The 144179-nt window shown below is 40.7% G+C and overlaps 3 protein-coding genes across 7 annotated transcripts; 2 read left to right on the top strand and 1 right to left on the bottom strand.

The window, feature by feature from the left end:
• The first annotated feature begins 33200 nt into the window (after positions 1-33200).
• On the top strand, positions 33201-60770 carry LOC116514745 (endothelin receptor type B-like). Its single transcript, XM_032226428.1, has 7 exons — positions 33201-33923; positions 46207-46319; positions 48701-48905; positions 49993-50142; positions 52154-52287; positions 54287-54395; positions 58640-60770. Exons 1-7 carry the CDS (start codon positions 33471-33473, stop codon positions 58769-58771), a joined length of 1296 nt encoding a protein of 431 aa, XP_032082319.1. The 5' UTR covers positions 33201-33470; the 3' UTR covers positions 58772-60770.
• Positions 60771-67942: 7172 nt separating this feature from the next.
• Positions 67943-87600, bottom strand: BIVM (basic, immunoglobulin-like variable motif containing). 4 transcript variants are annotated; one of them, XM_032226856.1, is made up of 11 exons: positions 87376-87579; positions 87009-87199; positions 82232-82821; positions 80916-81042; positions 80448-80543; positions 80201-80305; positions 78249-78343; positions 76209-76341; positions 75304-75387; positions 72724-72820; positions 67943-69239 (listed from the first exon to the last, which is right to left on the bottom strand). In XM_032226856.1, the coding sequence occupies exons 3-11, from the start codon at positions 82707-82709 to the stop codon at positions 68946-68948; spliced, it is 1509 nt and encodes a 502-aa protein (XP_032082747.1). In that variant the 5' UTR covers positions 82710-82821; positions 87009-87199; positions 87376-87579; the 3' UTR covers positions 67943-68945. The 4 variants fall into 4 exon arrangements, with proteins under 4 accessions (XP_032082747.1, XP_032082748.1, XP_032082746.1 ...); XM_032226857.1 differs by lacking the exon at positions 87009-87199 and having other exon boundaries at positions 87524-87600; XM_032226855.1 differs by lacking the exon at positions 87009-87199.
• A 326-nt stretch (positions 87601-87926) lies between these two features.
• On the top strand, positions 87927-116069 carry POGLUT2 (protein O-glucosyltransferase 2). 2 transcript variants are annotated; one of them, XM_032226603.1, is made up of 10 exons: positions 87927-89326; positions 92301-92506; positions 96269-96474; positions 97694-97771; positions 100631-100803; positions 102029-102266; positions 105422-105631; positions 111009-111098; positions 113547-113651; positions 115886-116069. In XM_032226603.1, exons 1-10 carry the CDS (start codon positions 89145-89147, stop codon positions 115901-115903), a joined length of 1506 nt encoding a protein of 501 aa, XP_032082494.1. In that variant the 5' UTR covers positions 87927-89144; the 3' UTR covers positions 115904-116069. The 2 variants fall into 2 exon arrangements, with proteins under 2 accessions (XP_032082494.1, XP_032082495.1); XM_032226604.1 differs by lacking the exon at positions 87927-89326 and adding an exon at positions 94306-94395 and having other exon boundaries at positions 92429-92506.
• The last annotated feature ends 28110 nt before the right edge of the window (positions 116070-144179 follow it).

Genomic DNA, 144179 nt, shown 5'->3' with positions numbered 1-144179 from the left:
CCCATCATAGCAACAAAATATAACAACAGAAGTGCTACGGCCAAAGCACTCCCTGATTTTGACTTGGTTCTGTGTGCCCAGTGGACAAAGAAATGGAATGGAAGTGTGTAAAACTCAAGTGGTGCCAGTGAGGAAGAGTTTCCAATTGTTCTTCTCACGTGATTGACCATTCTAGAGTAGGAAAAAGAATTGTTGAGAATTTAGTGCCTAGAGGTTCATGTGGGAAGAGTTCCATAGGTTGTGATCTCATCCATATTACTTGGGAATAAATGCTATCAAATCAAATACAGCTAGTCCTCAACTTACAACAGGCCATTTAGTGAACGTTCAAAGTTACAATAGCACTGAAAAAAGTGACTTGTGACCGTTTTTCATACTTACGATCATTGCAGCTTCCCAGGATCACATGATCAACATTCAGATGTTTGGCAACTAGTTGATATTTGTGACCGTTGGAGTATCCCGCGGTTATGTGATTCCCTCTTGTGACCTTCTGTCAAACAAAGTCAATGTGGAATCCAGATTCACTTAACAACCATGTTACTAACTTAACAAATGCAATGGTTTACTTAACAACTGTGGCAAGAAAAGTCATACATCGGGGCAAACATTCTTAACAACTTTTTCACTTAGCAACATAAATTTTGGGCTCAATTGTGGTTGTAACTCAAGGACTACCTATAGCCTTATTCTGATCAAAATATCAGTGTTCCAAATAGCATCCAGAATTAAATCAGAGTTCAAGGCATAGCTTACATCAAAGTTCCAATTTAATAAGAGAGACATGTTGGTACAAACTGTGGAAACCCGAATCTGAAAGCTTCCTGGGTTTCTACGCAGTTGAAAATTCAAAACCTTGCCCCCACACCCACAAATTCATCACATGGTCCAATCTTCTACAGCCACGCTGGGATTTCCACTCGTCTAGTTCTGGTCAGGTGCAGAGGTGCGGAGACAAAGAATGACCTTGGGCTTCTAGAAAGGATTTTTTTTATTTTGACAACAACACATTCTACTCCTTATGATTCCTCCCCCCCCCCAATTCCCCACTAATGAAACAGCATAGTAAAATAAGAGAGAGTGTGGCAGGCCAAAGATCCTAAAAGGAATATGACTGCAGGCCTCACAGGAGTGAGCTAGGCCTTGATGATTATGCCACAAATCTTTTGACAACTTTTGGCCTGCCCGTGGATCTGCGTTACAAAAAAACAAAAGCAAAACAAAAAGTTGAATAAATCCAGATCAGGAGAAACCAAATGAATAAAGCATCGCCTAACACGTTGGCAAGGACTACTAAAAACAGAAAGAAAAAAATGCACTGTTTTACTACACACTAAAAATGTATTGCACTGCATTTTGAAGGTGTGTGTGGGTTTTTTGTGACGTACTAAAAATGTAACAGTATTTTCAACCATCTAAGGGTGGGTCTGACCCCAGTTATAAATATAGTGCAAAGGACATCATTGTACTTCCCGTAATATTCCCCTGGGTATAGGTGGGGAAATAGATACTCTGCTCCATGCTAGCTTAATTCCTGCCATTGTACTTTGGAGTATATTGCTGTAGCCTCCAATCTCTGAAAGGAGCTTGAGGTTATCATCTCTAGGTCATTCACAAGCCCTAAAATCATGGAGCGTGTTTTTTTGCAGAGCAAACTTGGCCATAAATCAGGGCGAACATGCTCAGTAGCTTGTGATAAATGTCATTGTTTTCATACACTTCCCAACACACTCAAGGTGACGACAACTGATGATTTGCCAACTTCATTTCATTCAACTCCCTTCCTAGCCAGTCTTTTTTTAAAAAAAACCTCAATGACAGGAAAATTCGCAAGATTACTTCTTTATGTTATAAATAATAACATCCTGCAAAGAGGCCAGGGAACAAAGTCACAAAAGATGAAGCAGAACACAAGATGCGGCTTTAGAAAAGACTGGGTCATCTGTCTATCTGGTCCAGTGGTGGGTTACTATTGATTTGGCCCCGATTCGGCCAAACCAGTAGTGATTTGGTGGCCTGGGTCGCTGGAACTGGCAGTGACCCAGGCCTGCCATTCCCCTGAACTGGTTCTCTCGGTGGTGCCATAGGCACCACCATCTTGTTTTTGGCTTCTGCACATGTGCAGAAGCATTTTTATAGTACTGTGCATGCATGCACAGGGCGCAGCACAATCACGAGCAAACTGGCAGTAGCGGCTGCTGGAACCCACCCCTAATCTGGTCCATATTAGCCACTCTCTGGTTAGCAGTCAAACTGCAAACAACCAATCAGAGGTCTTTTGAATCTCTATCTATTTGGCCATCGATCTGGAGATATTTAAATTAAACCTTAACTTGCAGAGACCTATTGCCCTTGAAAGAACAATATGAAATTATGGCTAAGTGATTCATTCTAGCAGCCAAGATTCATTCTAGAAGTTTGAGAGGACTCAGGATTCAATGTAAAAGATTGTGTATACAGTCTATCATAATATGGTGCTTTGAGGGAGTTCTGACTGGAATCTGGCTTTCACATATCAGTTCTTTATCAAAATTGGTTCAATTTAGCCACTGTGGCTCTGTTTGGCTTGACAATTGCTGTTCCCTTCTCCAGTCTCATTAATATAAAGAACAATGTCCACAAGTGAAGGTCATCTGTTGCTGGAAGATGTCAGGTTGGAAGAAGCTGCTGAAGATAGTTATAAAAAGTGACTTGAAAGTACAAATAAACAAGTAGGCAAACGTTTAGTCAAGCACCCAATTTCAAGCAAAGTTGGCAGAAGATCATTTCCTATGGTTTTCCTGAAACTGACCTCAAGGTTAGTGTTGGTGAACCTTTTCAGCACCAAGTGCCAAAACAGGAGTGCATGTGCATGAGCGCACACCAGTGGAGGGTTTCAAATTTGTTTAGAACCTCTTCTGTGGGTGTGGCCTGCTTTGTGGGAGTGGCTTGCCGGCCATGTGACCAGGTGGGAGTGCTTGGCAGTCAGGTGACTGGGTAGGCATGGCCAACTTGTAAAATGTGGTGAAACTCACTTAACAATGCACTTGCTTAGCAACCAAAATGTTGGCTCAGGAACTCTGGCATTGAAGCACACAAGTCTTAAAGCTGTCAAGTTACAAGACACTTGCACCTCTAACCCTTTAGAAAGAAAAACTCCCAGGGGTGTTCAAACTTGACAGCTTTAAGACTTGTGGACTTCAACTCCCAGAAGTCCTCCTCTCGCTCTTCATCTTGATGACGGGTGGACGGGCGGGGGGAGGGAGCTGGAACCAGTTCTAAATGGCACTGTAGATTTGTGGAACCTCTTCTATAGAAGAGGTTAGAACTGGCAGGAACCCACCCCTGGCGCACACCCACATACTGGAAACTGGAAGACCTGCCGCCCATATGCACGCTGGGAAGATGATCCTCTGGTTTCTGGCACATGCGTGTGCACAAGCCACCTGGTCTTCCAGTTTCTGGTGTGCATGGTCATGCAAAGGCCAGCTGGCCAGAGTGCATGTGCGAGCCAGAAACAGGAATATCATCTTCCCGGCACGTGCATGCGCGCCAAGTGGCTGCTCTCCCGGTTTCTGGTGCTCCCACGTGTGTGAAGACCAGCTGGCTGGCACGCTGGAACCCAGAAGAGCAATGGGTGATGTCTCGCATGCCCAGAGAGATGGCTCTGCATGTCACTTCTGTCATGTGTGCCATAGGTTCTCCATCACAGCTCTAGGTGCTCCACTTTATGGTGGAAATCCAAGTGGTTGAAAAGCCACTTAGTCATTATTAAACACTGCTTCTTTCTTTAGACACAAAGCAAGATGTATATAAGACGTTCATACTTGAAAGGTGGTTTCACCCATTTTGACGGAGGTTTTGTCGGTATCTGCCATGCTTTCTGTAGGAAATCCCCAGGAAGCTATCTAGGATCTTGAGAACTGAAAATAAGACCTTCATTTTTACTTCACTAAACTATACTTTTGTATGATAATAGAATCCTGGGTGGCCCCTCAGTTGCTCTTATTTTCCCAGTTGCAAAAAGTCTAATGAATTTCAGTTCCTTTCATGTCATTTGAATCCTGCAGAATGAGGAACCTCTGTTGTGGTCAAATTCCACTCAGCCTTGATTAGCGAATGGTCAAAGATTGGGCTAATCTTATACCTAGTGTTCCACATATTAGCCACATTCCTTGCCTTGGAGAAGCCATAAGTAAAATTTAGCCACACTGTTTATTGGATTCATATGATCAAACCAGATGCAAGTCAGCAAAACGTGAAGAAGATACAAGTGAACAAAATTCCTAAAACTCTCTCATATCTCTCTGTCAGAAGAGCTGAGGGAAGCCCATAAAATGATATTTGTTCTTAACATGTGAACCTTGGTGACTAATTTCAGCCACTGAACCTGTTGCTAACATTTTAAACAGTTTTTTTTTTCATTTCTCAAACTTATATAGGTTTCATTTTCTGAAATCAATTCCTCTTCCTTTTGGGGTCTGGAATTTGTTTTTCTTTTAATTATAATCCGTTTTAACATGTCCTTTTCATTGGTGCATTTTCACACAAAGTACAAAAATGATTTCCTTCCAATTATATGAATTTCTTTCTCCAAATATATACATGACTCCCCCAGAGATATTTAGATGGATAGGTTATTGGCTTCAAACAGCCTTCTAGATGTAGATAAAACTTGTGGTAAGTATGTAGGGTAGAAAGATCAACCAGAGGCCAATGGTTGTTGGGAAATAAAGTTTCAGGTTAATTCTAAATCAGGTTAATTAACTACGTATAGGCTTATGAAGAACAATTTCTGAAATTTAGGAAATGGATGAGCTTCTTCATAGTTTACAACTGTCCACTTCTCTAACATACTTGTGGGGCTATGAATCTTAATATCACTTTGCTAGTCTCCAACAGGCAGCTTCCATCACAATTGTACAGAAAAAGTTTTTTTTTAATTTTCCCAATTACATATTTAATCATGGGAAAGAATGCTCTGGCAATGACATTTTCTATATGTCCCACAAATCTTGAGTGTATTCAGATAGATGCACATTCCAAAGATTAATTTTGGATAATATTATTTCATAAGCCTCAGATCTTCCAACTTTAATGTGATTCTGTGCAGATTAAAAAAATAGTTGGCTAAAATCCCCTTCAAATTAGGCTTTGATTATGCAATCATTCCTGTCCCCGTCATGGAATTTTACAGGAAATGAATGTTCTTTTCTGCGTGAAATTCCCTGATGTTTTCCTCAGCATCAGTTATTTTCTGGGTTTTTTTAAAACTTTCCTTTAAACGTTCATTAAACCAAAAAGAAATGCAAGCTGTACAATGCTTCCTAGTTAGTTGGGCAAGAAGCCCTCTGAAAATATCTCAAAGGTTAAAGGTTTATACTTTAATAAATGACTAACAACAAAACACAGCTGAAATATTAATGAGAGCAGTGATGACATATTCAGAATAAGAAGCAACTGAAAATGTCATGCCTGTGCTTTCCCATCCTTGAACTACTCCGGCTAAATTTTGACTTGTGAAACGGAGAATATGCACGGAATGCAAACCAATTATTGGTTCCTATGTGAGCCCCCAAAACTACTTATGTATAAAGTTATAAGCTCTCTCAGTACAGCTGTGATGCAGTTCTTGATCTTCTCCATTTTCACATGGTGCATGTCTCCTTTTGAGGGATAACTTGCATTCTTTGATCCTGAGCCCAGCAAAGATTACAGCAACCTGAATATATTACCATTTTCCACACAAGAAGAACATTATTTGTTCTAAGATTAAATCTTTTAGTAGCTTGGAACACAGTGTTGCACAGACCTGCATAATGAATCCAATTTAAAATTTGTGGGATAGAATAGAATAGAATAACAGAGTTGGAAGGAACCTTGGAGGTCTTCTAGTCCAACCCCCTGCTTAGGCAGGAAACATTACAGCACTTCAGACAAATGGTTATCTGACATCTTCTTTAAAACTTCCAGTGTTGGAGCATCCACAACTTCTGGAGGCAAGTAGCTCCACTGATTAATTGTTCTGTCAGGACATTTCTTCTTAGTTCTAAGTTGCTTCTCTCCTTGATTAGTTTCTACCCATTGCTTCTTGTTCTGCTCTCAGGTACTTTGGAGTATAGTTTACTCCCTCTTCTTTGTGGCAGCCCCTGAGATATTGGAACACTGCTATCATGCCTCCCCTAGTCCTTTTTTTAATTAAACTAGACATACCCAGTTCCTCCAGTCCCCTAATCATCTTTGTTGCTCTTCTCTGCACTCTTTCTAGAGTCTCCACATCATTTTTAGATCGTGGCGACCAAAAGTGAGTGCAGTATCCAAGAGTGGCTTTACCAAAGCATTATAAAGTAGGCAACCTGGAGAGAGCTGTGGAAAAGGAAATGTCCTTGCAATTTGATAGATTTGGAGAGCCTTTGCATGGAGGAGCAGGCAAAGAGTCCCAAGACAAGATGGTCCATGTGAATAAATTCCTATCCCAAAAGATTGAACACTCTCGTCAAATCAAAAAGTGCTTCAACAGAATATTAGTTTAAGGGCGTGCATACCTAGGCAACCACACTATTGTATGCTTTTATTGTCATCTTCCTCCCTAAAAGATTTCAGTTTGTTTTTCAATTGAGTTGTACAGCTTGTATGTTGTATTAAAGGTGGAAAAAAGAATTCTGAAGTGAAATGAAAATTCTGAAAATCTTGATCTGATTTATTTCTACATCTCAGATGTACATTTTAACAGGGATACGCAGACCTTTTATACCCACTGCAGGTTTAAAAGAAAAATTATGCCAGGTGACAGAAATGGGGAATAAAGAGGGTTTATCCACCCCTTCCTCTTCTCCTAACCCCCTCTTTCCCCAGCTTGTCTGTGTGTGGTTTTTCAAACCTCACAAAACATTATGTAGCTTTTGTGGGGCAGCCAAAGAAGAAAATCTCTTTTTGTTTGCTGTATGCAACTATTTTCTTTCCCATTTGCCAGGATGGCTGTTAAGGTCTTTATCATTGGAACCTCTAAAAGTATTCCAAACATTGCATTCCTCCAAGTTATGGTATCCAAGCTTATCTTCTTCAGCTTAATTCTCTTGCCTAGCCTTTGGATCTGTTCCTTTCCATTCTTTTCCCCTTTCCCCTCATTATGTCTGGGAAATGAGATTCATGGGATCATGAAATCGTGAGCAGAGGACGATAGCAGGAAAGAACATGGTTCCCATACTTTTTCACTGGATTATTTAATTAGAAGAAATGAACCATCTGGAGTGGTAAGAAAAAAACAGATCCAGAACGGAGTCTCAAATCGCACATAGCAATAGCAATAGCAATAGCAGTTAGACTTATATACCACTTCATAGGGCTTTCAGCCCTCTCTAAGCGGTTTACAGAGTCAGCATATTGCCCCCACAGTCTGGGTCCTCATTTTACCCACCTCGGGAGGATGGAAGGCTGAGTCAACCTTGAGCGGTGAGATTTGAACCGCCGAACTTCAGAACTGCAGTCAGCTGAAGTAGCCTGCAGTGCTGCATTTAACCACTGCGCCACCTCAGCTCTCTCATGGAGACTTCAATCTATATGTTTCTCCATTTGATTAAAATTAATCACTACAGGTGATAAATAATTACATAAGCAGGGTTCTCTCCTCTTTTCATTTGCTTGCTACGTCCATATTCCTATGATCTGGAAACTACAAAAGGCTATATAGTTATTGACTCATCAAAATGAATTCAGCCTACCAGCAAGTAAGTAAGAGCCGAGGTGGAGCAGTGGTTAGGGTGCAGTACTGCAGGCCACTTCAACTGACTGTTATCTGCAGTTCAGCGGTTCTAATCTCACCGGCTCAAGGTTGACTCAGCCTTCCATCCTTCCGAGGTGGGTGAAATGAGGACCCAGACTGTGGGGGCGATATGCTGACTCTGTAAACCGCTTAGAGAGGGCTGAAAGCCCTATGAAGCAGTATATAAGTCTAACTGCTATTGCTACTGCTAAGTACTGTGCTTACCAAGGCCTTGTTTTCTGATGCTCCACGAAAGTAGCAAAAACAAGATGTTGGAAGAAAAATCCAGTCCAGTTGCAAGCTGGGAGAAAGACGCTGGAAATAAAATGGAGGCTGGCTACAAGGAAAGAAGGCCTCTGTTTATTTGGTTTCCAGAAACTTCAGTGACAGCAGTATGGAGTCGAGGTGGCGCAGTGGTTAGAGTGCTGTACTGCAGCCACTTCAGCTGACTGTTATCTGCAGTTTGGTGGTTCAAATCTCACCGGCTCAGGGTTGACTCAGCCTTCCATCCTTCCGAGGTGGGTAAAATGAGGACCCAGACTATGGGGGCGATATGCTGACTCTGTAAACCGCTTAGAGAGGGCTGAAAGCCCTATGAAGCGATATATAAGTCTAACTGCTATTGCTATTGCTATGTGTCTGGGGTGGCTGACAAAATGGCTGAGCGAGTGGATTGATTTTTATAGACTTCTTGGGTTTGGTGATTGAGATGCTCCAGGGGGTTGTGCAATATAGTGAGCCTCATGTCTTTTGCTATTCTTATGGTGGTGGGTAAATCCTATTATGTCTTAAAGGTCATGTCCTATCCTTAGAATTTGGGCAGGGGGTATAAATTCTCAATCTCATTAGCTCCAGCCTTCTGTGGGAACTGTGGTTGAAGGCATTTTGTTTGTGAATAGGATGGACTGATTTCTGTAAATGGATACTGAATGGAATATTCCAGTTTTCTCAATAGATACAAAAGTGTCTCATTCATAAAACTTAACTGTTGGAGGGACTGCCTGTAGTGTTTTCCTGGTAATGGAGAGAAGTGAATGATTTGATCCTAGAAAAGCCTTCTTTCTGGGGGGGGGAGGGGGTGATAACTTCCTACAAAGAGATTTACGGAGCCTTTGATGACTATGCCTAGACTGTTGGACACACAAGTCACACTCGCCTAGCAAATTAATATATGCTGCTTAAGTGAGATTTGCCCCATTCTACCACTTTTCTTGCCACATTTGTTAAGTGAATCACTGAAGTTGTTAAGTTAGTAACACGGTTGTTCCGTGAATCTGGCTTCCCCATTGCCTTCGCTTGTCAGAAGGTCACAAAAGCTGATTAGCTCCAGTAATTGGGTTGGATTCAATAGTGGTTGTAAAGTAAGTCAAGGACTACATGTATTGCTTAAGGTAGGCCATGGGGAAGCAAACTTAAACACCCAAAGAGCCATTTGGACCCATTTCCCACAGAAAAGAAAACACCAGGAGCCGCAAAGGTCCTAACCAGAAGCCCCCTGTTCAATTCTGGACCTGACCGGAAGGTCAGTTCCCCCACCATAGAGTCTCCTCCTAGCGCAGTGTACTTTTTCCTCTATCTGTCATAACCAAAAGCCGTATCAATTGTGGAGACAACTGGAAAACCCTCCCCTTGCCATAGAGTCTTCTCCTGGCGCACTGGACTCCCCCCCCCCGGAAGCTCGTCTCAAAATTGTGGCACCAACTGGTGACGGTGCTGCAGCAGAGGGAGGAAAGAGCCACATGTGGCTCCAGAGCCGCAGTTTGCTGACCCCTGAGGAAGGCCAGACAAGGAAATCAAAATCATGTACACTAATTTTATTTTTATTATAAAGTTATGGTAAGAGAATATTGCATGTCTGTAGGTGCTTCCCCCCTCCCACTTTTTCTCTTTAAGAGAACAATGTGGCTACTTCTATTTTTGTTAGGCTTGGTTGGACATGCCATTTTTTTGAAGTAGTCATCCAGCTTTTAAGAGAGTGTGACCTCTGGATCACTGTGAGATTGATATCATTGGCATAAATAAATTTCTGAGCAACAGTTTCAGATAGGTTTTGGATAAATGGAAAATAGCAGGGGATAGCTTGTGGTAGTCCGTTATTCAACTTAAGATATCGGCTTCTATTGAATTCGGTGAAAACTTGAAATAACCTGTTACTCAATATGTTATCAACCAAGGCAATGGTAGTTACGACAAGATATAATATTGTAGGCTGCCGAGAAGAAAAATAGAAACATTTTTCATTTTTCTTTGGAATCCATTCTCCAGTTAGGAAGTTAATGCAAGGACTTGATTGCTACAATCACATTTGGGGGGAAAGCCAATCCTATTTCTTAAGATTATTCCTTCTGCCTATTACATCTGCCTAGGAAACCATGACTCAATGGCTAAGACTTGAGCTTGTCGATCAGAAACGTTTGGCGGTTCGAATCCCTAGCGCTGTGTAATGGAGTGAGCTCCCGCTCCTTGTCCCACCTTCTGCCAACCTAGCAGTTCGAAAGCATGTAAAAAAAAATACAAGTAGAAAAATAGGAACCATCTTTGGTGGGAAAGTAGCAGCGTTCTGTGTGCTTTTGGGGTTTTGTCATGTTGGGCACATGACCATGGAGATGTTTCAGACAGCGCTGGCTCTTTGGCTTTGAAACAGAGATGAGCACTGCCCCCTAGAGTCAGGAACGACTAGCACATGTGTGAGGGAAACCTTTACCTTTACCTTAGGAAAACAGCAGAATCAACCTGCACATTGTTGGGCCTCTTTCTCTTTCTCTCTCTCTCTCTATTTAATTCATAGATAACTATGCATTACCTCAATATTACTATGTGCACATTAAGAGACAATCCATGAAATTATCTCTGTAAGGAACCATGAAATCTAAACAGAATGATATAAAAATCTTTCAAAACGTGGCTCTTCTTCCAGGCATTGGGCCAAGACAATAGATGAGCTGTCTGGGAGGTGGAACAGCTTTATACTGTTGATACGTTAAGCTTCTGAGGTTTTTTCCTCTCTTTCTTTCTTTCTTTCTTTCTTTCTTTCTTTCTTTCTTTCTTTCTTTTTTTCTTTTGGAACAGTTGTTAAAATTGCATGGATTTATTGAAACATTGCTTCTGGGAGAGTTTATTTGATGTATGCCACTTATAGACATGATTATAAGTGGTGGGTGGCTACATAAATCATCTAAATAATACATAAATAAGAACAATTCAGGTCGATCTTCAGCCACCACAACATATGTGAACATTTCAAACCCAAGAATATACTTTGACAGAACCTTGTTCACCCCAAGGATAAAACAAACAGAATAAAAACTGAGCAATGAGTCATGTGCAGATCTGTAAATTGGGGGAACAAAACAACCACTGCATAAACGCATGGCACAAGATAGGAGAATAAACCCATCAGGATAAACCCTCGTCCACCTCCATTTAAAAGGCAAAAGCCATTCTATTGAAGATAGCAAAGTCCACATTTTGGACACAGGATATGGCTGGTTTGAAAGAGGAGTCAAAGAGGGCATCTATCTCAAAATTGAACAGCCCTCTCTCAACAGAAGGGGAGGGATATGGAATTATCTACCTCCAGTCTACAACACAGTCTTTTCAGCAGTTCCAAGAAGGCTCAATACCCATTTGCACTATCCAGGTCACCCTGAGATCATAGATAAGCCTCCAAGTGGCCTCAACGACTCTCTAAAAGAATGCAAATGACCAGCTGTCTTCAAGGAGTATAAATCCTTCCATTTCCCATCATCCAGTCAGAGCTGAAGAAGCTTCTTGGATGAGAAGTGAAACATCTTCAAAGAAAAACAAGGAACTCCAGCTGCTTTTTTTGGGGGGGGGGGAAGGCACCTTTGAGATAACCATGATCTGGGTGGCTGAGAATTTCCATAGACAAAAATAAGAACAGTTCCAAATCATTGTGGGCTCCTGGGGAATATGGTGTCTATGACACTTCACCTTTTTTTCCTCAATGCATACCTGCTAAGCAAGTATGGATGGATAGCATTAAGTCAGCCGTGGCAAAATACAAATACTCTGAGCATGCAGTAGGAAATGCCCATCTTCCCATTAACCTAACCCTTAGAATAAAGATAAGGTGGTCATGTAAGATGCAAAAAAGGTCTGGCTGGTAGTTGAAGAACTGGCTCGCCCGTCAGGCCTGGGGATAAGAATTGCTACCCCGCCCGAATGATGAATGAATGTTGCTTACTATTTTTATTATATGTTGTTGTCTTAATGTTGTATTCCCCTCTCCCTGGTTTTCTGTGAGCCGCCCTGAGTCCCCTCAGGGAAAAGGGCGGCCTACAAATGCTAATAAACCACTAAACCACTAAACCACTAGTTATACTCAAGAGAAATAGATTTTGTTTTGTTTGTCTCAGGAATGGAGGGAAAGCACAGATCCCTAGTTTTTTGTTTTTTTGTTCACAAAGCATCTGCAACAACCCTCTCCTACAAATTCAAATTTAAGTGATGGAACACTCCAATGCAGAGGGTTCTTTTAGTTTGCCATTTATCTTAGATATCCTAGTTCCTTTGAGCTTTGCTTATTCTTCATCATAGTCAAGGACAGCGACCAGATGTTTCCAGCAACAACATATTATTTGTTGTGACCATGCATTCCCTAGCCTCTTAACAGGGCACCTCCCTGGAGACCGGGCAGATTCCCTGCTCCGATTGGCTTTATGTTGAACTCATTTATGAAAAATATAATAAGTAGAAAGCTGGCATGCAACAACGTTGTGCATTAATCTCAAGAGTCATCTTCATTTGCAAAATACTGATGTGCCCCACACAAACCCCTTAAGATGGGTCTAAAGGCTAATAGGCTAAATATCTTCATTTCAGAGTTTGCTAATAACTAAAGTTTGCATGTAGCTATTTCATTCTATTATCATTTCCCCATTGCTAATATGTAGCATTTCCCAGCATGCCCCTAGGCATAAATGAAAAAAAAAAAGCTTGTCCTAGTTACTGTAACAACAACTTCATGATGGTGGGATCCCAGCTATATCTTCATTACTTAGGGCAGATTACCCCAGCCTGCAGAAGCAATAAACATTCGGAATATCTAACACAGCTGCAGTGCTTTTTCACTTGTATATAATTTCCAAGGGTAAGAAAAAGAAACTAAAGTCATTCCATAATCATGGAAATGCATACATAGTCTTACTCCCTTTTGAAGGTATGCACTGTATATTTGTAATACAAATCACTTCCAGAAGAGTAACACATGAAATCAGAATTGTCATTTTAATGTCAATATTATAGAAGATTGGACATTAGGGGTCACTTTGTATAAAAAAACATCAAGAGACAGAATTTCTGTTCCAAGTTGGCTAAGAGAACCTATTATCCCTTTATACTAAATATAGAGATATGTGTACAACCCAAATACTCAAGCTTGAGCCTTTACCATACAAGGAGAAAAGGAGGTGTAACACCATTATCAGTATTTTTTCTCTTTTGTTTTATGTCAACAACCATATATAGCTGTGCTTAAAACACTCTGCTGTGGGAAATCATAAATATGTAGAGAATTCTCCTTTCAAAATACTCTTAAATATTATAGAATTTCTTTTTTAATAATGGTACATGGTTAAAATGCAGAATGGCTCAAATCAAGTACTTTTATATATTTAGCTACATCTCAACAATCATGCTAATTTAAAGGAGCACCTAAAAGTGAAAAATCAATTTTTGTACAAATATGAAATTTAGAAACATTTCAGAATTCAGAGGAAATGATTATTTATATAAAATTACAGTGATTCTGCACCACGTCTTTCATTATGAAGCTACTAAAGTGGTTTAGAACCAAGCATGAAATAAATAATATAGAGGCAAGTCAAATCATGCTGTAACTTAAAACCTATAAGGCAGAAGACTAGAGATTCAAGCAAGAATTTTAATTAGTCTGATTACCTAAGGCAGAGGTGTCAAACTCATGGCCCGGGGGCCAGATCCGGCTCACAGGGTGCTTAGATCTGGCCTGCGGGGCTGCCCTGGAAACAGCAAAGGGCCAGCCCATGGTGCCACTGCCAGCCAAAAAGGAGCTCGGGAGGGCCGTGCACGATCCTCGCAAGCTCCGTGCACAACCCTCACAAATTCATTTTTCGCTGGCAGAAGGTTGCAGGAGCAGCCAAAAATGGAGTTTGGGAGCCTGTTTTCACGGGCAGAGTGCTCAGGCTGTCACAGGCACCCCTGACACAAGTGACGTCGAGCTCGGCTTATCGACCTGGCCACCCCCATCCTGGTTCCCTGAGTCAAACACAACCCTCATGCGGCCCTCAATGAAATCGAGTTTGACACACCCCTGGTCTAAGGGAGAGAAAGTTTTAAAAGGCCTGAAGGATTCCAGAATGCCCTCACAGAAAAAAAAAATCTTGTTTTATGGTGTTGACGCTAGTTTTACTTGGGGCTCTTTATTTATACTTTTCGATTTATAATTTGTGGGGAATTTTGCCTTTTTTATTTTCTTTCTTTTGTAGCTAGCTTACCTCTTAAAGCAGATATAGCCAGGATATATGTTCCGGTGAGTTTATCACATCATGCCAAACTAATCTAATCTCCTTAGTGACAGTTGTCTGCCCCATCAGGTGAGAATCAAACCAAGACTAAAACAGAAGTTTGGCTTCCGGTTGGCCCGTTGGGCCTGTTTTTCACCCTCCCCAGGCTCCAGAGGCTTTCCTGAAGTCTGGGGAGGGCGAAAACAGCCTCCCCCTGCCCTCTGGAAGGCCAAAAATCAGCTGGCTGGCACATGCATGCCTGCTGGAGCTGAGGGCTGCTGAGAGCTGCTGAGGGCTGCCGTGTGGGAAACTATGGCTCTGTGTGCACATGCCCTAGCTTTGCCATCACGGACCCTTCCAACTCTGCTAATCTGTTATCTACAAAGACTGCAGGAAACCTGAGAATTGTCCTCAGCTACAAGAATAAAGATAAGGCAGGCCTGTTCAGAGAGATTTTATCAGACAGGACCAGTGACTTACCTTACAAGAATGCAGAAATTAGGCATCAGGAGAAAAATGATGATGCTAATTGTAGTTCAACATGGAACAGATGTTCTTGGAAGGGATATATTCTTCTTCATTGGAGGCAATTACACAGAGGACAGATGGCCTTCTGTAAGGCATATGGCGGTATTGGATTTATGCACTGGATTGAGATTTGGACTAGATGATCTCCAAGATCTCTTTGAATCCTTCATTTTATGATTCTAAAAATGAGAAATGCAAATGCTTAACACTGGTTTGTTTAAACCCTGCTTTGATTAATTAATATAAATGACTTTATTAATCACAACTCTTAGCCATTTACTATGATTTTAAATCACACTGAGTTCCTGCCACTAATTCAAAATTCATACTAAATTTACAAAAAGGGATGGGGTGGCTTAGTGACTAAGACATTGAACTTATTGATCAGAAAGGTTGGCAGTTCAGCAGTTTGAATCCCTAGTGCTATGTAACGGAGTAAGTTCCCATTACTTGTCCCAGCTTCTGCCAACCTAGCAGTTCGAAAGCATGTAAAAATGCAAGTAGAAAAATAGGGACCACCTTTGGTGGGAAGGTAACAATGTTCTGTGCACCTTTGGCATTTAATCATGCTGGCCACATGAACACGGAGACGTCTTCAGACAGTGCTGGCTCTTCTGCTTTGAAACAGAGCTGAACACTGTCCCCTAGAGTCGGGAACGACTAGCATATATGTGCGAGGGGAACATTTACCTTTACCTTATTAAATTTACAATTCATACTTAAACAAAATCAAAGAAGGCATATTTTGGCTTGACACCTGTGTGAACCAAGGACTTGCACACAGTGCTTAATTACCAGGGGATTAAATTTTGTTATATACGTATAACAAAGCACACTTTCACATAAATACAGATGGTCTAAGACAGGTTTTAAACTCATTTTTTCTAGAAACTGCCTGCATTCTCCCTTTTTATACTCCCTCTTTTTACATAACAGATTGTTATAGACCAGTTGTTTGCAAATCATCAGGTTAAGTGTTTACATTTTGATCTCCTTCCCTGGGGGTTTTCACTTGGGCATACTTCCAATACCTATGAATAGGACTGGAGCCTTCGAAGGGGAAATGAATTGTTATGATGACACTGAACTAGTCAAGAATGCTTGGGAGAACAATTAATGAAATATTGGCATTAATATTTCCACACCTTAATACAGGGTGAGGTAACATACAAAACATAGGCTGCATGTAACATCCCAATTCTCGTTTGTACAGATGAGATTGTTGTTTTACATCATTTTCTGAATTTGAAAGACAAAGTGAAAGACTTGAACCTTGCAACTCTTAATAAAAACAAAACCTCAAAACTGGCCAACTCTGTATAACTTCACCCTTAAAAATCCTTCAATAATGCAAAAAGAAAAGGTCCAAAATGTTCAACTGCATTCACTTAGATCAGGGATCCCCAAACCCAGGGGTGGGATTTAGCTGAGTCGGACCAGTTCAAGTAAACCAGATGTTAATTTTAGTCTGGTTCTCTGAACCGGTATTTCTGATGACCGACTGGCTCTGCCCCGCTCCACCCCGCCCCTCCCAGGAGTCTCCACGTGGCCTGTTTTGGATGCCAGGTTAATGCAGGGCTTGTGTGGAGGCTCTGGGAGAGCGAAAAATGGGCCTAATGGAAGTACCAGAAGTCTGGATGTAGGCCTGTTTCTGGCTTCTGGAGGGCCTCCGGAGCCCAGGGGAGGCTGTTTCCGCCCTTCCGGAGACTCGAGAAAATCCTCCGGAGCCTGAGGAGGGTGAAAACACCCTTCCCCCGTGCCATGATGCAGGAATCGAACTAGCTCACGGCTCCATGGCCATGCCCACCCAGCAACTGGGCAGAGAACGGGTTGCTAAAAATTTTCAATCCCGCCCTTGCCCAAACCCCAGTCTATGGACCGGTACTGGGTCACGGCATGCCAGCAACTGGGCCATGCAAACAAGTGACGCCCCATCTGTGAAATGCAAGGTAGCATGCAAAACCACTCCCCTTCTGGTCGGTGGAAAAACCTTTCTCCATGGTGCCCAAAAAGATTGGGGGCTGCTTAGATGGTGTCATCAGCTACACTGCAGCAAGGCAGTGAAAATAACGTGCAAGTTCTGAGTTAAGAGAAGGTTGCTCACTACTGATATATGAACAGTTTAAGTATGGCTAGTCATTTTCTTAAGTACTCTTATCCACACAGCTAATGGCTAAGTGAGGAATTCACGAAAGTCTGTTTCTTTTCATTTAACATCTCAAGGTCTATGCCGGACCAGCTTTGAATCCAATTATGCATATTTCTGTATAACATGAACCTTTTGCAAACATTGATAAATTACTTCTATCCAGTTCCTGGCTGCATCTTTATCAGTCTGAAAACAAGGGATCATAGCAATTAATTCTACAGATAAGTAACTGCAATAACAAAAATAAAACATTATTAATTTCATAAGAAACATGACACTCTAAATAAACACTAAGACCAATTTAGGAGAATGTTGGATAATACATAGAAACCACTTGCAAAATGTTGCTTTCTGATGTTGGACATAGACTATCTATTTCTAATCTAATGCTGCTCAGCCGTGTTGCATCACAGTTTCCTCCTCCTTTATTAGAATCAGCCCCATTATATAGACCAGACCAAGAAATCAATGCCATATAGGTCTAAAATTACAGGTAGTCTGCAACTTACAACTGCAATTGACCTATTTCTGACAGATGGCTGCCCAGTCTCTTGAAAGCTTCCAGTGATGAAGCTCCCACAATTTCTAAAGGCAAGCTGTTCCATTGGTTGATTGCTCTTACTATCAGAAAATTTGTCCTTATTTCCAGGTTGAATCTCTCCTTGTTCAGTTTCCATCCATTATTCCTTGTCTGGCCTTCAGATGCCTTGGAAAATAGCTTGACGCCCTCCTCTCTGTAGCAGCCCCTCAAATATTGGAACACTGCTATCATGTCTCCTTTTCTTCAGTAGACTAGCTATACCCAGTTCTTGCTACCATTCATTGTATGTTTTAGCCTCCAGTTCCCTAAGCATCTTGCTTGTTCTTCTCTGCACTCTTTCTAGCATCTCAACAACTTTTTTATAGTGTAAAAACTAAACTGGATGCAGTATTCTAAATATGGTCTTACCAAAGCTTTATACAGTGGTATTAGTACATCACTTGAACTTGATTTTATCTCTTTGTTAATGCAATTTAGGATTGCATTGGCTTTTTTGGCTGCTGCTCAGTGGTGGGTTCCGGATTCCGTTCCAACCGGTATGGTTGGAATGGCCCTGGCGTCACCCACATGGATGTGCATGGTGCACGCACAGATGTGCGCGGTGCATGCATGCGTCGTACTTGCCTGCGACGCTTCCGCAAGCCTCCGCGATGCTCCAGCTGCTCAGGAGAGCATCGCGCAGGCACCATATGGACCAACAGCTTAAAGCACAGGTAAAGAGATCAGATGGGTGGGTGGGCCCTCCAGAGCACCATACTGGAACGGTATCCGGTGCTCCGGGCAGGCTCCGGTACGCCCATACTGGGGCGTACTGCCTGCAACCCACCACTCTGCTGCTGCACATTATTGGCTCGTATTTAATTGGTTGCCCCCTAAGACTCCAAGATCCCATCACTGCTTTCTCATCTTCAAGGCCATTCCCTAGAGCCTCCACAACTAGCTTCCTTGGAATCATGGAACTTATAACCCAATGGGAATGTACGGGTTGGGAAATCTGACCTATGTATTCAGGGATTCCTTACTAATACCTGTAGTGAATGTTCAGTATCAGGTTTGCTCACAAAACAGAAACCTCAAGTTCACCTCTTTATTTTGCAGAAGTAAAATAAATAAGAAGAGATCAACCCAGACTGCTCTTTACAAGGCCAGATCCTGAAGATGAAACTCAAATACTTTGGCCACCTAATGAGAAGGAAGGACTCACTGGAGAAGAGCCTAATGCTGGGAACGATGGAGGGCAAAAGAAGACGGGGACGACAGAGAATGAAGTGGCTGGATGGAGTCACCGAAGCAGTAGGCGTGAGCTTAAATGGACTCCAGAGGATGGTAGAGGACAGGAAGGCCTGGAGGAACATTGTCCATGGGGTCACAATGGGTCGGACACGACTTCGCAACTAACAACAACAAAAATAGACTGAACAGTGTTATTCACATTTATGAAATTTAAAGCATTAGCACATGTATACAGGTAATCCTTGACTTACAACAGTTCATTTAGTGACCCTTCAAAGTTACAACGGCATTGAAAAAAATGATTTATGACCATTTTTCATCCCCATGGTCATATGATTTACATTCGGACACTTGGCAACTGGCTCATATTTATGACAGTTGCGGTGTCCCGAGGGCCAAATGGTCAGTTTTTCTGACCTTCTGACAAGCAAAGTCAAGGGGAAGCCAGATTCACTTAATGACAGCATTACTAATTTAACATTGGCAGTGAGTCACTTAACAACTATGGCAAGAAGGGTTGTAAAATGGGGAAAAATTCACTTAACAAATTTCTCACTTAGCAACAAACAAGATCTAAGTTGAAAACTATCTGTATTGCATTGTATTGTGTTGTGTTGTATTGTATTGTATCGCATTGCATTGCATCGCATTGCATTGTATGTGCAATATGATATATCACATATACCAGGGGTGGGTTCCTGCCGGTTCTAACTGGTTCGGAAGAAGAGGTTCCACAAATCTACCATGCTGGTTAGAACCCGTTCCAGCTGTGGAAGGAAGGAAGGAAGGAAGGAAGGAAGGAAGGAAGAAAGGAAGGAAGGAAGGAAGGGGCTTCTTCAGAGGACCTGAGGCAAGAGCAGCATTGAAGCCCTCTCTGAAGCAGCTGGAAAAGGTATGTTGGGTCAGAGGAAGGGGGAGGAATTCAAACTTCATCCTCCTGGTGCTGTGCGGGGCTTTGGCCAAAGGCTGGAAGGAAGGACCCGGGCTCGCTTGTGCTCTCACTCCCCAAGTGTAGTTTGATTACAGGTGGAGCCACGTTGCCTTTTCAAACCTGTAATCAGTGAAGCTGGGCTGGATTTTTACATAGCCGATCTGGGGAAAGTGTGTGTGCTACAGCATGGCTCTTTGCCTGGCTTCCTGCCTCCTCCTGTGGTCTCCTCAGTGCTCGCTTGTGCTCTCCCTCCCCAAGTTAATGACTTCCTCCCCAGGCCCCCATCCATTTCTCTCTCACACACACATATATACACATAGCTGAATAAAGCTATGTAAAAATCCAGCCCAGCTTCACTGATTACAAGTTTGAAAAGGCAACGTGGCTCCACCTGCAATCAAACTACACTTGAGGAGGGAGAGCACAAGTGAGCACTGAGGAGACCACAGGAGGAGGCGGGAAGCCAGGCAAAGAGCCATGCTGTAGCACACACACTCCCCCAGCCGCTTTCTTTCGGGAGGCTCGGATCAGCTCCCCTCTGGCTTCTTTGCCTCTCCTCTCACCCCAGCCTGCCAGCAGGAGGTGAGTGGGTGGGATTTATTGCATTCCAGGCATTTCCCACCCAGACAGCAGGCTGCATTTGCAATGGGGGAGGTGTTTGGGGAAGGCAGCGAGGGAATGGGGGGGGGATGGCAGAGGAGCTGTTTTCAAGCCATAGGAAAAGATATCCAATCCAACTTGTAATCAGTGAAGCTGTGTGTGTGTTTGCTTGAGAGAGAGTGAGTGAGAGAGGGAAGGGGGTAGGAGAGATAATCCAATCCAACTTCTCTGTGCGTGTGTGTGAGTTTGAGAGAGGGGGGAGGAAGGGGGGAGGAAGGAGGGGAAGGGAGAAGAAAAAGAAAGAAGGAAACTTCTTTTGCAAAGGAGAAAAACAAATGCTGTCCCTTTAAATCGGAACTGAACATACCTGCCTCTGGAATTCTGGGAGTTGAAGTCCACAAGTCTTAATAACTTTAAATTGAAAAGGTGCAGGAAAGAAAAAAATGGTTATATGGTTATATGTTATATGGTTTTATGTTTTTGAAGTTTTGGGGTTTATGCAATTTGAGCATTGTGTTTCTAAAAGGGTTTGGATGATTCCCTCCTTATGAATGGAGCCAAACTTTCTCTAGGGTCATTATCTCATTATCTCTATTTGGCAGGCATGTGGAATGAGCGTCAGGCAGGTTTCTTTGTTAGCAGAAAGAAAGACAAACAGCACAGCAATTTAGGGCTAAAAGGCTACTAGGAGGTCATCTAGTCCAACCCCGTTGCAGCAGGAAACCTTACATTGTATGGATTATTTTGGTGCCTCTAACAGAGAGGAAAATTGCTAGAAAGGAGAAATAGTTTACTAGGACAAGGCTGCCATGCAGAAGAAGGTAGAGATAATCCTTAGCTTATGACTACAATTGAGCCCAAAATTTGGGTTGCTAAGCAAGAGTGTTGTTAAGTGAGCTTCACCACATTTTACCCAATCCATGACATTTCCTGGTGAGTGACATCAAGTTGGCCACTCCCACCCAGTCACATGACTGCCAAACCACTCCCACAAAACAGGCCACACCTACAGAATAGGTTCTAAAAAAATTTGAAACCCACCACTGATGTATACCCACACACATACACCACATGATGTAGGGATCTGTATTGACCATTACCGTAGGTAGGGATGCAACTTTGCTATTTTGGTATTGAGACTGAAGAAGACATAGTAGAAGGAAATAAGAAAAATATATGTAAAAGATAGAATTGAGTATTAATTATACCAAAATAAATCAATTCACAACTGCAGAGTAGGAAAAAGAGAGCTGGATGCTTCTATTCTAAAATCTTGAAAATCTTTGAATAATAGCAAAACATGCCTTCAACTGATATGTCATATTAATGTAATATATTTCCATAATTAAAAAAAAACCCGTAATCCTCACCAGTTAACTAGTGATGCACATAATTAAGACCTGTGGTTTTGGTGAATCTTCACACCAACTCCTGCCAAGCAACAGATGGGAAATTGGCCTTGGCAAATGAGTCGCACCTTTCATTGGTTTAGGAGTTAACTCTTCATATTTTTGTAGAAATTTAAAGATATTCCAGCTGCTTATAATAAGCAAGTTGGGGGGGGGGGGGAATCAGGAAACTTTTAATTCCTCACTGAAACTTCCTTGTTCGTGCATACATCCTGTGCTACTGAAGATTTCAAAACAAGATCCTCCTGACGGTATTTGAAATGGGAATTTTTAAACTACTGTTAAGTTATTTTAGCTAAACAGGAAATGGCCTTTCCTGCTCTGACCTTTGAGAAGTCATCAAGCTACCCTTCTGAGTCTCTTCATGATGTTTTCCTATCTTTTTATATTCCTAATAAGAGATTTTCTCTCCTCGGATTATTACATTGTATGACTTTGAGTTCTCATTTGGATCCTTACAGAGATTTCATGCATAGAAAAAGAATCATCACCATTCTTGCCATTCTTGTCCACCCCAGGATGAAGGCCTCTTCTGCAGGTTTCCAACCAATATGGTCTTGAGCTTTCTTTTGCCAGCTGGGCCTGCAATACTTATGGAGAAATATCAACAACCTCTGATACGCAGATGATACCACTCTAATGGCAGAAAGTGAAGAAGAACTAAAGAGCCTCTTGATGCAGGTGAAAAATGAGAGTGCAAAAGTTGGCTTGAAACTCAACATTAAGAAAACTAAGATCATGGCATCTGGCCCTCTGAATTGCTAGCAAAGAGATGGGGAAGAAATGGAGGTAGTGACAGATTTTATTTTCCTGGACTCCAAGATCACCGCAGATGGGGACTATAGCCAAGAAATTAAAAGACGCTTGCTCCTGGGGAGGAAAGCTATGGCAAATATAGACAGCATACTAAAAAGCAGAGACATCACCCTGCCAACAAAAGCACATATAGTCAAGGCTATGTTTTTCCCAGTTGCAATGTATAGCTGTGAAAGTTGGACCATAAGAAAGGCTGAGCGCCAAAGAATTGAGGCCTTTGAACTATGGTGCTGGAGAAGACTTCTGTGAGTCGCTTGGACTGCAAGGCGATCAAACCGGTCAGTCCTAGAGGAGATCAACCCTGAGTGCTTTTTAGAAGGCCAGATCCTGAAGATGAAACTCAACTACTTTGGCCACCTAAGCATGAGTTTGAATGGACTCCAGAGGATGGTATATGAAGGCCTGGAGGAATGTTGTCCATGGGGTCATGATGGGTCAGACATGACTTCACAACAGCAATTAAAAGAGCAAAAGAATAAAATAAGAAATACAGAAAATAATTCTTCCATTATTATAAATCAATTATAAATGGCATATACACCAAACAGTTGTTTATAACTTTAGTTCAATTATCTTCTCTTGCTTTGCAAAGGAAATGCTTCCGGAGAAAGCTTTTCAGAAACAAAGCTACAAGTGGTAAACCTGCTGATATTCTCCTGAAAGTGCAGCCTTAAATTGCTATCTAGAATGAGACTTTTCTAGGCAGTTTATGGTATACTGCAATAAAGCAACTCCATGCTCTACTACAGGCAGATTTCAACATTTTTCTTCTTTTCCCTGTTGAAAAAGCACTTTTCTATTCCAGAGTTGTAGCCATAACAATGTCTGGAATAACTATCGAAAGCTAAAACCAAGAGATTTGGATCTCAGCTTTCCCGCAACACACTCAAGGCTGAATAGTAGCTTTTCTTCCTCCACACCACCAGACTTTTTAAAAATATTTAGATTTCTTTTATTCCTCCCTTTCTAAGTTTTACAAATAACTCAAGGTAGTGAATATACAAAATCCTCCCTCCTCCCTATTTTCCCCACAACAACTCTGTGAATTGAATTGAGCTGAGAGTGTGTGATTGGCCCAAAGTCATCCAGCTGACTTTCATACCTAAGGTGAGACTAGAACTCACAGTCTCCTTGTGATTGGTCCAAGGTCACCCAACCAGCTTTCATTCCTATGGTGGAATTAGAACTCACAGTCTCCTTGTGATTGGTCTAAGGTCACCCAACCAGCTTTCATTCCTATGGTGGAATTAGAAATCACAGTCTCCTTGTGATTGGTCCAAGGTCATCCAGCCAGCTTTCATTCTCATGGGGGAACTAGAACTCAGAGGTGCCTGGTTTCCAGCCTAGTGTCTTAATCACTAGAGCAAAATGGCCTTCCAGTACAGAGTGTATGCTGCAGGTCCTGTTGACTGGGGGTTTCATTTGGCAGGTCCTAAGCAGTGGGTCTTTTCTGCTGTGGCCCCCTTTAATGGAATAAATTTCTCTGAAAGTGAGGCTGGCTCACGGTTTTAGATTTCTCAAGGTCCATCAAAGCCTGCTTGTGTCCACAGGCCTGGGGGACTCTAGGGAAGTGCAGAATACCATATTGAGACAGCTACTGGGCAATTAACATCTCCACTTTGCCTACAGCAATCTCTTTTCATTCTGTTGACTTGGCAACTAACAACAACAACAACAATGATTTTCAGGCTTGTAAAAGTTTGCTTCCCAGCACCGCTGCTTTTGCATGTCCTGCTAAGGATGACCTCCTGATGATTTCCAGACCTTTAAAGATGGGAGGGAGGAGGAGTTTGTGGAAGATAGAAACTACGCAAGTGTACGTCTGGGAAAGGAATGGGGGGGGGGGGCATTCCAAACAGCTAGCCTGAATTGCTAGAAATGAAGCACATCCAAGTATTGAGCCATGAAGCCTTGCTGCCATCAGTGTTGTCCTTTCAGAACTTTGTAGAGAATGGGTCAGCAATCTTTTGGACCTCAAGGACCACTAAACTCATAATTTTAAATCCCATTGACCACTAATAGGATCTGCCTAATGCCTGGCTGGCTGGGTGTGACTAGGTGGTCATGTGGCTGAGTGGGCATGGCCAACTTGATGTCACTCATGTTGAGGGATGCCTCACCGGCCTCTACTTGCCCTTCCCCTCCCAGCCACTGCTCACCTGCCCGCCCGGGTTCCTTAGGGCCCCAACAGGAAGCAGTTGTTGGAGCTAAGCAGCCACACGAGAAACAGTTGGCAAAACAGCTGGCTCAGTTCAAATTGGATCTTACCGAGAAGGAGGTTCAGCAGAAGCACCTCATTGAGGACTACAAGCATAGGGTTTCCAACCAGAGGGAAGACCTGCAGGAGTGAAAAGCCAGGTACCGGCACCTGGAGGCTCACTGGGCTGAGATGGTCAGCCCAGAGGTGGGTTGCTGCCGGTTTGGCCAGGATTGGCTGAACCGGTAGTAGCGGCGGCAGGAAGCTACGCCCACCCACCCAGATGCTTCTGCACATGTGCAGAAGTGTCTCACACACACACGAGCGTGCCCGTACGCTAGCCTGAACTGATAGTAACAAAATTGGCAACCTACCACTGGGTCAGCCAGTTCCAGGCCATGATACAGTCCCATTAGAACAAGGCCCTCTTCGCCACCAGTGGTGCTTCCCATCAGCCTTCACTCAAAATCCCGCACCAGGAGGCTGAAGCAGATCCCAAGTTGGAATTTCTGCTTCCCTCTGACCCACACAAAAAGATCCTGAAGGGGGAGACTCTCTGTTAGCAACACAAGTGTTCATTGCATGTATCCATCCCAGGGACCGTACTTTGAGTACCCCTGATTTAGTGCAATGTAAAAAATGCAAATAATTTTTCTGTGGAACACCAAATTTTCTCGCGGACCATCAGTGGTCCATGGACCACCAGTTGGTGACCCCTGTTGTAGAAGACAGTCAATCATTGGTCAGTTGAATGCAGCCCATTTCAACCCATTATCACTGGGAGCTAAACCCATCTCTTTCCAACACAGAGAACTTTCAAGGTGAAAAGTCAATCAAACAAATATGCAACAACAGCAAAAAAGGACATTTTTACTAATTCATTTAATGTGAATCTTTAATTTGATTCACCCTCTTCTTTATAGTTTGTTTATTCATTTTCATGTTTATTTATTTACTTGGTTGTAAGCTTAAGGGAAATGAGGGAATTTTAAAAATGTATTGATTGAGACCAATCCACAATTTAACCCCATGATTTGGAATTTTATGGTTACAGCAAACGCTGGAGAAAATTAAGGCTGAACTCTGATTCATAATGTATGTGCAATGCAGTACTTTAACCAGGGTAAGCACGTAGATTGTAACTGTTGATCTTTCTTGAAATTTCTCATTTCAAAAAATTGTAGAGTATCTTTTAAACATTCTTCTTCAACGGTTTTTTTTAGGTTTTTTTTTTTTAAAAAAACCCAATTAAGGAATCCACATACCACCTCAATAAAAGACAACAACACCACCCCCATCCCACGAAATATATACATTCTTTCCCATGGACTTTCAGTTTCCAGTTTCCCTAATAAAAGTTACTCCGGACAGTTTTATGACTAGCAAAACATTTCTGCCCGTTCCTTGTTTAATAAAGATAGTCCTCAACTTACAACCGCTATTAAACCCCAAATTTCCATTGCTAAGTGAGAAATTTGTTAAGTGAGTTTTGTTCCATTTTACAACTTTCCTTGCCACATTTCTTAAGTGAATCACTGCAGTTGTTAAGTTAGTAACCTGGCTGTTAGGTGAATTGGGCTTCCTGATTGACTTTGCTTGTCAGAAGGTCAAAAAAGGGGATCATATGACCCCGGGATCTTGCAACGGTCATAAATATGAGTCAGTTGCCAAGCATCCGCATGTAAATCCATGTAAGTCCATGGGGATGCTGTAACGATCGTAAGGGTGACAGATGGTCATAAGGCACTTTTTCAGTGCCATTGAAAGTTTGAATGGTCACTAAGTGAATCTTGTCAGTCAAGGACTATCTGTATATAGCATGAGAGCCTTTTTTTACATTTATTTTTCCTCTCCTGGAAGCTGTGGGAAAAGTGGAGCTTCCAATTTTATCAATCTAGAAGTTTGCGCCAATGGTCATAAGTGTGAAGAATGGTCATAATTCACTTAAAAACATTCCCTTCCCAGAACCCACAGTAAATGGTCATAATTCACTTTTTCAGTGCCGCTGTAACTTCAAACTGTCACTAAGGGAACTGTTTGTTGTAAGTGGAAGATAATCTGCATATAGCATGAGAGTTGTTATTATTATGTGGTTAATCTTTGGTGAGATTCACAGCCTTTGGGGCTGGTTGGTAGCTCAACAGCTCAGAGTCCTAACCAAGGACCTAGGAACTGTTAAGGTAACATCGGAGGATATAAGCTGTTCCAAGTAGGGTGGCTTTTTGTAGAATCAGAATGTTCAAGTCTGATAAATTTAAAATTTCCAAATAGCGAGGTAGCCATTTGGGTATTGCTCCAAGGGCTCCAATTACAATCAGGACAACAAACAATTTCTTTTTCCACAGTCGCTCAACCTCAATTTGCAAGTCCTGGTATTTTGTGATTTTTTTCTTACTGTTTAGAAAAAAAAAGTTGTTGTTGTTGTTATTATACAATTGTATCACAGCGGCCAGTTGTTTCGCCGGTTTTGGCATTGGTTACTAGTCGGGCCTCACCCAGGGGCCTAGGACATCGTAACGTATTTTCGTAATATGCATGCAGTTCCAAGCAGTGCGGCTTTTTGCATTTGACTGATGGTGATTTTGTCAATTTTTAACTGTTTTAAATGTAATTCCAGTGCTTTTGGAATAGCACCCAGTGTGCCAATTACCACTGGAATTACCACTGCTGGTTTGTGCCATAGTTGTTGGATTTCAATTTTTAAGTCCTGGTATTCTGCAATTTTTTCATGTTTTTTCTCAGCGACCCTGCTATCACCTGGTATTGCGATGTCTATGATTGTGACCTTATTTTTCTCAACCAGTGTGATGTCTGGTGTATTATGCGCCAGTATTTTGTCTGTTTGTATGCGAAAATTCCACAAGATCTTGGCCATCTGCTTTTCGGTGACTTTTTCAGGCTGATGTTCCCACCAATTTGTTGCTGTTTTAATATTATAATTTTCGTACAAATTCCAATGAATCATTTGAGTTACTGAATTGTGCCGCAATTTATAAACAGTCTGTACGTTTTTTTTACAGCAGCTGAGTATGTGATCAACAGTTTCATCAGCTTCTTTGCAAAGTCTGCATTTGACATCATCAGAGGATTTTTCGATTTTGGCCTTAATGGCATTTGTGCGGATAGCTTGTTCTTGCGCAGCCAGGATTAGTGACTCTGTTTCTTTCTTTAATGTACCTGTTGTTAACCATAACCAAGTTTGTTCACTGTCCACTTTATCTTTTATGTTTTCCAGAAATTGGCCATGCAGTGCTTTGTTCTGCCAACTCTCCATTCTTGATTTTATCACATGTTTTCTGTATTCTTGTTCGTCTGTTGGGCCTTCAGTAGTTTTTTGTTCTTTACTTCAATTAATAGATGTTCTTGACTTTCTTTTAAATAATCAGCCAGTGCATATTTTTCTTCTTCAACTGTTTGCTTCACTTGTAATAATCCTCTGCCACTTGATTTTTGGGGCAGGTATAGTCTATCAGTATCACCACGTGGATGTAAACTATAGTGCATTGTCATTAGTTTCCTGGTTTTTCGGTCCAAAATGTCCAAATCAGCTTGTGTCCAGTTAACTATACCAGCTGTGTATCTTATAACTGGTATTGTCCAGGTATTTATGGCCTTGATTGTATTTCCACCATTCAATTTAGATTTCAAAATTTTCCTAACTCTGTTGGTGTACTGACAATAGTTTTTACTTCTCCATGCTTGATATTATCCAACTGCAAAATGCCTAAGTATTTGTAGGCTTCATTTTTGTTACATTTAATTAATTGGCCATTGGGCATTTCAATTCCCTCACATGCAGTGATTTTGCCTCTTTTTATGGATACAGTGGCACATTTTTCCATGCCAAACTGCATTGAAATATCGGTGCTGAATACTCGGACTGTTTGTCAATGATTGGATTTCTATTTCTGACTTTCCATACAGTTTCAAATCATCCATAAATAGTAAATATGATTTTTTTCAGCTTCTTTGGCTGTTTGGTAGCCTAATTTCATTTTTTTTAAGATTACTGATAGTGGGATCATTGCGATGATGAAGAGAAGAGGTGAAAGTGAATCACCCTGGAAAATTCCTCACTTGATATTAACCATTCCGTAGATCTCATTCCCTACTGCCAACTTGGTTCTCCATTGTTTCATCGCCTTTTCAATAAAGGATGTAATATTTTTGCTAATGCCAGTTGTTTCTAAGCATTTTATGATCCAACTATGTGGCAGTGAGTCAAATGCCTTTTTGTAATCCATCCAGATCATATTCAAGTTCGTTTTTCTGTTCTTACAATTTTCTAATATCATTTTATCAATTAGGAGCTGATCTTTTGTGCCCCTGCTCCTTCTTTTGTTGCCTTTTTGCTCTACTGGCAAGATGTTGTTTGTTTCCAAATAATCCATCATGTTATCTGCAATAATGCCTGTGAGTAATTTGAAGGTTGTTGGCAAGCATGTTATTGGTCTGTAGTTTTCAGGTGTTGTTCCTTTAGTTGCATCTTTCTGAATCAAGTATGTTTTTCCAGTTGTCAACCATTCATCAATTTGGCCCTTTTGTAAAATTTCATTCAGTTGCCTGGCCAATATTGCATGTAAACTGGTCAGATATTTGAGCCAGAAACCATGTAATTGGTCGTTTCCAGGTGATGTCCAATTCTTTACCTTTTTTACTCGATTTTTGACCATCTCAGTTGTTATTTCTAATACTTGCATTTGTTTGTTGCCAATGCTTTTCTCAAAGTCATGTATCAACTTTGCTTCCTTATTGTAGTCCTTTGCATTTTCCCACAATTCTTTCCAGAATTCAACTGTGGCCTGCTTTTCTGGTTTTTCACTTTTGGTGTCACCATTCACATTAAGACTTTGATAAAAACGCCGTTGGTTTGATCGAAATTGCTGATTTTGTTTATATTGGATGATTCGTGCCTCATATCTTTCAATTTTTCTAGCTGTTGCTGTTATCTGCTGTTTTACAATCTCTACAGCTTCATTGATGTTTCTTGTATCCAATCTATATCTTCTGATTAGCCGATCTATGGTTTTGTTGTTTTTAAGCCGTTGCTCATGCATGTTCTTTAAGTTACTAGCATCTGCCCTTAATTTTTTGACTTTTTGTTCTAATCGGATTTTCCACTTTGGCTTTGATGCTTTTTCTGTTGTGTGACTAGGTACTTTGATTTTAATGCCTAGTTCATTAGTGACTATTACAGCTGCGCTGTACATTAACTGGTTCGTTTCCAAGATGGATCCCGATTCAATTGTTGAAAACACTGCATTAACCATTTTCATGATAGGGGCCAAACTTTTCTTAGCCACAGTTTTTAGTGATGGTAAACGTTGCCTTTCCTCATTAAGCAGAAAATGCTCCATGATCTTATCCTTCAATTCTTTTTGTTTTTGAGTTAGTTCATCAATTGGTTCAGTGATAACTGGTTCTAGTGGTGGTGGTGTTATTTCCTCCCCGAGAGCTTCTTCTGGGAGTTCTACTATAATGTCTTTAGTTGTGTCTTGAATATCAGTTATTTCCACTTGTGATATTTTTTTTTTGGTTTTGCAATTTGCCTGAATTTCCTCTAGTTCAACTTCACTAAACACTTTATTCCGTATAATAAATCACCTTTGATCTGCTAGTCGTTGGTCACTAACATTTGAATCTGGATATTGTTGTTTCCATAATTCATACATTCGCTTTAAATAGCCTCTTTTTTCTGGCTCTGAGTTGTAGTAACAGGCCATTATGGCATGGTTTTCATCTGCACTATATTTTTGTCGTTTTGTTGGCTGGTCCACTTGTAGCCCACTTGTCGATGGATGTCCAGGGACCCCAACATCCGCCGCGGCCCTTGTTAACCCGCGCGACGACCGATGTGGTATGGAATTCTTATTCGTTTTTTTCACCATATTGTATGGGTTGGCGGTTTTTTTTTATGGGACCAGATGCCAACCTGACCCCAACCCTCCTTCTTTCTCATCCGGGCTTGGGACCGGCAACGGCGGAGTTGTTGTTGTTGTTGTTGTTGTTGTTGTTATTATTATTATTATTATTATATACTTTATTCATTAAACATGAAACTCAGCAACTGAACATTCAAAAATGCATTACAAATACTAGTGACTGGTGCTAATGGTTCATACGGTTTGTTGCCAGTGTCCTAGGTATCAACCAAGTACCTTCTTAAAATATAAGATGTTCTGAGTAGCGCAGTTTTTTTGTAGTTCCGCTGGTGTTATTGCAGGAAGCTGCAATTTGTTGATGTATCTTGTAAAATTCTTGGACATGGTGCCAAGTGCCCCGATGACAATGGGTATCACTGTTACACGCTTCATTAAACATGAAACTCAGCCAACTGAACATTCAAAAATGCATTACAAATACCAGTGACTGGTGTTAATGGTTGATACAGGTTGCTGCCAGCCTCTTATGTATCAACCAAGTACCTTCTTAAAATATTAAATTAAATTAAATTAATTAAGATTAAATTAAAATATCATCATCATCATCATCATCATCTTTGGTGAGATTCACAGCCTTTGGGGCTGGTTGGTAGCTCAACAGCTCAAGTCCTAACCAAGGACCTAGGAACTGTTAAGGTAACATCGGAGGATATAAGCTGTTCCTACTGAAAGCCTGGGAAAAGTGGAGTTCCCAATTTTATATCAAATTAGAATAAAATGTGTTGGAAGGGTCCTCGCAGACAAAACAATTACTGCCAACCTGCCTTCCATTGAGGACCTGTATACTGCACGAGTCAAAAAAAGGGTCATGGAAATATTTACAGACCCCTCGCATCCTGGACATAAATTGTTTCATCTCTTACCCTCAAAATGATGCCACAGAGTACTGCACACCAGAACAACTAGACACAAGGGCAGTTTTTTCCTGAATGCCATCACTCTGCTAAAAAATAATTCCCTCACCACTGTCAAACCATTCACTAAGGCTGCATTACTATTACTATTACTATTAGTCTTCTCATCGTTCCTATCACCCATCTCCTCCCACTTATGACTGCAGGGCTGTAACTTTGTTGCTTGTATCCTTACGATTTATATTGATATTATTTCCTGATTGCTTATTTGTACCCTATGACTATCATTAGTTGTTGCATCTTATGGTTCTTGATGAATGTATCTTGTCTTTTTATATACACAGAGAGTTTATGCACCAAAGACAAATTCCTTGTGTGTCCAATCACACTTGGCCAATAAAGAATTCTATTCTATTCCATTCTAAGAATAATCTGTTGCATCAAATTCCTTGTGTGTCCAGTCAGACTTGGTCAATAAAGAATTCTATTCTATTCTATTCTATTCAAAGAATAATCTGCTGCACCAAATTCTTTGTGTGTCCAATCACACTTGGCCAATAAAGAATTCTATTCTATTCTATTCTAAGAATAATCTGTTGCATCAAATTCCTTGTGTGTCTAATCAGACTTGGCCAATAAAGAATTCTATTCTATTCTATTTTATTAAAATAATAATCTGTTGTACCAAATTCCTTGTGTGTGCAATCACACTTGGCCAATGAAGAATTCTATTCTAAGAATAATCTGTTGCATCAAATTCCTTGTGTGTCCAATCACACTTGGCCAATAAAAAATTCTATTCTACTCTATTCTATTCTATGAATAATCTGTTGCATCAAATTCCTTGTGTGTCTAATCAGACTTGGCCAATAAAGAATTCTATTCTATTCTATTTTATTAAAATAATAATCTGTTGCACCAAATTCCTTGTGTGTGCAATCACACTTGGCCAATGAAGAATTCTATTCTATTCTATTCTATTCTAAGAATAATCTGTTGCATCAAATTCCTTGTGTGTCCAATCAAACTTGGCCAATAAAAAATTCTATTCTACTCTATTCTATTCTATGAATAATCTGTTGCATCAAATTCCTTGTGTGTCTAATCAGACTTGGCCAATAAAGAATTCTATTCTATTCTATTTTATTAAAATAATAATCTGTTGCACCAAATTCCTTGTGTGTGCAATCACACTTGGCCAATAAAGAATTCTATTCTATTCTATTCTATTCTATTCTATTCTATTCTATTCTATTCTATTCTATTCAAAGAATAATCTGCTGCACCAAATTCTTTGTGTGTCCAATCACACTTGGCCAATAAAGAATTCTATTCTATTCTATTCTATTCTATTCTATTCTAAGAATAATCTGTTGCATCAAATTCCTTGTGTGTCCAATCACACTTGGCCAATAAAAAATTCTATTCTATTCTATTCTATTCTATTCTATTCTATTCTATGAATAATCTGTTGCATCAAATTCCTTGTGTGTCTAATCAGACTTGGCCAATAAAGAATTCTATTCTATTCTATTCTATTCCAATTCTATTCTATTCTATTTCAATTCCTATTCTATTCTGGAGGTCTTCTAAATCAGCTCCCAGCTCAAGCAGGAGCACCGATTACCATGTCAGATAACTGAACGTCTAGTCAAGCCAGAGGTCTGCGCCCCCCTCCTCTTTCCCCAGCACTGGCTTCGCGCCCGCGAAAGCCTCTTCAAAGCAGAGGCGCTTCGAGCTGTGTTTATCCAGGAAGCGACGTTTCTCGGCCCGAGCGAATCGTCTTTCCACGCATCCGCCTCTCCCCGGGATTTTTTTTTCTTTTTCTTTTCCCGACAGCGCGTAAAGCCGGGCTCGGTCAGACGGCTTGGCTCGCTGGGTCCGGCTGGGCGCACGTGCTCCGGCTGGCTGCTATCAGAGGAACCCGCTGCCAGCCGAAGCGAGGGGTTCCCTAGCAGCTGCGCCTTATCCTACGGGTGGCTTTTCTTTCTGCGCTTCCTTCTGTTGGAGCTGCCCTGCGACCATGGCTGGGCGCCTCCTGTGGGGCTTTTGGATCTCGGCAACCCTCGTGTACTGCGCGGGCAGCACCCGAGCGCTGGAGCTGGGTAACTCTTCGCCGCGCCGGGCCGAGATCACCGCGCATAGCCTGGCCGGCTTCTCCTGGACGACCGCGGCGCCCGTGGTGGAGGAAAGCTTCGGGGGTTCCAACGCTTCTCGCCCGGGATCGCCAGGAGGGGCTGGCCGAGCGCTTTACCCGGCGTGCACCAGCCGGACGGAGATCAAGAATACTTTCAAATACATTAACACGGTGATCGGTTGCCTGGTCTTCGTGCTGGGCATCATCGGCAATTCCACCTTGCTCCGAATCATCTACAAGAACAAATGCATGAGGAACGGCCCCAACATCCTCATCGCCAGCCTGGCTCTGGGGGACCTGCTGCTCATCCTCATCGATATTCCCATCAACCTGTACAAGGTAAAGCCAGGACAAGCTCGGATCCAAGATATATATTTTTTAATTGCAATACTTGTAAGATAATCTTTGTTGTCACTTTTTTTTTCTGTGAACGCATTGGCACAGGTTAAAAAATGAAATTCTGATGCCAGAATTTTGATGCTCTCAAAAGTGTATGCATGTACTGTATCTATATCTGTATCTATGTCTGTCTGTCTGTCTGACTCCCTCCTTCCCTCCCCCCTCTCTCTGTTGCTGTTGTTAGTTGTGAAGTCGTGTCCGACCCATTGTGACCCCATGGACAATGTTCCTCCAGGCCTTCCTGTCCTTTATCATCCTCTGAAGTCCATTTAAGCTCACGCCTACTCTTCGGTGACTCCATCCAGCCACCTCATTCTCTGTCGTCCCCTTCTTCTTTTGTCCACAATGTTTCCCAGCATTAGGCTCTTCTCCAGTGAGTCCTTCCTTCTCATTAGGTGGCCAAAGTATTTGAGTTTTAACTTCAGGACCTCACCTTCTAAAGAGCAGTCAGGGTTGATCTCCTCTAGGACTGACCGGTTTGATTGCCTTGCAGTCCAAGGGACTCACAGGAATCTTCTCCAGCACTATATCTCCCTATCCCTATCTATCTATCTATCTATCTATCTATCTATCTATCTATCTATCTATCATCTATCCATCCATCCATCCATCCATCCATCCCCATCCCCATCCCCATACATGTACTATACAGTTAGTCCTCGACTTATAACAGTTCATTTAGTGACCATTCATAGTCACAGTGGCACTGAAAAAAATGTGACTTATATCATTTTTCATAGTTACGATCTTTGCAGCATCCCCCATGATCATCATGTGATCAAAATTCAGATGTTTGGCGACTGGTTCATATTTATGACCGTTGCTGTGTCCCAGGTGATCTCCTTTCGCCACCTTCTGACAAGCAAAGTCAGTGGGGAGGCCAGATTCGTTTATAACCACCAGGTTCTACTAACTTATCAACTGGGGTGATTCACTTAACAACTGTGGCAAGAAAAGTGGTAAACTATGGCAAAACTTGCTTAACAAATGTTTCACTTAGCAGAAATTTTGGACTCCATTGTGGTCGTGAGTATATATATATAGTCCAGGTGCCTTGACAAAACATCTAATCATTCCCCTGGCTCAGCTAATAAGGGAGGAGAGCTTGTGGCTTAGAGGCTAATACAACTGTCTAACATAGCTCAAGTTCAAATCCCAGTAAGGGTATGGCTACCTGATGAGAGCTAAATAGCTTGAAATAGTCTCCCTTCATTTATTTATAGTCTCCCTTCATTTATTTATCAGCAAAAAATTATATGTATGTATGTATGTATGTACGTACGTACGTACGTACGTACACACACACACACACACACACACACACACACACACAGAAGCAAAGTAAACCGGTCCTGGAGAGAATGTGTAGCATCCAAGACTATACTTCAGACCCTGGTCAAGCATCCCTTATATACCATATTCTGGATAGAAGGAAGTGAACTTCCAATAATCTTTTCTTCCATCCTCACTACTCTCTCCATAGCCTTCCTGTGTGAAAAGGCAATACCCCCAAACCAAACAGTAATACAATATGATAGGATGCTTTCGATCGTCCTTCAATAGAAAGTGAAGGAAGGAAGGAAGATGGGCTCTTTGCATACGATGCAGAAAATATAGGCACTGCTGTGCCTGTTTCACTCAAAATCTTCCTGAATAAGGCCCATCACTGTTGTATCATCTGCATGCTTCACAGTATGGTTGGTAGTAAACCTTGCACAACAGTCATGGGTCAGCAAGGTGAACAATAGTGGACTTAGGACACAGCCCGGAGGAGAACCTGTGCTAAAGAACATGGTATTAGAAATATTAGTCCCAACTTGCACATGCCAGTGAGAAAACCAAGAACCAAGTTGCAATAATAATAATAACAACAACAACAACAACAACAACAACAACAACAACAGGTACATTAAAGAAAGAAACAGAGTCACTAATCCTGGCTGCGCAAGAACAAGCTATCCGCACAAATGCCCTTAAGGCCAAAATCGAAAAATCCTCTGATGATGCCAAATGCAGACTTTGCAAAGAAGCTGATGAAACTGTTGATCATATACTCAGCTGCTGTAAAAAAATCGTGCAGACTGATTATAAATTGCGGCACAATTCAGTAGCACAAATGATCCATTGGAATTTGTGCAAAAATTATAATATTAAAACAGCAACAAACTGGTGGGAACATCAGCCTGAAAAAGTCACCGAAAATCAGATGGTCAAGATCTTGTGGGATTTCTGTATACAAACCGACAAAATACTGGCACATAATACACCAGACATCACACTGGTTGAGAAAAATACGGTCATAATCATAGACATTGCAATACCAGGTGATAGCAGGGTCGCCGAGAAGGAACATGAAAAAATCGCAAGATACCAGGACTTAAAAATCGAAATTCAACGACTATGGCACAAACCAGCAGTGATAATTCCAGTGGTAATTGGCACACTGGGTGCTATACCAAAAGCACTGGAATTACATTTAAAACAGTTAAAAATTGACAAAATCACCATCAGTCAAATGCAAAAAGCCGCACTGCTTGGATCTGCACGCATATTACGAAAATACGTTACGACATCCTAGGCCCCTGGGTGAGGCCCGACTAGTAACCAATGCCAAATCCGGCGAAACAACTGGCCGCTGTGATACAATTGTATAATAATAATAATAATAATCCTCTGACGTTACCTTAACAGTTCCTAGGTCCTTGGTTAGGACTCGAGTTGTTGAGCTACCAATCAGCCCCAAAGGCTTTAAATCTGACCAAAGATTTAATAATGCTTCAAAGGTGGAGTATTGAAGAACAATATGAAATCCATGGAAGCCTAAAGAAATAAGGACCAATAATATAAAGTTTTCTTTCTATAATGGGGAAATTTCAGTGTACATTATCTCACATTTAAAATGCTATTTAAAATGCTACAAAGATGCCATAAGATAAACTTTGGGAACTGCACATAAATAGCCAAGTCTAGACTACTCTAGTAAAAATCTTCCCTCTTATGGAAATTAGTTTCCAAGGTACAAAAGTCATGGGATGTGTTTTATACCTTGGCTTTATAACTGGAAAGTACTGAATGCAAGATATTATTTGGGTTTGGATTTTCACAAGTTGTTTAATCACAATGTCCAGCATCTTTTCTCACCAGCTAGTTAAACTAGGTAAGGTAATAGGAATTAGGATTCAGTCATATTTGGAGACACACCTTCTTCTAGTCGATGCCAAAGCAACCTTCCCTTAATGTGGTGCCTTCCAGGTTTTATGAGTTTGCCTTTTTTCTCTCCACTAGCATTTATAGATAACTCTCAGGCTGAGATTACTAGGGGAGCTATCAACTGAGACATCTATTAATCACTTACCTTGAAAGAGTTTTAAGACAGATTTCCCTCCCTCCCACCATCATTTGGCTGATTCAGACTGCTTGTTTATTGCAGTCTTTCGTAGAACTATTTGTACTCTGTTTAGTTTTGAAAGATTTTAAGTTTTTCTTTCCTTCAAGATGCTGTGATTATTATTTTTTTGTCATAGCAAAATCTCAAAAAAGCCCAATTCCAAACTCTAATTCTGAAAGGCATGTACCTCTACACCTAAAACAAGAGTGGGACAGCTTACAGTATTCTCAAAAATTCAAATTAATAGTCATTTAAAACTAAGCCACAGTCACTAGGAAACTGGTATTTGTTACTATACAGTTTGAAGCCTTAGTTGACTTCAGGGGGGTCTCAAAACTCTTAAATCTTTTATTTTCTCTTGCTCCCCTCTAGATAAGTGTATTTGCTAACAGTTCCTCCTATCTCCTTCTATCTCTGTGACTTCTGCATTTTGCCTTTAACAGCCTCCTATCTACAATATTTATCAAAGACCTCCCCTGTCTTTTAGAATAGATTCATGTCTTTTAGCAAAGTTTGCCTTGAATTAACCAGGTTTTTTTTTCTGCGTGGCTGTTGCCAAATATTCCCCATCCTATAACTACTAGTGATTATCCCTGTGTTCCATTTTCCTTCATGTCTATCAATCACTGGATTTTGATTTCTGGATTACTTTGTGACAGTGCATTTCAGTCTAGGGTGCAAGGTGATATTTTATGCAAATAGCTGACCGACTGCAAATTAAGAGCGCAACATTTGGTGAAGCGGCTCTAGGCCAAATGGACCACTGACTGCTCTTCCTGAAAAATTTAAAAAGTGGTAGTTGTTTATTTCTTGTGGATTAGAAGGCATGCAATTGCAAAATACCACATTTTGCTGTGCTAGCTTGCCTCTTGTATTTATGTTACATTCTTGCTAAAGCTTTCACAAAATGATAGATTAATAATAGCACTTAGACTTATATACCGCTTCACCGTGCTTTACAGCCCTCTCTAAGTGATTTACAGAATCAGTATATTGCCCCCAACAATCTGGGTCCTCATTATTAAAAGGTTCAGATTTCCTTGCTTTATTATTCCTACATCATCTGCTGTCTCACATCTATATAAATCAATTGCTGATGGTTAGCATTCGATATTTATAAAAGTATATGGCAACTTTTACGTATATTTAATGTCACTGCTCTATTTTTTCAAATTATTCTTCCAAGCATTTATAAAAATTTATGACTGTTTGCTCTTCATGACATATTTATATGGCCTATGACGTGAATACAGTACAGGTGGTCCTTGATTTACAACCATTCATTTAAGGAGCATTCAAAGTTACAGCATACTAAAAAGCAGATTCATCACCCTGTCGACAAAAGTGTGTATAGTCAAGGCTATGGTTTTCCCAGTTGTAATGTATTGCTGTGAAAGTTGGACCATAAGAAAGACTGAGCGCCAAAGAATTGGGGCCTTTCAACTGTGGTGCTGGAGAAGACTCCCTTGGACTGCAAGGTGAGCAAAGCGGTCAGTCCTAGAGGAGATCAACCCTGCTCTTTAGAAGGCCAGATGCTGAAGATGAAACTCAAACACTTTGGTCACCTAATGAGAAAGAAAGACTCACTGGAGAAGAGCCTAAAGCTGGGAAAGATTGAGGGCAAAAGAAGGGGACGACAGAGAATGAGGTGCTGAATGGAGTCAGCGAAGCTTAAATGGACTCCAGAGGATGGTAGAGGACAGGGAGGCCTGGAGGAACATTGTCCATGGGGTTGCGATGGGTCGGACATAACTAACAATAACAAAGTTACAATATATTTATGATAGTTCCACTGTCCCAGGGTTGGCTTCCAACAAACCAAGTCAATGGTGGAAGCTGGATTCATTTTAATGACTATGTGATTTGCTTTAACAACTCCAGTGATTCATTTAACTATTGTGGAAAAAAGATCATACAATGGGGCAAAACTCATTTAACAACTTCCTTGCTCAGCAACATATATTTTGTGCTTCATTGTGCTCATAAGTCTAATTACTTTGTGCAGTTTTGGAAACCCAACTGAAGGGAAACTGGCTATACTACTGTGTATGGCATAAACCAATCTACCAGAAGCCAAAAATATTAGGTGACTGTTGGGTCCTTTAGGGCTGTACGATATATCAGACTGAATTTTTAAAATTCAGAGCATCTGGACAGTAAACGTGATATTTGTCTGCAAATCTTTAAAGTAGTTAGGATCCTTTCTGGGATGACTTACAGTAGAAGCTGGTCAGGACAGCTGCATGGTTTGTGATAAGGAGCAGTTGATTTTAAAAAGTTACAGAAAAGTTTGCTCACCTTCCTTTATGCTTTGAAGTACCACGCAACCCTAATATGTTTTAGCAGTGTCAAGTTCACTGTGACTTCACGTTTGATATTTGTCGTCTCTGTTTGCTATGTCCAAACATCCTCTCCCTGTTGATTCCATCAGGATGATAAGGATGTTGGGACTGAAAAGGACTATTAATGTATTTTCTCAAGTCATTCAATTCTACCTGATCTTGGTTCACCTTGTTTGATCATTTAATCTAATTCATGCTTGGATCATTTTATCCTCCTTTTGTTGAGGCTTCAGGTCTTAAAAGCGTTTCCCCTGATTTGATGCTTTTGAAAGGTATTCAATGTCATTTATTTATTTATTTATTAGACTTATATACTGCTTCATAGAGTTTTCAGCCCTCTCTAAGCGGTTTACAATATTTTTTAGCAAATTGAGTCAGCAACTTGCCCCCACAGTCCGGGCCCTCATTTCACCCACCTCGGAAGAATGGAAGGCTGAGTCGACCTTGAGCCAGTGAGATTTGAACCGCTGAACTACAGATCAGTCAGCTAAAGTGGCCTGCAGTACTGCACCCTAACCACTGCGCGACCTCGGCGCCACCTTGGCTCATACCGCAAGTGGCATGCAGAGCCATCTGTCTGGGCAAGCAAGCCCTCGCCTTTTGCTCTTTCGGGTTCCGGCCAGCTTGTCTTCATGCACACGAGAGCGCCAGAAACTGAAAGAGCAACTGCCCAGTACACATGCACGCAGCGGGCGGTTGCTCTTCTGGTTTCTGGTGTGCACATGCACACCAGCTACCTGGTCTTCCAGTTTCTGGTGCGCATTTGCATGTGAAGACCAGCTGGCACACGCACGCACACTGTGTGGGTGCTCTTCTGGTTTCTCGCATGTTTACTGGCCAGATAGTCTTTGCACGCACATGCGTGCCAGAAACCAGAAGACAGGGTGGCCAGTGTACATGTGCTTGCCAGAAACCAGAAGAACAGCCATCTCAGTGTCTGCCTGTGTGCCAGGCATCTGCTCTTCTGGTTTCTGGCATGTGTGCACTCCTGTTTTGGCACTCGGTGATGAAACGTTTCGCCAACACTGGCATAGGAGAGGAAAAATGTGGATTTGCAGTACAAAACAACTGAAAGATGCTGGTTTGGAGGAAAAAATGCTGTTTTACGAGAACTTTCATGAATTGGAATTACTTTATATCCTCACTTTTATTATTTCTTTTTTAATAAATAACTCAAGGTAGCATGGATACCTAATACTCCTCCCAGTTTCCCCACAATAACAACCCTGTGACATGGGTTGAGTTGAGAAAGAGTGACTGGCCCAAGGTCATCCACCAACCTTTCATGCGTGAGGAGGGACTAGAACTCAATCTCCTGATTTCGTGGCCAGCATTTTAACCACAATACCAAACTGGCTTGCTAATTAATAATTGCTAATATTTATGTCATTCAGTTGGTCATCAAGTCTTCTTTGAAATGACTTTGTCTTCACCAGGCATATACATCATAGCAACAGTTGTAATCATAATTAAAATTTATCATAGTTATATTGATATTGAGGTAAATAAGAGGCCCACTTCACATGTATAGCATAATTGAAGAGTATTCCTCAAAAAATTATTGAGAAGTTATTTGAATCTACAATATCCACAATGATGTTCCTAATAAATGAGTGGTTTTCTTTTGAAATGTGGCTCGAGGCTCAGGAATTAATTAGGGCATGTTTTGGAAACCTGACAAATACTCTACCGTCCATCAAAGCAGCCCTTTTAGCATTCGGGGGAGGGATGATGTCACTGCTTTAAGATTTATATCAGCTTTAATATTTGTGCGAGATCCAAAACAAATCTTCCCAATAGTCCTTCAGATATGCACAGCTGTACACAGTTCTCAAAGCCAGACACATGTGTCCAAGTCACATAGATCTTCCAAGACATGTCCCAACTTATTTATTTCCAAGACTGTTATTACAAATTTATACGACAGTGGAACTATTAAAATGATTCAGGGTTAAGCTGACACTCTTACAAATGGAATAATTATTATAGTCCAATCAAAGATTTAACATACGGACTTTACTAGACCAATAATCTGTCATCAGATCCAGGCAAAAAGGACAAAAAGGCAAGTCTTGAAAGTACAACGTAGGTGATGATGTTCATCCATTGTGTTTGAACAGGACCTTGGCTTCTAACAGGTTGTGAGCTGTCCATGATGTGTCCGCAGGTGGCTAGTAAGGCTTTTTACGTGCATGAAATGTTCTGCCACATGTCAGGCAGACATGTGTGGGCACCATTGTTGCAGCATTTGCAGCTCTAGCTTTGCGGAGTTCTTGCTTCTCTTGTGCTATGGTTGTTCTTCTGTCCTCAGATGCCTGGTAGCCTTGGTGGATCAGTGTGCGCCATGTTGATCGCTCTTGTGCCAGGGTTTCTCAGGAGGTGGTGTCATTTTCCATGGACTTGAAGGAGGCTTTCAATGTATCTTTGTATCGCTTCCTTTGTCCCCTGTGTGATTGCTTTCCTTGAGACAGCTCACCATAGACCAGCTGTTTGGGGATGCGATGGTCTGGCATCCTTGCAACATGGCCTGCCCAGTGTGTTTTGGCTTTCATCAGCAGGAGGTGAAATGATGGCAGGCCTGCTCTGGAGAGGACTTCTGTGTCTGGCACCTTGTCCTGCCACTGGATCCTCAGAATTCTATGAAGGCAGGTCATGTGGAAGTGGTTCAATTGTCCAGCATGCCTCCTATATACAGTCCAAGTCTCATTGGCATACATCAGGGTAGTTAGCACTATCGCTCAGTAGACTCTAAGCTTTGTAGCAAGGCTTAATTCATGGTGGTCCCACATGTTGGTCAGTAATCTGCCAAATGCAGAGTTTGCCTTGGTGATTCTGCAGTCAATTGTCACTGCACAGGAGTGAGTGCTGCCAAAGTATGTACATTGCAGGGACATGCAGTCACTAGAGGCAAGGGAGGCGGAGCCTCACCAGTCTCCTCAGGAAAAAGAAAGAAATTTAAATATATTTTTTTAAATAATTAAAGCCAAGATAGTTGCTACCAGATTCCAGGTCACAGTGGCTTGGTGTCTGCTTAGTGTTAACCAAAGCAGGAGGTGAGAGAACTCGGGGCCTTCTTTCCATAAGGAATTTTTCGCATTCTAAAAGTTAAGAAAGAGTTAAAAGGCAAAAAAGTTCAGATGCAAAAGAGGCACTAATTCTCCCGCCTCCTGATCTGGAAGCAGTGAATCATGTCTTCTTGAGCAATAACCCGCTTCTGAAATAACCCGCTTACGTTGGGCGGGTTATTTCAGAGGGCGTGCTTCAGAGGAGAGAGGAGTGGGGGAGAAGGAGGAGGCTCGCACTTTGCTGCAGACCTGGGCGCTTGGCGGCTCCCGCGATGCAAAGTGCCCTGCTGCCCCCGCTGCTGCCGCCTGCCCGCTGCCCCGGCCTGCTTCTCCAGGCTCTGCCGCTGGAAGTCCCGGATCGCCTCTGGGGGAAGTCTGGGTGAGAAGCGGAGGAAGCTTCTCTGCAGCCTCCCGGTGCTGCGCAGAGGCTCTCGCAGGAGTGTGTGCCAGCGGCCGGCGGCCCGGAGGAGCCCCGGCTGCGAGACAAGGCAGCACTTAAAGCAGCCTCTGCCGCCGCCACCACCCCACCTTCACCCGGCGGGGAGTTCCAGTGGCAGTGGCTGCTTTAAGTGCTGCCTTGTGTTGCAGCTGGGGCCCCTCTGGCCGCCAGCCTCTGGCACACGCTCCTGCAAGAGCCTCTGCGTAGCGCCGGGAGGCCGCAGAGAAGCTTCGCTCCGCTTCTCACTCAGCCTTCCCCCAGAGGCGATCCGGGACTTCCAGCAGCGGAGCTTGGAGAAGCAGCGGCCACAGGCCGGGGCAGAAGGTGGGCGGTGGCATCAGTGGCGGCGGGGCAGTTTGTATCGCGGGAGCCACCAAGTGCCTTTGCTGTAGACCCGGGTGCTTGGCTGCTCCTGCGATGCAAATTCCCCCCTCTGCCAAGCCCGACCGCTGCCCTGCTGAGCTGCTTCGCAAAAGGATGCCCAGCTGAGCCTCACCAGGTATAAACCTCACCGCACGTCACTGGTACATTGGTCCACTGCTTGCAGCTTTTGTCCCTTCACTGTGATGGTGGGCTCTTGGTGTTGGGCTTTCGGAGGTGGCTGATGCATGACTTTGGACTTTTTTATGTTGATAAGGAAGCCGAAGTTGTCGCATGCTGCTGTGAATTTGTCCACACTGAATAATTATTACAATCCAATCAAAGATTTAACATATGGGCTTTACTAGACCAATAATCTGTCATCAGATCCAGACAAAAAGGACAATTTAGATAGTCAGGCAAGTCTTCAAAGTAAAATGTAGGTAGTGCTGTATTAGAACAAGTTACCCTAGAACAGGGGTCAGCAAACCGCAGCTCTGGAGCCGCATGTGGCTCTTTCCTCCCTCTGCAGCAGCTCTGTCACTGGTCGGCGCCACAATTTTGAGAGGAGCTTCCAGTGGGGGTGGCGGGGAGAGAAGCACAGTGCACCAGGAGAAGACTCTATGGCAAAGGGAGGGTTTTCCAATTGTTTCCATAATTGATAGGGCTTTCGGTTATGACAGGTAGAGGAAAAAGTATGCCGCGCTAGGAGCAGACTCTATGGTGAACTGAACTTCCAGTCAGCTCCAGAATTGAACAGGGGGCTTCCGGTTAGGACCTTTGTGGCTCCCGGTGTTTTCTTTTCTGTGGGAAACGGGTCCAAATGGCTCTTTGAGTGTTTAAGTTTGCCGACCCCTGGACTAGAATATATTTCAGTTGTAATTGTTCTCTTGCAGAATCTAAAACATTAAAGATCTCCACCCATCTGCAAGTATAGTTAGTATTAGGTACTATGCAAATATTTCAGATATGGAGGGGTAAAAATATTTGGAGCACATGAAACACTCATGTTGTATCTGCTGGCAACTCTATAAAGCAGTTGCAAGTGGGAGTAATGGAACCATATCACATGCTGCAATATATTCCTAGGAAATGTTTAATTAAAGAAGTTGCTGTCAAATATTCTATAGCTGTCCTTGTATGCTCCCTATCAGTCTTTTCTTTCAGACCCAAAGCCCTTCACTACATAGCCTGAGTTGGGTCTAAGACAACTCACCACAGTCAACTCATCACAGGATACACTAATATCGAAAAAATAGTGGGATAGAATCATTAAAGAAGGGGAAGCCAAAGGAGGGGAAAAATGAAATGTGAATGACAAAATTTAAAATAGGTTTTTAAATTATTTTATATAATTAAATTGAATTGTCCTGCAGCGAGTAGCCCTGTGGCGAGTGGCCATGGCAAGTTCTACCACGGTAAGTTGGCTATGGAGAATTGGTTATGGCAAGTTGACTGTAGTGAGTTGGCTGTGGCGAAGTGGCTGTGATAAGTTCTTCCATTCTGGCCTGTGTTAGCACTACTCATAGCTGGTTGCTGAACATGCAGTATTCAGGAACAATAAATGGGGTTGGCCATTATTCCCCGCTTGATTTTTAAGCCATCTAGTATTCCTCCAGAGGGACATGCTGGCTCAGTGGCTAAGACGCTGAGCTTCTCAATCAGAAAGGTCACCAGTTTGGCAGTTTGAATCCCTAGCACTGCATAATGGAGTGAGCTCCCTTTACTTGTCCCAGTTCCTGCCAACCTAGCAGTTCGAAAGTAGGCAAACATGCAAGTAGAAAAATAGGAATCATCTTTGGTGGGAAGGTAACAGCATTCTGTGCACCTTCGGCGTTTAGTCATGCTGGCCACATAATTACGGAGACATCTTCAGACAGGGCTGACTCTTTGGCTTTGAAACAGAGATGAGCACCACCCCCTAGAGTTGGGAACAACTAGCACATATGTGCGAGGGGACCCTTTACCTTTACCTTACTACTCCTCCATCCCTCTGCCCTTGGAATCTTTATGAAGTTTTCCTGGTGCTGGGGAGCCAGATATTTGTATCAGCAGAAAAAGAATCCATGGATGGAGAATGAAAAGCTATAGTGTTTGGTTCTGCCAAAACTCAGAATTTAGGATTAGCTTTCCAGAATCAGTCCTACCTCTGTCTTCCTCTTTCTTAGTGAAGAGCCATCTGAGAATGCCATTACATTGTTTTTCAAAAGCCAAAGGAAGAAGTTAAGTACACTGGACCAGTGCACTTTCCTCCCATAGCAACGGATGACCTCAGATTGGTGGGTGCAGACGTCTTCCAAAATATTATGATTTTTTTCCCCACCATCCAAATTTGTGCTAGAAATATTAAGATTAATGTAAATCCCAGTGATGGTTGTATGAATAGATCTTTCCAGATGAAGCCTAATACATGCATGATATTTTGCACTGCAAAAGAATAATTCTAAACAGCTGGTGCTGTTTTAAGAAAAAAATAGTATCTTCTAGACTTCAAAAATGATTTCCTTGTTTTCAGATGCCAAGGTTAAGCTTCCAAGAATTGGTAATTTTTAGCCTAAGATTAGTTTAGCATGTGTTGTCTTTCTACTCTAAAGTTTAAAATGCTTAGCACATCTTTTTCTCTCCACAGCTTCACGCAGGAAAATGGCCATTTGGAGTTGAGTTGTGTAAATTATTCCCCTTCTTTCAAAAGACGTCTGTCGGCATCATAGTGTTAAGTTTATGTGCTCTCAGTATTGATAGGTAAGAAAACAGTTCTCTTTGTCTTTTTTAAACAATAGGGCTATTGTAAGTGAAATTATAGACACTGAATATGTAGATGCACACCTAAAAAGGGACCTTAAGAAATAAATGGGCTTGTGGAATTAAAAAAAGGAAGAGAGAATCCTCTGTATTAAGTAGAAGAAATAACAAACATGAGAATGGAATATTTATAACCTTCCTAACTTCCCATTTTCTCCCGGGAGATTCAATACCTTTCTACAAATGCTGTTTGTTTGGAAAAATAAGCTTTGAGAAATTATTTAAATAGAATTCACACAAAAATAAAGATTCCAAAAGTAAATAGAAGATTAAAAAAAACTGCTAATAAAACATAAATAAGAGCATTATGGAAAACATTGGTAGTGCATTCTTCCCTTCCATTTATTTCACTAAATATTTGTAACTTTGTCAATTGGACTTGGGGATTAATGCTGTTATTTATTTAAGTAATCCCAATCATTTTTTAAAACAAAAGTATTTTTTGACAACTATAGAACTACTACCAAGGAAAGACTTGTTTGGCCTCTGATGAGATTTGAAAAGCTTTTGCTAATTGGAGCACCTCTGACGAACTGGAAGTTGTCATACCCCAGCCCAAATAGTAGGGCGCATGGCAGAAGGGGCCTTGGTCATCTCAGCCTAATGAAAGCAATCTATGTGATAAAAACATAGAGTAAACAAGTAATCACAGAGATGGTGCAGAGGTGGCATTCAACCAGTTCTGACAGGTTCTGGAGAACCGGTAGCGGAAAGTTTGAGTAGTTCGGAGAACTGGCAAATAGGCTGGCCATGCCCCCACTGCCTCCCAGTCTCCCAGCTGATCTTCTTTTCTTGCCCTGCACAGGAGAACAGAGCTGGAAAGCAGGTTAGTGGGGTGGGAAGGGAATGTGAATTTTGCAGTAACCTTCCCCCAGGAATGGGGAGGGAATGGGAATTTTGTAGTATCCTTCCCCTACCATGCCCACAAACCCACACCCACAAAGCCACGCCCACAAAGCCACGCCCACAGAACCGGTAGTAAAAAAAAATGAATCCCACCACTGAGATGGTATTTTTATGGTACACTTTATGTTGGGAATGATATATATCCTGATCTTAGTATTCCATATTCCAGAGCCAGTTTGATTCTCTTTCTAACGCCTTTCCTGGTCCCTTAATTGTCCTTCCAAGCTATCAGTATATATTTCCCAGGTTTTATGGCCCTCACAGTCATGTCTGAACTCTCTGATCACCCCAGTTATAGAGCTGGAGATAAGGGAAGCATCAGGATAGATAAAGGAATTGCTCAGAGCCTGCTAGGATTTAACAGTGGACGGCCTGAATTAGCAAAATTACTTTCATGTCTTTCTCAAAGCTCTGTGCCTTCTTCAGCTCCTGCTGCAGTAATAGAATATTCTTCTGCTACTTCAGTAGTAGTGGAAGTTCAAAATTCCATGAATGGAGAATAAAGTACAGTTCTTTCCTGTTTAGTGTTACCTCTTCCCGTAGCTGAGCACAACCTTGGCATAGGGGAAGGGAAACCCACATCCCAAGGGTTTGATGTGGCTTGCATTGTGACATGGTAAGGTTGAACTAAACTTGGATTTAAAAAAAGGAAGAACCAAAAATTGATGGTCCCTCACATCAGTCAAAAAGAACAAAATGTTACCCCAATATACTATCCTGTTTCCCCCAAAATAAGCCCTCCCTGAAAATATTGCGACACAGCAGCAGCCATGAGGTGACCACGCTCGCCGCCTCCTGCACCTCAAAAATAATAAGACCCCCCCCAAAAAAAGGCCAAGCACTTATTTCAGGGGTCAAAAGAAAATAAGACCCTGTCTTATTATAGGGGAAACATGGTACAGCATATACCAGCATGCATATATATGGGCAATATGCCATCCCACAGATATTTCTGAATTGCATCTGTTGTCACCTTTCACTATTGTCCATGCTGAGTAGAATTCATAGAATGGGAATTCACCAACATCTGAAGAGATACAGCCATTAAAACCTGGCTGTTCCTGCAGGCCTGGGGCTGTTGACCTTAGTGTTAAGGTCCAGCCCCGATTAGAACGTATGTGTGTTGTGAATTTTAAACTATTTTTTATTTATTTTGCTTTTCTTTTTTCTTCTTTCATTGTAAGCCACCCGGAGTCCTCGGGGGTTGGGTGGCCTATAAATTTAATAAATGAAATGAAATGAGATACATCTTCTAACTAATGGTTCTTCCCAAATTATCTGGTTTGTTGTTTATCTGCCACATATAGTTTAATCAATGACCCAGAACTATAGCATTTCTGGTGCAAAATATTCACTACATTAAGAAAGGTTCTCTGCCTAAACTAACCAGGATTTCTTTTTTTATATATATTCAGGTATCGAGCTGTTGCTTCATGGAGCCGTATCAAAGGAATTGGCGTACCAAAATGGACAGCAATTGAAATTGTTTTGATCTGGGTTGTGTCCTTTGTTTTAGCTATTCCTGAAGCTATAGGCTTTGATGTTATTACTATGCCATACAATGGGGAGACGTTGTCTACTTGTTTACTTACTCCCCAACAAGAATCATCTTTTATGAAGGTAACACACGATCATCTCTTTCTGCGATTAAATATTGGTGCTGTGTAATGTTTAGGATTTAGTTGTAAATAAGTATTTTGATTAGTCCTGGAAGAAGACATGACTGTTTTAAATAGTAGGTGGCATATGCTACATCTGGACTTCCATGTGCTTTAAGTCACCTTTTTGGAATCAAATCGAAAACATGTAGTCCCCATTGCCTGAACTGAATTTGTTTATTTAAAATTTTAACATTCTTCCGTTCAAATAAGAATTTTTTTTAAGGGATTCAGATAATTAGACATGTAATAATACATTAATTCCATGTATATGAGTAAATAAGAGAAATTGTGGTTTTTCAAATTTTTAAGCATAACATTTTTTTTAATCTTAACATTTCATCTTAAAAATATGAAATCCCATTTGTTCACTTTGTTTAAAATAGCCCAATTTTTTCCATTTAAAATTATTAACATTCCTGTCCCCTCAATATTTTTGGATTTAAAGAAGGGTTCAAGGAATTCCCCAGAACTTGTGATTATCCTAACTGGGCCTTTATCAAATCCCCCCCCCCAAAACCCCCCAACAAGATCGCCTTCATTACAGACAAAGAAGTGAACAACAAATGTAGCAATGTTATCATTCCATATGTGGCAGGAGGATTTTCAACCAACACAACATACACCTACACTTTAAACTCAAGAATAGACTAAGGCAGAAGCCTGCTTTAGAAGGGGGGTTGGACTAGAAGACTTCTAAGGTCCTTTCCGACTATTATTCTGTTATTCTGACTTGACCTGGATCAAGACATGGAAAGACTAGTAGAAAGAAGCTGCCAAAATTCTAATAGAAAATGATTGCAGAATAAGAAGGGTTCTACTGGTATATCAAGGTCCAGGATGACTGAACCCCATTGTTGCTTTGAGTTTCTGATAAGTTCATGGAGCTGCATTTTATTGATAGATCTATTTTTTTCTTACCACTTATCCCTTGGCATTCAGTTTTTTGTCAATTGCTAATCTGCATATATTCTTTACCGCCAATTACAAAACAACGTCTTAACCCTTCTGTTTATTTTCTTCTCATCCCTCCCTTTCCCTTCTCTCAGTTTTACCAGGTAGCTAAAGACTGGTGGATTTTTGGTTTTTATTTCTGTTTGCCACTGTTAATCACTGCTCTTTTCTATACTCTGATGACCTGTGAGATGTTAAGAAAGAAGAGTGGGATGCAGATAGCATTAAATGACCACCTGAAACAGGTAAAAGCAGAAATGAAACCTCTCTCTTGTTTGTATAATACTGCTATCATGGGTACAGTTTCAAACAAAATTAAAGTTAAAACTTTAAACAAAATACACTTTAAATACAGTTTCCTTCCCGAATTTCCTATAGAGCCATTTCCATTTCCTATAACGATACAAAATAAACAGGCTTGATTTACAGAGGTAAGGTATGAAAAGTAAAATAAAATATGGCAAAGGTATACAAAGAAGATAGTGAAAAAAAGTTGACGGACAGTTTCTTTGCTTGCAATGGAGAATTTAATGGCATCACAGCTTTGCTTTGCTAGATGGAATGCACTTTTATTGTCTATGGCAACTATCTTGCCTTTAGAAATGCAAGATGCAAGATAGAAAAAGTTGTAGCTCTGGAATGATCACAGGTAAGATCACTCTTCTGAAATCTGGGAGAGATGAGATGTGTATTCCAACCTACAAATGACCGAAAACCTGTCTGTAGGTGACAATTGCCCATTTACTTTTGGTATTATTTGTGTTCTGGGGCTACACAAAGTAGAAAATAGCAATAGCAATAACAGTAAGACTTATATACTGCTTCATAGTGCTTTTATAGCCCTCTCTAAGTGGTTTAAAGAGTCAGCATATTGCTCCCAACAATCTGGGTCCTCATTTTACTCACCTCGGAAGGATGGAAGGCTGAGTCAACCTTGAGCTGGTGAGATTTGAACAGCCAAACTGCAGATAGCAGTCAGCTGAAGTAGCCTGCAGTACTACACTCTAACCACTGTGCCACTTTGGCTACTTGAATAAGACATCTGCAACACATCTTAGTGCAAGTGTAGCATGCCTTCTCAAAGTTAAAAGGAACTTACACACATTGCAGAAAGTTTACCCAGTGGGTAGCGGTTACAATTCATTCGTCTTTGCTGATTCAATTAAAATCACTTTAAGTGAGTTAAAAAAAACTTATTACACAAATATAATTTTTGTATTGAGTTGGGGAAGAAGTGGAAAACTGTTTGTTCCCCACTTTTCACTGTCACGGTTCCTTTGTATATACTTTCTAGTAGCTTTTCCTGCCATGAATTTGGAAGTAGCATTCGATAGACAGGATGCTGATGTACGTGGAGCAGAGAAATTGCCAAGGGTAAATTACGTGAAAGCCTAGTTATTTGGAATGGGCAGGTTTAAATCACGGAAATGACCTAGGTTCTATGCACGTTGGCTCCTGTTTTACATACTGAAATGTGCAGATAGATCTTGCAAGGAGTAAGATAAGAATGATGAAACAAACCTTGTTGGGATTTTAGTATTCATCCTAAAGCATACAGGTAGTCTTTGACTTATGACCACCACTGAGCCCAAAATTTCTAGCTAAGCGAGACACTTGTGTGAATTTTGCCCCATTTTACGACCTTTCTTTCCACATTTGATAAATGAATCATTTCAGTTGTTCAATTAGTAACACCGTTGTTAAGTGACTATGGCTTCCCCATTGACTGCTTGTCAGAAGGTTGCAAAACATGAGTTTGGGACTCTGCAATTGTCATTAATATGAATCAGTTGCCAAGGGTCTGAATGAATCACATGACCCTGTGAATGCTGCACTAGTCATAAGTGTGCAAAAATGGCCATGCATAGCTTTTAGGAGGCTTCCAGAGTGCTCCTGAGGGCAAAAATGAGCGGAAAACGGGCCGTTTTTTGCTTGTTCCCCCCCAACCTCTGCATGCCCTTTTTTTTTTGACAAAAAACTGGCCCGTTTTTGTGAAAAACGGGCCATTTTTGGGAGGTCTGCAGAGTGCAAAAACTTAAAAAAAAAATTTGCCTCTTCAAAATCTTGATGCGTCTTATACTGCGAAAAATACGGTACCTTTTATCGGTGCCACTGTAACTTTGAATAGTCACTAAATGAACTGCTGTAAGTTGAGGACTGCCTGTATTTGTAACAAACCAGAAACCATTAGTAACCATTAATATAGCCAACTACTTATTTACCTTTATTCCCAATTGTGTCTTTCTTTGCTTTCAGAGACGTGAAGTAGCCAAAACAGTGTTCTGCTTAGTGGTTGTTTTTGCCCTGTGCTGGCTGCCTCTTAATCTCAGTAGCATATTGAAGTTCGCTCTGTATGATCCCCGGAGCCCAAACAGGTGTGATCTTTTCAGGTAAGATTGCTACAGCTTGGAATGATGATGCAGAGCCAGATTCTGTGCTCTATCATCCATATGCAATCACTGCAAAAACATGCAGGATTCCCAATGGGACTTTCAAAAATAAGTTAAATTAATTCTGTGTTAAAATCTGACTTTAGAAAAATTATTTTCTCTTCAATCAAAGGAAATTCCTTTAAAATTCAGTAGAAAAAATATCACTGTAATGTCATATTGAATGTCAATAGTTCCATGTGCAGGTTCCACCACAAATCCGCGAAGCCCTTCTGCGTGGAGACATAAGCGCGAAGACTAATTCGCGCCGTTCTAAGCGCTAAGGAAAAACGCGACCCTACCACGATGACATAATCGCGGAGGGCAAAATCGCGCATTCCCAAGCACTCAGTACCCTAAACCTAACCCTAAACCTAATCCTAACCCTAACCCTAACGCTAAACCTAACCCTAACGCTAAACCTAACCCTAAACCTAACCCTAAACCTAACCCTAAAACAAACCCCTAAACCTAATCCTAACGCTTACCTTAAATGAAGTCGGCTTTCTGCTGCGGCGCCGTTTTAAAGCGCCCTTCTGTTGCCGCGCTGTTGTCGCGGCGGTGATGACGTCGTGGCTTTATCGCCGCGATTTTATCGCCGCGATTTTGACCAGCACGGTTTTGTCGTGCCACGCCATGTGCAATCCTTGCATTTCCTATAGGAGATGCATCTTTATGGTTCCAGCTGGTCTTAAATTCCCATCTGTTCTCCTAAAGAGGACATGATATATGCTTCCAATAAACTACTATTGCTCACTACTCAATCTGGGACATCATATATACTTGTTCGTATTTCATTCTGGTATTAGTGATCAGATCTTGCCAATGCTATAAAGAACAGTCTGGAAGATATACACAGATGCAATTGATTCCTGGAAGATTCCTGAATAATAATCACAAGCATATAACTTTTTAAATAAGGTTGAGACAGTGTGTAGGAACACAATGTGCTTTTGTATAAAAGATTGGAAAATATTTATCTTCCCTGGATTTCCTTAAAGACCTTTGAATGCTCTAAGAACGTTTAGGAATTATGAATCCCCTTAATTTGACAACACAGTCAAATTACCTATAAGACTGCATTACTATTCTTCTTCTCTTTCTTCCTAATACCTATCTATTTCCTAGTACCTATCTCTTTCCACTTATGACTATAACCATGTTGCCATGTATCTTTAAATTTTATATTATTTTATTTGTTTCCTAGTATAATTTGATTGCTTATTAGTAACCTTTGACTATCACTAATTGTTGTATTTTATGATTCTTGATGAATGCATTCAATTTTATTTTTATGTATGTATACTAAGAGTATATACACCAAAGATAAATCCCTTGTGTGTCCAATCATGCTTGGCCATTAAAGAATTCTGTTCTGTTCTATTCTGTTCTATTCTGTTCTATTCTGTTCTATTCTGTTCTATTCTATTCTATTCTATTCTATTCTATTCTATTCTAATCTATTCAGTGCAGGACTGCACCTTGGAGACCTCAAGATAGTATCTTCTGAAAGGTAGTTTCTCTAAGTGTTTCTTTTCTATTGATAAACTGGTTACATACTGATCCATATATTTACTTTCACTAGCAATGGAATCAGTTTTCTTCCAAACAGGAAGAGTTCAATCAGATGATTGCTTAAAAGATAGCCCTTTACATTTACTTTTTCTGATGCTGCTTTCCCACAGAAGCTATTCCTAACAAAACCTTCAGTTTTGCCTACACATGCGAAAGATCACAACACTTCACTCATTACCTTACCAATTTTGACCCTTCCCTACTTCTTGTTATTTTCACAACAAAGTCACAATTTGCTCGCTGTGTTTTGTGATCAAGAGAGTATTTGGGTTTCCAGAGTTGTTCCCCCCAAAACCCTATTATATCTGCCTGACAACATTATGTTGCCATGGTCATCTTGCAATCCTTATTATAATAACCTTCAATCTTTTGGTTTTTGGTACAGTTTTCTGCTGGTGTTGAATTACATTGGAATCAATATGGCATCTTTGAATTCCTGCATCAACCCAATTGCTCTCTATTTGGTGAGCAAAAGATTCAAAAACTGCTTTAAGGTAAGATTTATTTATTAAATCTTACCCTGTTTCCCTGAAAATAAGGACACCCCCCCCCCCCAGATAATACTCCCAATTGGGCTTTCTACTGCAAACCCTAGCTTCCTTCTCTTAGTGGTGGCCACAAAAAAAAATGGCAGGCCCAACGACGCTAGGGCTGGCAAGAGTGTGCCAGAAACAGAAACAGAACTTCCGGGCCTCTGTGGATCAGCTGATCCGCGGGCCGAGGTTAAGGGGCCTCCTGCACCTCAATAATAAGACCTCCCCGAAAATATGGACAAGCGCTTATTTCAGGGGTCAAAAGAGAACAAGAGCCCATGGTATTACAAAGGAAGCTGAATGGCATCAGATGAAACCTCTTGCTGAAGAAATTAAATTCTGTTTTTTAAAAATGCCCATTTTTCAGTCATAAGTAATCACAGTAACTAAAAGCAAAAACTTTATTTCAGAAGAAATGTTCTTTGCAATTGGGCAATCTAGAGAAGTGAATCATTCACCAGAGTGTAACAATGAATCATAGAGGGCAGCTTAGGGAAAAGTTGCTGTTCCATAGATAATAACTGAGAAGCTTCCTTAGAGCAGCAGAATTCACATGTATGTCCAATGTTTCCAATACCCATTGAAACTTTAAATTTTCTTATAAGTTCATTCATAGTCCAAGGAAAGTCCTAGATTTGCAGGACATTGTCCACAATATTGAAATAAGGATGAAATGGATAGAGTATTTTGTCCTATAGATTGATAATGAGATTTATTATTTTAACTGGAATCTGGGATAATTGAGTTTTGTGATTTCCTTGCCTAATGGATAAAGTTTGGCACAAAGATAAGAGTTGGCTGTGGGTAAGCCAAAGGAAATTGAAGTATTCAATTCAGGAAGTAGTTTTCTGTAAAGGAGGTAGAGATTGCTAAGAATGAACTTATTTATATCTACAGTAAATAGAAAACTAAAATATCCAGAGTTTCTTTGAATGAAGCTGGAAAAGAATGAAAGATAAATAAGAATAATTTCCTCTCATTCCTGTTGGATTACCCCAAGTGGAAAATAGAATAAAGCAAAAGGAATTTATCAAATCTACAATTTCCTTGTTGTTGCTATTTATCTGGAACTTTATTACAGGGTTGAATATGAAAAAATGATGCTCTCTAGTCTTTTCCTAACTGAATAATGTCAACATTTAGAAGCTCAGTCATATTTATAATGCCTTTCTGTGTAGAAATAATGCTTTGGATCATATCCAGTCATTGCAGGGAGAAGTCTAAATTCAAACCTTTTTGATTATGAGTCTGTTTGTATGGAAAATACAAAAGTGTTTTATAAAAAGGGCAGACACAGGGTGCAGTCAAAACCTCTGAAAACAGTTTTTCTCAATACACTATAAATATATAGTATAAGATTTTGTTCTTTTTAGGGCAATACTTTATTATTTTGATGAATGTTATTAAACTTAAAGTAAGATTCTATATTTAAACAAGAAAAAACAAAATGCACAGGTACAGTATATGTGGTACCTTGCTCAATAATAGTAACTGTAAAATCCTAGTGAACAACCAATTAAATATAAGCCAGCAGTGTGCAGCAGATGCCAAAAAAGTCGACACAGTTCTAGGCTGCATAAACAGAGGGATAGAATCAAGATCCCGTGAAGTGTTAATACCACTTTATAATGCCTTAGTAAGGCCACACTTGAAATGCTGCATTCAGTTTTGGTCACCATGATGTAAAAAGATGTGGCGACTCTAGATAGAGTGCAGAGAAGAGCAACAGAAATGGATTAGGGCAGTGGTCCCCAACCTTTTTATCGCCGCGGACCAGTCAGACGAGCCTCCCTCGGCCTTCCGGACCGGCGGGTGGGAAGGCGGCCATCCTGGGCGCGCGTTCCGCAGGGGGGGGGGGGCTTCCTTCACGCCAAGGCCGACAGCCCGCGAGGCCGCCCCGCCTCCTCCTCCTCGGCTGCCGGGGGAAGGGAGGGGGAACCGACCCCGCGATCCGCTCGCTCGGGCAGCCCTTTTTCCTCGCTGCAGTTCGGCGGGGGAAAAAGATGGCCCTGTGTCCTACTTCGGGCGGGCGGGCGGCTGGCGCGGCGGAGGCCGGCTGCTTCCGAGGGGGTGGGCCTCCGCGCCGCGCTCCATGAAGGGAAGAGGGGGAGAAGGCGGGCTGCGGCCGAAGGGTCCCCGAGAGCCCCGCCGGCCTGACACAAAAAGCGCTTCGGCGGAGCGGCGGGGGGGAGGGGCGGGAGGCAGGTGACACTCCAGGAGGGGGGGCAGAGCTGCGCCGCGAGTCTTACGTAAAGCCCCCCCTCCCCGCCTCGGTGGAGGAAAACATCTCCCACCTGGGTGGGGCTGCGCGCGAAGCGCCTCTCGGAACGGCGAAGCTCCCCAAGTTCCCCCGAAATGGCCGCGCTGCGCCCCTCCCCCCCGCAACCTTAGTTTCTCCTTGGGAGGAAAATGCAGCGCCGCCGCCCGCTCCTGCCACCCCCCTCGTCATTCCACGGGGCAGGCGGGCCGGGTGAGTCCGCGGACAAAGTTTCGTCTCCCAGGCAGCCTCCGCCAGCAGCATCCCAAGTTCGGGCCGAGGCCGCCGCCGCCGCCCCCTCCCTCCCGGGGCGAGCAGAGCAAGAGGGCGGGGGGGAGATCGGGCCTCCCCTCGCCCCCCCAGCCCCGCACATCTGGGGTGGCGGGGGGGGCAGAGAAAGGGCGCGTTCATGAGGACTACAAAGTTGCAAATATGGCCCCCGGCGCTGCAGCGATCATGGCCCCCGGCCGCTGCGCGGCCCGGTGCCAGGTACTCCACGGCCCGGCACCGGTCCGCGGACCGGGGGTTGGGGACCACTGGATTAGGGGACTGGAGGCTAAAACATATGAAGAATGGTTGCAGGAACTGTATATGTCTAGTTTAATGAAAAACGGAATAGGGAAGACATGATAGCAGTGTTCCAATATCTCAGGAGTTGCCACAAAGAAGGGAGTCAAACTATTCTCCAAAGCACCTGAGGGTAGAACAAGTGCAATGGGTGGAAACTAATCAAGGAGATAAGCAACTTAGAACTAAGGAGAAATTTCCTGACAGTTAGAACAATTACTGTATTTTTCAGAGTATAAGATGCACCTTCCCCCCCCAAAAAGAGGCTGAAAATCTGGGTGCGTCTTATACACTGAATACAGCATTTGTTTGCCCATTTTCTGCTCAATTTCCACCCCCCCAGCCCCCAGGTGCACTCTATAAGCCTCCTAAAGGCTATGCATGCCCTTTTTTTAAAAGAAAAAAACGGGCCTGTTTTTGGGAGATCTGCAGAGTGCAAAGACTTTTTTTTTAAAAAAAATTGCCTCTTTAGAATCTTGGTGCATCTTATACTCTGAAAAATACAGTAGGTCAGGCTATCTGTGTTAAGGGGTGTGAGAAAGTGAAAAACCCTCATGAGAGCTCAGAAAGAAATGCCTCTTGCCTGTCAGGACAGTTGCTGTTCAAAGTTTAAACTTTAAAGTTAAAGTTTAAACGTAGCTGCAAAAAGATTCTGGAAAGCATATGTATCCTCTCCGCTCTTTCACAATCAAATGGTCGTGAAGATTTTTGTAGCTGAACAGATGGATTTTTTTTTAATTGCTTGCTTACTTGCTTGACTTCCTTGGAATTTTCAGGTTCTGATTTCTTTGAAAGAACCGGCAATAATGGTTCTGTATTTTAGAGCAGGCGTCCCTTAACCCCCCGATCCGTGGAATGGCACGGGTCCGTGGCATGCCAGCAACCGGGTTGTGCAAACAAGCAAAGCCCCTTCTGTGGGATGAAAGCAGAATGCGAAACCACACCCCCTCCAGTTTGCAGAAAAACCTCTCTTCATGGAACCTGTCCCTGAGGCCCAAAAAGTTGGGGGCCACTATCTTAGAGAGCTGGGAAAATGTATAAATGCACATCAGTGGTGGGTTCCTCTCCCTGTCACTACTGGTATGGTGCTCACGGGGCTGCGTGTCCTGTTCGTGTACGTGCGCTGTGCACACATGCGCACTCTATTGCCCCTGCGACACCCAGCTGTTTGTCGAAGCTCGCACAGGTGCAATTGGTCAGTTGTTTTAAAAACAGGTATAGAACGCGGGTGGGCGGGTGGGCCAAATGAGCCACCGTACTGGTATGCTGTCAGTTGTTCCCGGCTACTACTGCTATGGCCGTACTGGGCCGTACCGGCTGGAACTCACCACTGATGCACATATAAACAACCTTTCTAATGGAGAATCCTTCTGCTTTACAGTCGTGCCTTTGTTGCTGGTGTCATTCCAAAGACATGCTATCCCTGGAGGAGAAACAGTCCTGCTTAAAGTTCAGAGCAAATGACCATGGATATGACAATTTCCGCTCCAGTAACAAGTACAGCTCATCTTAAGGAAGAAAACTTGGACTCAGACTACTGTGGGATATTGCCAGGCTGTAAAGACGAGGACAGTTAAGCTGAAGACAACAGATTCTGCATCGTAGAGGAAATTGAGCTATCTGGGAAAGAAGTTTGATATTTTCACAGAAATCTAAATATTTACTGAGCACACTAACATCTTAACTATGCCCAGTGTTCCTAATCATTTGAGTCAATGTTGCTGGGGGTTTGGGGAGGAACTAGTCCTTTAAGCACTTAAATTCTTCAAAACAGTCATTGCCAAATCATTCATGAATCCTGTACATGAAATAATTGTATTCACCAAAGAGCCCAATTAATAATTCTTAATATAGAATTGTATGATGATTATGTTTCGGGCAACACCAACGCATCTCTATTATTTTTTTAAAAAGTTTTACTTGCCTGTAAAATTCATAGGTAAGTATGTAAGTGTAATATTTCATTCCACCTGAAATGTGTAGGTTGTAGCACGGTGCATCCAGGACATGGATCATGCTGGTATAAAGTAGAATGAATAAGAATTTTTCCCATAGTGGTGAAGGAACTTAAAGAGTCACAATCAGTCTTAAAGCAATTTAGATTTCTTTTTAAAGTAAACTTTTCATCTGGAGTGATAAATGAACTTTTTAAAGGCTGGAAAAATGGCCCTCAGCCATTAATATCTGGGTCGTCTCCAGCTCTACTTAAGGTTTTAGGGATAATCTTGCACTGCTTGAGATCCCCAATGGTGTACATGGCCCTTCTGGAAGTCATCAGAGGATTGGCTTCTAGGCCCTACTTTAAACAAGCAGCACTCTTTGGCATGATGTGTCACAAGCTGTGGAGGACCAAGCAATGCAAAAACAGGCAGCATTAGTATGGCACGAGTGCAACACATGATACCAACTTTAGAATTAATATAGTGCAGTGGTTCCAAATGTGGCAACTTTAAGACTTGTGGACTTCAACTCCCAGAATTCTCCAGCTATAGTGTAATTACCAGGCTTCTATTTGGTTCTTTCTGGGGAAAAATATTTCTAGATCTTATAGTAAATATGTGCATAAAGTTCCAGAAGTAGGAAAGGCAATAGAACAAGTTTTCAGTCCTCTGCCAACTTACGTTGTCCTTTCCCAGTGCTGGTCAAACTGATCTAACTCTGCAAAATAATAACGTAAAATGAAAACAATTGTGCAAACATGCTTAATTTATGCAAAATACGGATTTTTTCTTTCTCATCACATTTAAACAGCAGGCACACAGAATTTCATTCTCACTCCCCCCCCCCCCCTTTTGGTTTTTTAACCAAGTAGCGTTACTGAGATTTCAAATGTTTGTTTCCTGGACACAGAAAAATGCGTAGCTCTCTTTCTGTAGATTTTTAACAATACATTGCTGTTGCTATGGCAGACCAAGCACATCTGTGACAGGAATTAACTACCATCAGTATTAGTCTGAGTTATATGTGGAAACATGGATGGACTTGCATCCAAAAGGAAGGCAGGGATTCTCCTCTATTATTTCTTCCTCTTCTTCCTCTAAATCTGTCTTGAAATGGCAATAAGAAATTCCCTACCTTTTTTGGTCCTCCTGATCTTTTAAATTGGCTATAGATCTGGTAGCATCCCTCATTTTTCCTTATGGGACATTTAATTGCATCTGTGTAAATATTCCATTAAGCCATTATGAAAGCTATAATAATAAACAGTTAAAATCTGGGCTGGCCCCAATATTGATACCATTCGTTAGTCAGAGAGAGAAATACTGTGGTATTCTGCTCCACAAATAGTGGGGTTTTTCGTGTTGATACTGCTAGTTAACACAGACATAAACTTAGTATCAGTATTAAATAATATTGTTTTAAGTTATCAAAGAGGCTGTATATAACCACTCCAAATTCTTGTCCTGCAGTCCAGAAAGTCTAGAAGAGAATAGATTATTGAAGGCTTCCCTAAAATGTCTTCAGGTTAACATTGTGGCAGGATCCACTATCATTAATGAATCCAGGGGTGTGACTGAAAAATGTTAGCAACCAGTTATCTGCCTGGTTGCTGGGTGGGCAGGGCTATGGTGGGCGGGGCCTACTCGCCCTCCTGCATCATGGGGGGGGGGGTTTCACCCTCCCCAGGCTCCGAAGGCTTTCCTTGAGCCCTCAAGAAGGGTGAAAACGACCTCCCCCAGGTTCCATAGGCCGGAAATGGGCCATTTCCAGACTTCTGGGAGGCCCGTTTTTTGCCCTCCCAGAGCCTCCGGGTGGCCCCTGCACTTGCCTGGCATGATGAACAGGCTGCATGGAGACTCCTGGGAGGAGAGGGGCGGTGTGGGCAGGGCCAGCCAGTCCTTAAAATAACTGGTTTGGCGAACTTGATGCAAAATTAACATCTGGTTCTCCCGAACCGGTACGAACTGGCTGAATCCCACCCCTGAATGAACCTGGTAGAGTGAAGTATCACTCGGAGGATTATATTTGGAGTCTCCGTAAGGATATCCAATTCTTTCTTTCATGAAGAAACAAAAGATTATGACTTTCTATTCAGACACAAAATGTCTTGGACACATTTCATGCTTTGCATGGAAAAGTGAAAATAGAACAATTTGTTTTGTTTTTTAAAATGCATTTGCTCATACCTCAGGCTTTGAAATTAGATACCTGCATTGTAGGATTTACTTCTAAATAAACAAACATAGATTTGCATTATGAAGGAAAGTTCACCTGGAGTTTCTCCCTATATCAAGAGATACTCCTAAAACTGACCTTTTCCTGCAAAGGGGTTATTACATTGTTATAGCATCAGCCACTTCACTTGACTCCATTACAAATTTATTGTCTTCTGTTTACAGACAACTATTATTTTTAAAAGTTCTGTTTTATATATTAATTCATGGGTGCACAACCTTGGGCCCTCTCACTGTTTTACTCTATTAAGTCCTTGATCCAAGTCTTAACTAATCAAATTATATAATAAGTGATTATATAGTAAGAGTTTTAATTTTGATCAGAAATGTTACATGAAATGGTTAAAGCTAAAAATAAATGGGCAAAGTTCTTAGATGTCATTTAGGCAACATGAAGTCATGTTCTCAAACTTTTGAGATGAAAGTATTTATACAGGCAGTAAAGTTGGTGTTGATCCTGTGCTTAACACTAATTGTTCAGTACTTTTAATTTCCATTAATCTGTTCAGTATTACTGCTATTGGTTATAGCATTTACAGTACTGCACACATATCATTGTAATTCTTTTTATAATATAGATTGTATTACTGAGCTGCATTTTTACATTGTATTGCTGTATTTTTACAACGCACTATGTTATGGTTGAAATCTGTTAAAAAAATTGTGTAGAAAACAGTTTTTGTAGTTTGTAACTTTTGATTATCCAGTGCAGAGGTTTTACACATTTCCTTTTATGTAAGAATTTGGCTAAATATGAAATAGAATTTAGTTAGGTTTATCTAGCAGAACCAGAGGATTTGTGCTCCCTAATTTTAGCCACTTGTTCATACTAAATATATATGTATATATTTCATTTTTTCCAATATTTTAATAGCATATGTCTTTACTTTTTCTATCACGAAAACTTTGTAGTAATCTGAAGTATGAGATTCAGATAAAAATAGAAAGTGTGTGTAGAAATTGGAATTTCTAGATTTTTTAGTTTTTTTATCCTGTCTTATTTTTATAAATAAACTAGATGATCTATAATTCTTTTTTTAAAAAAAGAAACATTTTATATAGAGTTTCTCCTTTCCGTGCAACTGCACCCCTAGTTGTACAATGTCCAACTGCTGTGTATAGGGAAGGGATCCAATCTGTGTGGGAAGAAATTAAAATTTTCACTTCCACATTTTAGCTTCTATAATTACTAACTTCATTATTCAGTGTAACAGATTCAGTGTAATAGTCAATAATATTTTCAGTTAAATCAGATGAGAGGAATCATATAAAGATGAGTAGCTCCAGACTATCCAAAATTATTTTTTAAAAATGGGTTTTTTTTAATAGTATTCCCTGTAACATTGTTTGAACCTTTTGACATCTTATAGGCAAACTTCCTTCTTGATAAACTTTAGAAAAAATTACCAGCGTGCATCAACAGAGGAAAAATATCCATAAAGAATTTGACAAGGATACAGCTGATTGTTGATACAAACATTGGTTTAACATGTTAAAACAGATGTTAAATCCTTTCGCAGGCCATGACGTAACTCCCATCTAAAATATTTTGGGCCATTTATGACAAATAGGGAGAAGAACCACTGCTGATTCCAAGTGTGACAACTTAGCAATCAATAGGGATAGCACATCTGGATTTCAACTACCCAGACAACCATTCTATAACAGAAGAGTTTTTAAATCTCTTTTCTTGCCTCTTACTCAAAAAGGTTCAGCTCAAATACATAATATGTAGCATGCAAATATTGTTACATATTTTATGGAGATTCTCAGTCATCCAGGTCATAGTTGTCCCAAAGGTGCTTTTCCAAGAGGCAACTGGACTTTCTGGTTTTATTTTGAAAACGTTTCACTTCTAGTCGGAGCTGAAGAAGCTTTTTGGATAAGAAGTGAAACGTCTTCAAAGAAAAACCAGAAAGTCCAGTTGACTCTTGAAAAAGCACTTTTGGGATAATATTGTTACGTACCATATTTTTCAGACTATATGATGCTCCGGACTATAAAACGCACCAAGCTTTTGGAGAGGAAAACAAGAAAAAAAATCTGCCTCTGCCTTCCAGCAATTTGCCTCCTTGCAGTAAACAGCAAACAGCCTGGTTAGCTTCAGCACAGCCTGATTTAGCACGAGCAGCTGATTGACGGTTGGATCTGCCTCCCGGAATACCGCCTATCAGCTGTTCCAGTCTGTGGGGATCACCACCTCCCAACACCGCCGCCCATCGCGGCTGTTGCCTGCCTCTGTGTGTCCCATTTTCAGCCACTGCACATGCCATTTTTGCCCTCCACATGCCCAATTTTTGCCCCGCCTATCCCTGCCTGGAACGGGCTGAAAATGGGGTGTGCAGAAGCAATAGGTGGCAGCTGCTCATGCTAAATTGGGCTGTGCTGAAGTTGACTAGGCTGTTTGCTGTTTGCTGCAAGGAGGCAAATTGCTGAGGCAGAGGCTGAAGGGTGGGGGCTGGTTGCTGGGCGGGGCTTTGGCAACATTCACTCTATAAGACACAGAGATATTTCCACTCACTTTTTGGGGGGAGGGGGAAGTGTGTCTTATACACCATATGGTAGTTATTGCAGTGCTGAGGAATTGCCACATATGGTTTTATCTTAAATTACTTGAAACATAACTGAACTGGAGCAACTGAGTTGGAGAAAAAGCTGATGTAGGGCTGCTGCTGCTGGGTATAACAACTAAGGATTCAAGATTTTCGAGGAACTGGGATTATGTAGTTTTCATCCGGCTTCTCTCTGGAGTTTTAACCCCAAATTAATAGGCAGAAAGCAAACATGAGATAGTTCAATCACTCACAAACTTCCTGTCGAGACAATCTGCTGGCTTTCCTTTCCTCACTGAGTTTGGGGAGGTATGTTTGCTGATATTGTCTTCTCCAAGATAATGTCTGTTTCTTGCAGCAGCTTCAAGCATTTTGCATATGAATATGCAGTCAAGGAGAAGGGAAAGGCTTATATCAGGAATGTTGATTCAGGAGTCTGTTCTTGCTATCTGGTCTTTGCAATCTGGCCTAAACATCAGTCACTAAGGATGAGACATCTTCATTCCCTTTAAAAGCAAACAGGAAACTCAGCACACAGGCATCAAACTCAAATTTCTATTCCCTGTCATTTCCTTTCTCTAGATGAGCAGAATTTCTCAGATGTCTCCTCCCTCACCTTACTAGGAAAGCAGGATCAAAACTATAGAATGTGGAGAAAGTATTTTTATCCATCAGAAGAGAGCTGGAAGGGACATTGGAGGTCTTCTAGTCCAAGCCTCTGTTTTTTCCTTTTACATGCCTTTCTAGGAGGTTTTCACCCTTGGTTTTGTGCATTTCTAGGGACGCGGTCGCTCAGTGGCTAAGACACTGAGCTTATCGATCAGAAAGGTTGGCAGTTCAGCGGTTCGAATCCCTAGTGCTAGGTAACGGAGTGAGCTCCCATTACTTGTCCCAGCTTCTGCCAACCTAGCAGTTCGAAAGCATGTAAAAATGCAAGTAGAAAAATAGGAACCACCTTTGGTGGGAGGGTAACAGCGTTCTGTGCGCCACTGGTGTTTAATCGTGCCGGCCACATAACCACAAAGACTTCTTTGGACAGCACTGGCTCTTCAGCTTTAAAACGGAGATGAGCACCGCCCTCTAGAGTCGTGAATGATTAGCACATATGTGAGAGGGGAACCTTTATCTTTTTTTAGAGATGAAGTGATCTTTTATATATAATGCAACTCCAGCTCCTGTTTTGTTAGGTCTGTTTCTTTTGGAATAGTTTGTATCCTTCCATTAATACATTCCGGTAGTGAGTTTCATCCCACCAAGTTTCGGTAATGGCAGCTATATCAAACTTCAAATGTATCATCTTAAAAAAAAAGCTAGGAAGTAAAATTGAGAAATACCACACCTGTCTTGAAAATCTCCTGTTGAATTAATATGTAAAAATATTAATTCAAATAAATGTCATACTGGCAACATGCTGGTTTCTTGTTGCACAGGATAAAATCTAGTCATGTGAGGAGCAGGATCTAATTGCTAAGCTACTGGGAATATTATTGAAGTTGAAATATAATGAGAAAGTGCTGATGGCTCCACCATCTGGCTAATGTAGTAATAATTCTAACTGCATTGATTATGAAGAAAAACTTTGAGGTTACCCCCAAATATATGTATGCATAGTTTCCATTTCATGGAACTTAGCAGTCTAGAGTTTTCCTTTGAGCCTCAACTCATTTTATCACATTATGCAAAGACTTGGCACAACTGAAAAGCCCATAAATCTGGAAGGAGAAGAGGATGGCCAGTATCAAGGCGAATGGGGTCTATCACAGCAGCAAGGAGTCCCCAATTGGAAGAACTGAAGGACTAGATTGGGGACAGATCACCCTGGAAGTCTATATGGTTGTTAAGAACTGATTCTGACATGATGATACACATTGTTTCTCAATACCCAGCAAAAATCTATCAAAACAACTATGATTTCCTGCTCTTGAGCAAAGTTTTTGTCCATCTAACTCATCAAACTGCAGTGAATGTCTATCGAGATTTTCAGTCATCCAGGTCATGGAAAGAAGAACCTTTGGGACAAACTGCAATGGGATATTTAATTTAGCCTAAAGTCAAATCCAGGGCACTCTTCTCCTACCCAACAATATAAAAGTTCACTGAATGACATTAGTATTTGAGCTATCTCTCACTTTTCATTCAAAATTCAAGAGCCGTGTGCAGATCTGTTATTGGGGAAACAAAACAACAGCTGTACTTCATAAACACATGGCGCAACATAGGAGAACAAACACATCAGGACTAGATTCAGCAGTCCATCTGCACGGGCTGCTCTTTTGAAGACACAGAGGACCACTAGTTTGAAAGGGGGGTTAAAGAGGCTATGTCAAAACTGAATAGCCCCCTCTCAACAGAGGGGGAGGGATACGACATCATCTATCTCCAGTCTACAACACAGTCCTTTCAACAATTCCAAGAAGACTCCATACCTATTTGCACCACTCAAGTGACCCTGATGACACAGATAAACCTCCAGGTGACCTTAACGACCCGCTAAAAGAATGCAAATGACCAGCTGTCTGCAAGGAGTACAAATCCTTCCATTTCCCACCATCCAGTCAGAGCTGAGGAAGCTTCTTGGATGAGATGTGAAATGTCTTCAAAGAAAAACCAGAAAGTCCAGTTGCCTCTTGAAAAGAAAGCATCGTTTGGGACAACCCTGACCTGGAGGATAGAATCTCCATAGACATTTTCATTCAAAAGTTCAAAGCAACACACATGGCACTCTTCTCTCCACAAAAAAGAAATGATGGGAGTTTGAGCCAAAGGGAAGTAAGTGATTGGTCCAAAAACATCCAGGGAGTTTTCATGGCTGACAGCAGACTTGAACCTGGGTGTCCTCAAAGCCAGTTAATACTTAAATGTAATGCCATTCACAGTAACACGTATGCTCCTGAGACCCAAGAGTTCTATCCCTTATTATCCTTATTAGGAAAACAGTTGCCAGAATAACTGGCAGAAGCAACTTCTGAACTGGTAAGCAGAAGGCAATTTCCCATGGTCCTACAGGTTTTGGCAATCCTTTCATTCTTCTATCAGAGAAAGGGTTAAGTGAGCCTATCTTAGTGACACTTATGCAGGACCAAGAGTCTTGTGGTCTTGGAGGCCGCTAGTGAATCCCCATCTCTGCTGCAAAAGATGTGTCAGGCTGTGGTTGAGGAGGGACGCAACTCTGAAGCATTTTTATCATTAAAAAATGTGGGTACAATTAGGAATGACTAAAGTCTCAGATAAATACTATCAGCAACTGAACGTTATTTTCCTCCTTACGCAAGCTATGGAAAAGATTTGCTCAGACCTAAACCTTAGTTCCAAAAGAAGGCTGACAGACAGACACTGATCTTACTTATATTCTGCATTGAAGAGGTTTATCTTTGGCTTAATCCCTCGTGCTGGAAGGAAAATGACACCATTCCCAAATCTGAATGAATCAATCTTTGTATAACTGGAAGAATTAAACAAGAATGCAAATGTTTTGCTTACTCTTTTGTGCCAATTTTCATGCAGTTATTATCCTTCTAAATAGATGTAGAATAAAGGAAGATATAAGCTTATTTCTGCTTTTGAACTCATGCTGCAGATTACAAGAAGGTTGTGTTTTCCTGTTGCTATAGGGACATCTCATAAAATGTTAGAAATAATCAAAACAGTTTCTTGGTGAATAAAACCCCAAAACCAGGTTTTAGTTAGTTCATGTTTTCGGGAAATAGAAAATTCTGATCTATGATTGAAATAAATTAGAAATGATTGATAATGTTTTTCTCATTTGGGCCAACTCATTTCACAGGCAAAATCTTGTTATCTTACACAGGGATATGAACAATTCATTTTTACTACCAAGTTTCTAAAAACATAGACAAAAGTTTATCCAAAACCTGGATAAAATAATCCTACCTTTTTATCGTCTACAGTTTTGCATATCCAAAAGTCAAACATACACATTTAAAGACCAAGCAGATAATCAATGGATAAAGACCGTTTTTATTAAAATGGTTTTTCCATGAGAACCAATATTATACTCCCAAATAAAACTATTCGATATGATCACTTGAAAAAAGTAGTTACAAAGAGTGCTCTGAAGAGGTATATTGCTGTGGCTGCCAGTTTATTTGGGCACTTAAACATCTTCCTCAACAATCAAACAAAGTTGTGAAGTGAAAGAGAATGCAAACATTACAAGAAATCACTGCAGCCCACCACAGAAAGTTTTGGTATTTACTGGATAACCATATGAAATGAGTGTGAGAGATTTATTTAAAAGGAGCCAATCAACTGAGAGCTGAATTCAGGTCACACGAAAAGGATATGACTGGCAGTGGTGGTTTCTTTTTTAATACTAGACCAATTCTAAAAGAAACAGATAGTCACTTATCTTTCCTTAGATTTCTTGCCTATTAATTACGAACTGCCAGCTCAAACAGCTTAAACTGTACAGAACAATATTTCCATTGATCAACAGACCATCAATTAATTATATATTGACATTTAGTGTTTTGTCAGTTCTGAATTGTACCATAATTGATTGCATTTTTGAAAATACATAAAAGCAAATATATTTTACACATTTGTCATCATTATATGGTTTGCAATTAATAAATAATTTGGGAAGGTAATAATCTCATGCTTTATCTATAGTCTGTATCACTGTTATAACGAACTCTCCTGCCCACAAATGAATTTGATCTACATCTGTTCTGATTTGATAGTCTGAAACATAAATCAATTAGCCATTATACTAGATTGCCCATTGACTGGTACTCTGTGCTTATCTTTTAACTAACTTTTCTTGTTATTCCCAATATATAATAATTACAATGTATTATATACCAATTACATACTGAAATAACAAACGTTCCTAGGAATTTTATATGAAATCTCCCTACATTCCTGTTTCTGTGCATAATAAGTTATTACCATGCTTTAGGAATGTACTAGAGTAGCACAGATGAAGAAGCCTTCCTTTTTAGTCTTTCCCATCACAGTTGGCGTAATGTTGAAGGCCACTATTCCGCCTTTCATGAAGATGAGACAGCTTCCTCCAAACAGAAACTTGATGGAAGTTAGCACTGAACGATCGTCCAAGGCGCCCATGTTGCTTCTTGGAGATGTTGTCTTCGCTCTCAGATTTGGCTAAGCCCTGAGTTGGAGATGGAGGCTGCAGTTCTTGCTGAACATTTCCAAGTGGAAAGTTCCAAGGTCCAAATCGATGCCAATTAAACCTCTGAAGAGCAATGATACAATGTAGATTCCCTCCTACCTAAAATGTATACAACATTTGTTAAAATAACACTCTCGATATATTAAGTAAGAGCTAAGTTCGCTACCCATTTGAATTAATGCTTGGAATGCTCTACCCGACTCCATTGTTACAGCCTCAAACCCTCACAGCTTCAATCTCAAACTGTCTACCATGGACCTCACCTCATTCTTAAGAGGTCCGTAAAGGGGGCGTGCATAAGCGCACCAGCGTGCCTACTGTCCCTGTCCTACTGTTTATCTGTATTTTCTTCCTTTGTTCATATTTATGTTCATACTTATACTTGTTATCTTGTACATGTTTGACAAACAAACAAACAAACAAACAACGCTTTCTTTGTATTTTGCACTGGTTAGAATTCTTTACTGAATATAATCTATGGTTACAATAAAACTGAAGAACTGAAGAACTGAAGAAGTGGTGAAACACATTCAAGGGAAAAAAAACCCAAAGATAGTCCAGTTGCCTTTTGAAAAAGCATCTTTGGGACAAACGTGACCTGGATGATTGAGAACTTCCATAGACAGTTACAATTTATTCTACGTTAACATTATTTTAATTAGCAAGTTTACATGCAATTCCCCATTTCAGATTTTTGTGCTAACTTTTTTCAGTCCGACAGCACACCTGTTACATCTTCTCATCATGCATTGTTGGTTCAAGGTATTTGAAAAATCTAGTGAAAATATTTTCAAAATGCAGCCCTATTCGATTTCATTTGTCTTGCTTCTGTTCCTGTTTTATTCTTGTTCCATTTCCAATTCCATTCCATTCTAAATTTATTTGCTGCCCATCTTGCCCTGGGGCTACTCTGGGCAGATTACAATAATAAAACAGGGGGAAACGATACAATTAAAAATAACAATAGTAAAGGAATGAAATAATAAAATGGGAAGTAGAGCAATATGAAATTTAAAAAAAAAAGAGTGGTGTGGGAGCAGGCAGTGCGAGGGGGCCGGGGGGTGGGGGGAGAGTGGATTCAGCAAGTTAGTCTAGCAACTCCAGTGATGTACTATTGGATAGCAGGCCAACTGGCAGGCCAAGGTTTTCAGGCCCTTGTAGACAGATAGGAGGGTGAGGGACAAACTTCACCCTGAGAGATAGGATGCTTTAGAGGGCCAGTACTACAGCAGAGTAAGTTCTTCGCCAGGATCCCGTCAGTATAAATCCACAGACGGCACAAGTAGTGCGGTCTTGTCTAAGTAGAATGAGAGAATTCATAAATTAAGTTTTGGAAGGCTTAGAAGAAATAACCAACACCCTGAACTGAACCTGGAAGTAAACTGGCAGCCAGAACAGCTCATGAAGTAGCTGTCTACCATGGATCATTCTAGAGCAGTGGTTCTCAACCTTCCCAATGCCGCGACCCTTTAATACAGTTCATCTTGTGGTGACCCCCAACCATAAAATTGGTGGTTCCTTAGACCATCGAAAATATGTGTTTTCCGATGGTTTTAGGTGACCCCTGTGAAAGGGTCGTTTGACCCCCAAAGGGGTCCTGACCCACAGATTGGCCAGTTGAAGCTTCCATATGCATTTCAGGGCAGCCCCATGTAAAGCAGTAATCAAGAAAGAGATGATTGGGCTTGAGTGGGCAAGTGCAGGGAGTCCTGATTCAGAAAAGGTGGCAGCTGATCAGTGGTGGGTTCCGGACTCCATTCCAACCGGTACGGTTGGAATGGCCCCGGCGTCACCCACAAGCATGTGCACGGCGCACACGCATGCGTTCTAGCTTCAAATGCTTTCGCAAGCCTCCGTGACACTCCAGCTGCTCAGCAGTGTCGTGCAGGTGTTGTGCGTGCCATGCGCGTGCGCGGAAGCACTGACAGCTTTAAAACACAACACTGTAAGGAGCGCAGGTGGGCCCTCTGGAGCACTGTACCGGAACGGTACCTGGTGCTCCGGGCAGGTTCCGGTATGCCCGTACCGGGGCATACCGCCTGCAACCCACCACTGCAGCTGGTGCACTAACAAAAGCTGTGCAAAGGCTCTCCTAGACACGAATGCCACCCGAACTTTGAGCAGAAGTTGCAAGTCCAGGAGAACCCCTAAGTTGAGAACTGGGTCCGAACGGGGTTATGCAACCCCAACAAGAACTAAAGATACCAAAGTCCTGGATCTTGAAGCTCCATGCATCCAAAGCCATTGGTCTTGCCAGGGTGCAGTCATATCCCATTGTCCCCCATCCAGGACTCTACAGCCTCCAGGCACTGTGAGAGCGTAGCAACAGCATTACTCAGGGCACAGATACAGAGATGTAAAGTTGAGTATCATCAGCATTTTGATGATATCTGAACCCATGGTGACATATATGATCTCACCCAGAAGCTTCATATAGAGGTTAAACAGGAGTGGAGAGAGTACCAAGCCCTGTGATAGGCCCCAAGTGACCGGCTGGGAGCTGGATCACACTCATTCCCAACAACACCAATTGGGAGTGACCTTGAATAATTGTGCATTTATTATATTGGCATTATCATAGGTGTTTTAGAAGATGCCTGAGTATACTATGGACAGTCAAGAAAGCAAGCCAATGAATCATTGAACAAATCAACCCATAGTTCTCATTCAGAAGAACAAGCTTAAATTATCCTATTTGGACACATTATGTGGAGACCTAGCTTTCTGGAAAAAAATTCTAATGATGGAAAAAGTGAAAGAAAAGAGAAGAGGATGACCAGTAGATTCAGCTACTGTGGCAATGAATGCACCACTGGAAGACCGGGTTAGGGATAGGTTGACATGTGAGAAAATCTATCTAGTCACTAGGTGTTGAAAATGACTTGATGACACATGATCAATAGTAGTGAATCTGATGAACTGTAATCTTATTTTGGATTAAGAGCAGTTTACACGCTGTGCAAAGATAATTCCTAAATGTGTCCTAGTGTGGGCTGTATCCAAAGGTAGCATTGCCTTAGCAAAATAAACTAGGTTTTATATAATTAGACCACAGCAATTGATTCTTGTTGTGTTCAAAATAATATGACATGCTAGTTTGAAATAGAGGATTAATAAAGCCATTTCTGTTTTTAGTAAGTGGGAACACATTTTGTGAATACAAAGTACCATATTTTTCGGAGTATAAGACACGCTCCCCACCCAAAAAGAGGCTGAAAATTTGGGTGCATCTTATACTCCGAATGTAGTTTTTTTGAAGTTTTTTAGTCCTAATGAGTTAAGTGATCTTTTGTGCTTTGCCTGCTTTTCTCAATGTTGCTCCCTCCAACGATCCTTTATCCCAAACTAGGGGAGCAAAGTTATGTGCTGAAGCTAACCAGACTAAGGATGGTAGCCAGATGAATGACCTGGTAGGCAGATTTTTTTCTTCCTATTTTCCTCTCCAAAAACTAAGGTGCATCTTATACTCCGAAAAATACAGTAATCATCTAATAATTACTAAATGAGAGAATATCTAAAAGTGCTTTATGAATGCTAACTCAAGGCAAACATGCAGCTCTGCTTTGATATGAAGCATTCTTACCTTCTTTGTCTTCCGATACTGAAGACCCCTTTCCAGGTGCCTAATATCTAAATATTCAGGATTCTGAGTGTTTAAATCTGTTACAATGTCTGCCCACCTACACAGCAAGATGGAAAGAAGTTCACAAATGCAACAGAAATCTGGAATATTATTACTAGTTAATCCTAGACAGACAAAAATTATACTGTACTTAAGTAAACTAACCTGTACAATATCTAGCAAATACTGACATTTTTTTTCCTGAAATAAAATTCAGGGGTTCTGGTCCTTTGATTCATTTTGTAAGTAACACCACTTTATTATCCTCTTTTTCTAATGAATTTGTTTTAGTTTTATATATGAAAAGCACAGGAAAATTAATAAGATACCTAACTTGAAGACATTCCTAAGCTGCCAAAGAGATGCAAATACGTCCATTCATACATTACCATCAAATATACTTTTGATCCTGGTAACAACCGAAAAAGTTTATTCTCAAAAATCTTATAGGCCAGGCAGATTTATAAGCGAGAATTTGATTTTTAGAAGTCTGGTTTAAAATCATATACCGTTTACAACTGAAATTTGTTTCTGAACTGTCATCAGAAAGGGAAAGGCAATCTGTGATGTTAACTGTGGGTCTCATTTTTCGCGTAATAGTTGCAATCAATAAATATTCTGCTGGACTAGTAAATATTTTTTCAGAACCAGTTGATGTTTTAATTACTTCTTACAAGCAGCCATATGGATAAAGGTAAAGGTTCCCCCACACATGTGTGCTAGTCGTTTCCAGCTCTAGGGGGCAGTGCTCATCTTGGTTTCTAAGCTGAAGAGCTAGCGCTGTCCGAAGACGTTCTCCATGTTCATGTGACTGGCATGATTAAACGCCAAAGGCGCACGGAGCCCTGTTACCTTCCCACCAAAGATGGTTCCTATTTTTCTACTTGCATTTATTACGTCCTTTCAAATTGCTAGGTTGGCAGAAGCTGGGACAAGTAACGGGAGTCACTCCACTATTAGGCGCTAGGAATTCAAACTGCTAAACTAGCAACCTTCTGATCGACAAGCTCAGCGTCTTAGCCACTGAGCCACTACGTCCCATACGCCATATGGATACCTGGCCCTTCAGTAAATTTTAAGGGCAATTTAAAACATTGCCAAGGATGTTTTTATAAATAGATCCTCATTAATACTGCTGTTTTATTCAGTGGCAGCTAACAAATGTTATCTAAACAAGGCAAATGTTCATCTGTCCAGCCTTCTGCCCAGTTTAGGAATCTACTATTCCAGGCAAAGAATTGTCTAGTCATTTCTTGAAAAATCTAGTGGTGGAGCACTCATGGCTTCAGGAGGCAGACTGATCCATTGCTTAATAGCTCTTACAGTCAGGAAATTATTATTTAAGTTAAATTTCCACCCGTTGGCATTATTTAAGTATCTATTTATTTTTATTGTCCGTGGCCTCCATCTCAAATGCAAGACTCTGGGTGGTTTATTTTTGGTTGTTATGAAGAATATATCCATACTCTCTGCCCAGTGGCATTCCTTCATATATTGGAAGAAATATACCATATGTCCTCTTAATCATCACTTTTTTAGGTTAAGCATATTAAGTTTCTTTAACTGCTCTTCATAGGGCTGGCCCCAGATCTGTCATACGGTCACCTTTCTCTGCATTGTTTCCATTTCCTCAAAAAAAATTTTTTTTTAAATTGTGGTGATCAAAATGTGACATACTAAACCACCTGTTTTCTACCTGTGCATCTGTTTTTTCTTGTTTGAATTCCAAACTTTACATTTCTCACCATTATTTTGTTGGATAGGGCCAAATATTCAAGTTTATCAAGATCCTTTGAAGCCTTCAACCTGTTTTCTGGAATGTTAGCAATCTGCAAATTTTAATAGCATCCCTTTTATTCCCTCATCTAAGTCATTTATGAAGGTGTTGAAGAACACTGGTTTCAGGTCAGAACCTACCTTCCATATGGAAACAAATCAATTAAGGACTATGCATTGACTATTACTTGTTCAGCCAGCTGTCCATCTATCCAATTGTAAGACCATCCATCCCGCAAGGATCTGGTTTGTCGAGAATGGGCTATGATCTACTTTCTGAAGTTTTTATATCTCTATAAATGGTCTCGGTTGATGTCATTAATATTAATAATGTAAATCTGGGAACTGAGGTTCAAAACTGAATCTAAGTATACATCCTAAAGCAAATATGAAGAATAGTTTTCAACAAAGCTAAACCATTTCATTAACATCTAAAGTGAATGTCCATTTTCTTCCATTCCCAAGGTAAGTGTATTTTTTGCCCTCAAAATCTGATTCTCAATACTTTGTTAGAAGACACATGCCTGAATAGCACTCACTGGATGAAATATTAGCTCTCTAGAAAAGAAATATCAACTAGAACATACAAATTTCCAGGTTTCAATACATTTTCTAGTCTATTTGGGAATTTGTATCTTACACTTATTTATCTAGGAATCTGTGTTCATGAGTATTTGTGGATGCCAAAAGGAAAGAATGCTCCGTATTTGAGTATTGTTCAAATTATATGATCTTTTGTGAGTTTACTAGGGCGTGCTAACTTACTTTTTGCAGTGAATAGTGGGGTGTTTTCTGCTTGGCTCTCCAATGAGTATCCAGTGTTCTACATCTTGCGGTAAGAGACATCCCCTGGTGCACAAAAATGGTAAGACAAAATGTTTATCCTAATAATAAGCTTTATAAACAAGCAATTTAACTTGTCACTGGCTAAAATTAATAATTAGTTGCTGTATGGTTACATGTTTTATTTTAATATAAGTGCAAAAACATACATACAATAGAATACTTAATGATCTCTGTAGAAACACTGCTTTCTGTCCCTTTAATCAGTTAAAGGTCAACAGAAGTGTAAAATCCCATTCATATGTACTTTTAAGAAAAGAATGGCAAGTCCCACAAATGTGGGTTCATGCAAATTAATGTATCTATTTTTAGTAGAAAATTAATGAAATTGGAATTGATTCATCTAATTAAAAAAACAACAACTTTTATTTAAACAATGAAATGCAAGGATTTTTTATGAGGGCCTTAAAAGCCCATTCTTCCAAATGAAAGAAGCAAAACTTATATCAAATGCAACATGAGTTAGACATTTGGAATACAGCTGAAATAAATAAAGAAATCAATGCATTTATTATACAAATTCATGTCTTTCAGACTTGTTTGGTGACAAGCAGTTTTATCCAGAGTACTGCATGAGACACAGTTCTTGTAGAACAAGATCTGCAGTTTAAATTAATGTTGCTCCTATTTTGAAAAACTGTATATGAAAAAATATTGCCATCTAGTGATTAATGCAGATAAACCCATCCACGTAATTGTACTATATGATACTACATTACAGCTGATAAAGCTATGTTAATATGAGCAGTTAAAGGTTCACTTTTTATAAGATAACTGCAGCTGTTTTGGTCCCACTGATGAAATCAAGTAGATTTTGAGGGTCTTACTTATATGCTTTGCTCGGCTTTATTGGAGTTGCTTCAAATCCAATTGGACAAAAATAATGATTTTGGCAATGATAAATATATGCCACTGATTCATCTCGCAGCCCTTGTGTTAATTTTGTTAAAGCTCCCGAAGCTACAAATTAAAAAGAAATTAAAACATTACAAAGGTATTTCACTGGATATTAAGACACAGACTTTAAGGTTTAATATTTTTTAAAAATTATAAACTATTAACTCTGTTTCAGGGACTCTAATCAATATAATGTAATATAATGCAAAACAATGTAGTAACATAGGTAGTCCTTGCTTAGTGACTGCCTTATTCAGCAGTGTTGGGGAAAAAAAATATGACCAGTGGCTACATATTTGACGTTTACAGTGTTCCTTAGTTATTTGATCACTATTATTTGATCAACCCTTTAAAGCCCTACATGGTAGTGGACCTGGGTACTTGAGAGACCGCCTCCTGCCAATTACCTCCCTACGACCAATTAGATCCCACAGATTAGGCCTCCTCCGAATACCATCTGCTAGCCAATGTTGACCCCTCGGGGGAGGGCCTTCTCTGTGGCTGCTCCGGCCCTCTGGAACAATCTCCCCTGGAGATCCGGACCCTCACCACCCTTCAGGCTTTCCGCAAAGCCATTAAGACCTGGCTGTTCCGGCAGGCCTGAGGCTGATGAGTTCCCAGCCCCACTTGAATTGTTGCGACTCTTGCTTTGTTTTTAACTTGTTTTTGTCTTTTGTCTGTTGTTTGTATTCCCCCTCCCCACCTTGTTTGTTAGCCACCCTGAGTCCCTCGGGAATAGGGCGGCATACAAATGGAATAAACATGCATTATCCTGTGCCTGACCTATCCCCACACCCCTTGCAGACTAGAGCTATTGGAGAAGGGATTATAAACTGATAAACAAGCTCCCAAGGGAAGGATCCCCATTGAAAGCAATGCATTGGCACCAACAGCCATAAATCATGGTTGTGTAGCATGCTTAATGCCAGTGCATTATTTTAAATGCAAATTCCCCACTGTGTGCCTGCTACCTTTCTTGTTATCCCTTCCTCTCCAATGAAGGTAAATATAAATATTAACTGCCTTCTTGCTAATTATCCCAGCAACGGGATCAGCATTGCAAAGAGAGGGGTGGGGGAAAGGAAAATATAATTCCATGATTTCCCACTAAGCAACTGCTCTACATGAGAATGAGAGGAAAAGAGGGGGAAAGAAGAAAGAGGTAAGGAGGATGGAAGGAGAGAGGGTAGGAAGGGGAAGGGGAAGAGTAGGAATAGGAGAAAGGTAAGGGAAGAAGGAAGGGGAAGGAGAAGAGGAAATAAGAAAGTAGAGAAGGGAGAGAGGGAGAAAAGAAAGGGTAAATAAGGTACAATAGATGGAAGGGATGATAAACAAAGCAACCCAAACTGTATATTATAACCTATTAAATGAAATAACAAATGTATAAGAATGACAAATATGAAGATGAATAACAATTATGTGAATGTGTACTTAAAATGGTATCTAAGAGAATTAAAAAAATGCAAAAAAAAAAGCAACTGCTCCATATAAGGACAGAACTTTTGGGCCCAATTGTTATTGTTAAACGAGGACTACCTGAAATTTAAACCCCTCTCAAACAAAAACCTTGGTTACTTAGAAGCAAATGCTTGTCTGGCCTGCCAGAAAATTTCAAGTGAGTTGCAATATCTACAACTAAAATGCACGGAGAGCCCAGATGTGGCTCCATCTCTCCATCGCCACTGTTAGCCAACTCTCCTGAGGTGAGGAAATCTTATCACAGATGTTCAGAGGAAACAAGTCAAAGAAGTAAAAAAAAAAAACCCTGCCTTTTCTCCGTATTCAGCTGGCAATTGGGAACACAAAAGTCCAGGAAAAATACAGTATGCCAATCCTTTTTAAAAAAAAGCCTATACAAATTCAATAAACATGAAACCAATTGTGAAAAATAAACAAACCCCACACCCATTTCGTCACGCTCTTTTAACAGGTACAAAGAATCAATCATGTCATTAAAACTGCCTTCTTACCAGTTTCTCCAGCAGTCTTATACTTCCCATGAGGTTTATAGAGAAAATAGGAACACCCTTTTACATGGAAATAATCATTAATTTGTCTGAACCACCTGAAAAGCACAAAATGCAGAACTGTGAATTTTAAATGTAAATTAGCAATTAAACAATAAAAAAGTATTTCTCCTGCCAGACACACATGACACGGTTAATATTCCAACTATTCCTTAGTCAGATATATAGAATAATTATAATTGGGAGTGCAATCTGTGTTTGTTTTAAAGTATTTCTTCTTACAGGTCTAATAGGTAAATGTAAAGGTTCCCCTCACATATATGTGCTAGTCATTCCCGACTCTAGGGGGTCATGCTCATCTCCATTTCAAAGCCGAAGAGCCAGCGGTGTCTGAAGCTGTCTCCGTGGTCATGTGGCTGGCATGAGTAAATGCTGAAGGCGCACAGAACACTGTTACCTTCCCACCAAAAGTGGTTCCTATTTTTCTACTTGCATTTTTATGTGCTTCTGAACTGCTAGGTTGGCAGAATCTGGGACAAGTAACAGGAGCCACTGAGCCACCATGTCCCACAAGCCTAATACTAATAAGCTAAGAAAAACATCAATCTTAAATACCCTTGATTCGAATTATGGACACATTTGTTTCTTTCTCATTTTGAGGATTAACATCACTCCAAAATTCAGACATTCTTTTCTTCTGATTTCACTCTAGAATGCCCTCTTTTAAAGAACTTTTTCTAACCTTTATGTTTCCTTTATTTAGCCGAATTACTTTATAACTCTAAACTCTTCCCTGTCCCTTTTGCCCTTTCACAAAAATAATTGTTCACTTAGTTAACCGAAAGTTTGGGCTCAATTGTGGTAGTTAAGTTGAGAACTATCTGTATTATGATTGTTTCTATTTATCTACAATTCTACCCATGGCTTCCTAGAAATAAGCTAATGAGCATGCTATAGAATTGCAAGCCCAAATTTCTTTTCCAGAATAAAGATGATGCATTATACAGATAGAGATACACATATTGTCTATGTACATTCCACCTTAGGGGAATGAGACAGTTCAAGAACAGTTTTTAGCAGAGATGGCTAAATCGACTGCTTTGATAAAAGAAAAGAAAAAATCCAACTACTTTGTTTCTACTTGGAAACAGCTTCTGGGCTTTGAACTTCAGATGGAAAAAAATGAAACTTTGATTTTGGGTTTTTCCAATTAGACTTATTGTTATAAAAATGACTACTGTATTTTTCGGACTATAAGACGCACCAGAGTATAAAACGCACTAAGATTTTGAAGAGGTAAATTTAAAAAAAGGGTTTTGCCTTCCCCGGCCCTCTGCAGGCCTCCCAAGCCCTCTGCACGTCCCATTTTTTGTGAAACAGGGTGGTGCAGGGCAAAACCACGATGCATGGGGGGTTTGGGAGGCAAAAAATGGCCCAATTTTTTGCAAAAATGGGGCTTGCAGAGGGTATGGGAGGCCTGTAAAGTGCTCTTGGGGGCTTGGGAGGGTAAAACCACCTGTTTTTGTGAAAAATGGGGCCCTTTTCACCCGTTTTTGCCCTCAGGAACACTCTACAGGCCTCCCAAACCCTCTGCAAGTCCATTTTTACAAAAAATGTGATGCGCGGGACAGGATTTCGGGATGCCAAAAATGCTGCATTCAGTGTATAAGATGCACCCAGATTTTCACCTTTTTGGGGGGGGGTGTGTGAAAAAAGTGCATCTTATACTCTGAAAAATATGGTAGTTTATACTATTATGTAAAAGACTGAGGTTCAATGTTACTTCTTATTCTACTATACCAAAGGGAGTTGGAAGTCAATACCTTTTCTTTCTTTTCCCATTTTTCTCTACACTCTACACTTTTCCCTTTCTCCTCCCACAATTTTCCTATAATTTGCTTTTGCTTTGTTTTGTATTTTATACTATAAACTAATATAAAAAGAACAGTTTTTACCTCATCAACGTAGTATTTCCAGTAAATGGACCAAATCTTATCTCTTCAAATGGTGGCTGAATGCCCAGTATGTGCAAAGCCTCTTCTTGAGTAATAGGTGGTAAACTGGGTTGAGAAATTAAAAAGTTCAGAACATAGGCAACTATAGGAAAGAAAGACTAAGCTGCATCTTAAATACACTAAATGGCAACAAAAGCTTCACTAGGTTCTCAAAAGAACACATTTAATATACTGAAGGATAACTTACTTTCCAGTTCCCATTGTGCTGTATAGGAAATTCCAGCATGAGACTAGAGACGAAATCCCACAGGAAGTCTTATATTGGGGGCGACTTATGCAGTACCTTTAAAACAAATGTTTCATAGGCAAATTTTCATATGAAAATGTAATGAAAACCAGAAGGCATAAAGCATGTTGTGCTTTAAGGCAGGGGCCTCCAACCTTGGCAACTTTTAGGACTTGTGGACTTCAACTCCCAGAATTCTGGGAATTGAAGTCCACAAATCTTAAAAGTTGCCAAGGTTGGAGACCCCTGCTTTAATACATCTCAATTTCCTCCCACAAAAACTTCTTTAACCCTTGCCATCATGGCACTTAGATGCCACAGTACTAAAAAAAAAAAAGACATGACTCAATTATTTTTAAAAAAACTTAACCAGTATTAAAGTATTCAGCCATACAGAACTATAGTAATACCAATGTTTTCAAATACTACCATCGCCGGAGATCTAACACTTTCCGTGGCTTCATTTCTTCAAGGGTGTAATGCTGTGGACATTCTCTGTATTGTTTACTTTTTTTATCTACAACCGTTTTCTTGCTTCCCTGTTTCTTCATGTTTCCTGTAAACAGATTAAAGAAATTATTTCTAAATATCCAGGAGAAATTTCTTGACAGAACAATTTATCAGTGGAACAACTTGTTTCCAGAAGTTGTAAATGCTCCAACACTGGAAGTTTTTAAGAAGAGATTGGACAACCATTTGTCTGAAGTGATGTAGGGTTTCCTGCCTGAGCAGGGGGTTGGACTAGAAGACCTCCAAGGTCCCTTCCAACTCAAGAAATTATTTCGAAATATTCAGGATATTAAAGCTTATGTTTTTAACCCTTCTTCCTTAATATATTTTTTCCAGTTCAATTCTGAATAGTTACACATCCCTTTTCAGCATATTCAATGCCTCCATGTGTTCCATGATATCATATGTATATTTTTACCCTGTAATATTTTAGTCATTCTTCCTTCCTTCCACTGGGTCTTCTGTTTTCAAATTTGAATCTGAAAGCTCCTTGGGACATGACTTTATTATTTAAAACACCATAAAGAGGGTAGGACAAGAAGCAATGGGTGGAAACTAATTAAGGAGAGAAGCAACCTAGAATTAAGGAGAAATTTCCTGACAGTTAGAACAATTTATCAGTAGAACAACTTATCTCCAGAGATTGTGAATGCTCCAACACTGGAAGTTTTTAAGAAGAGACTGGACAGCCATTTGTCTGAAGAGGTGTAGGTTTTCCTGCCTGAGCAGGGGGTTGGACTAGAAGACCTCCAAGAAGACCTCCAACCTCCGTTATTCTATTCTAAATTTAGATGCTGCAGTAACAGATTTTAAGGCAACCATTTCTCTTTTACTTTTGAGGTTGTGTACAAATGGTGACTTACATATGCTGCTCCTAACTTATTTGTACACCACTTTAAGGAATGGGGGAACTGTATTACTAGAATCATAGCAATATTATTTTTTTATCTAAGTAGTAAGTTGATAATGCCAGGAATGGGAAAGAAAACCTAATTCCCCATGAACACTGTAGTTGTGAATGAAAGATGAGCATGTAAATTAATTCAATTAAGTTCAAGATATGCTTTAACCAATTAAAAAAAATCTTTTATTTTTGTAACTACAGTTGTTTCTTAAATATTGAAATTGTAATAATACCTGATTATATAAACTACAACTAATGGCAGAATAAAAATATTTTCATTTCTTAGAATAAGAAAGATGATCTAGATGCTTAAATAGAAAGACAAAGGTACCTGCTTGATTCATCAAAGCTGGGGATGTATCACTGAATTCAGACTTATCAATTTCCCATGCCAATGGCAGCTTCCCAAGACTAATGGATAAACTTTCCAGGTTAGAATCATCGTTGTAAACTATATCCGAAGGTCCAGTTCGAACACTAATAAAAGCAGAATTATTTCCATCGTTTAAGGCAGAGCTGTCTTGTAAGCAGGCACTCACTGTAGCACTTGGGCTTTTGCAAATAGATGTTACCCGATTTAAAAAAGCGTAGTCTGAACAAATGGTATAAAACTTTTCTCGGGTGTGAGTCACAGGACATCCCCACGGATAATGCCTGTCCCCACCAGAACTCAGAGAGGCCCCTGAGGTACCTGGAGCACAAAATGATTTTACAGTACCATGAAGATTAACTTCTGAAGTCTTCCTTCCAGTTTTGGGCCCATTTTCTTCAGAATCACTCTCCAATTGAGAGTCTTCGATGTTAGGCATTGAATGACTTGTCGTTCTTTCTTCCCAGATGAGGAAGGTACATCAAATGTTTTCTGCGCACTCAAACATAATTTACACTTATTTGAGATTTTCAAGATGTATTTCAAATTTCCTGAAATGAAAAAGAAAACATCTTTTAAGCTAAAAATCCAAAGTACAAAACATACCGTTTCCCCGAAAATAAGACCACCCTGGATAATAAGCCCAATTGAGCTTTTGAGTGCATGCGCTAAAATAAGCCCTCCCTGAAAATATTGCAACACAGCAGCAGCCGTGAGGTGACCACACTTGCAGCCTCCTACACCTCAAAAATAATACGATCTCCCCAAAAATGAGGCCAAGTGCTTATTTCGGGGGTCAAAAGAAAATACACATTCCCATTGTAATTCACCTGACATCAGTAAAAATCGATGTTGCAATTTTTCCACATACAAGTGAAAACCATTTAACTAACCATTTAACTTAGATACTTTTGCATCCCTGGGCAGACTTTCCAGGACCATTAAGCAATGTGTCATATAGGCATGGGCAACATCACTGAAAACAACATTTCATTAGCCACATTTCTTGCCTAATTTGTGGATTACCATATTTTTCAGAGTATGAGGCGCACTGGAGTATAAAACGCACCAACATTTTGAAGAGGCAAATGAAAAAAAAAGTGTTTGCACTCTGCAGACCTCCCAAAAACAGCCTGTTTTCGTGAAAACGGACCCATTTTTTCCCAAGAAAAGGGCATGATTAGCCTTTAGGGGGCTTGTAGAGTGCTCCTGTGGGTGCCCCCCCAAATGAGCAAAAAACGGCCCATTTTATGCTCGTTTCTGCCCTCCCCAGCCCCCAGGAGCACTCTGGAAGCCTCCTAAAGGCTATGCATGGCCATTTTGGTGAAGTGGGCGGTGTTTCGGGAGGCAAAAAATGCTGTATTCCGTGTATAAGACGCACCCAGATTTTCAGCTTCTTTTTTGAGGGGAAAAAATCTTATACTACGAAAAATACGGTAGCTAAGGAAGAGTTTCATCTGAAGATCTTTGGGATCTGATTGATAAATTAGGAGGTGTATTTTCAGTTGGTTTAAAGCAACTTAAATAATTAAATAGAAACTTTTGCTTGACTTTTGCGTCTTCTTAGTTGAGCCTGAAATTCATAGAAGTTCCTCTCAAAACATGTATAAGAGAAGAGAAAACTGATGATGTGGACAAGCCCTAAGTTTTTGTTAGAAATATCGTGCTTCCCTGAAAATAAGGCTCTTATTCTGATGGAAGATCCAAAGGACTAGGTTACAAACATACTGTCATGGAGCAAGGATATGGATCTTGTTGCCAAACTTGAAAGCAACCTGATGGCACATAATCAATCAAAAGTTAGTGTGATTTCAAACAAGGGCTCTTGCACTAAATTAAGAATTGTTTTAATAATGACGCTAATCTAATCTAGTGACCTTTCAAATAGGTTCATAAAAGAAATCAGTCAACATTTTTCATACCCTACTAGTTTTCACTATGTATAACACTTTTTGTTTCTAGTTTGCCACAAAGTAGGAAAAAACCCTATTAATTGACAAAGTACGCTAATAAAAATTTCCATGAAGATGACTAACTTCAAGATTAGTATCTGTTATCCTTCTGTATATTTTTAACTGCAGCTGCAAAGGCATTCAGTGCAGCCATAACACCAGGCATAGCATCATTGTGCAAATGATGCACAGGAGGTTCATTTGCTTCAATTATATAATATTACACAACTTGTTCCATGGTGTTCATGGATTCCTACTGAAGGCTGTCAAGTGCTTTTGTGAAGCTGGTAAATAGAGTTTGAGGGCAGTATCTTTCCAATTTACCTCAAGCAAATGACACAAGATTAGATAGTACTGTGTTGTGGCCCAGCAGGAGCCATTGGAGCTGCCACCAGAGTCCGACAGTGAGGGGCCCTATGAGTTGGCCTTGGAGATGTGGAGGACCCTGGACAGGGTTCCGACTCCAAGCAGGGCGCAGAGAGACTGGTTAGCCACCAGGTGGCGCCTGAGCCTTGGATCAGTGGGGAGGAGACAAGGGAGAGTGATCCAGAAACTAACAGTGAGTTGTTCCGGGATGCACGCTGTCGAAGGGCTACTTGGCATCAAGAATAACTACGTAATTACAGGAGGTAATTACGCTCAGCTGATAGTCATTAAGCTCCTCTCCAGACTATAAATGAGACTGCTTGTGCCACGCCCTTCTTGCAGAAGTCAACGCTTGGACTAAAGACAAACGAACTTGGCAGGCTGGATTGCTGCCAGAGTTTGTCTGAATTGCTGCCAAGGTTTGTTGGCCTTGCTGCCAAGGTCCTTATCTGTTTGTTTACTTGGCTTTCAGCCACCGAGAGTCTGGTCTTGTTATTAAAGGACATTTGCATTAAGTGTGTCTCGGCTTTCGTTACTGGATGGAGGAGGGGGTCAGAACACTACTGGATTCAGAAATCCTACATAACATGCTATGTATCAAAATAACTCTTCCAACTCCAGTAACATTATACAAAATGTCATTTTAAATGACTGTGTAAAAGCCATATAATCACTTTTTCATCCTAATAAAAACCTCAAGATTTAACATATACCTGGAGAAATATTTCATTTTGTGCATCACACTTCATATAGTTTAATTAATTCAAAGGGATATTTTCTCCTACAGCCCATCTAAAATGTTATCACCTTTGTTGATAAATTCCTTCCCATTCATTATTTAAATTTAAAATGCCTAATCCCGTCATGGTGAACCTATGGCACATGTGCCAGAGGTGGCATGGAGAGCCCTCTCTGTGTGCATGTGTACCATTGCCCCAGCTCAGCCAGATGGTCATCAGGTTTCCGATGTGGGCACCGACCAGCTGGCCATCGGATTTACTGGTGCTCTGGTGCTCACATGCATGCACCTTCCAGTTTGGGCATTCTGTGGCTAAAAGGTTCGTCATCACTGTCCTAAACGCTTTAAATAAAGACTTCTTCAAACTTCTGCTCAGAAGGGCTGGGAGTGCTAAGTACAATACAATGCAATACAATAGCAGAGTTGGAAGGGACCTTGGAGGTCTTCTAGTTCAACCCCCTGCCTAGGCTGGAAACCCTATATCGTTCCAGACAAATGGCTATCCAACATCTTCTTAAAGACTTCCAGTGTTGGGGCATTCACAACTTCTGGAAGCAAGCTGCTCCACTGATTAATTGTTCTAACTGTCAGGAAATTTCCCCTCAGTTCTAAGTTGCTTCTCTCCTTGATTAGTTTCCACTCATTGCTTCTTGTTCTGCCCTCAGGTGCCTTGGAGGATAGTTTGACTCCCTCCCTCTGCTATCATGTCTCCCCTAGTCCTTCTTTTCATTAAACTAGACATACCCAGTTCTTGCAACCGTTTTTCATATGTTTTAGCCTCCGGTCCCCTAATCATCTTTGTTGCTCTTCTCTGCACTTTTTCTAGAGTCTCCACATTTTTTCTACATCGTGGCAACCAAACCTGAATGCAGTATTCCAACTGTGGCCTTACCAAGGCATTATAAAGTGGTATTAACCCTTCACGTGATCTTGATTCTATCCCTCTGTTTAGGCAGCCTAGAACTTTGTTGGCTTTTTGGGCAGCTGCTGCACACTGCTGGCTCATATTTAAATGGTTGTCCACTAGGACTCCAAGATCCCTCTCACAGTTACTACTGTTGAGCAAGGCACCACCTATACTGTACCTGTGCATTTTGTTTTTCTTGCCTAAGTATTTCGATTCAACACATTTAAAAGGTATCAGAATCAGATGGCTGTTTTTGATCCATCACTGACTAATTCCTTTCACTAATTTTGCATATTAAATCCTCTCCAAGATTAAAATACTGTGCAGTTTGAAAGGGAAAGATAAGTATTCAGAAGCCACTCGGTTTAACACTGCATGTCTAGACAAACAGAACGGGAATATAGATAAAATTCTATAGCAGAATTAAGAAAGGACTATGGCTTCCAATTAGAACAGTCACCAGGATTTTATTTTCAAACATACAGGTGTCAATGAACATCTCCATAAATGAGACCACAAAAAAAAAATAGCCTACAAAAAGGCAACTTTTCCAGACCAGCATAGCAACAGGACCGGCTTATTTATCAGCCATCACTCCAAATCCTTCCCCTAATATTGTCCAAGGAGTAAAATAATCCACTTATCCTCTACCCCGTTGCTATGTGTTTGCAGCAATACTAGAGGCAACCACATGCAACTGAAACTCAACGCTACCAATGCACAGGAATGGAAGCCACGGCTTCCTCAACTGCCTATTCCAAAAGTGGCACCTACCAAAGCTTTTGTACTTCCAAGGGAGGCGGTGCATACAAGCCCTGAGTGGATCGCTGACCAAGATGTGGCGGACTCTCCCCTCGTAGCCTTTTTCCGGTGGCAATGCCGGCTTATGTTGTTGGAGATGGTGGCTCAGCCACACCTGGAGGGCCACATGCAATTTACGTTCCATTGCATTGTTCTTGCATTTCCTGTGCAAGGATGTGCTACCGTTATTCAAGGAGGCTCCGTCTAATTTACTTTTGAGAGATTCTCCCTGACATGCATCCACGCCCTTCCTTAGAGGATAACCTCTCTAAGCCACCTTTGGTTGCATCCCAGGTTTCTTGCTCCCGCAAAAGCATGAAGAAATACAAGAAATCCTTACTTGCTCCAGGCGCTCGCCTGCTTCGCTTCTCCTTTTCTGTGGACGATTAAGACCAGTAACTCCTTATTTTACATACATATAAATATAAATAAATAAACAGGCTCTCAAGCTCTTCTACCGTATATAGGATTATGGGGCCTGTCCATACCATTGTCCATCTTTTAGCGGCGAAAGCACTTCCAATTTGTGCAAGTGCGCGCGCGCGCGCGCTCTCTCCTCTTAAGCCACGCCCTCCCCCCGGGGGGGGTGGCTATTGTGCTTCTTGATTGGCAACTTTCTCATTCGCCAGAGGAGTGACGTAGGTTGGGCCGCTTTGCGAATTACCTTGCTTGTCCTTCGGGCGCGTGCCGCAAAGACGGAGCCTGATTGGCTGGCGGGAAAAAGGGGGGTCTATACGTAATGCGCGCGCGCGCGCGTGTATTTGTGCGTTTCTCCAAACCTCGGTCACTTTAAAGTTTGTGGACTTCAACTCCCAGAATTCCCCAGCCAACATGTCTAGCTGAGGAATTCTGGGAGTTGAAGTCCACAAGTCTTAAAGTGTCCAAGGTTGGAGGTCCCTTTAACGTTCCCGCCTCTCTTTTTCCTCGAATGAGGATCGGTGCTTCTTGGGTAGGAGAGATAACCGGTCACTGCAGGAAGCCGGAATGCAAGAATCGTTTTGTTTTGGAGCGGTGTGGAAATTTTGTTAATCAATAATGCATATGAATGCAATTGAATTTCCCGATGCTGCAGTGTTGTCTAGGGATTTTTAAAAAAAAGATATTTAGATGCACTTTACACCGGTTTTTTTTTTAGCACGATCCTCTTTGTGGCCGCTCCCATATCAGGATAGGGTTATAGCGGGATCCGGATTGTAATATGTTTGTTATATTCCTTTTTAAAGATGCCCATCAACCTGGTGAACGCCATGTTTCCTAACCTGCAAGCAATGCAAAACGCTTGGTGGTAAGATGCAAACACAGTAGTCTTTCATAAGATCTTGCAAATATGCTTTTAATTTAAAACGCAAATTACGTCAAGCCTGTGGGGCCTTGTGTCTCTGCCCTTGTGATTTTACATATTTAGATAATAAACTAAATCAACATGAGATTCTCCCTAACATCTCTTACGGTACTGACAGTTGGGAGCTTTTAAGCAGGAAGATGCTATATGGCATATTTAAAGTGCTTTTTTTTAAAATGTGATTTTCCTACATTCCATCAGTTTCGCTACATTCCATCAGTTTTTCTGCCTATAAACTCTTCCCAATTTCCGGATGCCTTTGGACTACAATTCCCAGCATTACTGATGAACCTGGGAAGAGGCTCCCATGTGATTTTTCATTCGGAAGAAGTTTTCTTGGACCAATGATGCTATTCCTTTCCCTTCTCCACCCCTTTGGGCTTGGCAGTGATTGTAAGATGTTACTGAAGAAAAAAGAGTGAAAGGCAGCACAGGCAAGAAAACAAAGGAATTAGGATACAGCTTTTGTTCATCCCCCCCCTCCTCCTCTTTTCTCCTAAATGATCCAGAGCAAAACCAGACCTTCCCTTCTAGATTTTTAAAAGAAGCTGAAATTATTGGCTAGGAATTTTTCAAAGGACGCCTGGAAGGCTTGGAGCGTGCATTTAACAAAGCATCAGGAAATGATGTGTGGCTGAGGAAATATTTAAGAGAGAACCACATAGTGCATACTTCTGCTCGTTTTTCACCTAACAAAGCAATACGTCTGGCTCCCCGCTCCGCCTGGTATTTGGTTTGCTTTGTTTCTTAGAAAGGAAATCCTGTAAATGTTTAGCATTTGGTTGACTTGCTTTTTAGCTCTGGGGACAATCTCTGCAGTATGTGAATCACTTTATGGATCCCAGCTAAGTCCGGAAAGAAGTTTACTATGGGGACCTGGACTGAGAGCAGGGGTTGTTCTTCCTGCTCGGTATTTTTATATCCAGGCCGTGGACACTGAAGGGAAAAGGTAAGCACAGTTTCTCCGGATAACAGCTTTTCAAATTAGGGGGAGATACAGAGAAAAAGTCTGTAAAATAACTCAGGGTTATTATGATTCCACATAGACCTGCGAGTGACAACTATCTTTGTAGCTTAACCATTGTATATCTGTTTACTTCCCTCCAGCTTCTGTGTTCGTGTAGTTACTCATATAAAGGTAGTCCTCGACTTACGACCACGATTGAACCCGACTTTTCTGTTCTTAAGTGAGACATTTGTTAAGTGAATTGTGCTCCATTTTGCAAGCTTTCTTGCCACCGTGGTTAAGTGAGTCACTGCAGTTGGATAAGTTAGCAACCTGGTTGTTAAGTGAATCTGGCTTCCCTATATTGACTTTGTTTGTCAGAAGGTTAGCAAAAGGGGATCACATGACCCTGGGACCCTGCAACAGTCAGAAGTATGAACCAGTTGCCTAGCAACTGAATTTTGATCACATGATCATGGGGATGCTGCAAAGATTGTAACTGAAAAAGTCACTTTTTTTTCAGTGCCGTTGTAATTTTTAATGTACACTAAATGATCTGTTGAATGTCGAGGGCTACCTGTAGTACCTAAAATGCAATGAATGAGATGCTCCTGATAGGTGTCCTAATTTAGGATTAGGAAATCATGGAGACAATAGTAAGTTGCTTTTCCTTTATTGCAACAAGCTTGCGTCATAATGCAAAAACTTTAAATATTTTATTTTAATTTGTTTGCCTCCCATTTTGCCATAAGGCAATTCAGCTAATTCCCCAAGAGACTGGCTATAATTTTCCATATACCTCCATATGGAAGTCCACTTTCAAAGGTCTATTTCTATAGTTTCATCAGACCGCCTAATTTTGCATGTATGTTTGTGTGCATGCATCCTTCCATTCCACAGAATCTCATTTGTTATTTTTTTAAAATAATAATTTTGTAGCTTCACAGATGTTTGCTAGATTTCATGATCCCTTTAATATCCCCCCAAGTTTGAGAAAATATTTGGAATTCTTCTTATTTCTAGTCTCTATCCTAAATGTAGATAATTGAAATAAACTTTAATTACTTAATTGTTAGAAACATTGCTGTTTTTAATCATTTAAATGTTGTAAGTGATGGGAATATAATCTTATACAATCTACTGTCTTTCCAGAGAATCCCAACTTTATATGTGTCCGAATACTAATGTTTTTTTAAAAAAATCAGATACTGAATGGATTTTTTTATATGAAATTATGGGTGAGAAAAACTTTTCCGGAAAAAAAACAGTGTATTGCAGAAACAATGTAGTTTAGCATTGTACTTGATAATGGAACGCTTCTACCCATCCTAGATCTATAAAGATAGATGCAGCTTCTGAAATAGACTTCCTGAAATTATGAACTTCTTAGTTCTGGGGCTTTAAAGGGGAATTAGTTAAATTGATAAAAGAAAAGGCCTATATATTATCATGATGGTGGTATGCATCCATTCAGTTTCACAGACAGTGTGTTTCTGAGTACAGGTAGTCCTCAATCACAATTGAGCCAAAATTTTCTGTTGTTAAATTAGACATTTGTTAAAGTGGGTTTTGCCGCATTTCACAACTTCTCTCGCAAGAGTTGTTAAGTGAATCACTGCAGTTGATAAGTTAGTAACCTGGTTGTTAAGTGAATCTGGCTTCCCCATCGACTTTGCTTGTTAGAAAGTCACAAAAGGAGACCACAAAATTCTGGGACACACCAAAAGTCATAAATATGAACCAGTTGCCAAGCATCTGAATTTTGATCATATGATCATGGGGAATGCTATAAAGGTCATAATTATGAAAAACAATCATGTCACATTTTTCAGTGCTGTTGTAACTCTGAATGGTCATTAAATGAACTGTTGTAAGTCAAGAACTACCTGTAGAAGACCTTGGAAATGACTGGCAACTTTTGAGATATCAAGGAAGGTAGGATTTTAGAGTTTTCCTTGAAACAACAAAACTAGGGACATTCCCAAGGTCTAATATGAAACTAAGCAATTGTACACAATCTTTAAGAATCCTGTCCCACATATAATTTACATAGCCCTTTGGATTTATGTGTAACACTTAATGTCACAATGATATTATTCACTAGGCCAATGAGCAATATGAAATGAATATCCATTTTATATAGGAAGGAAAGCATCTTCGGTTAGCTTCAAAAAGTTGATGATCTATTTTCAGTTATATTATTCAGGCCTGGATCCAACAGTGAAAATAATTTTAGACTATGGATTTAATCTCTTTATAGAGGCTTTAGGCTTACAGAAGCTTTAGAGCTGTGTTTGTCCACCTAAATGCCTACTAATGTGTGGATTTCAAAACTTACAATTGCCCAGGTGACATGACCCTTTAGTAGTTGAGGTTCACATATCTGGATTAAGTTATGTTTGTGAAACAATGGTATCTCTACTCATTCTGCAATTTTAAGGTATTTGATTCCTATATCAGAAATATAGCCCCAGGATATCACGTCCTGAATTTCTGGGGAAATGAAATTTCTAAGAAATAATTTTTAAAGATTATCAGGAAGTTCAACTACAAAGTCAGATTGCTAATTTACTAGTCTTTTCTTGCAATGTGTAATTTAAGTGGCTTGAGGGCTCCTGAACTTTCCATTAACATGGGTTATCAGTGACATTCTGATGCAGGAATAACTTGATGAGCAGTTAATATAGAAGATAATTCCTTGAATTTTTTTAAAAAAGTTTTATAGATAGTGTGATGCATTTTAATATGGTAGATTAGCCTTCTCTAACCTGGTAACTTCTGGATGGTTAAGACTAGATCTCGCACCATTTCTAGCGACCATGGAAACTGCATCAAAAAGTTCCTGAATGGAAAAGGGTATATCAGGCTCATTTTTTTGGTAAGAATTCTGAAATCCTTCCACGCGTGGAAATGAACCTATTAAAAAAGCCTTAGTTCCCCCCCCTCCATAATTGTCTTGTTTTTATCCCTTGGATAGATTTACCACCTCCCCTGGAGAAAAAGCATTTCAGGTAAAGATCACAGCACCCGACGAGCAATTTACACGCGTGGGAGTGCAAATATTGGACAGGAAAGATGGTTCCTTTATCGTGCGATACAGAATGTACGCAAGCTACAAAAAACTGAGAATTGAAGTGTGGGCAAAAAGCAAACAGGTTGCCGAATCTCCATATATTTTAAAAGGTAAAGAAATGGTGCTGTACTCGCTTGAAACCAAGTTATTTTTAAAAATGCAACCTTCTGTGCAAGGATGCACGAACGTCCTGCAGTTCAGTTAGTCTTGTTTAGAATTAAGTTTCAAGTTTAATTTTATTTATAGGCTGCCTAATCCCGGAGGACTCAGAGGGGCGGGGGGGAAAGAAAATAAAGAAAATAAAAATAAAATAGACAAGTTAAAAAACAACACAGATACATTCATTTCAGTCGGGGCTGGACCTTAACGATGAAGTCAACAGCCCCAGGCCTGCCGGAATAGCCAGGTCTTGACAGCTTTTCTGAAGGCCATGAGAGTGGGTGAGGTCCGGATTTCTGGGGATAGTTCGTTCCAAAGGGTTGGGGCAGCCACAGAGAAGGCCCTCCTCCAGGGAGCCGCCAGCCGACATTGTCTGGCTGACAGCATCTGAAGGAGGCCCATCCTGTGGGATCTTACGGGCCGCTGGGAGGAGTGTGGCAGTAGGCGGTCTCGCAGGTATGCTGGTCCTAAGCCATGCAGGGCTTTAAAGGTAATAACCAACACCTTGAATTGTGCCTGGAGACCAATAGGTAGCCAGTGCAGCTCGCGGAGGATAGGTGTGACATGGGTGTACCTAGGTACACCCAATATCGCTCGCGCGGCTGCATTCTGGACTAGTTGCAGTCTCCGAACGCTTTTCAAGGGTAGCCCCATGTAGAATCAATATTTTCTTTTTTTTTTTGTTAGCAGATTTTTTTATTATTTTTTCCCTTCTACAACACTTTACAGTCATTATATCAACATTGTTATGTCATCATACCTGTACATGTATATAATATTTTGCTTCTATATTTACACAGCTTTATACACAGTTTTATATATATTTATATATATTGTTTTTTGGCTTAATCAATTTTATTCTTGTTTTGCAGCCATTTGTACTAATTGTTTCAAATTTCATAATATTCCGACTCTTCTTTATCTTTTAATTTCAGTGTTAATTTGTCCATCTCTGCACAATCCAAAGTTTTTTTTATCACTAATTCATCTGAGGGGGTATTATTTTGTTTCCAGCATTGGGCAAATGCTATTCTAGCTGTAGTTAGAAGATGTGTTAATATGTACTTAATTTTCTTTGTATATTTCCCTTTGATTATTCCCAGCAGAAAGATTTCAGGTTTGTATTTTATCTGTTCTCCTGTAATTTCTTGCACCCATTTTTTTCTTTTAATCTTCCTTTTCCCCTACCAATTTCTATTCCAAGAGAGGATGAGAGTAAATCTACATCTTGAGAGCTATTGAAAATGCAGAAGTATTAATTTTTATGAATGAACAAAGGAAAGAGGGGAAAGGAATACAGGTAGTTTTATTTACTACTAATATGTAGTCAATTTACTACAACTCACTTAGTGACTGTTTGAAATTAAAGTGGATTCCCCAAAAGGTTCATGCGAGCTGATTTTAAATCTCCTTTCTGCAATTACATGATCACATTTCAGACAACTAGCAACTAGTCTGCATTTAGGATTGTTGGTAGTGTACTGTGGTCATATGACCATGATTTATTATGTTTTTGCCCATATCAACATTTACTGCGGAGTGGGATTACTCATCGCGGCCAACTCAATGTGGGACAACTCCCCATGGCAATTTTCCCTGGGACAACTCGCTGCGGGACAATTCAATTATTCAATAAAATTATTTAAAATAATTTTAAACATATGTTAATTTTTGTCATTCATATTTCATTTTGTCCCTCCTTTGGCATCCTTTCTTTATTAATTCTATTCTGCTATTTCTTCGATATTAGTGTAACTCTTGTCCCATGGCAAGTTGTCCTGTGGTGAATTGGACATGATGAGGTCGGCTGTAGCACATTGGCTGTGGCGAGTTGGCCACGGTGAGTCTTACCCACAATGTATTTCAATTTAGCAATAACAAATACAGCCCCAAATCTTGCAATATAGCCAAATCTTGTAGATTTTGGAATTTCCATGCGAAATGTTGTGAGCTTAGGGCAGGAATGCCAAACTCTTGTTAGATTTGGTAATCTCCTGAGTTATTGGCTGCTAATTCTCTTAATGTCTCTCCCAAGGATGACTTGTTCTGCTGCAATGCACAAAAAGTTTGGAATTTTTTACAGTACTGTACACAATGTGTACATGAAAAATCTAGCCACATAATTGAAATAATGTGAATAAAGTAATGGCAATATAAGATATAGTAATGCCTGAGATGATTGGCGGAACTGCTGGCAAAATTCCTCTCTCTCTCTCTCTCTCTCTCTCTCTCTCTCTCTCTCTCTCTCTCTCTCTCTCTCTCCCTCCCTCCCTCCCTCCCTCCCTCCCTCCCTCCCCCTCCCTCCCTCCCTCTCCCTCTCCCTCTCTCTCTCTCTCTCTCTGTCTTAACATTTTTACATTTCTGTTTTTCATTATTTTGATGATAAGGCACCTGGCAAGATATTGACCAATCATTGCTTACAATGAAAGAAGAATAATTGAATAAATAAATAGGCAGATGTGCCACTATCTAGATAGAGATTATTTTTGTCTCATTTCAGGACAAAAAGTCTAAATTAATTTGGAATATTAATATATTTCATACTAAAGGTTTCTCAGCCAAGGAAAAACAATGTTGAAACTCAGACAGTGGTAATGCTTAAGACTAAGTACAGGTAGCCCTCTACTTACTATCACAATTGAGCCCAAAATTTCTGTTAAGTGAGATATTTGTTAAGTGAATTTTGCCCCATTTTACAACATTTCTTGCCAGAGTTCTTCAGTGAATCACTGCAGTTGATAAATTAATAATCCAGTTAGTTAGTTGTTAAGTGAATCTGGCTTCCCCCTTGACTTTGCTTGTCAGAAATTCGCAAAGGAGGATCATGTGACCCCGGGACACTGCAACCGTCATAAATATGAACCAGTTTCCAAGCATCTGGATTTTGATCACAGGATCATGAGGATGCTGCAAAAGTTGTAACTGTGAAAAACAGACTTAAGACACATTTTTTTCAATGCTGTTCTAATTTTGAGCGGTTACTAAATGAATTGTTGTAAGCCAAGGATTATCTGTAGATTGAGCCCAGATGTGAGAGGCCAAATAAAAACACAATTGGGGTCTCGAGGAATCTGGGAGGCAAGTCAAAAAAAGCAGAGCAATTAAAATATTGAAGCGGGCAAGGGACGATGGATAGATGATTTCTCTTTTTTGTTGTTGTTCTAATTTGCTTTTCCTTTTCTCTCTCTTTCTTTTTTTAGGTAGGTGACATGCTTAGAAGTTAGCTAGGATAGAAAGGAAAAGCCTTTTAATAAAAGGTGACATGATTAAAAGCTAGACTAAGTGATAGAAATAAGAGAAGGGGGAATATTAGTGTAAACACCTTTATATTATATAATAAAATAAAAGTAATAACAAGATAAAACATGAAATAATTGAATAATGTCAGATTGCAACCTAATATAAATGTGCATCATTATTAGAAATATATAAGTTGATTGAAGGTAATAATTATTAATTTTATTAGTTTTATTTGTGTTAGAATGTATGACACCCAGGTGCCACTCTGTTCATGCATTGATTTGATATACTTGTAAAAAATAAAAACTTGGGGGGGGGGAAATAAAATAAAAGACAATCGGGGTCTTTGCTTGAACAGTTGTGTAACACACAGTTATTTTGCTTAATCACAGAAGTTCAGAAAGGAGAATCCTTCTGAAGTTAGCCAAGACTAAATGCATGATATAACTTTAAAGCAACTGTATTGTGCACAGGACCTGTTTACCATGAAAACTGTGACTGCCCTCAGGAAGATGGGAGTGCTTGGCTGGAGATGATGAGCTGTCCTGAAGCCATTCCGCAGATTCAGAGAGATTTGGCACATTTTCCCGCCATCGATCCAGATAAAATTGCCAAAGAAATTCCACAACGGTTTGGACAGAGGCAAAGTCTGTGCCATTATACCATAAAAGACAACAAGGTACACCCCGTGCTATAGTGCCACAAATGACAATGACTGCCCTGCCAATAAATGTCTTAAAAGAAGAAGCCCAAAGAATGAGGGGAAAGTAGTTTCTCTGGATTCAAGGAAGCTGGGAGATGAACAGAACGCAAAGTCAATTTTACCTCTGTACATAGAGATTTTGCCCTTAAATAGTTACTCCCACGAATGGGCTGCTGGGGGTTTGCATGAGTTTGGATGATTCTCTAGCTAGAATTCTGCCTGGTTTGGTGAACACCCCCCCCCCCAAATGCCACCCCTGGCTATCACTGCCCGCCCTGCCCTTCCCACCCCGCCCCTCCCAGGAGTCTCCATGAAGCTCATTCATCGTGCAAGGTAAGTGCAGGGCCCACGCGGAGGCTCGGGGAGGGTGAAAAATGGGCCTATCGGAGGTTCCGGAAATCCAGAAACGGACTTGTTTCTGGCTTCCGGAGCCTGGGAGGTGAAAAATGGGCCTACCGGAAGTTCTGGAAGTCCGGAAATGGCCATTTCCAGCCTCTGGAGCCCGGGGCCAGCAGTTTTTGCCCTCCCAGAGGCTTGAAGAAAGACTCTGGAGCCTGGGGAGGGCAAAAAACGCCCCCCCCCCCTGCCGTAGTGTAGGAGGCCAACTAGGAAACACCCACCATGGCCATGCTGACCCAGCAATGGGGCAGCGACCCCGTTGCTGGAACTTTTGAACTCCACTCCTTGTTACTCCTATACCTCTCTACCACTGGTTTCTGCATCGCTTAGTCGTTTGATATAATGGCCATCACAACAGCTTGCTACAATAAATATTAAGCAATTATGGAGCGCATGCAATATATTGGTCATGAACTGAAGAATTTTTCTAAGTTAAAGGTATTATAATAAGAATAATAGAAGTTACTTAAACTTTCAGGGAATATGCAACTAGTTTTATTCCTTGATGACTGAATCCTTTCTAATCCTATGGAGTAACATGATAATATGTTATCACCCCAACCAACATAAGTCATTCTTGCTGAGGATAATAAGAAGTATGCTCCATGCCTATTGTAAAAAGTACCAATTTGGTAAGGATAAACAATAATTCTAATAAAGAGTTTCACAATCCCGTTACAGAAAGTGAACTTTATTGTGTTCCTTTGTTTTGGGGAAGTAAGAGAATGGAAATGAGCCTAATATTGTTTTGGAAAAGAAAAAAAATCCCTAATTTGTGATTCTTGAATTACTCTAGATTTATATAAAGACCCATGGTGAACATGTTGGCTTCAGAATTTTCATGGATGCTATTTTACTTTCTTTGACAAGAAAAGTGAGTATATGCTTTGACTATGTTATAAATCATTTTATTTTTAGTTTTAATTTAGTACTAGCTGATAGCCCGGCATTTATTCATAGGGGGAAAATGTTCGGATTAAACATAATGTTGGATTTTCCCCTTAACAGAGGGAGTCTCCTTGTTGAGTACTGTGAAGCCATTACCATGGCAACTCCTCTGTTTTGTACAGTAGAAGCCATTTTAAGGCACAACAGGATGTATCTTAAAAGAACCCCCCCACCCACCCAGGAGTATTAGGAGTGTCTTACACCCACAGTATTTTTTTTGTAGAGAGTAAGTCATCTGTGTACCAAGTTTGGTTGAAATTGCTCAAGGCATTCCAGAGGTATGCTGGAACACACACACACACATGCATACACAGTAGAGGGGGTTCCTACCAGTCTGGCCCAGTTCGGCTAAATCAGTAGTGGTATGGCAGCGGGGGTCGCTGGAACTGGCAGTGACCCAGGCCTGCCACGCCCCTGAACCAGTTCTCTAGTTGGCGCCATTGGCACCACCATCTTGTTTTTAAGTTCTGTGCATGAGCAGAACAATTTTAATTGAACTATGCATGCGCGCACAGCGCGTATCCAGCAGGCTCAAAAGCAGTAAAGCTGTCCAGAAGCTATCCCTGATACACATATTTGTTTTTATATATATAGATTTAGTACCAAATACTTGTCATACACTTGCAGAATCATCCTTTCTATTTCCTAAGTCTTCAAAGTTCACGTTAAAGTTGCCAAAAGAGGTATTTGCCCCAATGCCCAACTGTACTTCCAAGACTCAATGGCTGACAATGAAAGATGCTGCTTTGATAATCTTCCAGTGTAGTGTGGCAGCAGGACACTAAATGGGCATATTTAGGTGGCAGAAAATAGCCACTAGCCAATTAGTTCTGCTGTCAAAGCCCACTCCTCACCTCAGTTCTGAAAAATATGTCCTTTCCCCTGTCTGCCACATTGAATTATCCATTCTTATCCAAATAATCAACATTGACTTGATGGCAATAAGTTCTATCCTTCTTTATTGAATTAAGGCAGCTTTCTGGAAATAAAAGAGCTCTGTGTGTGTGTGTTTGTGTGTATGTGAATTGAATATGTGTCCCTTTCAATGGACACATATTGAAAAAAAGCATGACATTATTTTGGTGGTTTGGAGGTTTTCCTTAGTCCTCTGGAAGGAAGTGGGAACTTTTGGAAGTTTGCACATTATGTGAATGGCAATTTGCATAATAGAATAGAACAGAACAGAATTCTTCATTGGCCAAGTGTGATTAGACACACAAGGAATTTGTCTTGGTGCATATGCTCTCAGTGTACATAAAAGAAAAGAGACATATGTCAAGAATCATAAAGTACAACACTTAATGCTAGTCATAGGGTACAAATTAGCAATTGAATCATATTAGGAAACAATCGATATAAATCGTAAGGATACAAGCAACAAAGTTACAGTCATACAGTCATAAGTGGAAGGAGATGGGTGATAGGAACGATGGGAAGACTAATAGTAGTGCAGACTTAGTGAATAGTTTGACAGTGTTGAGGGAATGATTTGTTTAGCAGAGTGATGGCATTCGGGGGGGACTGTTCTTGTGTCTAGTTGTTCTGGTGTGCAGCGTCGTTTTGAGAGTAGGAGTTGAAACAATTTAGGTCCAGGATGTGAGGGGTCTGTAAATAATGATCTTAAAATTGAACCTGTATATTCTGGCAATACTAGACTGTGTACAGAATTCTTTCTGAGCTATGCTCAGGGGTTTTGGATCTCACCATTGAAAGAAGAATGTAGGATTTGTAGAAACTCTCACAATACCATTCAGAATATTTGTAGGTAACAGACTAGTAACAAACTACTACTACACATAGAGAGAGATGCTCCCTTAGGATAGACACCAGCATGAGCCCCAAAACTTGTTTCCTGTTTGAATGGGAGGCAGTTTTGAAGGACTACAAATTTGAAATGAAGCATTCCAATTGACTTTAGGAAACCTATTTAAAAACCTTTGAAATGTTGATGCATAGTTGCTGAAAACTATAGGCTGGAACTATAGACCACTAGATGGCAGGTTACTCATAAACCGTTTGGCTTCGAATTAAATATTCTGGTGTGTGTTAAAGAGATAGTAAATAATGCCTTAATAATCCCTCCCCCCCTCCCCGACAAAAATAGTTGAGGAAATGCAGATTTAGCAAATGCATTGATTTAATAAAGTCGTCATTTTCATTCAGCTATAAAGTTGAGAATAATAATACTGACCTACATCGCAGTATTATCCTAAGAGTTCCAATCGAAGAGAAATATGTAGCTGAAAATTGAACATGAGGTTCTTGGGACTTTCTGAATACATACTTGCACAATTATGTAATGAATTGTCTACAAGTAAGCAAAAAAATTCAGAAAGCACCAAATTTTTCACTATTCTAAGTGTAATTTACACACAGCATTTAAAGTAAATACCGTGTACTGATTACCAATGTACAAATGCAAAATTTTGATGGTTTTTTTTATCAGATGAATTTTTTGCCAGAAAATTATAGGTCAGTGAAGCTCAGAAATTCCAACATTACATAATATATATGCTAATCATCTATGCTAATCATCTTTCATACAGGAAATGTATCTGCCATTTAATGTTCCAGTTATGCTCTCTTAAATGTTACAAGGGAGATAGGCATAAAAAATTAATAAATACCGGTAAATAAAATAAAAAAGTTATATTAATCATATTTAAGGAGGTGGTAACTTTTCAGGAATCTTTTGATTGCCATCAGGAGAAACTGAATAAGCAAATGATAAGTAAATAATCAAAAATATTAACATACAAATGAAATCTTTTTTATTGTGTCTTAGGTGAAAATGCCAGATGTAGAGTTTTTTGTGAATTTGGGAGATTGGCCATTGGAAAAAAAGAAATCTTCCCAGGATGTCCAACCCATATTCTCCTGGTGTGGATCTAACGATTCCAAAGATATCGTAATGCCAACTTACGACCTGACAGATTCTGTGTTAGAAACAATGGGGCGGTAAGAATGTCTCTATTGTTTATAGGAAGTTATTAAAATTATTATTAGCTGAGCACGATTGGTTTCCATTGTAATCTATGTCTACAGAGTTTATTTCATACATTTAAATTATTATACTATTAAGTCCCTCCTTGAGGTGTCATCAGGGATGGGATTCTAGCAGTTCGTCCCGGTTCACGTGAACCTGTAGCTCCGACTATCAGCTGGGAGCGAACCGGTTCACTCCGACTTTCAGCTGGGCCCACCCGCCTCTGCGCTATACTCACCTATATTCCCTTTTCTGAACCCCAGCTAATAGCCGTGACAATCCAGCTGTTTTCAGCTGTTTCTTCCCCAGCAGTAATGTGGACATGATTTCTCTGTAAATTGTTCATGTGAAGCGCTCAGTGAACTGGTTGTTAAACCGGTAGGATCCCACCCCTGGGCGTCATCCAGTCTGAGGCATTTCAACTTTAGTCCAGAGTTCCCCCACTTTTTCGACTCTACAGACCAGCAGGGAGAGGTAGAGAGGGGATGGTCCTGGGGGCAGGCGGTGGGTAAGCGTGTATGCATGCGGTCTCCCGCTACTCATGCGAATGGGGATACCTGCACTCATGTGGTCGCCCACTGCTCAGGCAAGTGGGGATGTGCATGTGCAGTCACCCACCACTTCTGCCACCTGGTTCTGAAAGGTTCAAGGCCTCATTGTGGGCTGCAGCCGAGCAGTTGGAGATCCCTGCTTTAAACCTATCAGTAATAAGCATCTGGGAACGTGGTGGCTCAGTGGCTAAGATGCTGAGCTTGTCAATCAGAAAGGTCAGCAGTTTGAATCCCTAGTGCCGCGTAACAGAGTGAGCTCCTGTTACTTGTCCCAGCTTCTGCCAACCTAGCAGTTTGAAAGCATGTAAAAATGCAAATAGAAAAATAGGAACCACCTTTGGTGGGAAGGTAACTGCGTTCTGTGCACCTTAGGCATTTAGTCACGTTGGCCACATGACCACGGAGATATCTTCAGGCAGTGCTGGCTTTTTGGCTTTGAAACAAAGATGAGCACCGCTCCCTAGTGTCAGGAATGACTAGCACTTATGTGCAAGGGGAACCTTTACCTTTACCTAATAAGCAACTAAGGATGGGAAAGAGAAAAGCTGTTCATGGCAAAACCTTCTTTCTGAGTGTAAGATTTTCCTGAAACGTATGCCCAGAACTCCCCTTCTTACGAACGTTTTCCCATTTTTTCCTCCCTAAGAGTCAGCCTGGATATGATGTCTGTTCAAGCAAATACTGGGCCGCCATGGGAAGAGAAAAACACCACAGCAATCTGGAGAGGTCGTGACAGTAGAAAAGAGAGGCTTGAACTTGTGAAAATGAGCCGAAAGTTCCCAGAAATCATCGATGCGGCCTTTACAAATTTCTTCTTTTTCAAGCATGATGAAAGCCTCTACGGCCCAATTGTGAAACATATCTCCTTTTTTGATTTCTTCAAGGTGCATTTATTATCTATCTATCTATCTATCTATCTATCTATCTATCTATCATTCATCTATCTATCTATCTATCTATCTATCTATCTATCTATCTATCTATCTATCTATCTATCTATCTATCTATCTATCTATCTACCTACCTACCTACCTACCTACCTACCTACCTACCTACCTACCTACCTACCTACCCACCCACCCACCCACCCACCCACCTACCCACCTACCCAGCCATCCATCGATCCATCCATCCAGGGGTGAAATCTACTTACCTTGGCTACCAGTTCCGAAATGTGAGCGTGTGCTCTTTCCTAGATCTTCTAGGAAAGCTAGGAAATCCTGCTTTCTGGCTAATATAAATCACATGCACTGTTGATCATTGGAAATACCAGTTCGCCTGAACCGGTAGCATTTTTTTTTACTACCAGTTTTGGGGGAACCAGTCTGAACCAGTAGCATTTCACCCCTGTATCTTATCTATTTCATTTTGGCAGAATGTATTGCAAAAATATATTGGAATAAAAGAAAATATTGCAAGCCTCCTAGTTCTCGTCCTCTCAGGACTGAGAAGGCTTCTGGAATGGATATGACTTTTTTTCTATCCCCATTTGTTTTTCCCCAGCCTCATCTTGTCCAATAAGTGGAATCAGCAGTATCCATGGTTGCTGAAATACCTTTTAGCAATTTAGTTAGGATGTGTGACTGTCTGGAGTTTTATTCCTCTACAATCCATCTGTTCTGCAAAGTGATTAAAAAAGAGAAAATGCAATATTTCAGCAACACCCATAGTCCTTTGGTTGTCCTGGTTTGGGGGCCTCAGCTGTTGCATCCTGAGGAGCACCATTCTCTTAAGGAAGATGACAATCAAAGTTATTATCTAAGTTTGCAACTTGTTTAAACTGCATCTAAACAAACAGCGCTGTTTAATAGCTAATTTACATCAATAAACGCCACACGGGCAATAACAATCGAGGTACATTGCCCACATCAGAGAACTAGTGTTCCAAGCAGCTCAGAATATGTGACAGTTGAATCTCTAAATGTTTGGGCTTCTTCCTTTCAAAATAATATCTGTCGGTCTTTAGAAGGGAATAGTTAGATTGGGATTACAATTCATGTGCGGCCGGTCCAGAGGTGAAACACTACCGGTTTGAACCGGTTGTAAAAAAATGCTACTGGTTCGGGCGAACCGGTATTCCCGACGATCAGCTGTGATGTGCAATTTATATTAGCTAGAATCATCAGATTTCATGCTTTCTAGCTAATCTAAATCGCGTGGCACAGCGGATTTCCCCCTCCCCCCTCTGTTCTACTTCGTGGCACGACAAAACCGCGCTAGTCAAAATTGCGGTGATAAAATCGCTGCGCTAAAGCCACGACGTCATCACCGCACATCATCACCGCCGCGACAACAGCGCGGCAAAGAAGGGCGCTTTAAAACAGCGCCGCGGCAGAAAGCCGACTTCAATTAAGGTAAGGGTTAGGATTAGGTTTAGGGGTTTGTTTTAGGGTTAGGTTTAGGGTACTGAGTGCTTGGGAATGCGCGATTTTGCCCTCCGCGATTATGTCATCGCGGTAGGGTCGCGTTTTTCCTTAGCGCTTAGAACGGCGCGAATTAGTCTTCGCGCTTATGTCTCCGCGGATAAGGGCTTCGCGGATTTGTGGTGGAACCGTTCTATTTACCTTTGCAGACTTGGAAGGCTTCAGAATGTTCCCTTTTTTAGCGCTACACGGGCGTTCCTCAGGCACACGCCCGGTAGCAGACTCACTAAACTGGTAACAGACTTCAGAGGATTTCACCACTGGGCCAGTCGCTCTCTGAGCCCAACACACCTCACAAAGTTGTTGTTGTGGGGAAAATAGGAGGCAGTATTAGGTATGTTAGCTGCGTTATTTATAAAAGTAAGCATAATGCTGCTTGAGGTGAGGCCCACTCCATTTTCGTGGCCTTCTGAAAAGGGCCTGAAAACCCAAAGGAGCATCCCACTCTGGAGGGGAGTAGACTACAAAGATCGCACCTCCGCCCTGTAAGTCCCCGACTTACAATAGTTTGTTTAGTGACCATTTGAAATTGGCACTGAAAAAGCTACTTCTGGATCTTTTTCAGACTTATGATCATTTCAGCATCCCCTCAGTCACATGATCAAATTTCAGACGCTTGGCAACTGACTCGTATTTATGACAGCTGAAGTGCCCTGCGGTCGTATGATCCCCTTCTGCGACCTTCGGACAAGCAAAGTCAATAGGGACGCTAGTTTCGCTCAACAACCATATTACCAATTTAACAACTGTAATGATTCACTTATGAGCGATGGCAAGAAAGGTCATAACATGGGGCAAAATTCACTTAATTGTTTCACTTAGCAACAAATTTCGGGCTCAATTCTGGTCTTAAGTCAATGACTTTCCGTTGGTTCCTTCCTTTTCTAATTTTTTGTTAATTTTTAATGCACAATGTGTTAAATGTTTTAACATTCTAATGGTTTTATACTGCTTTTTTATTGATGATTTAAGCTGCCCAGAGTTGCTCACAAGTGATGTGTGTATGTGTGTGCATGCATGTATTTGTGTGTGCGTGCGAACACAACACATTTCAATTATCCCATCTACATAAAATATTTTGTGAGGTCTGTACATGGGAGAGATAAAAATGCTATACTATATTACTGATGCTTTAGATACAGATCTCTTTGGTTTTATAGTTGATTGCTATTAATAAAGGCAGGATTTTTAAAATCAAGAGCTGCCTTGTCTTTGCTCGATAACTTACAACTTTCAGATGTCATGTTCGTTCCCATCAGCCCTACTTATTGCTCTGCTGGCAAGAATGGATGAGTAATGGGGCTGAACATTTAGAATTCCACATGTTCTCTACCCTAACTTAAAATGTAATTGAACTGCCATTGTAAAACTTAAATCTTTTTTTCTCCCTGTGCTAAAGAAAACTATAATTGGCTAAAATTCCTTTATTTACCATACTCCCAGTAGGAATTTGAAGTTTGATAACCAAATAATGAGTGGAATAATTCCGTCTGTGGAATATCCTATACCCATTTATTTTACAAATATTGGTCAAGAGTTTAATTCTTGGGTGGCTTTGGTGAGAACCTCCAGTGAAATGAAATCTTTATTAATGGTATGTGGTTTGTCTTTTGCAGTCTAAATACCAAATTAATATTGATGGCACAGTGGCTGCATATCGGCTGCCATACCTGCTGGCAGGAAACAGCTTAGTGTTGAAGCAGGATTCCATCTACTATGAACATTTTTATAACGAATTACAACCTTGGAAGCACTTTGTTCCATTTAAGAATGACCTGAGTGATCTCATGGAAAAACTCCAGTGGGCGAAAGATCATGACGAAGAGGTAAAGATAAATTTCATTAATAAAAATCTGTTGATTGCAATGTTACAAATCTATTTAGTTTGGTATTATGAAATACCAGACTACTGTGTAACTCACACAGAGGGAAGTTGGTTATATTTAGTTTATCCTGTAGTAGTTGCCAGTCAAAACTCTCATGAGAGCATTACAGAAACTGTTGTTGATCTTGACTGGCAGTGCCTTCCAAGGCTTGAGGCATAAATTGTTCCCTCCTCAGCTTAGCTGTCCCTAGGACCTTTTCTGAATGCAAAGCACAGACTGATTCAGAGAAATCTGATTATTCAGAATTACTTTACCTTGATCAGGCGTGTCAAACTCAAGGCCCAGGGGCTGGATCTGGCCTATGGAATGCTTAGATCTGCCCCATGGGTCTGTCCTGGAAACAACGAAGATCCGGCCCACGCTACCTCTGTCAGCGAAAATGGACCTGGGGAGGGCCGTCCTCCCGAGCTCTGTTTTTGCTGGCAGAGGCTTGCAGGAAGCCATCGCAGGCTAAAACGAAACTCGGGAGCCAGTTTCCACTGGCAGAGCGCTCAGGCCACCACAGGCACCCCCCAACACGAGTGACGTCAAGCTGGCGATGCCCATCCCGGCCACGCTCATCCCAGCCTCCCAAGGTCAAACACAACCCTGATGCGGCCCTCAATGAAATCGAGTTTGACACCCGTGATCTAGATCATTCTTTTGTAATGAAGACGTCTCTGCTAACTGAGATCGCCCATCAAATGAAGGAAATATCATAGATATTTTGATTTTCTATGGCAGTTGTAATATGCTGTAGATATATATTTGGAATGTTATCTAAGCTAAGATGTTCTTAAAAGTAGTTCCGCTACTTATTTTTTCTAAAAATGTGAAATGATAAATCCATCTTTGCAAGTAATATTTTCATGTATGGATTAGGGCAGTAGAGCAGCTTATTTTAGGAACAGCCCTCATTTTGAAAAGATTACTCATAATTCTAGAAACAGAATCATAAGAACTGCAGAACTTAATGGAATGACATCTACAGGAGAGTGGAAACATTTGAAAGCATGAAAAATGTTTTGAAAAAAGATAATAAATCAGATAAACGTAGACTTACTAAATTCAAAAGGAAGAAGAGAAAATAATTGTTACTTTTATTTTACATGGCAGCGGATATGTTTCAACAATAGAGACAACAAATCCATTCCTTAAATATTCCAAACAAATTTGGGGAAAACTGAAGAGTAACTAGATACACTACAGCGTACCCAACAAAAAGAAGTTTTCAACAAACCAATTACTGAAAAGGAAATGAAGCAATGCAAAAATTGAAACTGAATAATCTAGGACCAACGTACATAAGACTTTCCGGGAAACTTGTCTGAGGATTTGATTTGGTTTATATAGTGCACATCTCAAAAAAATCAATATAAATATAGTATAAAATGCAACCACACATGCTTCAGCCAAGAGACCAAATCAATTTAAATGTAGCATTACCATTAACTGAGGTAATGTATGATAATCAACAATATTAAAGACTTTGTCCTTCCTGGAAAGAAGCTTTAACTTCTCTGATTTATACATTGGGGAACTACCCGACTCATCCAAGATTGTATAGATCTATTTTGATATTTAATGTAGTTTATAAGCTTTGTATGGCAATACTTGGAAGGAATCGTAAGCGACCTTCTAACTGAATTAGAAGGTTGGACTGGTTGGACTGAATTTGTCTTGAAGAGCTATATAGTTTGAGTGATAATTTTGAATGCTATTGACAATGTGAATCAGAAAAGTAAGAAAGTAGCCATGATTTTTCTAGATACAGAGAAATCTGAAAAAGGTTAACTGTGATATGAACTTCCTTATATAGATAGGCCTGTGTGACGCCATGTGTTGTATGAATGTATGCCTTCTCTATAGCAATAACAATAGCAATAGCAATAGCAGTTAGACTTATATACCGCTTCATAGGGCTTTCAGCCCTCTCTAAGCGGTTTACAGAGTCAGCATATTGCCCCCACAGTCTGGGTCCTCATTTTACCCACCTCGGAAGGATGGAAGGCTGAGTCAACCCTGAGCCGGTGAGATTTGAACCGCCAAACTGCAGATAACAGTCAGCTGAAGTGGCTGAAGTACAGCACTCTAACCACTGTGCCACCTCGGCTCTAGCACTTAGACTTATGTACTGCTCCACAATGTTTTACAGCAGAGATCCACATAGCCTACTACCAGGCTATAGCCTCTTGGCCACTGGACTGTGTGAGTGGTTGGCCAGTGGATGTGAATGTGAACATGCGCACAACCCCCCCCCCTCTGTGCTACCGTTGCCGCGAGGGTCAGGTGCTACAGTCTCTGCAAGCGTTACGCACACACAGCCCTGTTTGTGTGCATGCATGCATGGGTAAAGGCACCTGCCCCCTCCCTGGGACACCAACCCAGAGAGGTTGGGGAACTGTACTTTATAGCACCCTCTGAGTGGTTTACAATGTCAGCATATTGCCCCCAACCATCTGGGTCCTCATTTTACCAATCGGGGAAGTATGGAAGGCTGAGTCAGCCTTGAGCTAGTCAAGATCGAACTCCTGGTTATGGGCAGAGTTAGCCTGCAATACTGCATTCTAACTACTGCACCACCACGGTTCCTATAGTGGTGTTTTCCCTCTCAAATGAAGTTTACCACTGAAAACCAGGTGGATCCCATCCTGATGGTATCCCAGAGGGCCTGAACGACCTGGCTTTTCCCCCAGGTTTTAGTCCAGGGTGGTTGGAACCCTTTGCAGACCTTATGACATGTTTGTCTTACTGACTCAGCTTCTGCCACCTGATTATTGCCATTATTACTGTATTTTTCAGAGTATTAGATGCACCTGAGTATAACACATACCATGGTTTTGAAGAGGCAAATTTAAAAAAAAAAGTTTTTGCACTCTGCAAACCTCCCAAAAACGGCCCGTTTTTCGCAAAAAATGGCCTGTTTTTTATTTTCACAAAAAGGGCATGAATAGCCTTTAGGAGCCTTGTAGAGTGCTCGGGGGGGGGGATGAGGAAAAAATGGCCCGTTTTTGTCAAAAAAGGCACGGATAGCCTTTAGGAGGCTTATAGAGTGCTCCTAGTGGCTGGGGGGGGGGAACTGAGTAAAAACTGGCCCATTTTTTGCCTATTTTTGCCCTCCCCAGCCCCCAGGAGCTCTCTGAAAGCCTCCTAAAAGCTCTGCACGCCCATTTTGGTGAAAGGCAGGGTTTCGGGTGGCAAAAAATACTGTATTCAGTGTATTAGACGCACCCAGACTTTCAGCCTCTTTTTTGAGGGAAAAGGGTGCGTCTTATACTCCGAAAAATATGATATATATATTTTTTTATAGTTGGCTGCTATGAAGTTCCTTGGTCAGTGCCCAACAAGCAAACAGAGTTATTAGGTACCAGGCACTAATTCATTAGCATGGCAAGAACTGTCCGAATTATCATTTTAAGATTGGAAAGTATTTTGAATTTGGTACTCTGTAACATGAGCCCAGTTTTCCTCCTCATCCCATGCCGTGTGTTTATTCTGGAACATCAAGCCTAAGGAGGCTTTTTTTAAAACTTGAAATGATATCACTGTTTTATATTTATTTCGGCAGATGACAGCATCTGTCTGATTTAGTATGGGCTTTGGAAATAAGCAGATCAGATTTGGTTAGTATTTTGATGGAAGATAGCCAGGAAATACCAGGGCTGTAGGCTTGCCTGGAAGTCAAAACATTACTTAAAAGAAGGCAGTGTCAAACTAGGCTGCTGCCAGGAAGACCATATGGATGCATCCATCAAGTCAGATGAGTTGAGCTTGATTTGAGGAAGTTTGTCGTGTAAAACTGAATCCAGTTTTTGATTCATAATTCTCATTTGGTATCATTATTGTGGTCTTCTTGTGTGCTGTGAGCTTGCTGGTGTTTTCTTGTTCATGTTTCATAACCATGTTAGATGGGTGGGTTGGTTATTTATTTGTTGTCAGCGTTCCAAGTATCATGCAGAATTAAATCAGAGTCCAAGGCAAAACTATCCTTAAAGTTCCAATTTAATAAGTGAGACGTCTTGGCACATCTGTGGAATCCCAATTCTGGAAGTTACCTAGGATTCCCACCCAGTTGAAAGTTCATGATCTTATCCCCACACCCACAAATCCATCACATGGTCCAATGTTCGCCCACGCTGGCATCTCCACCCAGCTAGTTCCAGTCAGCTGCAGAGGTGCGGAGACAAAAGATGACCTTGGGCTTCTAGAAAAGAATGACAACAACACATTCCACAATTCTACTCCTTTCTATTCCCCCCTCCTAACTACTACACTAATGAAACAGCATAATAAAATAAGAGAGAGTGTGGCAGCCAAAGATCCTAAAAGGGATATAACTGCAGGCCTGACATTGGTTTTGTTCAATTTTTATAACCGTCCATCTCAGTGTATGACGTTGGGTGGCACTGATAATAATTACAGGTAGTCCTCGACTTACGGCCACAAGTGAGCCCCAAATTTCTGTGGTTAAGTGAGACATTTGCTAAGTGGGTTTTGCTCCATTTTACAACCTTTCTTGCCACGGTTGTTAAGAGAATCGCTGTGCGGGATAAGTTAGTTAACCTAGTTGTTAAGTGAATCTGGCTTCCCCTTTGACTTTGCTTGTCAGAAAGTGGCAAAAGTTGATCACATGACTTTGGGACACAGCCACGGTCATAAGTACGAAGCCGTTGCCAAGCATCTGAATTTTGATTGAATGATCATGGGGATGCTGCAAAGGTCGTAACTGTGAAAAACGGTCATAAGTCACATTTTTTCAGTGCCGTTGTAACTTTGAACAATCACTAAACGAACTGTTGTAAGTCAAGAACTACCTATAAATGGCATTTTTGTGAACTACCTGCAAGAAGAGAAGCAAACTCAGAGCACACCAAGAATACGATAGGTCAACTCTGAGCTATATGTATGTATGTATACGTATGTATTCCACTATTGCTATCATTATTGCTAGCTAAGGAACAGCAATAGCAATAGCACTTAGACTTATATACCGCTTCACAGTTCTTTTACAATCCTCTCTAAGTGGTTTACAGAGTCAACCTATTGCCCCCAACAATCTGGGTCCTCATTTTACCCACCTCGGAAGGATGGAAGACTGAGTCAACCTTGAGCCTGCTGAGATTCGATCTGCCAAACTGCTGGCAGAAGTAGCCTGCATTACTGCACTCTTAACCACTGGGCTCTTCCAGTTTGATTTATTTTGAGCTGTGCTCCTTGGAAACTGATTAACATGTAGATAGGAACGTGTAGAAAGGGAAATGTAGGAAAACTAAAGTTTAAATATGAACATTAATTCACTATTTATCTGTCTTTCCCACCCCATTTTTCCTCTTATTAGGCAAGGAACATTGCAAAAGCCGGCCAAGAATTTGCAAGGAACACCCTCATGGGAGATCATATATTCTGTTATTATTTCAAACTATTTCAGGTCAGTTTCATCTTTCCTTTGTTGAACTTACACTGAAATCTGCTGAGATAGGGGATTAACAATGCGCCCCAGCTTTAAAAACCAGTACTTCATTTTGCTAACTATTAGGGGGGCATTTATTTTTAATTGTTCCATTTCTCTGCAAGAAAGTGAAACTACCAGATGTATAAGCTAACTGAAGCTTCTTCTATCCCCAGTAATTTCTGAAAGCAGGGAATGAAAAATAACACATGAAAAAAATATATGAAAGCCAAGGTGTGTAAAAACGGATGGAAAAGAATTAACATTACAGCTTTCATGTTAATTTCAGTAACACTCATTTGAGGGGAAAAACCTTTGCTGAAATATATTGGATCCCTTCCGTTATTTACTATTTCAAATAAGCATATTAGGCTTCTGTTCGTTTTCCTCCATGGTTTCCTACTAATGTGATCAGCACTCCTAGACTTACAAACAAATAGATTCTTGGCTCTGTCACATTTAAAAGAGTAAAAATTGCTCAGAGGAAGATATTTATTTGATCCTTTTAGAGGTGATTTTTTTTTTAGAAAACTTCTGTTGGAAAATAATAACAGATTAACAGTTTTATTTATTTTCTTTCTTTTTTAAATGACCCCACTAATTAATTAAGTGTATCTCAATAGTTAGATATCCTGTTTTCCTGAAAATAAGACCTCCCCGGATAATAAGCCCAATCGGGCTTTTGAGTGCATGCGCTAAAATAAGCCCTCCCTGAAAATATTGCAACACAGCAGCAGCCAGGAGGTGACCACACCGTCTACTGCGCCTCAAAAATAATAAGACTTCCCCGAAAATAAGGCCAAGTGCTTATTTTGGGGGTCAAAATAAAATAAGACCCTGTCTTATTTGGGGGGAAACATGATAGAACTCCAGAAAGAGTTATTGGACCTCAATAGCAAATAGATACTTTTAAGAAAAGTGTTGAGTTTTTTTATTTGTGAATGATAGATTATCAGCCTATCCTAGGAATATTATAATTAGAAGTAGAGTCACCTGAGGATGAAAAATGTTCTCCATCCTTGACATTAGTTATCATAACTTTCACTGAAAGGTCTTGCGTGAAGGAAACAAGTCTTTGTGAGTAGAGCACTCCAAGAGGTCTCCATGTCTTTGATGACCTTCATTTATTAATTCCATCAGTCCCCACATTCTGTCCTAAGAGCAAAGACAATATATCTACTTTTCTCCTTCCTCATTTTTATCCTTACAACCATATTAAGTAGTAGGTCAGGTTTCCCTCTCTGTACATTACATTAAGGGTTACTTTACAACTCATAAAGCGCTAGATAATTGAATTCATTTACGCATTCCCATAACATACAAGTACTTTCACATTCCCTGAGCCCATATTTATTATCTCTAACATGGTTTATTTTATGGATGTAAAATGTTAAGCATTTAGCTACATTAGACTTGAACACAGACTGTCTAAATTATTGGGAAACTTTTAAAAACACACTAGCAACAATTTCATTGGTAGAATCTGCAAGTGAGCACCTTGGAAAGGTTATGTCACTCGCCGCATCACATTGCCGTCACATGACATTTTGTGATGTTTTTCCTCTTCGCGGAGCTGGGGTGGGCGAGGCCTGCACATGACACATTTGGGCTGCGGGCCACCAGTTTGACATAAATTCAAGTAAGAGAGGATGGGTTCTTCAAAACAGCCGTCAGCAAAGATTAAAGAGCTAAACTTTAAGAGCCTCTTCATACAGATTGTGCATTAACAGAGGTGATGATATTTTAGCAAGTCACTTACAGCAGTGGTGGGTTCCGGATCCCATTGCAACCGGTAAGGGGCAATGGGGCCTGGTGTCCACCACATGAATGCGTGCAGTGCATGCATGCATCCTTACCTCTTGCGATGCCTCTGTGAGCCTCCGTGACGTTCCAGCTGCCATGTGCTCCGTGCGCATGCGCAGAAGTGCTGAAGAGCTCAAATACAGGTAAGGAGCTAAGGCGGGCGGGTGGGCCCTCCGGAGCACTGTACCAGAACGGTACCCGGTGCTCCGGGCAGGCACCGGTACGCCCATACTGGGGCATACCGCCTGCAACCCACCACTGCCTTACAATGTTGTGTGATATTGAATCTTAAAGAATCCAAGTTTCCTAAAGCAGTGCAAGCCATTTATCGCATTAGAACAGCAGTGCACAATATTGGTCAGTTCAAGGACCATCCCAGGTTTTGTGTGATACTTTCAGGGCCCATACTAAGAGACTTTTCTAGAATTCTGATGAGTGAAATAGATGCTGGAAGCATCTGGAAGCCTTTAGACCCTTGTAAACTCCTTAATCCTTCTCAAATGCATAGAAAGTTTCCAATGTAGAACTGAATAGGGGTTTTTCTCCCCCTTTAACATCAAGGGGTTGTTGTTTGAAGGAGCAAGGCAAAAAACATATTCTTCTTTATTTATTTTTCTCCACTAGGAATATGCCAAACTGCAAGTGAGTGATCCCAAAGTGAGGGATGGCATGGAAAAAGTGGCACAGCCTGATGATGACCTCTTCCCCTGTAACTGCCACCGAACAAAGGTATAGCATGTACACGTTAATATTTTAGGAGTTGGTGGTTGAGTATCCTGACCTGAGGTTAATGAGAACGCTGTTATGCCACTCTTAGCTTTGTAACACAAACGTTGCAGTGCCAAAATAGAGTTTTTCATTGCTTTTCATGTACCAGGAGGGAAGGAAAGAAAGGTTATAATACATCTAAACTAAATCTTAAGATACCAGCCAAAACCTGCCAGGTCAAGGAGAGGAATGGCTTGCATATTCAGTAAAACTAGAATTAAAAGTATGCTACAGGAAGAAACTATATTATCTGATCCTTTGCTTATTTGAAAGGGTTTTTTTTTTTCAAAATGCAAGGCTGCAACTAGAGTCAAAATGCATCCCATTAAATGTCTATTACTCCCCTAATTAAATTGTATTTCTAAGATGAGGCGGAGGATATTGCAAATTAAAAACAGGGACAAAAGCAGTTTAAACAGGGAATTGCAGTATTTTTCTCTAAATATCTTTTGCAAAAGGGAGATTTTTATAAAACCTATTTAAAAAAAACAATTTTTTTTGTAATGTTCTAAGGATTGCCTTTACATATCACGGCATAAGACCTATACCTGTGATGGCAAGCCTATGGCAGAGCCCTCTCTGTGAGCACACTTGCCATCACCAGCTGCTCTTCTGGTTTCCAGTGTGCACATGCGCACCAGCCAGCTAGTCTATGGGCGCCAGAGCGCTGGAAAACGCCCTGAGAATGGCCTGAAAAATAGCCAAAAACCAGGCCGTTTTTCAAACTGTTTTCTGGGCCTTTTCCAGGCCATTTTCGAGCCATTTTGGAGGCCACTTTGGGGCCATCTTCAGCGTGTTATGGGGCTGTTTTTCAGCCTGAAAAATGGCCTGAAAATGGCCAAAAAACAGGCATGTGCATGCTGGCATGCTGGTCTTCAGGTTTCTGATGCTTGGGTGCGCACACATGCACGCACATGCATGCGTGTTCTGGTTTGGGCACTCAGTGCCGAAAAGGTTCACCATCACTGATCTACACCATCTATAGACGCACCATTTGGGGACATTGCTATGGTCCCATAAAGCTACTCTAATTGCTATGAACAAACATTGCACTCTAGGCCCTTTCCTCATCTTGATATTTGCATGTCCCAGGTACAACCTACAAGGAAGCCATTCCTTCCTTTGAAGGCAGTTTTAGATAGAATAGAAGCAGATATTTCTTAATATTCCCTTCTTAGATTAAAGAGGAAGCTGTAAGTAAAAGAGAGCATATCAGAAATCAAAAGGCGGAACTGTTTTCATATAGACTCTTACCATGAAGATGATCTGAGAAGAAGTAGAAGTTGGCATTGGGAAGACTGAAGTTCAGGGTGATTTGGAAATTGCTGTTGCTACTTGTTCATAAGTTCACAGCTGAATAGACAACAGGGAAGACCACAGAATCACAGAATGTAATGGAGCCTAGAGATCATCTAGCCTAATTCAATTACCCGTGCAGAAATCCCCAAAGATGTCCAAGCAGACCCTCCTTAAAGACCCTCGGGGACAGAGGATCCATTGCTTCCCAAGCATTTGTGCCATTAGCCCTCTGGTTTACAGAGTCAGCATATTGCCCCCAACAATTTGGATCCTCATTTTACCCACCTCGGAAGAATGGAAGGATGAGTCAACCTTGAGCCGGGTGAGATTTGAACTGCTAAATTGCAGTCAGCAGTTAGCAAAAGTACCCTGCAGTACTGCGCCACAATACCAATTATTCCTGAAACACCAAATCCTCTTGTAGACAGCCTTGACTCACAGAGATCACCCCACTATTTAGATAAATTAAATGCAGCATATTCCAGACACTTGGAATAACCATAGCAGTGGTGAAATTCAATTTTTTTACTACCGGTTCTGTGGGCGTGGCGTGGTGGACGTGGTGTGGCGTGGTGGGCGTGGTGTGGGTTGGTGGGCGTGGTTGGTGGGTGTGGCAGGGCAAAGGATACTGAAAAAATCTCCATTCCCTCCCCACTCTGGGGCCAGCCAGAGGTGGCATTGGCCGGTTCTCCAAACTACTCAAACATTCCACTACTAGTTCTCCAGAACCTGTCAGAACCTGCTGGATTACATCCCTGAACCCTAGGCCATCAAAATCCATTATTGGAAAATATATGTTAGCTACAAAGGGAAATGGCATAGCAGAATAAGGTATCTAGAACACAAGTTAAATAATTCAAGTTATAAGCTTGTTATAAGTTTCATTTTACTTTCAGGTCAAAGAAGAACTCTGATGAGACAGAGGAAAACTCGTGGCTGGAAATATTTACCTAATCACCTTCCGAGAGTAATAAGTTACTAAGAGTGAAAACATCTGGATGCGCTCTTTTGTGCAGTATTAATACAACATTCCTTTTTATAAGCTCTTTTTTTAAAATAAATAAATATTCTTTCCATAAATGTATAGTCATTTTTATTTGAAGACAAAGTTTGAACAAAATTTCTATTAATTATAAATTTATTTCAAAACAGCTAACATATCATAAATTACTCACCTTTTAAATCTCTTCTGGTAAAATATTTCTAAGTGTGGTGAAACTCTATGGATGTCACTTAGAGCAGGGGTCCCAACTCCAGGTCCGTGGACTGCTCAAGAAGGAGACCCTACATTATGGGTGTCAAACTCAATTTAATTGAGGGCCGCGTCAGGGTTGTGCTTGACTTCAGGGGGCCGGGGGGCATGGCTGGGGTTGGGGTGCCCCATCAGGCTTTTCACTGGCAGAGGGCAACAGGAGGCCGTCCAGGCCAAAAATGGCCCCGGGGGACCAAGCACAGCCCCCCTGTGCTCTGTTTTTGCTAGCAGAGACACGGCAGGCCGGTCCGTCACTGTTTCCAGGGTGGCCCTTGAGTTTGACACCCCTGCTCTATACCATTTCAGAGAAGTAACTGTCCAGTCAAGTGTCCTTGGACTGTGATCCAGAAGCAGACGATCAGTTCAGACAGTTATTTGGGGCTTGATCATTAGGTGGAAACCTGTTTACCTCATAGTTTAAAATTTCCTGGGAAAGAAAAGTGTCCAAAGATTTTAATGTCAAAACTGACTTCATATCAATGGAATCCATTAAGACTAAGTGTCTAACTTAACAGGGCCTGTGAAAGGCTTACTGGAAGAGGACCATGTGGCCTACAGAGCAAAAACTTTTTGCAATTCATTATCCTTGTTAAATTAGTAGATGCTGTAATGCAAAGGCATGGGAAAGGCTGAGGAAAGAAAAGAATCGGCAGAGAAAACATACCCGTTCAGAAAGGAAATGTAAACTGCCCTGAAACCTTGTTGCTTCTGAAATATTTAGAGTGCAGTCATAACATCTATACTAACAAGGAAATGTCCCTGGGGTTATTTAAATTTGTTTCTGGGTAAAATACATGGTGGATTAGAGAGGGAAAAATGAAAGATCAGAGGCAAGGATATAAATGCTCTTTTAAACAATTGTAAATATTTATGAAACATAATAAAGTTGGCATAATAACAGAGATCCTGTGTTTTTAAATAGCTGTGACGCTGGCATAAATTTTGTAGTTTTTTGGATACCAATGTGGAAATCACTATATCTATTGGACATCAGTGGGGTGTGTGTGTGTGTGTGTGTGTGCGCACGCGCGCATATTGTCTTACTTGGATTTCTTTCCCCCTTAGTGGGACTTTTGCCCTTTTGCCAGAGACATATTCCCATTCTTGCATTATATTACACAGATGTCTCTGTGGAGCAGAGGCAGCAATAATCTTTCCCTGATAAGACACATCCAAAACCAAAAACAAGATACAGAAGGATGAAAGAAACAATGTAATCTACAAAATCAATGGTAACCATTGCAACCAATTCTATGTGGGACAAACATCAATTAAAAACCAGGATCCACGAACACCGGCTGGCAGTCAAATGCCACAATCTCAAATCCTTAATGTCTACACCAGTGGTGGGTTTCAAAATTTTTAGAACCTCTTCTGTAGGTGTGGCCTGCTTTGTGGGAATGGCTTGCCGGCCATGTGACCGGGGTGGGAGTGGCTTGCTGGCCAGATGACCAGGTGGGAGTGGATTGCCAGCCATGTGACTGAGTGGACGTAGCCAACATGTAAAATGTGGTGAAACTCACTTAACAATGCTCTTGCTTAGCAACCAAAATGTTGGCTCAGAAACTCTGGCATTGAAGTGTGCAAGTCTTAACAGCTGTCAAGTTACAAGGCCCTTGCACCCCTAACCCTTTAGAAAAAAAAACCCGGGGGTGTTCAAACTTGACAGCTTGAAGACTTGTGGACTTCAACTCCCAGAATTCCTCCTCTCGCTCTTCATCTTGATGATATGCGGGTGGGCGAGGGGAGGGAGCTGAAACCTGTTCTAAATGGCACTGTAGATTTTTGGAACTTCTTCTATAGAAGAGGTTAGAACTGGCAGGAACCCACCCCTGATATGCACTGACCCCAAATAGCACCAGTTTTATTGGAGCAACACAGAAATCATCGGCCACACGACCACCTTCCATGCTCGTGAATTCATCAAAGCCTGGCGCTCCACAGGCAATTTCGTCAACTGACACATTGACCTACAACCAGCCTAGAATTCAACCAGCTCAGAATTCAATTCAACCTCACAGCCAACCAGAGGCAGCATCGACCCTCAACCAACTCATGCAAGCTCTCATAACCATAATCCTCCCAATGACCCTCTCCTGATGTCACTTCCTCATTACAATACCCAACACAAGATTCTCACTGGTGACTTGCACCTGACCCATCAATCACAAGACCCATTACAAGATTCTCACTTGATGCACAAACACATGACCTATTACAAGAGCCTCACTTGACAAACCCACATCTAACCCATCACAAGACCCTCACTTGACACACACACACACACACACCTGAAGCCCTTATAAACAGAAGGACACGGTCACTGACATCCCCTAAATTCTGCTGAAGATGTTACCTACCCTGGTAAAGAAACATTCGGAAACCAAGCCACAAAATTGGAGGACAAACCTTCACCCTCATCCTACACCCAAGCAACAGATATTCGCCACTATTGCAGATAAGATGCACTGTGACTGTTAGCATAGCACTTGTCAAATAAAGCACTTGTTAAGATCTCACTTTTGACAGCCAAGCAAAACTCATCTGTTTGTGTTACTTTTTTTTTTTAAGTACTCCTTTTGAAATGAATTATGCATTTAAATATTGGACACCTATATAATAATATAACAAAAGATAATTGTCTGTTTATAGCCATATTTCCTATTCTGAGCTCATGTGAATAAGCTGGGGCTTTAGGCCAGAAACTTTACCCAGAAATTCCAACTTAAATAAATAAATAGTACCTCGAGTTTATCTCCTTCATAGTTGTCTGGTATTTAGTATACTTGATTCGATCTTCCTTCCTGGTCCTCCTCCTTCTTAATAGTTTCTTAGTTTATACTGGTTGAAGTTTGTGTTAAACAAGTTGTTTTGAGGGGCTTGGCATTTAGATTTCTCAACTAGATGTTTCCTTTTACAGACCCTCTTACTATAAAGTTATTATAAGCTAACAAGCTTGGCTGCATTTGTCAGCACTTAAGCAGCTGAACTTACTTTGGCAGCAGCTACAGTTCTTTGCAACACAGATGCTAACATAATAATTCACAGCCTTTGGGTCTGGTTGGTAGCTCAACAGCTCGAGTCCTAACCAAGGACCTAGGAACTGTTAAGGTAACGTAGGAGGATATAAGCCGTTCCAAGTAGGGTGGTTTTTGTAGAATTATAATGTTCAAGTCTGATAAATTTAAAATTTCCAAATAGCAAGGTAGCCCTTTAGGTATTGCTCCAAGAGCTCCAATTACAATCGGGACAACACACGATTTCTTTTTCCACAGTCGCTTATTATTATTATTATTATACAATTGTATCACAGCGGCCAGTTGTTTCGCCGGATTTGGCATTGGTTACTAGTCGGGCCCCACCCAGGGGCCTAGGACGTCGTAACGTATTTTCGTAATATGCGTGCAGATCCAAGCAGTGCGGCTTTTTGCATTTGACTGATGGTGATTTTGTCAATTTTTAACTGTTTTAAATGTAATTCCAGTGCTTTTGGAATAGCACCCAGTGTGCCAATTACCACTGGAATTACCACTGCTGGTTTGTGCCATAGTCGTTGAATTTTGATTTTTAAGTCCTGGTATCTTGCGATTTTTTCATGTTCCTTCTCGGCGACCCTGCTATCACCTGGTATTGCGATGTCTATGATTGTGACCTTATTTTTCTCAACCAGTGTGATGTCTGGTGTATTATGCGCCAGTATTTTGTCGGTTTGTATACGGAAATCCCACAAGATCTTGACCATCTGATTTTCGGTGACTTTTTCAGGCTGATGTTCCCACCAGTTTGTTGCTGTTTTAATATTATAATTTTTGCACAAATTCCAATGGATCATTTGTGCTACTGAATTGTGCCGCAATTTATAATCAGTCTGCACGATTTTTTTACAGCAGCTGAGTATGTGATCAACAGTTTCATCAGCTTCTTTGCAAAGTCTGCATTTGGCATCATCAGAGGATTTTTCGATTTTGGCCTTAATGGCATTTGTGCGGATAGCTTGTTCTTGCGCAGCCAGGATTAGTGACTCTGTTTCTTTCTTTAATGTACCTGTTTTTAACCATAACCAAGTTTGTTCACTGTCCACTTTATCTTTTATTTTTTCCAGAAATTGACCATGCAGTGCTTTGTTCTGCCAACTCTCCATTCTTGATTTTATCACATCTTTTCTGTATTCTTGTTTTGTCTGTTGGGCCTTCAGTAGATTTTTGTTCTTTACTTCGATTAATAGATGTTCTTGACTTTCTTTTAAATAATCAGCCAGTGCATGTTTTTCCTCTTCAACTGTTTGCTTCACTTGTAATAATCCTCTGCCACCTGATTTTCGGGGCAGATATAGTCTATCAGTATCACCACGTGGATGTAAACTGTAGTGCATTGTCATTAGTTTCCTGGTTTTTCGGTCCAAAAGGTCCAAATCAGCTTGTGTCCAGTTAACTATGCCAGCTGTGTATCTTATAACTGGTATTGCCCAGGTATTTATGGCCTTGATTGTATATCCACCATTCAATTTAGATTTCAAAATTTTCCTAACTCTGTTGGTGTACTCTCGCCTGACAATAGTTTTTACTTCTCCATGCTTGATGTTATCCAACTGCAGAATGCCTAAGTATTTGTAGGCTTCATTTTCTTTGCATTTAATTAGTTGGCCATTGGGCATTTCAATTCCCTCAGAGGCAGTGATTTTGCCCCTTTTTATGGATACAGTGGCGCATTTTTCCATGCCAAACTGCATTGAAATATCGGTGCTGAATACTCGGACTGTATTTGTCAATGATTGGATTTCTATTTCTGACTTTCCATAGAGTTTCAAATCATCCATATATAGTAAATGCGAAATTTTTTCAGCTTTTTTGGCTGTTTGGTAGCCTAATTTCATTTTTTTAAAGATTACTGATAGTGGGATCATTGCGATGATGAAGAGAAGAGGTGAAAGTGAATCACCCTGGAAAATTCCTCGCTTGATATTAACCATTCCGTAGCTCTCATTCCCTACTGCCAACTCAGTTCTCCATTGTTTCATTGCCTTTTCAGTAAAGGATGTAATATTTTTGCTAATGCCAGTTGTTTCTAAGCATTTTATGATCCAACTATGTGGCAGTGAGTCAAATGCCTTTTTGTAATCAATCCAGACCATATTCAAGTTCGTTTTTCTGTTCTTACAATTTTCTAATATCATTTTATCAATTAGAAGCTGATCTTTTGTGCCCCTGCTCCTTCTTTTGTTGCCTTTTTGCTCTACTGGCAAGATGTTGTTTGTTTCCAAATAATCCATCATGTTATCTGCAATAATGCCTGTGAGTAATTTGAAGGTTGTTGGCAAGCATGTTATTGGTCTATAGTTTTCAGGTGTTGTTCCTTTAGTTGGATCTTTCAGAATCAAGTATGTTTTTCCAGTTGTCAACCATTCATCAATTTGGCCCTTTTGTAAAATTTCATTCAGTTGCCTGGCCAATATTGCATGTAAACTGGTCAGATATTTGAGCCAGAAACCATGTAATTGGTCCTTTCCAGGTGATGTCCAATTCTTTACCTTTTTAACTCGATTTTTGATCATCTCAGTTGTTATTTCTAATACTTGCATTTGTTTGTTGCCAATGCTTTTCTCAAAGTCATGTATCCACTTTGCTTCCTTGTTGTAGTCCTTTGCATTTTCCCACAATTCTTTCCAGAATTCAACTGTGGCCTGCTTTTCTGGTTTTTCACTTTTGGTGTCACCATTCACATTAAGACTTTGATAAAAACACCGTTGGTCTGATCGAAATTGCTGATTTTGTTTATATTGGATGATTCGTGCCTCATATCTTTCAATTTTTCTAGCTGTTGCTGTTATCTGCTGTTTTACAATCTCTACAGCTTCATTGATGTTTCTTGTATCCAATCTATATCTTCTGATTAGCCGATCTATGATTTTGTTGTTTTTAAGCCGTTGCTCATGCATGTTCTTTAAGTTACTAGCATCTGCCCTTAATTTTTTGATTTTTTGTTCTAAACGGATTTTCCACTTTGGCTTTGATACTTTTTCTGTTGTGTGACTAGGTACTTTAATTTTAATGCCTAGTTCATTAGTGACTATTACAGCTGCGCTGTACATTAACTGGTTTGTTTCCAAGATGGATCCCGGTTCAATTGTTGAAAACACTGCATTAACCATTTTCATGATAGGGGCCAAAATTTTCTTAGGCACAGTTTTTAGTGATGGTAAACGTTGCCTTTCCTCATTAAGTAGAAAATGCTCCATGATCTTATCCTTCAATTCTTTTTGTTTTTGAGTTAGTTCATCAGTTGGTTCAATGATAACTGGTTCTAGTGGTGGTGATGTTATTTCCTCCCCGAGAGCTTCTTCTGGGAGTTCTACTATAGTGTCTTTAGTTGTGTCTTGAATATCAGTTATTTCCGCTTGTGATATTGTTTTTTGGGTTTTGCAATTTGCCTGAATCTCCTCATGTTCAACTTCACTAAACACTTTATTCCGTATAATAAATCGCCTTTGATCTGCTAGTCGTTGTTCACTAACATTTGAATCTGGATATTGTTGTTTCCATAATTCATACATTCGCTTTAAATATCCTCTTTTTTCTGGCTCTGAGTTGTAGTAACAGGCCATTATGGCACGGTTTTCATCTGCACTATATTTTTGTCGTTTTGTTGGCTGGTCCACTTGTAGCCCACTTGTTGACGGATGTCCAGGGACCCCAACATCCGCCGCGGCCCTTGTTAACCCGCGCGACGACCGATGCGGTATGGAATTCTTATTCGTTTTTTTCACCATATTGTATGGGTTGGCGGGGGTTTTTTTACGGGACCAGATGACAACCTGATCCCAACCTTCCTCCTTTCTCATCCGGGCTTGGGACCGGCAACGGCGGAGTTTTTTTTTATTATTATTATTATTATTATTATTATTATTATTATTATTATTATTATTATTATTATTATTATTATTCTTATTCTTATTCTTATTCTTATTCTTATTATTATTCTTATTATTATTATTATTATTATTATTATTATTATTATTATTATTATGTTAATCTTTGGTGAGATTCACAGCCTTTGGGTCTGGTTGGTAGCTCAGCAGCTCGAGTTCTAACCAAGGACCTAGGAACTGTTAAGGTAACGCCGGAGGATATAAGCTGTTCCAAGTAGGGTGGTTTTTTGTAGAATCAGAATTATTATTATTATTATACAATTGTATCACAGCGGCCAGTTGTTTCGCTGGATTTGGCATTGGTTACTAGTGGGGCCCCACCCAGGGGCCTAGGACGTCGTAACGTATTTTCGTAATATGCGTGCAGATCCAAGCAGTGCGGCTTTTTGCATTTGACTGATGGTGATTTTGTCAATTTTTAACTGTTTTAAATGTAATTCCAGTGCTTTTGGAATAGCACCCAGTGTGCCAATTACTACTGGAATTATCACTGCTGGTTTGTGCCATAGTCGTTGAATTTCGATTTTTAAGTCCTGGTATCTTGCGATTTTTTCATGTTCCTTCTCGGTGACCCTGCTATCACCTGGTATTGCGATGTCTATGATTGTGACCTTATTTTTCTCAACCAGTGTGATGTCTGGTGTATTATGCGCCAGTATTTTATCGGTTTGTATACGGAAATCCCACAAGATCTTGACCATCTGATTTTCGGTGACTTTTTCAGGCTGATGTTCCCACCAGTTTGTTGCTGTTTTAATATTATAATTTTTGCACAAATTCCAATGGATCATTTGTGCTACTGAATTGTGCCACAATTTATAATCAGTCTGTGTGATTTTTTTACAGCAGCTGAGTATGTGATCAACAGTTTCATCAGCTTCTTTGCAAAGTCTGCATTTGGCATCATCAGAGGATTTTTCGATTTTGGCCTTAATGGCATTTGTGCGGATAGCTTGTTCTTGCGCAGCCAGGATTAGTGACTCTGTTTCTTTCTTTAATGTACCTGTTGTTAACCATAACCAAGTTTGTTCACTGTCCACTTTATCTTTTATTTTTTCCAGAAATTGACCATGCAGTGCTTTGTTCTGCCAACTCTCCATTCTTGATTTTATCACATCTTTTCTGTATTCTTGTTTCGTCTGTTGGGCCTTCAGTAGATTTTTGTTCTTTACTTCGATTAATAGATGTTCTTGACTTTATTTTAAATAATCAGCCAGTGCATGTTTTTCTTCTTCAACTGTTTGCTTCACTTGTAATAATCCTCTGCCACCTGATTTTCGGGGCAGATATAGTCTATCAGTATCACCACGTGGATGTAAACTGTAGTGCATTGTCATTAGTTTCCTGGTTTTTCGGTCCAAAAGGTCCAAATCAGCTTGTGTCCAGTTAACTATACCAGCTGTGTATCTTATAACTGGTATTGCCCAGGTATTTATGGCCTTGATTGTATTTCCACCATTCAATTTAGATTTCAAAATTTTCCTAACTCTGTTGGTGTACTCTCGCCTGACAATAGTTTTTACTTCTCCATGCTTGATTATTATTATTATTATTATTATTATTATTATTATTATTATTATACAATGTTATGCAACAATAGTAATATTGTGGTAATGCATTATAAAGGTGGTAACGTTGTTATTCAGTTGCTAAGTCATTTTCAACTCTTTGTGACCTATGGTCATGCCAGACTCCAGGGGCGGGTTGCTGCTGGTTTGCAACCCACGTGCAATGTGCATGCACAGTCACTAAAATTCAAAATGGCAGCAGCTAAGCAGCAACGAAGGAACCAGTTCGGGGGTGTAGCAAGCCTGGGTTGCTGCCAGTTTTGCGACCCAGGCCTGAATTCCGCTACCGGTTCGGCCGAACTGGCAGCAACCCATAGATAGGTAAGTAAGTAGATAGATAGGCAGAGAGAGGGAGAGAGACAGAGACAGAGAGACAGACAGAGAGACAGACAGACAGACAGACATAATCCATCTATTTCTCCATCTCTATATAACTAATCCTACCCTTACTTAAGCAACCTGTCCAGTATCGGCAGAAAAAGAACTGATCTAAGATCTGGAGATAGAAACGCTAAAATACACTGAGAACTGAGCTTATTGAACTGTGCAATGGCAACTTCACCCTATGTATTGCCTTTATTTATTTGAAATTAGAGAGGAATGGTTTTTTTTTTGCTTTAATTAATCCAGATGATGGATATGGTTTTATGCAGGCATGGTGAAGAAATGAGACTTATCCTTGCTGCTATAAATTTGTCATTCCCTATTTAAGGCTACTGCATTCCTGCAACGGTATAATGTGACACCTTGCACCCGCTAGTAGGGAAGCCACAGCTGTTTCAATTCATAGATAGCTTGCATTGGAAATGAGCAAGAGTTCTGGGCCATGCATAACACTTTTATAGCAGTTCTATCTTACCCATTGAGTATAAATGTCAGTAAGCAAATTTCTTGGAAGCCTACCTCAGTAAGGCACATACGTATTAAGCCTCAGATATCAACAGAAATCTATAGCAAAAACATTTTTTCAAGAAATATGGCATCAATGCAGGGGTGGGTTTCTCGCCCCGTTCCAACCGGATCGGTTGGAACGAGGCTGGCGGCATCCTCGCACACGCACGCGGCGTCCTCGCGCACGCACGCGGCATCCTCGCACCCGCACGCGGCATCCTCGTGTGCACGCACGCGGCGCACGCATGCGTACTAGCGTCTGCGCGATGCTCCAGCTGCTCCTGGAGGATCGCGCAGGTGCTGTATGCATTCTGCGCATGCGTGGAAAGCGCAGAATTCGGAAAAACCGGGTAAGGAGTGGGCGCGGGTGTGCGGGTGCGCGCGGGCACGGGGGGGGGGGGCTTCGCCATTCCCGGAAGTTACTTACTTCCGGGTTCGGCGACCAACCGGATCGCAGGGACCGGTGCGAACCGGTCGAAACCCACCCCTGCATCAATGGGGCATGGCAGTCTTGTAGAGAAATGTTTTGCTAAAACACAGAACAAATAAAGTTACCTGAAACAAGAAGGGTTATCATTATTCTTGTTCTTACTTGAATTTAATATGTTCTGAACAACAACCAAAAATTCAGCAGCTTTAACATTTAACCACTAGTCTTAGCCAGGATTGGGATTCTACTGGTTCAGAATGGTTTGGGTGAACCGGTAGCTCCGACTCTCAGTTGGGGGCAAACAGGTTCACTCCAACTTTGAAGTGGGCTTGTCCACCCGCCACACCACTATACTCACTTATAGTTCCTATTCCGAAGTCCAGCTGATCGGAGCGACAGAGTGGATTGCCACACCTCAGCTGTTTTCCTCACCAGCAGTAATGCAGAAGATGAGTTTTCGGTAAACTGCATACATGCGCAGAGTGCATGCACAGTGTGCGCAAAGCATGTGCTCAGCGAACTGGTTGTTAAGCCAATAGGATCCCACCCCTGCTATCTGTAACCACAATAATATAGTCATGGTATAGCTAAGACAGCATTCTATCCTTCAGTGGCAACTGAATCATAACATATAACTTCCTCCCATTTTGTGGTCTTGGTTTACTAGTCTTGAGAATCTTCTATCATGGCTAATTATACAGCCATCATGTTTGGTAAAGATTGTGAACCTTCTCCTCCATAGATTATTAATTTTCTTTTAAAACCATCCAAGCATATGTCCATTATTACACAAAGCTTAGCCATACAGTTAAATTCAACCCTTCTGTTCATGTTATGAAATTTCTACCATTCAGCTTCATTGGATGATTGTCAAATCTAGTCATGAAACACCCAGGATCATATGGAATTTTTTTTCCATAATAGAATAGAACAGAACAGAACTGAATATTATTTATTGGCAAAGTGCAATTGGACACACAAGGATTTTGTCTTTGATGCATAAGCTCTCGGTGTTCACACAAAGTAATAAGTCATAAATCATAAATCACAAGACACAACCATAAATCATAAGGTACAAACAAATGATAAATCATAGGATACCAATAGGAGAAGACAGTAGGAAAGATGAGAAAATGAGAAAGATGAGAAGAATAATAGCAATACAGTGTACTCCATGGGTAAATAGTTTTAGACTTAAGACAGTGTTGTGGGAATAAGATGTTTAGTTTGTTTAGCATAGGGGGAAAAATTACCTTTGTGTCAAGTTGTTTTGATATGCAATGCCCTATAATGAAATACTGAGGGGAGAAGTTGAAACACTTTATGTCCAGGATACGAGGGGGTCTGTAGATATTTTCTCAGCCCTCTTTCTGGTTCATGCAGTATACAGGTCCTCAATGGAAGGCAGGCTGGTTTTAATTGTTTTTCTGCAGTCCTAACTATTCGCGGAAGTCTGTATCTGTCCTGTTTGGTTGCTGTGCCAAATCAGACAGTTATAGAGGTTCAAATGACAAGTCTCAATAATTCTTCTGTAGAACTGTATCAGCAGGTCCTTGGAGAGTCTGAGCTTTCTGAGTTGATGCAGGAGGAACATTCTTTGTTGTGCCTTTTTAATAATGGTTCTAATGTTAGGTGTCCATTTCAAATTTTGGGAGATTATAAAACCCAGAAACCTGAAGGTCTCTACTGTTGATACTTTATTGTCTAATATTGCAAGAGATAGTGGAATAGGAAAGCTTCTTCTAAAATCTACTGTCATCTCTACAGTTTTAAGACTGTTCAGCTCCAGATTATTCTGACTGCACCACAGGGGCAGTTATTCTATCTCTCATCAGTATGCAGACTCATCATGCTCTTGATTGAGACCAATGGCTGTTTTATCATCTGCAAACTTCAGTACTTTAGCAGAGGGATCCTTAGAGGTGCGGTCATTGGTATATGGAGAAAAGAATAATGGAGAGAGCACACATTAATGGAGAGAGCACACATTAATGGAGAGAGTAAGGAAAACAGCATACAGCCCTGGGGGACTCCTGTGTTAACTGAATGGATATTTGATGTGATTTTCCCTAGCTTCACTTGCTGCTTCCTATATGCTAGAAAGCTTGTAATCCATCTATTAGTGTGATCAGGCACAGCTGGGTGAGTCAATTTAGAGAGAAGGATTTCTGGAAAGATGGTGTTGAATGCTGAGCTGAAGTCTACAAAAAGGACTCTTGCATAAGTCTTTGGGGATTCAAGATGTTGTAAGATGTAGTGTAAAGCTATGTTGACAGCATCATCTCCCGATATATTTGAGCGGTAGACCAATTGCAAGGGTTCTACCAGCAGATCCATGATGGTTTTCAGGTGGACCAGCACTAACCTTTTTAAGGTTTTCAAAACTATGAATGTCAGAACAACTGGTCTGTAGTCATTCAGCTCCTTAGTGGAGGGTTTCTTGGGCACGGGATGATAGTAGAGCACTTGAAGCAAGAAGGGACATAACACATCTCCAGATTTATTAAAGATGCGAGTAAAGATGAGGACCAGTCAATCAGCACAGACTTTCAAGCAACTTTGCTAATAATTTAGGTGATTCCAGTGGTGCAGTTCAATTTTTTTTACTTCCGGTTCCATGGGCATGGCTTGGTGGGTGTGGCAGCGGAAGGATACTACAAAATCTCCATTCCCTCTCTACTCCAGGGGAAGGATACTGCAAAATCCCACTCTGGGGCCAGCCAGAGGTGGTATTTGCCAGTTCTCCGAACTATTCAAAATTTCCGCTACTGGCTGGACTGGAGTGAAAAGAAAGCATTGACTTGAAAGATTATAGTGAACTTGTTTGAAATTTAATAAAAAATCTTTGGATGCTGTAGTGGCAGTGTTTACTATCTGGAGGAATAGAGCAACATGAAAAAGACAAGGAATTAACATTGCAAATGATTATGCTAGAAATTCAAAAAATACAAGTAAGAACAGAGAGCATTGAAAACAGAATGGAGAATATAGAACAAAAAACAGAAAAAATTGATGAACAAACTGAGAATATTTACCAAACGATGATGACATTCGAGGACAGGGTTCAAAAAATTGAAGAAAAAGATGAACAAAGAGATAAGAAAATTGTTGATATTGACAGCAGATTGAGTGTGGTTGGAAATGACAGGAGTGGAATACTGAAATGGGAGATTGACAGATTGGAACTTTACCTCAGATTCCAAAACATAGAAGAAGAAAAGGGAGAAAATTTGGCAGAAGTAATGAGAGAAATTTTGGCAGAAGCATCAGTAATAACCAAAGGGAAATTGATGGAAGGAACAGATGGAGCGTTTTGAGTCTTTACAAGATATGCAATGAACAACAAGTTGCCAAGAGAAGTCCATATAAGATCTACCAAGAAAGCAATCAGAACACAAATACTACAAATGGCAAGAGATATAAGATTGCACTACTATTGGAGGGATACAGGATGATGTAATGAGATGTTATAATAAAAACTAAGTTAAATTTAGTTAAATTTAGAATATTACGTATAAAATAAAGCAATAATAGTTATAGTCAAATAAATGATTAACAATGATAATAATTCACATATATACACTAGATTGATAATATGAAATTTTATACAAATTGTAAGTGAGGACTATGGAGAGGATGCTCAAAAGTTTTGTAACTAAAGATAAACAATTTTATATAGAATATAATATAAAGATGTAATATTATTGGATGATTTTAGGATGATGTAATGAAATGCCATAATATAAATTTATTTTAAATTTAGAATATCTCACATAAAAGGATGTAATGATAGTTATAGTCAAATGAATGTTTAACCATGATAATAATTGTATACATATATATTAGATTGATGATATGAGATTCTATATAAATTGCAAGTGAAGACTATTATGAGGAAGCACAAAAGCTTTGTAACCAATCGACATATGGAATGTAACTGGAGGATGGTTTTTATGTTTTGTGTGGGTTTATGTTTGTTTGTTTTAAAATTTAAAAAAATATAGAAAAAAAATCCGCTACTGGTTCTCCAGAACCTGCTGAATTTCACCTCTGGCTGATCCCTTTTCCCATAAATATGAGTAATGTGGAAAATGCATGAGATAACAGAAAATGCATGAGATAGCAGATGCTGTCTGTATCTTGATTTGGAAGGTACGTCCAGACAGATTTGTAGCTCATATAATGAGCTACAGGATCAGATGATTTTCTACATAAATCAGAGGTTTATGACAAGCTCAAGTTCATAAGAAAGCTTCATCAGACCTTTCTCCAATATGGTATGCAACCCTAAATGGCTCCCTATCGTGCTTCCTTTTATTTATAGGGAATTAAAAATACACCCTTATTTGTTTGAATAACCATGGTCTCTCCTTAACACAGGTATGTGGACTGGGACATGTTTTGGATCTCAGAAGGAAGCTTATATGACTTTCATTGCTCTCTCTGTTCCTTCCACGAACAACTGCTTATTTAGCCAAACTGACCCCAAGAAACTAAGAAAAGTCACGCTCGTAGTTGAAGGAATTGCATGCCTCACCATAAAACACTCAGTTTAGGCACTTAAAGAGAGGCTGATCTCAGCTTGGTGTAACATCAGAAGGAGATTCATTTAGCACAACTTTTTTCACATACGCCCCAGCTCCCAAGCTAATTTGCCTTTAAGCAATGTATTTTAGTCAGATATGAACAATGTCTAAAAGATGAGCGATACCCTCCAGGGAAAAGTTAGAGTTATAAATGAATCTCAAAGTCTATGAAGATTCTCAATCATCCATGTCATTGTTTGTCCCAAAGATGCTTTTTTCCAAAAGGCAACTGGACTTTCTTGGTTTTTTTTTTCCCTTTGAAAATATTTTGTTAATTGGATGAAAAGTGAAACCTTTTCAAAGGGGAAAAAATGAGAACGTTCAGTTGCCTTTTGGAAAAAGCACTTTTGGGAAATCTCAGTCAGTAAATGAATGCATGAGATTCAGCTTTTTTTGGTAGTTTTTGGGTTGACTACATGCCATTTAGTTGCTGTCAGCTCTTAGTAACCACATACTACATTGGGAGGTTTCAGTAATAGATAAAACCATTCCCGTGTAATTATTTATACAATATTAAATACTCTTTTTATTATGTTTTTCACATTGTTTAGCATATTCTCCAAGAGCCAGTTTAGGGTAGTGGTTAAAATACCAGGCTAGAAACTAGGAGAATGTGAATTCTAGTTCCTTTTTATAGACTAGTTGGATGATCTCAGGCCTGTCACTTTCTCTTGGCCCTAGGAAGAAGCAATGGCAAACCACTTTTGAAAATGTTGCCAAAAATATTGCAGGAACTTGTCCAGGCAGTAACTAGGTGCCAAGGTCTGATACAAAGGAATCCCCCAAAAGCAAATTTTCAAATATTGCAGGTTATTGTTTTGCTTTCTCATACAGTGTAAATCATAAACAATTTCTTAAATTTTTTGAACAGTAGTTTGTTAATTTTTACAATAAATAGGTATAGTTAAGACTGCTTGCCTGCCTATCTATAATGCTCAGTCCATGCATGCATCCATCCAGTCACCTATTCTCTCTCTCTCTCTCTGACTCATTCTTGATGAATATCATCAAGGATAAATTAGGTTCTAAATTATTTAACAATTGCAAAAATCTGGTAAAAGAGCTACATCTAAAAGTTAGTTATTATGTGCTTTTGTATTAATAATACTTTAGGAGGGTTACACCATCTACTTTGTAGTAGCTGCTTCAGTTTTAGTTCTTACCTGTGGTAGACTGCCAGGATGTTTTTGAAGGGGAAACTGTCAACACTGTAACAGCATGATAGAAAAAGGACTTTTGTCCATCAGCCAGCTTGCTACAGAGCCTCATGCCAATCTGGGATTGAGAGGGAATGATTGGAACACATTGCACAATTGGCTGCTGTGCCTAAGTGGTCTGCCCATTCCCATTCAGGCACTTTAACCACTACACCGTGCTGTCTCTCCGATGAGTAAATAAGTAAAGTCCAGGTCAAGATGACAGTTGTTTGTCCATTCAGTCAGCAGGTATCAACCTGGCTCAGTGGCACCCAATTAAGCAGAAGTTGTGTGATGTGCCTGATGGATTTGCCATCTTATGCATCTTTCTTTTGTTCTAGTTGTTTCCTGTTCTATTGTTTTTACATTTTCTGGAATATTGTGTTGTCATTTGGAGTTTTTTGTTGTTAGTTGCGAGGCCTTGTCCGACCCATCACGACCTCATGGATAATGTTCCTCCAGGTCTTCCTGTCCTTTACCATCCTCTGCTGTAGTGGGATTCAAATAATTTAACAACCAGTTCTCTATCCTAATGACCAGCTGGGTAAGTGTGGCTCAGTGGTCATATGACTGGGTGGGTGTGGCCAACTCAACATCACTCACGTCAATGGGCGCTTCGCCTTAGCTGTTACAATGTAATAAGGGTTAACCAGAGAGGCAGTTTCTGTAACCAGGGCAATAAATATTAGTCTAGAAACAACACTAGAATGTTTCCTTCCTTCCTTCCTTCCTTCCTTCCTTCCTTCCTTCCTTCCCTCCCTCCTTCCTTCCTTCCTTCCTTCCTTCCCTCCTTCCTTCCTTCCAGGATTAGACCTGCAAAGTGGGGGAAAAAACAAAAGGAGATTTCTTCCAACAACCGGTTCTCTGAAGTGCTTGGAAAGCTAACAACCAGTTCTCCCAAATAGGTGTAGACTGGCTGAATCCCACCACTGATCCTCTGGAGTCCATTTAAGCTCATGCCTACTGACATTCCAGGTTCCTAAGGAGTATAGATCTTAACAGCATTGGACTTTCCTTTCACCATCAGACACATCCACAGCTGAGCATCCTTTTGACTTTGGCCCATGCTCTTCACTCTTCCTGTGCTACTAGTATTAGCCCTCTGCTCTTCCCCAGTAGCATATTGAACACCTTCCGACCTGAGGAGCTCATCTTCCAACGTCATATCTTTTTGCCTTTTGGTACAGTCCATCAGGTTTTCATGGCAAAGATAATGGAATGGGTTGTCATTTCCTTCTCCAGTGGATCACGTTTTGTCAGAGCTCTCTGCTATGACTTGTCCATCTTGGGTGGCCCCGCACAGCATAGCTCATAGCTTCATTGAACTACGCCCCTTCGCCACGACAAGGCAGTAAGAAGTGTCAAATTCAGGAAACAAATAAACCAATAAAATAACTTTTCAAGTGAAAAGAAATCCAGCCTCAAATCTCCCATGCTCAGAAGCACAAACCCAACAAAAAGCTAGAGGAAAATTGCAGTTAATCCCATGCATATAATCTTTTTTGTTTTGTTTTTGGTGTGTTCTGTAAATATAATACAAATAAAATTATTTAGGATTGTGTAAATATAAATATATTTTTATGTTTTATACATTTGTAAATATAATTTCAATCCCATTTTTTAAAAATCTAGAGTATAGAACTAATACAAAAAACCCCTCCAAACACTTCTGATCATGCTGCCAGTTTCTTGTATCCTCCTCCTCCTTTCAAAATGATCTAATTTATTGATTTTCTACAAAAATTATAAAAAACAAGAAAAAAGGTTCAAAGGTGCAAAAAACATTTTTTTTAAAAAAAAGGTAACTTCCAAGTTCTTGTCCTGAAATGTTTATTTAAACAACTACTCAGAAGCTGTGATACATGTCATAAATCAGATGGGATGCAGCGCAGTCACCGTACTGTTGTTATGAAGTATTTACCATTTGACCTCATTGCTTTTGGTGTCAGTTTTCAGCAAAACCACAAGCCCAATCTTGTTTCCTGATTTTTGTGTGTGTGACGGATTAGAAATTCACAGGCCAACCTTTTGTAGCTAAAACCTGTAGCAAAGATGATGAATGATGTTGACCATTGGACCATTCTCCCAAGCTGGAAATAAATCTCAAACTTTAGGCACCTTTTCAGGCAACTATCTCATCCATTTTAATGGATTAAATTAAGTGAAATTGGAACATTTTAGTTTTATCTGTTCTGACCTATGCTGACATTCGTACCACAGTATTGATGACTGAATCTATTTGTGTATGTCTAGAGCACTACTAGTCTAGTGTATGTGCCTGCAGGAAATCATTGTCAGTTCCAATTAGCTAATTAACTTCATTTTCCCAATAATGTCATGGCTTGTGTGATGTTGTCGTGGCTTGTTACAAATAACTATGTCCAGAGATTGTAGAGTATATGCTGTACATTTGTACAGGGTGTCCTTGACCTACAACCACAATTGAGCCCCAAATTTCTGTTGTTGAGACATTTGTTAAGTGAGTTTTGCCCCATTTTATGAACTTTCTTGCCACAGTTGTTAAGTGAACCACTGCAATTGATAAGTTAGTAAAGTCAGTTGTTAAACGAATCTGATTTCCCACTTGACTTTGCTTGTTAAAAGGTTGCAAAAGGAGATCACATGACCTTGGAACACAACAACGGTCATAAATATGAAGCAGATGCCAGGCATCTGAATTTTGATCACATGATCATGGGGTATGCTTCAAAAGTTGTACGTAAATGTGAAAAACAGTCATAACTTGCATTTTTCAGTGCTGTTGTAACTTTGAACGGCCAGTAAATGAACTGTTGTAAGTTAAGGACTACCTGTTTTTTGGGTCGGCAAATAACTTTTCCAATGCATCTGTGTTTGCATGATTTAACAAAAACGCCTTCAACAATTCTGCAGAAAAAAACAGAAAAATAACTTGCTGGTATCATAACCATATAAAAAGAGATGTGCCCTTCCACATTCATAGCAGTGGTGATTTTTCTTTTTTTAGTGATTTTATTAGTATTTATAGGCCGCCCTTTTCCCTGAGGGGACTCAGGGCGGCTTACATAAAATAAGGAAGGGAGGGTACAAGACAATAAACACAAAACAATACATAAAAGTAAAATAGTAAACAACATTCATTCATCATTCGGGTGGGGACAGATTATCTTTATCCCCAGGCCTGACGGGCTAGCCAGGTCTTAAGGGCTGTGCGGAAGGTCTGGACGGTGCTGAGGGTACGAATCTCCACGGGAAGATCGTTCCAAAGGGTCGGAGCTACTACTGAAAAGGCTCTCCTCCGTGTGGTTGCCAGTCGACACTGACTGGCAGATGGAACTCGGAGGAGGCCTAATCTGTGCGATCTAATTGGTCGCAAGGAGGTAATTGGCAGGAGGCGGTCTCTCAAGTACGCAGATCCACTACCATGGAGGGCTTTATGAGTGACAAGTAGCGGGTGGGTTGCAGGCAGTATGCCCCGGTACAGAAGTATTGGAGCCTGCCCGGAGCACCAGATACCGTTCTGGTATGGTGCTCCGGAGTGCCCACCCACCTGCCCAAGTTCCTTACCTGTGGCTTCCATGCTTCTGCGCACGCTCATGGCATGTACAGCGCTTGCGCGATGCTCTGCAGAGCAGCTGGAGGGTCGCGGAGGCTCGCATGTGTCCATGTGGACACCGCCGGGCCCGTTCCAACCCTACCAGTTGGAACGGGATCCGGAACCCACCACTGATTCATAGCCAACATCTTAACTATTTTGATCTCCCCTTCTGGGATACCCCTCGCAGTAGCAACTGTGGAAAGAGCTACAAGAACAGAAAACAGCAGTGTGACGTTATACGTTAAGCCCTGAATCAGTTTCTCTGAGTGTTGTGACATCACATGTGTCCCCCAAAAGGGCACAGCTGGCAATGGAATGTTGCAACATTGATTCCATCACTTTGATGAAACCAGCAAGATCCTGTACTAGGAAAAGCTTCCAAATTACACCCAATTCTTTATCAAAGGGATTATGGAATGGACCTATTGGTAGTGGTTGTATCTAGTGGTGAAATTCAATTTTTTTTACTACTGGTTCTATGGGTGTGGCTTGGTGGGTGTGGCTGGGGAAGGATACTGTCAAATCCCCATTTCCTCCCCACTCCTGGGGAAAGGATATTGCAAAATCTCCATTCCCACCTCACTTTGGGGCCAGCCAGAAGTGGTGTTTGGCGGTTCTGTGAACTACTCAAAGTTTCAGCTAGCGGTTCTCCAGAACCAGTCAGAACCTGCTGAGTTTCACCCCTGATTGTATCCCTTAAGGTTGGAGCAACTATAGAATAAACAAACAAACAAACAAATAAATAAGTCTCATTTAAAATTCACTGTGCTTAGCAAAGAAAATTCTGGTCCCAATGGTCATAAGTCAAGGACTAGGTAAAGGTAACGGTTCCCCTCGCACATATGTGCTAGTTGTTCCCGACTCTAGGGGATGGTGCTCAACTCCAGTTCAAAACCAAAGAGCCAGCACTGTCCGAAGATGTCTCTGTGATCATGTGGCTGGCATGACTAAATGCCAAAGGCTCATGGAACACTCTTACTTCCCACCAAAGGTAGTTCCTATTTTTCTACTTGCATTTTTACATGCTTTCGAACTGCTAGGTTGGCAGAAGCTGGGACAAGCTCACTCCGTTATACGGCTCTAGGGATTCGAACCACCGAACTGCTGACCTTTCTGATCGACAAACTCAGCATCTTAGCCACGGTGGCATCTTGAGCCACCATGTCCAGTAAATCAAGGACTACATGTAAAGAATAAAAATGTGTCACTTTTTAATTACTAAGCCCTATCTGTATTTGTATAGTGTTTTGTGTGTGTCTCTCTCTCTCTGTGTATCTCAAAACAGAAACCCTCTTTTCTGCTGCATCTGTCTGCTTTCAGCAGGGTATTACCTTGTTAATACCACTGTAATCTGTTGACAGTCCTCCTAAACTATCAGGAGATACAACAAGTGTTTTCTTATTTAAAGAGGGACATGACAATGGTGATGACATACATATGTCTAAATTCTACCCAGAATCCAGGTTAGCTAGGAAAACATCTGTAACTGTCCATTATGAAAATTATAATGCCTATAGACTGTAAGGGAATAGAAATATAAAATCACATTTTTGTTTACAGTGAAAAATGTTTACTTCTCAATGTAAAACGCTGTGGTTCTTCAACACATTTTTCATTTGTTTTAATTAACAAATGAAGATTATAGATTGTTAATGTCATGCAGAGAAAAAAGAGAGAAGAAGATTTTTTTATGAGTGAATCTTCCCTAATCCCATTATGGTATTATATGACTTTGTGAGACAGTGGTGGGTTATTTTAAATTTTAAAAACGGAATGTAACAGGACCATAATTAACTGTAATGGCGTTTTGCCATAATTCCTATAGTAAATTGCTATCTCTTGTATGAATATGCAAGAAGATATTTGGATATTTCCCAAACAGAAATGTATCATTTTTTTAAAAAAAATGACAGAAATATATAAAATACAAAAATACAATAAAAGAACCACTTAAAAAACAAAAACAAAATTTATACTTTTGATTAATAGTTGAAATCCTTTGGAAAATTCATGTTCACATACTACGTTGAAGCCAGTGTGTATTTTTTGATTGGATTGCCTTTCTGTAATACTTTCTTGAAAAATAGTCTGAAATTAACATGCTTTCCCCGCCTCTAGGATGAGACAAAGAATAAAATGTGTGGTTTCTTTCTACTGCTATTCTAAACATAGGATGAGACTCAATTAAAACCTTGGCAACCTAATAAATGCAGATAGTCCTTGACTTACAACCACAATTGAGACCAAAATTTATGTTGTTAAATGAGACATTTGTTAAGTGAGTTTTGCCCCATTTTACAACTTTTCTTGCCATAGTTGTTAAGTGAATCACTGCAGTTCATAAGTTAGTAACAGTTGTTAAGTGTGTCTGGCTTCCCCATTGGCTTTGCTTGTCAGATCACAAAAGGGGATCATCTCAATGGTGGGTTGCCAATTTTTTACTACCAGTTTGGGCGCGTTTGTGTGCGTGCTTCTTCTGTGCATGTGCAGAAGCATCTGGCCGGGTGGGCGGAGATTCCCACTGCACTACTACTGGTTCGCCCAATCCAGGCCGAACCAGGAGCAACCCACCTCTAAATCAGGTGATCCTGGAATCCTGGAATACATTTGAACCCGTTGCCAAGCATTTTGATCACATGATCCTGGGGATGCCACAAAGGTAGCATGTGAAAAACAGTCACAAGACACATTTTCCAGTGTCGTTGTAACTTTGAATAGTCACTAAACAAACTGTTATAAATTGAGGCTTACCTGTACAACTTCTGTAGCAAATCACTGCTTAGATTAATTCCAAATTACGTAATTATTATTTTTTCTTAGGATGAGGTAGAAGGTAAGGGGAAATTGTTCATATCATTGCTAGAACAGGCCCTAGTTTGCTTTCATCAGTTGTCACAAGCAAATTACCTTTGGTTCAGTGAAGGATATTGATGCAATTGAAAGGGCTTTCTTTAAATTTGTTCAAATCAAAGGGAAGAGAAAATAATAGGGGATCGGAATGAAAAGAGGCAGAAGACCTCCATTCTTAACATAGTTTCCGTCTTCCTCAAGGACAGGGTATTTGTTCCATCGAGTGATTCTTAAGAGGAAGTGGAAAGGGTCAGGTTGCAATCTGAGCTCCATAAAAACCTAGGACCTTGTGATGTGAGCAGTAAGAAATGTTGAGCCAATTGCCTAGTATTTTCCTTTGCTAAGCTTTGAAACATTGAGCTGTAGGAATCCTATTTCCCCATCGAAGGAAATTCCCGCTTTCCTTTGCCTCCTGAAGTCAAGAGAGCTCTTGTCCTTTACCATCTTACATTCAGGAGACTGTGTATCACAGTCGGCTTCCATTTCAAACCAGTCCATTGGGGTGGGGGTATGCAGAGGTGGGTTTCAAAATTTGTTAGAACCTCTTCCGTAGGTGTGGTCTGCTTTGTGGGAGTGGCTTGCCAGCCATGTGACCGGATGAGAGTGGCTTGCCGGCCATGTGACCAGATGGGAGTGGCTTGCAGGCCATGTATCTGGGTGGGAGTGGCTTGCCAGCCATGTGACTGGGTGGGCATGGCCAACTTGTAAACTGTGGTGAAACTCACTTAACAACGCTCTTGCTTAGCAACCAAAATGTTAGCTTAAAATCTCTGGCATTTGAAGCACACAAATCTTAAAGCTGTCAAGTTACAAGACCCTTGCACCCCTAACCCTTTAGGAAAAAAAAACCCCAGGGGTGTTCAAACTTGACAGCTTTAAGACTTGTGGACTTCAACTCCCAGAATTCCTCCTCCAGTCATGTTGGCTCAGGAACTCTGGCATTGAAGTGTGCAAGTCTTAAAGCTGCCAAGTTACAAGACCCTTGCACCCCTAACTCTTTAGGAAAAAAACCCAGGGGTGTTCAAACTTGACAGCTTGAAGACTTGTGAACTTCAACTCCCAGAATTCCTCCTCTCGCTCTTCATCTTGATGATGTGCGGACAGGCGGGGAGAAGGAGCTGGAACCGGTTCTAAACAGCACTATAGATTTGTGGAACCTCTTCTATAGAAGATGTTAGAACTGGCAGGAACCCATCCCTGGTGGGGTGGAGCCTTCATTGGCAACTGGTGGTTTGCAGCCATTGGTCTCCCGCCAAGAAGAAAGTGAAAAGAGAGAAGGGTGTAGGTTTCATGCCTACTTTGGCCTGGGCTACTGTGTGCCTGCATAGGTTTGCAAGAATCTGCAGTTCAAAGAGATGACATCATTCTCAGCTGCCTGTCCCCACTCATGATACTACAGCAATCAACAACCCCGGAGAAAATGATCCTCATTGCAAAAGTATCAACATTCGGTCCTTCTTTGGGGTTTATCATTCAAGGACTTCTTAAAAGAAACAGAAAAATAAGGCAATAAACTCTTCACTGCTAGAGAGGTTTCAGACACAGAATATATTTAAGAGAATGATTTGAACAAGTGGTATTTCATTTCTTATTTAGAATAGAATAACAGAGTTGGAAGGGAGGTTTGGAGGTTTTCAAGTTCAACCCTCTGCTTAGGCAGGAAACCTTATGTTGTCGCATGCCAAAAGCGTGTGACTGCCCCTGTATGCCCCACCTCCTGCACATGCACACATGCCCCCCCACTCCTCCCCACCCATTTTTGGCTTCCAGATTGGTGGAGGTTTTCCAGGCCCAAAATGGGACATGGGGGGGGGGGGGGCTCGCACAGTGACCTGTGCTCCATATTGGCTTCCAGTTGGTGCAGGAGACCTTTCAGGCCCAAAATGGGGTGTGAAGGGGGACGTCCCCCATGGGCCAAAATGGGACATGAGGGTGCTGCACGAGCCCCCCAAATGCAATGTTAGCACCACCCCTGTGCATGCACCAGTGGTGGGTTGTAGGCAGTATGCCCTGGTACGGGCGTACCAGTGCCTACCCGGAGCACTGGGTACCATTCTGGTACGGTGCTCCGGAGGACACACCCGCCCACTCGCCATCCTTACCTGTATGTAGCATATAGTGCCTGTGTGATGCTCCGCTGAGAAGTTGGAGTGTCGTGGAGGCTCACGGAGGCAGCGCTGGAGGGTAGGACACATGCATGCGCTGCACGTGTGTGCGCGCACTCTGTGTGCATTCATGTGGTGGACGCCGGGCCCTGTTGCACCGTACCGGTTGCACCGGGATCTGGAACCCAACACTGGCATGCACCCCACTCCCCACACATGCAAAACAGAGACCCAAAGACCAGCTGACCGGCGGGAGGCATCCGTGTATGCACGGTGGAGCTGGGTTGGGGTGACAGCTGGTATGCCCACAGAGAGGGCTCTGCGTGCCTCCTGCAGAGCCTGATGCCAATTTGGGATTGAGAGGGATTCATTGGACCACATCACACAATTGGCTGCTCTGCCTAAGGCAGTGTTTCTCAACCTTAGCAACTTGAAGTCTGGACATCTTCAAGTTGCCAAGGTTGAGAAACACTGGCCTAAGGGTTCTGACCATTCCCATTCAGGCATATTAACCACTATACCATGCTGTCTCTCCGATGGGTAAATATACCATTTCAGACAAATGGTTGTCCAATCTCTTCTTAAAAACTTCCAATGTTGGAGCATTCACAACTTCAGGAGGCAAATTGTTCCACTGATTAATTATTCTGTCAGGAAATACCGGTAGTCCTCGATTTGCAACCACAATTGACCCCAAAATTTCTGTTGCTAAGACAGTTAAGTGAATTTTGGCCCATTTTACGACCTTTCTTATCACAGTTATTAAGTGAATCACTGCAGTTGATAAGTTAGCAATCCAGTTGTTAAGTGAATCTGGCTTCCCCCTTGACTTTGCTTGTCAGAAGGTCACAAAAGAGGATCATGTGACAACCCCCCCCCCCGGATGCTGCAACAGTCATAAGAATGAACCAGCTGCCAAGCATCTGAATGTTGATCATGGAGATATTGCAAAGGTCATAACTATGAAAAATGGACATAGGTCACATTCTCAGGAACTCAGGAAGCTCAAACTGCCCAAGGAGCTGCTGATACAGTTCTACAGAAGAATTATTGAGTCTGTCTTCTGCACCTCTATAACTTTCTGGTTTGGTTCTGCAACCCAACAAGACAGACACAGACTTCAGAGGATAATTAGAACTGCAGACAAAACAATTACTGCCAACCTGCCTTCCATTGAGGACTGTATACTGCACGAGTCAAAAAAATGGCTGTGAAAATATCTACAGACCCTTCACATCCTGGACATAAATTGTTTCAACTCCTACCCTCAAAACGACGCTATAGAGCAGTGTTTTTCAACCACTGTGCCGCGGCACACTAGTGTGCTGTGACATAGTGTAAGGTGTGCCGTGGGAAAATTACTTTATATATAGTCAATATAGGCACAGAGTTAAATTTTTTTAACATTTTCTAATGGTGGTGTGCCTCGTGATTTTTTTCATGAAAAAAGTGTGCCTTTGCACAAAAAAGGTTGAAAAACACTGCTATAGAGCACTGCACACCAAGACAACTACACACAAGAACAGTTTTTTCCTGAATGCCATCACTCTGCTAAACAAATAATTCCCTCAACACTGTCAAACCATTCACTAGGGCTGCTTTGCTATTACTATTAGTCTTCTCATCGTTCCTATCACCCATCTCCTCCCACTTATGACTGCAGGACTGGAACTTTGTTGCTTGTATTCTTACGCTTTATATTGATATTGTTTCCTGATTGCTTATTTGTACCCTATGACTATCATTAAGTATTGTACCTTATGATTCTTGATGAATGTATCTTGTCTTTTTATGTACACTGAAGGCATGCACCAAAGACAAATTCCTTGTGTGTCCAATCACACTTGGCCAATAAAGAATTCTATTCTATATTCTATTTTTTCAATGCCTTCGAACAGTTACTAAATGAAGTGTTGTAAGTCAACAACTACCTGTATTAGGTTGCCTCACATTCTTAGACCTATCATTTCGACACATTTAGGCCCACATAAATTTTGTCAAGCCAATGCAAAACCTGAGGCAATTTACAAACAACGAAAACCATATGGAATATTGCTTTAGTAGGCGAGGGTTTTGGGTTTTTTTTTTTGCAAGTGGCCACTGCAGATGTAAGAACGTCTTCATCTTTTTGGAAATGTGAATCCTAAAGAGGCAGACTCGCCCTGAGAGATCTTTACGGCTGCTGTGAGGAGGCTTTGCACTGGCTTTACACAATTTTGATGGCTATGTAATCTGCCAGATACACATGCTAGTATCTTAAGTTCAAATGGAATTACTTGGCAAAACAAGGCAGAGGGGTGTGCCCGCCTATATGTGTGTGTCCATAACGTGTCAAAATGAGAGGTACCTTCAAGAGGAGTTGGGAAGCTGACATCTAAGAAGGCAAGGCAACCTTATTAGCACGATGAATTTGATACTGCATTCCAAGCCTGTGATGTCTCGTATTCCGTGCTCATACTTGGCAAATAAGTTTCTCAGCCTTGAGAAACTCCACTGGAGATGGCTGGTTATATATCATGTCCTGCTCCCAAGAATCAGGAGAAATAGCCATTCTCATCTGGTCTTTATTAAATAAGCTTTCTGTGTAGGATATATGGACATTTCTAAAATTAGATTTTCTTTACAGTAGATAGAACATAGTGGGACGTGATATGATACAATACAGCTCCATTTGCAGGATTAGAAACAGATTGTGTGTTGAAATTCAGACTGAGTGAAAAAGAAAAAAAAGGTGCTGCTTTGATCAATATCAGTTTTAAATGATTAAAAAAAAGAAATAAGAGCTGTTATTCATGTATATGAGATTCAGTTTTTGTCTTAACTGCTTAAAAGTTTGTGTGTGGGGGGGGGGAGATCAGTGCAATGCAGAACTGATGAGCAATCATGCATGCTGACTACTCTTGAAGGAAAGTTGTTTTATAAATCAAGTATTGAGTTTTAACATATTTCCAGTGCAAAGAAAAGAAACATTCCATGTTTTCAAGCCATTGTTTAGTGATGTGGCTTTAAGCTTCCTCACTTCATCCTTGGAGAACTACAACTATAATCATGTAATTTTTTTTCTAGCACAGTGAGACGTTTGCATCAGTCACAAATTAGAAACCTCTACTAACTTCGGAACATTATCACATGTTGCAGTGGTGAATCATGTCCAGATTGGTGCATTCTCACAATGTCTGCAGGCCAAGCGACAGAGTTTCTTTCTTATCAGCTCCTATATATAAATACTGCATATACTATATATAAACTGCAGCAAATCTCATTTAGATTTCAAGGCAGAATGTCTGTTTCCCTTTCTCCAAATCCACAATTGACCACAAATGATAGAGAGGATAGCTATTCCTTTTCTTTTTCTTCTCCTATATTTATATTTTATATTAATTGTTTTAATATATGGCTGTTCTTAAATATGATTGCTAAACTGCTTTGACACTTTAAATAACTCCACACAGCCTTTTGAAGCCTGGAGAGTGGACATCAATTTTCTTGATAAGCTAGAAAAATGTGGGGTAGATGGCATCAACAACAGATGGATTTGTAACTGGCTGACAAACTGCACTCAACATCTAGTCCTTAATGGAACTACATCTACATGGAGGGAAATAAGCGTTAGGCTACCCTAAATTTCTGGATTAGGGCAAATATTCCTCAATATCTTCATAAAAAGTTTAGGTGAGGGATAGAGGGAGAACTCATCAAATTTGCAGACAGCACCAAGCTTGCAGAAATAGCAAGCACCCCAGAAGTTTCTCAAGTTTCAGATGAACAGATGATCTCGACAGAACACTGGGCAAAAGAAAATTAAGTGTA

The sequence above is a fragment of the Thamnophis elegans genome, chromosome 11 (genome assembly GCF_009769535.1).
Source record: "Thamnophis elegans isolate rThaEle1 chromosome 11, rThaEle1.pri, whole genome shotgun sequence".
NCBI classification, from domain to species: domain Eukaryota; kingdom Metazoa; phylum Chordata; class Lepidosauria; order Squamata; family Colubridae; genus Thamnophis; species Thamnophis elegans.
The sequence above is the reverse complement of the archived record's forward strand: the minus strand, read 5'-3'. Positions and strand labels throughout refer to the sequence as shown.

Bases quoted from the DNA above. Each gene is read 5' to 3' on its own strand.
- BIVM (XM_032226857.1), bottom strand. From the start codon at position 82,709: ATGCCTAACATCGAAGACTCTCAATTGGAGAGTGATTCTGAAGAAAAT. The intron at 76,342-78,248 runs GTAAGAAGGCAG...TTTAATTTGTAG, and splicing joins TAAGACTGCTGGAGAAACTG to CTTCGGGAGCTTTAACAAAA. The intron at 72,821-75,303 runs GTAAGTTAGCAC...CTTGCTGTGTAG, and splicing joins CCCACTATTCACTGCAAAAA to GTGGGCAGACATTGTAACAG.
- LOC116514745 (XM_032226428.1), top strand. From the start codon at position 33,471: ATGGCTGGGCGCCTCCTGTGGGGCTTTTGGATCTCGGCAACCCTCGTG. The intron at 33,924-46,206 runs GTAAAGCCAGGA...TTCTCTCCACAG, and splicing joins TTCCCATCAACCTGTACAAG to CTTCACGCAGGAAAATGGCC. The intron at 52,288-54,286 runs GTAAGATTGCTA...TTTTTGGTACAG, and splicing joins AACAGGTGTGATCTTTTCAG to TTTTCTGCTGGTGTTGAATT.
- POGLUT2 (XM_032226603.1), top strand. From the start codon at position 89,145: ATGTTTAGCATTTGGTTGACTTGCTTTTTAGCTCTGGGGACAATCTCT. The intron at 89,327-92,300 runs GTAAGCACAGTT...TCCCTTGGATAG, and splicing joins GTGGACACTGAAGGGAAAAG to ATTTACCACCTCCCCTGGAG. The intron at 92,507-96,268 runs GTAAAGAAATGG...TATTGTGCACAG, and splicing joins ATCTCCATATATTTTAAAAG to GACCTGTTTACCATGAAAAC.